The 144,179-nt window shown below is 40.7% G+C and overlaps 3 protein-coding genes across 6 annotated transcripts; 2 read left to right on the top strand and 1 right to left on the bottom strand.

Annotated features, from left to right (window-relative positions):
- The first annotated feature begins 13,545 nt into the window (after positions 1–13,545).
- LOC139165809 (tigger transposable element-derived protein 1-like) lies at positions 13,546–16,246 on the top strand. Its single transcript, XM_070749039.1, has 2 exons — positions 13,546–14,282; positions 14,769–16,246. Exons 1-2 carry the CDS (start codon positions 14,262–14,264, stop codon positions 15,546–15,548), a joined length of 801 nt encoding a protein of 266 aa, XP_070605140.1. The 5' UTR covers positions 13,546–14,261; the 3' UTR covers positions 15,549–16,246.
- A 9,312-nt stretch (positions 16,247–25,558) lies between these two features.
- RALGPS2 (Ral GEF with PH domain and SH3 binding motif 2) lies at positions 25,559–141,176 on the top strand. 3 transcript variants are annotated; one of them, XM_070746679.1, is made up of 20 exons: positions 25,559–25,832; positions 50,867–51,001; positions 54,321–54,428; positions 57,029–57,079; positions 68,756–68,839; positions 69,918–70,007; positions 73,448–73,540; positions 75,343–75,469; positions 117,791–117,928; positions 118,801–118,891; positions 120,521–120,588; positions 122,568–122,703; positions 123,780–123,931; positions 126,644–126,698; positions 133,109–133,186; positions 134,793–134,898; positions 135,538–135,630; positions 136,231–136,336; positions 139,081–139,172; positions 140,541–141,176. In XM_070746679.1, exons 2-20 carry the CDS (start codon positions 50,891–50,893, stop codon positions 140,568–140,570), a joined length of 1,809 nt encoding a protein of 602 aa, XP_070602780.1. In that variant the 5' UTR covers positions 25,559–25,832; positions 50,867–50,890; the 3' UTR covers positions 140,571–141,176. The 3 variants fall into 3 exon arrangements, with proteins under 3 accessions (XP_070602780.1, XP_070602782.1, XP_070602781.1); XM_070746680.1 differs by lacking the exon at positions 25,559–25,832 and adding an exon at positions 41,613–41,737; XM_070746681.1 differs by lacking the exon at positions 133,109–133,186 and having other exon boundaries at positions 25,578–25,832.
- ANGPTL1 (angiopoietin like 1) lies at positions 78,087–113,564 on the bottom strand. Of its 2 annotated transcripts, none has more exons than XM_070746683.1 (5): positions 113,245–113,564; positions 93,752–94,585; positions 87,035–87,228; positions 83,435–83,705; positions 78,087–80,755 (listed from the first exon to the last, which is right to left on the bottom strand). In XM_070746683.1, exons 2-5 carry the CDS (start codon positions 94,572–94,574, stop codon positions 80,568–80,570), a joined length of 1,476 nt encoding a protein of 491 aa, XP_070602784.1. In that variant the 5' UTR covers positions 94,575–94,585; positions 113,245–113,564; the 3' UTR covers positions 78,087–80,567. The 2 variants fall into 2 exon arrangements, with proteins under 2 accessions (XP_070602784.1, XP_070602783.1); XM_070746682.1 differs by having other exon boundaries at positions 113,415–113,544.
- Positions 141,177–144,179: the final 3,003 nt, after the last annotated feature.

The raw sequence follows: 144,179 nt of genomic DNA, 5'->3' as shown, positions 1-144,179 counted from the left end.
GATAAAATTCTTTTTCAATATACCAATTGCAAAAACTATCCCAAAATACTTAACAACACTAAATAAATAATATTTGCTCCAAAACCAATTTGAGTATCAACAAGGTGATGAGGTAAAACATTTTCTACATTTATTGGTATTATAGAAGATGTGGATATCTGCTCCCATCTAAGCGAGATGGACAATTAAGAAATGGGGAAAATATAAATAAATCGATAAAATCTATTGTTAAAATATTGGGTCACAATGCAAACTTTTAAACAGGATTCCTCCTCTCTTGCAATGATACCTTGCTGACTGGAACACAAGACTAATCATTGTAGATCTACTGATGAAAATGTTATAATAGTATGGAGGGAGGCACCACCAAAGCAACTGGAGGGAAATGGCCATTGGGAAATTCATAACCTACCTGCTGGAAATGTAAAATAAAACCGGGAACGTATTACCACACATGGTGGACATGCCCACTTGCGGAAAAATATTGAACAACCATCCAAAACTTAATTGACCAAGTCATGTCAATTAAATTGCCACTTAAACCCGAGCTTTACCTTCTAGGTATATTTAGGCAAAACCTTACTAAACCACAAAAATATCTCATTCTACAAATTATAACAGCAGCTAGAATATCGTACGCCCTCTTTTGGAAACGAGACCAAATACCTTCTTTATTCGTAATAATCACAAAAACCAAAGAGTGTGCCGAAATGTCAAAAACAGCAATGGAAACACAAAACAAAAAAGATTCAGAATATTATGAAATATGGGAAAATTGGTATAAATGGGTTTCTCAAAAAAAATATCAAAATCACTTATTGTAAAACCACTATCTTATTAAACCACCAAATATATCTTCGAACACTCAAATCAACTTCAAACCAATTAAAAAATTGAGCACCAAAAACCAATTAAATTTGCAATAAAATTCATACCATATCTCTTTTTATCTGTCTTTCAACCAATTCAACACACATTATAACACTAAAAACTTCCATCAACACAACTAACACATATAACTTACTTACTATACTATTTATATACTCCCCATACTACTTCCAGACAAAAGTCGTCCCTGAAAACGTCTGCGCTAAACGCAGATTTTTCTTTTCTCCCTTTTCTTTTCCTTTTCCTTCTCCTTTTTTTTCTCTTTCTCCTTCATCTATTTTCTTCCCCTATCTCTCTTTTTATCCCTTCAACTTAGAAATATTTCTAATAACTCGTTATTAGCTAATACATATCAAAAGAAGTACAACATTTACTATTATAATTTTAGAGAACTTTTCATTTTCTTTATTTACTCCCTATTCATTGTTTGTCTATGTTTAAGAAATATAATATTTCCGTCAAAAAGTTGATTTAATGTATACTTACAATGATTAAGAAATATAGTATTCCTTCCAAGAAATATATGTATTATAATCTATATGTATCACAATGTGATATGCTTCATCTTAATTGTTTGACTTTGTACCCCTTCCCTCTTCTCCCCTCCGCCCTCCCCCGGATTCCCTTTCTCTCCTCTCTTTCCCTTTTTTCCTTTTTCTTTTTCATTATATTTATAAATAAAGTATATTTTTTTAAAAAAAAGAAAGAAAGAAAATGTTATAATAGTATGGAGGGAGGCACCACCAAAGCAACTGGAGGGAAATGGCCATTGGAAAATTCATAACCTAGACCAGTAATTTAATTTAATTTATTTGACTTCTATGCCGCCCAATCCCGTAGGACTCAGGCGGCTTACAACAATAAAAAGGAATACAATAATATAATAATAAAAAGAAGTTCAATAGAAAATAAAACCCCACGACCCTAACAATCCTTTATAAACTCCAAATCAATCTAACAACATACATACCAAACAAACATAATTCGGGCATGTCTGATGTTAACTTCACGGCCCCCAGGCCTGTTGACAAAGCCAGGTTTTAACAGCTTTTCAAAAAGCCAGTAGAGTGGGAGTGGTGCGAACATCGGGGGGGGGGGTAGAGTTGGTTCCATAGAGCCGGGATGGCAACAGAAAAGGCCCTCCCCCACGGTCCTGCCAACCTACACTGTTTAGGACCGGGAGGAGGCCAATTCTGTGCGATACAATAGGCCACTGGGAGGTATGTGGCAGGAGACGGTCCCATAAATAGTCAGGCCCTAAGCCATGTAGGGCTTTATAGATGATAACCAACACCTTGAATTGTGACCGGAGTGCAGCACACGGAGTGTTGGTGTTATATGGGCGTACTGAGGTACACTCATAACAGCGCACGCAACTGCATTCTGGACTATCTGCAGTCTTCAAGGGTGCTCAAGCTCAGGTACCCCCATGTAGAGCGCATTGCAATAATCAAGGCGGGAGGTGATGAGGGCCTGAGTGACTGTGCGCAAGGCCTCCAGATCCAAGTAGGGCCATAACTAGTACACCAGGCAAACTTGGGCAAAGGTCCCCCTGGCCATAGCCGAAAGATAGTGTTCAATATTTAGCTGTGGATCCAGGAGGACACCCAAGTTACGAACCTTCCCCCCCACCAGAGCAATGGACATACAGATGGAACAGTCCTTCGAAGGGAATGTCCAGAGCCACTCTGTTTTATCTGGGTTGAGCTTGAGCTTGTTGGCTTCCATCCAGGCCCTAACAGCTTCCAGGCACTATCACATCAACCGCTTCACTGAATTGGCATGGGGTGGAGATGTCTAACTGGATATCATCAGCATACTGATGATACCTCACCGCATGCCATCGGATGATCTCACCCATCGGCTTCATGTAAATGTTAAATGTTTGTTTGTATGGATGTTTGGTTTTACAATAAGTTTTTTTTAGTTGTTTTAGTATTGAATTTACATGCTGTTTTTATTACTGTTGTTAGCCGCCCCGAGTCTACAGAGAGGGGCGGCATACAAATCCAATAAATAAATAAATAATAAATAAATAGTAGAGAGGAAAGGACAGACACCTGCAGCACCCCACAAAGGAGAGGCTGCGGGGTGGACCTCTGTCCCCCTCACTAACACCAACTGTGAACGACTAGAGAATTAGGAGGAGAACCACCATAAAACAATGCCTCCTACTCCCAATCCCTCCAGCCGTTGTAGGATACCATGATCGATGGTATCAAAGGCCACTGAGGGGTCAAGGAGCATCAGGATAGAGGAATGTTCCCTATGCCGGGCCAGCCAGAGATCATCTATCAGCATGACCAAAGCATTTTCCATGTTGTGACCAGTCCTGAAACCAGACTGAAAGGAGTCCAGATAATCAGCTTCATCCAAGGACCAGAAAAGGCAGGTTCGAGTCTGGCCTACAGTTCTTCAATTCTGCTGGATCCAGGAACTGTTTCTTGAGAAGGGGTTATACAACCGCTTCCTTCAACAGCTGCGGAAATGACCCCTCACCCAAGGCAGCATTAATCATCCAGCTGCGTATATACTGGGTCCAGTATACAGGTGGAGGAACTGACAGCTCCCATAGCCTTGTCCACCACAACAGAAGTTACCAGGTCAAACTCTTCCCAAGCAACAGGAGTAAGACTTGACCCTGTCACCTCAATCTGAATTGCCCAATTGGAGTCCAGATCGTTCTAAATCTGAGAGACTTTATCTGCAATAAACTGAACAAATTCCTCAGCCTGACCCTATAAGGGCTCCACCACTGCTTCCCAATTCAGGAGGGAGTGGGTCACCCAAAACAGGGCAGCTGGACAAGAATCTGCAGACGCAATAAGGGCGGAAACAACTTTGCTGCCTCTATTGCCACAAGGTAAGTCCTAATATAGGCTCTTACACATATTCAGTAGGACTCAGAATTACTGTCCCTCCATGCTTGCTCTAGGCATCTCTTTTGGTGTTTCATCCCCTGGAGTTCTTCAGTGAACCAAGGAGAGCTCCAGGGTCTACTGCTTTGGAGAGGCTGGATAGGTGCAATCCGATCCATTAGGAACTTGACTGAGCTGTGGACAAACGAGTCGAGAATTTCCTCAAGCTCTCTCTGAACCTCATCTGGGTCCATTAGGCACCTGCGGCGGAACCTCCTAATTGTCTCTACCTCCCTGCAGTGGGGGATTGCCTTATCAAAGTCCAGCCTCATCAAGGAGTGATCTGACTATGATAAGGGTGTTATGACTGTACCCTTTAAACCAGATCACTTTTCCACTGCCCTGAGAGAAATGCTAAGTTGAGTGTATGCTCCCCCCCGAATTATTTGGGTCAGGTCCATAGTTGCCGTGGAAGCCATGAACTCCTGCGCTGCATCCGAGGAATCACCAAGCGATTCAAGGACCAAAAGCCTGGGGAACTCCACTGCCAGCCCAGCTATCGGCTACTGCCTCCAGCAACACAGGCAGGGCTGTTGCAATATAGCTGGAAGGCAGGTACGTTAACAGCAAGCTCACCTGAATCCCTAAGTCCAATCTCAAGAGGGACTCACATCTGACAATCTCAGGGGCAGGGACTCTGAGAGAGCTTAGAGTCTCTCAGACAATGATAGCCACTCTGCCACCCTTTCCCTGCAGTCACGGCTGATGCAAGACCAAAAATCCATCCAGGCACATTTCTGAGAGAGGAACATCTCCCTCAGGTCCCAGCCAGGTTTTGGTCACACAAGCCAGGTCAGCCCTCCGTCCAAGAGTAAATCTCGGACCAAGGTGACTTTGCTGAAAACTGACCTAGCATTGAGAAGCATCAGCCTGAGACCAGGGCCCAGACTTCATCTGAGACCTGCTCGGATGAGTCTCAGGGCCAGAACGAGGAATCGCTCTCAAACAGCGAATCCTTGTCCCCCAAGAGCAGCCTACCCTTCGGCTCCCGCCATACCTGCCCCTTACAGTAAGCACCATGATGCCCCGGCTCTCCGCCTTGTCCGAAGTGGCTCTCCCACCTCCACTGGCCTCTCTTCTTCTTGGCAGGCCCGCCCCTCATACACACCATGATGGTGAACCTTTTTTGGTTCATGTGCCAAAAGGTGTGGGTGTGCTAGCACACAGGCCTTTCTGAAGCCCAAATGGGCAAACTGGAAGTTCAGGGAAAGCACACTTCCAGTTTGCCATTGTGCTGTTTTTTGCACTCTGGAAGGTTCCTGAAGCTCTGAAGTGCAAAAAACGGCACAACAGGCAAACTGGAAATTCAAAAAACACACTTCCGGTTTTCTCATTGTGCTGTTTTTTTGCATTCTGGGGCTTTAGGAAGCTCCCCTAAACCCACCAGAGTGCAAAAAACAGCACAACGGCAAACCGTAAGTACGTTTTTCCGAACTTCCAGTTTGTCCGTTGTTCTGGTTTCTGGTAGAAATTCAGCAGTGCAAATAACTTTTATCAAACACATTGTTTCATAAACAAAGAAACTCCATTTTATTCTCTTCTCTTCCGGTTATACACACATTTCATACTGGCGTATCTCTCCTGGCTCTGTAATCTCTCTTAATTGCATTCCTTACATTCCTTCTCCTGTTCTGCTGGACAAGATTTATTTCGTAAAAGCATGCTCACTAAAAAACAGCAGACAGTTTTTTCACACAGAATTTTTGGCTTAGTTGGAGAGTGGCATAAAAAATCAACGTTGAAACTCCACCCTTCTTCTTTACTAGTCCCATGACGTGCCAATTATCTCACTTAATTATTTAACCCATTCATCTCCTTAATATCTTCTTCCAGACTTTTGCTCTCTACGTTTCTGAATTCTTCTGAATTTAGGATTAACCCAGCGTGCCTCTAATTCTCCTTCACTAGATCCTGAACTCATAGCCCCATCCTGTGGCTGGCCTCCCACCTGTTCTACTACCTGTAACCCCGGCCCCCCCACTACTTCATAAACACTATCTGAATCTGAGTCCTCAATATCTTCATCATCCTCCAACTGATCAAGAGTATGTACAACATCCGTTTCCCTGAAGCGTCCAGAGGATGAAATGGCCTTTCTGAAGGCCAAAATTCAGCTGGCCAGCACGTGTATGTGCACTGGAGCTAATACAGGGCAAAGTCTCACGTGCCCTCTGATATGGGTCTGCGTGCCACCTGTGGCACGCAGGACCATAAGTTCGCCATCATGGGGCTAGACCAGAGGTAAGCAAAGTTGGCTCTTCTATGACATGTGGACTTCAACTCCCAGAATTCCTGAGCTAGCATGATTGGCTCAGGAATTCTGGGAGTTGAAGTCCACAAATCACAGAAGAGCCAACTTTGCCTACCCCTAGCCTAGACCAAGGGAGACCAATACTGGGCCGTGGCTCACCACTGGACTTTGGCCTGTTCTGAACTGTGCTGCAAGAAGAGATCAGTGAATGCACACATGCTTGCACAGCTACAGGTGTGCTAGCAGTGGGCAAGTATGCATGAAGCTACATTTGTGCAAATGGAGCTGGTGCATGTACCCACCACTCGCATAGAACCATCCCCTTTCCTCCAATCTGCAAAGCCGGAAAGGTTGGGGAATGCTGGCCTAGACAATATTGAAACAATATTTCTAATCCTCAAATAACAAAAAAATACAGCATTTTGAATCAAGTAAGATTTGCCTGCAGTTTCACTGCTATGGGACAGATAAATCAAATAGAAAGACATTCAACTTTTCAACTCTGGTCATTTTAGATTTCTTTTATTTAAATAAATAACAATCATGCCTGAACGTGTCTTCTGTAACAATGAAGCCAGTAATGACTTCAAGATAGTACAATTGTGAAAGCAGTGAAATAAATCCCAATAAGTAAAATGATTAAGAGAACAAAACTTGTTTTCCTTGAAATATTCATGGACCACACATTACATAGCAATGCTTTGTGAAAAACCAAAAGGAGGGGAACTCAGATATATTTTTATTAGAGGTAGGTCCTAGACTTACTTCATTTAGTGACTGTCCAAAGTTATAACAGCACTAAAAAAGTGATTTATGACCATTTTTACACTTGTAGCATCTCCATGGTCATGTGATCAAAATTCAGATGCTTGCCAGCTGATTCATATTTATGACAATTGTAGTGTCCTGGAATCCTATGATCACTTTTTGTGACCTTCTGAAGAGTAAAGTCAATGGGGAAGCCAGATTCACTTAAATTAACAACCATATTAACTAACCTAACAACTGCAGCGATTCACTTAACAACTGTGGCAAGAAAGGTAATAAAATGGGCAAAATCCACTTAACAAATATTTCACTTACTCAGTTAGTGAATAGAAATTTTGAATTCAATTTTGGGTATTGAGGGTAGAACTACCTACCGGTAGTTTGAATGCAAAACCTTCCCAAGAACTGTACATGAAGCTCAACCATGGAATGGTAATGGAAGAAGTAAAAAAACCCTATTTGTTCCAAAAAAGTAGGTATTGGCTAAAAGAGTTTACTTACTCTGGGAATGGAATGCATTCCCCATAAAGGTCCACTTTCACAGTCTGTATGAACTTTGAGAATTTGCACATTTCCTTGAAATTCCAAAATATTATTGAACTTTTAGGTGGTTGGTTCCTATGACATGAAACCAGTTATTAGTGGAATACCAGCTCTATTCCCTCCAGAACTGAAAATCCTGGCACAGGATAACAATGCTTTGAGAGCAGATGGGAGCAGCGTTCCCTGTAAGCTGTGCGCATGCGTGCGTGCCCCAAAATACCCCCCGCGCACCCTTTTCCACGGGCGTGTGCTCCCCATCCCCCTGCCAGCCCGTGGGGGGGCGGGGGCGGGGAGGCGGCGGCAATAGAAGAAAAGGGAGCCGCGGCCGCCCCTGCCTCCCCACGGTGCTTCCGGCCCCCTCACGCCCCTGGCCTCTCAGGGCTGCCCCTACCCGCCCGATCCGCCCCCTCTCCTCCTCCTCCGCCTCCTGCCTTGGGGCGCGACTTCTCCCGTGGCGGTGGCCACAGCTTTTCCTCCTCATTCTCATCTGTGCTCCCAGCCAGGGAGCTGCGAGAGAGGGTTTTCGCCACACGCTTCAGGAATGCCCGCCCCGCCCCTCTCGCAGCCCCCTCACTGGGAGCGCTTTCGTCCCTGACTTTCAGCAAGGGGGCTGCAGTAGAGGCAGGGTAGGCGTTCCCGAAGCGCTCGGAGAAAGCGCTCTCTTACAGCCCCCTCGCTGACAGAGAGAGAGGGAGAGAGAAAGTAAGTGAGAAAGAGAGAGAGAGAAAGGGGGGGAGAGGGAGATAGCAAGAGAGGGAACAAGAGAAAGAAAGCAAGAGAGATAGAAAGAGTGAGAGAGAAAGAAAGCAATAGAGAGAGAAAGAAAACGAGAGAAAGAGAGATAGAAAGAGAGGGAGAGTGAAAGTGAGAAAAAAGAGAGAGAGCAAGAGGGGGAGAGAGAAAGAGAGAGAAATGACTCTTGATTTAAAGCATATGGTAAAAAGCACCCAAATAATAACAGAGGAAAAACCCCAGCCGTTTGTGTGTGTGTGTGTGTGAACTCTTGAACCATTTCCAATAGCTCACCTGTTATTGGAAATGGTTCAAGAGTTCACACACACACACACACACACCACACACACAAGGGGGGAGGAGACAGGGATGGAAGTAATAGATTTTGGTTTTGTTTTATTATTAATTTCTTTTAATAAAAAAGAAGGGATTTTTTTTCTTGTTTGTTTGTTTGTTTATACACACACACACACACACACACACACACACACACTTCTATGCCGCCCAGTCCCAAAGGGACTGCCGCTCAGACACTATACCTTTCTGCCCACACCGAAAAAAAATTAGAGGGAACATTGGATGGGGGAATTTATTCTAATGGCTTTTCTGAACACCATGTAGAATTTCAGTTAGCACAGTCTTTTTTACCCCAGCAATGTTAAGATATGTAGACTTCAACTTCTAATCTACACTTTTTAAGTTGTCAAGAATGAGAAACAGTGAGTTTAGCTGAAATGGCAATGGTAAGATTACATTAGTTGTTTTTTTAAAAAAAAAACTAAGTTGGGTTGTGGTCCATTTCCAAGCATAGTTAAAATATGTTTTAGGGATTACAATTGCAACTCCAAGGGTGGAGTTCGATTATTCAAAAGTAATGCATGAAGTTTAAGCATTGGCATTGTTTGTTAAAGCTGTAAATAACTTAGATGCACTTGTTTTATGAGTCACTACTCATGACCTTGCCCATGGACTTTGCCTACCATAACTCTGGAGTTCTCACTTTGCAGATTGGTATACTAGTTTTAAATCTGCATTGTTGGCTTTTCAGCTAATGTGTCATATGCAATCATATGCAATCATATGTATGATTGTTTTTAATTAAGGGTTTTTAAACTGTTTTTGGATTTGGATTTTGTATTACTGTTGTGAGCCGCTCTGAGTCTTCGGAGAGGGGCGGCATACAAATCTAATAAATTATTATTATTATTATTATTTGTAAGTTATATTTGGTTTTGAATTGTAGGCAGCTTTTGAAAATGTCTTATTTTAATAACATGCTGTATGATGATTTGTTTGGATAATGTCATTTCAGAGTTTAAACACTGGATAAAAATATCATTAAGATCTTTAAGAAAAATGAATCCCACGTTATTGGCTTAAGAGAAACAATGACAGTTCTTCTCAGGCTTCTTGATAGAGATGACAGTGAGCCTCAGACAAGAAGCAACATGACAGAATATAATAGTCCTTTCACTGTTTATAAAGTGTGACAATGTTTATAGACTGAACCCTAATTTTCCACAGGTGCTTATCAGAGTTTTAGTAGTTTATTATTTGGCAAAGACTGCAGAATATTTATACTCCCAATTTTCTAGAGCAATTATCTCAATATCAGTATTTAAACACTGGGCTTTATTGCACACCTGTCTGTTAATTCCACACAAAAGTAATATATTTTATTACTGTGTATTGTTCTAGCTTAATGCTGTATTGTAAATCATGAGTTATAGGACTTGGCACATACATTTTGATTGGGATTGTTTGTTTGCTTGTTTATTCCAGTACAGTGATCCCCCGCTCGTTGCGAGGGTTCCGTTCCAGGACCCCCCGCAACGAGCGGGTTTTCGCGAAGTAGCGCTGCGGAAGTAAAAACACCATCTGCGCATGTGCAGATGGTGTTTTTAACTTCCGCAGCGCTAGCGAGGAGCCGAAGATTGGGGGCGGCGCGGCTGTTTTAAAACGTCGCCGCCGACATGGGGGGCTCGCTAGCACCCCCCCGAACCTCCAACCCAGGTTTGGGGGGGTGCTAGCAAGCCCCCCATGTCGGCGGCGACGTTTTAAAACACCCGCGCGGCTTTCCAATGAGTCCCGAAGACAAACGCGGATGTTTGACGTTTGTCTTCGGGACTCATTGGAAAGCTCCGATCGTTTTAAAGCAGGCGCGCCGTTCTCCGCTGACTCCTAAAGCGGGGAAGTTCGCCAGGAGTCAGCGGAGAACGGCGCAACTGTTTTAAAACGATCGGAGCTTTCCAATGAGTCCCGAAGACAAACGTCAAACTTCCGCGTTTGTCTTCGGGACTCATTGGAAAGCCGCGCGGGTATTTTAAAACGTCGCCGCCGACATGGGGGGCTTGCTAGCACCCCCCCAAACCCGGGTTGGGGGTTCGGGGGGGTGCTAGCGAGCCCCCCATGTCGGCGGGGACGTTTTAAAACACCCGCGCGGCTTTCCAATGAGTCCCGAAGACAAACGCGGAAGTTTGACGTTTGTCTTCGGGACTCATTGGAAAGCTCCGATCGTTTTAAAACAGGCGCGCCGTTCTCCGCTGACTCCTGGCGAACTTCCCGGGCGAAGGGCGAAGGGCGGGCGAGCGGGTGCTGGGGGGGCTTCGCCCTCCCGCCAGCAAGAGGGGGAAGACCCAGGGAAGCCGCCCAGCAGCTGATCTGCTGGGCGCCATCTACGCATGTGTGCCCATAGAAAAAAGGGCACGCATGCGCAGATGGTGTTTTGACTTCCGGGTTCAAAAATCGCAAATTACCCTGTTCGCAATGGTCAGGGACGCAATAACCGGGGGATCACTGTATATGCAAAGGTTGCTAATGGAAATGTGATTTGTTTTTAAATCTCCTGGCTTTTAAATCAAGAGGATTTTTTGTTGGTTGGTTGGTAAATCTTTCACTGGAGAATTCTTCAGAAAAATATTGCAAATGAAGTGCTTTTTGGCTTAAAGTTATCATTTATTATACTTTTCATGCTAAAGTTTAGTGCTAATTCTTAAGGATGTGTGGATATTATCCAATGTGACACGCTCTGCACCTTTAACTACAGTATGAGATCTAAGCTTCATCATTTAAAAAAAAAATTAAATGAAAGGGTAAAAGCAATGGCTTCCTCAAAATCTATTGGTAGATGCTGAGCACGTTGTTCCACTGCCCCATTTTTTTTAAAATGTGTATTTCTTTTTTATCCATGTCATTAAGTTTAGGAAACTCTATTCCAACTTATCAAAAGCTTTTTCCATGCCTAAAAATATTGCTGATTTATTTTCTTATCAATATAACCTAATAGAGCTGCAGTGGTGCGGTGGTTAGAATACAGTACTGCAGGGTACTTCTGCTGCCTGGAATTTGGCAGTTTAAATCTCACTAGGCTCAGGGTTGATTCAGCCTTCCATCCTTTTGAAATTGGAAAAATGAGGACCCAGATTGTTGGGGGCAATATGGTGACTCTATAAACTGCTTAGAGAGAATTGTAAAGCACTGTGAAGCAGTATATAAATCTAAATGCTTTTGCTATTGTTAATGTTGCATTAGATGCCATTATTCATAATCTTTCTTTTTGGAATGTAACCTACAGTATCTAGACTCTAGATATAATTTGGGAATGTATTTTATTACATGTACAGATTCAGCTAATATCTTAGAATCAAATTTCAACAAAGAAGCAGTTGATTCTTTGAAGTGTGTGATATATGAAGTATATGGTTGAGATTTCTTCAGTCCATCCCCTTTTTTAAAGCATAAAGTTGTACAGTGATCCCCCGCTCGTTGCGAGGGTTCCGTTCCAGGACCCCCCGCAACGAGCGGGTTTTCGCGAAGTAGCGCTGCGGAAGTAAAAACACCATCTGCGCATGTGCAGATGGTGTTTTTAACTTCCGCAGCGCTAGCGAGGAGCCGAAGATTGGGGGCGGCGCGGCTGTTTTAAAATGTCGCCGCCGGCATGGGGGGCTTCCTAGCAGCCCCCCAAACCCGGGTTGGGGGTCCGGGGGGTGCTGGCAAGCCCCCCCATGCCAGTGGCGACGTTTTAAAACAGCCGCGCCGCCCCCAATCTTCGGCTCCTCGCTAGCGGGCAGGCAGGCGGCGGACAAGCCGTTCGCTGGCGCTCGCTCTCGCCGCTTTCGAGCTGAGTCCTGAAGCGAATTCGCTTCAGGACTCAGCTCGAAAGCGGCGAGAGCTAGCGCCAGCGAACGGCTTGTCCGCGATCGCTCTCGCCGCTTTCGAGCTGAGTCCTGAAGCGAATTCGCTTCAGGACTCAGCTCAAAAGCGGCGAGAGCTAGCGCCAGCGAACGGCTTGTCCGCGCTCGCTCTCGCCGCTTTCGAGCTGAGTCCTGAAGCGAATTCGCTTCAGGACTCAGCTCGAAAGCGGCGAGAATGAACAGTGTGGGCGGGCGAAGGGCGGGCGGCAGCGAGGAGTTTGCGTGGGCGGTGGGGAAACTCCTTGCTGATGCCTGCTGCTCGCCCTCCCGCCAGCAAGAGGGGGAAGACCCAGGGAAGCAGCCCAGCAGCTGATCTGCCGGGCGCCATCTACGCATGCGTGCCCATAGAAAAAAGGGCACGCATGCGCAGATGGTGTTTTGACTTCTGGGTTGAAAAATCGCAAATTACCCTGTTCGCAATGGTCGGGGACGCAATAACCGGGGGATCACTGTATATGCATTTTCTAAATGATTCTAACATTTGTCTGTAAGTCTATCTGCATTTGGCATCTTTCTGTTTTAAGTCTCTTTATCACTTCTTTAATTGCTTGAATTGTAATAGGGTTGGTTGCTTAATATTTGTGTTTTCCAGGAATTCTTTCATTTCTGACTTTTTAATGCTTGTTTTCAATTTTTTCTTCTTGATTTTTTGCTTAGAATTCTTGGGGAAAATCTATTTTTCTATCATTTCCATCTATATGACAATTTATTTCATTTATCCATCTTATCATCCTTCTCTTGTTCTCTTTTCTGATTTAAGGAACCAAATATTTTCCTAATTTATTTGAATTCTCAAAATGGCTTTATCATCATCTTTATTTGGAGAACAACAGGATGCCAATGTTAAAACTTTACCTTTATTTCTTAGTTTCAGTAATAACATTCTTTACTGTTTAATTGTTCTAATACTTTCTAGGAAGGTAATTTAATAACTACTATTCTATTTTCCTTTGTGTTTCCTGATGGCATATATTCCTGACAAATTTCCCCCCCTCCTCCCATTTAACAAATCAACATACTACAAGTGATCCCCCGAGTTTCGCGATCTCAATCTTCGCGAAACGCTATATCGTGATTTTTCAGCAAATGATACCATCTCGATCTTCGCGAAACGCTATATCGCGAATTTTTTTAAAAAAAATAACTTAAAAATACGTGCGCGGTTTTTCCCGCCCGAACTGACCAAACTGACGTGTACCATTGCTGGTTGGCCGAAATCTCGGCCAATCAGCTTTGCCATTGTAATAAGTTTGCCCGGCAATGGTGATACAGCAAGATTTCAGCCAATCAGCGTTGTCATTGCAAACATTTCGCCCAACAATGCTGATTGACAGAAATCTCGGCCAATCAGTGTTGTTTGCTCAGCGTGCTTTGCTTTGAAACTTTTGGAACTTTTTGAGCTGTTGGTCGTAGCTGTTGGTCGTAGCTGTTGGTCGGATTTGTTTCTTGCATCTGTTACTTGGATCTGTTTCTTGGATCTGTTACTTGGATCTGTTACTTGGATCTGTTTCTTCGATCTCTTTCTTGGATCTGTTTCTTCGATCTCTTTCTTGGAGCTGTTTGTGAAGACTTCTTGTAAGATGGCACCTAAACGTGGCATGCGGAGTGGAGGCGGCGACGCTAAAAAGAGCAGGAAGATGCTGACAATCAAGGAGAAAATTGAACTTTTGGACATGCTGAAAGCGGGACGTTCTAATGTAGATGTTGGTCGGCATTATGGGATCAACGAATCGACTGTGCGATACATCCAGAAAGACGAAAAGAAGATAAGGCAAACTTCTCAGATAACATTCAACAAGGCTGCAAAAAGAATGGTGACGCCTAGAAATAAACGCCTTATGAAGATGGAAGCTGCTTTGTCTGTGTGGGTACAAGACTGCCACAAAAAGAGCATTGCTTTGGATACGAACACTATACGAACCAAGGCGCAGCAATTGTACAACCGTCTTGAAGACACAGAAGGAGGCGATGCAGATGAGGGAAACGCAGGTGAGGGCTGGGGTTTTTTATTCTGTATTTAAGTGTTTTTTAAGGAAGGGGGGAGGGAGGGATGGAAGGGGGGAGGGAGGGATGGAAGGAGTGATGGAAGGAGGGAGGGATGGATGGAAGGAAGGAAGGAAGGAGGGAGGGAGGGAGGGATGGAAGGAGGGAGGGATGGAAGGAAGGAGGGAGGGAGGGAGGGATGGAAGGAGGGGGGAATGGAAGGAGGGAGGGATGGAAGGAGGGAGGGATGGAAGGAGGGAGGGAGAGGAGGGAGGGAGGGATGGAAGGAGGGAGGGAGAGGAGGGAGGGATGGAAGGAAGGAAGGAGGGAGGGATTGAAGGAGGGAGGGATGGAAGGAAGGAGGGATGGAAGGAGGGAGGGAGGGATGGAGGGAGGGATGGAAGGGGGGAGGGATGGAAGGAGGGAGGGATGGAAGGACTGTATGCTTTCATTCAAGTCACTCCTCTCTCCCTTTCCTGTCATTCTCTGTAGATGAAGGTGCTGTTGACTCTGAAGACCCCCCAGCCATCAACATCTTCTGCTTCTTCAGCCCCAGCCACATTCACAGCAAGCAAAGGGTGGTTTGACAAATTTCAACGGCACTATGGCCTGAAGAGTGTGTCATTGCATGGAGAAGCTGCCTCAGCAGATACAGGTGCAGCCGAAAACTTTGTCCAGCGCACGTTTAAAGATCTAATTGCAGAAGGGGGCTACCTTCCAGAACAGGTGTTCAACATGGACGAAACAGGCCTGTTCTGGAAGAGGATGCCTTCACGGACTTTCTTGATGCAAGATGAAGCCAAAGCCCCTGGCTTTAAGGCCATGAAAGATAGAGTGACTTTGATCATGTGTGGGAATGCAGCAGGCTTTTTGATGAAGCCAGGGCTAATTTATAAGTCACGAAATCCAAGAGCCCTCAAGAACAGAAATAAGAATGCATTGCCAGTGTACTGGATGCATAATCCTAAAGCATGGATTACAAAACCCCTCACGCGGAATTGGTTTCATCAGTGCTTCATCCCACAGGTGAAGGATTATTTGGCTGCCAAAGGACTCAATTTCAAAGTGCTTCTCCTAATGGACAATGCTGGAGGCCATGATGACCTGGAACATGAACATGATGGGGTGCAAGTCGAATTCTTGCCTCAAACACCACATCGCTTATCCAGCCGATGGATCAAGGTGTTATCCGCGCATTTAAGGCACTGTACACGCGCAATTCTCTTGGAAGCATTGTGGAAGCAATGGATGCTGATGAAAACTTCACATTGAAGGCCTACTGGCGTCAGCACACAATTGCATCTTGTCTGAAGAACATTCAGAATGCCTTAATGGATATGAAGTCACAGACAATGAATGCCTGCTGGAGGAAATTGTGGCCAGAAGTGGTGCATGATTACAGGGGATTTGCTCCCGAAGAAATTCAAGATGCTGCAGTCCAGAACTCTGTGAAGCTGGCACAGGCACTGGGTGGAGAAGGCTTCGTTGACATGACACCAGAGGAAGTCAATGGTTTGCTTGATGAGCATGGCCTACCGCTGACAGACAAAGATCTGGAGGAACTGACCAAGTCAGTGAGTGAAGAAGAGGAGGAGGAAGTGGAAGCTGAACAAGCTGAGGAAGAAGAAGATGTTGGCCTAACGCTTGAGCGGCTTGCAGAAGTGAACAGAACTGCTGCACATCTCCAACGCATGGTGGAACTTTGGGATCCCAACATGACTTGCTCTATACACTTTAAGGCCTCCCTTGACAACACCATTGCACCATACAGAGCCATGTTAGCCAAGAAAAAGAAAAATCGCCAACAACTGCCCATAACTATGTTTGTCACAAAAACCACGAGGTCTGTCACACCATCACCTGCAGCGTCCATTGTAGACATGGTGATAGAAGAAGATCCCGATTTATCCTAGTTATGCTAACCCCCCCCAAAAAATGTAAAAATGTAAATAAATATTGTTATTGTTTCTATCAGGATGACTAAGTGTGTTATTCAATGTGTACAGTACAGGTACAGGTACAGTACAGTACAGTACATTAAGGGGATGGGAAATGGTAATTTGTGGGTTGAAAGTGTTGGGACTGAGTGGCATACAGAAGAATGAATGAATGAATGAGTGAATGAAATTCAAACACAGGTGAGGGCTGGGTTTTTTTATTCTGTCATTGTTTAAGTGCTTTTTACGAAAGGAAGGAAGGAGGGGTGGAAGGAGGGAGGGAGAGGAGGAGGGAGGGAGAGAAGGGAGGGGAGGAGGGAGGGATGGAAGGAGGACATGAGGGCAAACCATCCAGCGTCTAATTGGACTTGAAAATCAGAAGTGGGGGAAGTGTTCTCACTCAGAACTAGCAACTTGAGAGGGCAAACCATCCAGGTTCAAATTGGACTTGAAAATCAGAAGTGGGGGAGGTGTTCTCACTAAGGACTAGCAACTTGAGAGGGCAAAACATCCAGGTTCAAATTGGACTTGAAAATCAGAAGTGGGGGAGGTGTTCTCACTAAGGACTAGCAACTTGAGAGGGCAAACCATCCAGGTTCAAATTGGACTTGACAATCAGAAGTGGGGGAGGTGTTCTCACTAAGGACTAGCAACTTGAGAGGGCAAACCATCCAGGTTCAAATTGGACTTGAAAATCAGAAGTGGGGGAGGTGTTCTCACTAAGGACTAGCAACTTGAGAGGGCAAAACATCCAGGTTCAAATTGGACTTGAAAATCAGAAGTGGGGGAGGTGTTCTCACTAAGGACTAGCAACTTGAGAGGGCAAACCATCCAGGTTCAAATTGGACTTGAAAATCAGAAGTGGGGGAAGTGTTCTCACTAAGGACTAGCAACTTAAGAGGGCAAACCATCCAGTGTCTAATTGGACTTGAAAATCAGAAGTGGGGGAGGTGTTCTCACTAAGGACTAGCAACTTGAGAGGGCAAAACATCCAGGTTCAAATTGGACTTGAAAATCAGAAGTGGGGGAGGTGTTCTCACTAAGGACTAGCAACTTGAGAGGGCAAACCATCCAGCGTCTAATTGGACTTGAAAATCAGAAGTGGGTGAAGTGTTCTCACTAAGGACTAGCAACTTGAGAGGGCAAACCATCCAGGTTCAAATTGGACTTGAAAATCAGAAGTGGGGGAGGTGTTCTCACTAAGGACTAGCAACTTGAGAGGGCGAAACATCCAGGTTCAAATTGGACTTGAAAATCAGAAGTGACAGAAGTGTTCTCACTCAGAACTAGCAATTTGAGAGGGCGAAAAATCCACGTTCTAAGGAGGGAGGGATGGGAGGGGCGAATCGGGCGGGGGGGGGGGTAGCGTCGAGGAGCCCGGAGGCGCTGGGGGGGGGGCCGGCATGAAAAAAAACCATTGCCAGCCTCCGAACTGCCGTCGCCCCACCATCTGCGCATGCGCGGCCATGGAAAACAGGACGCGCATGCGCAGATGGTGTTTTTACTTCCGCACCGCTACATCGCGAGAAATCGATTATCGCGAGGGGTCTTGGAACGGAACCCTCGCGATAATCGGGGGATCACTGTACTTGCTTTACATACATTTGTTGTGACAAGCCTCAGAGTTATGTATTTGGAGCTTGTCAAAATCTTTCATTAGACAGATTGGGTCAATTTACATTTAATGAGATTGATGTTATCCGTTTTGGTTTCAATTTGGATTCAGCTATATCAAGTTTCCCCTTCTTCATTGTTGATATCCTTCCCAATGCCAAGATAACAAAGAATATGCAAACTAACCACCAAGCTCAAATAACATCAAGGACTCTACAGCTCAACACTGAGCTCCATATATTCTCTTCTATTGGATTTGGATCTAGAATCTATGGGATAAATCCTGGGCAGTTAGTCTTTCATATAAAGGGAAGCCTCTATACTTTTCCCTAGACTAAGATGCAATTGCAGGTTGAATCTGGGGACTTTCCACCTGTAGGACTTGGAAAACTATTTCTGGAAGTTTTTCTGTTTTAGTAATCAGAAAATGGGTTTCTATAATTTTTAAATGTCGCCAGACATGGGGGGAATCTTGTCCCCCCAGCACCACCTTTTTTCTGACTGTAATATATGAAATTGGTATGATTGTGTAGTAATGATTGTTTTTTAATATTTATGGGGTTTAAATTGCTTTTAACTTATATTGGATTTGTACTTTGTATATTGTATTGCTATTGTTGTGAGCCAACCCGAGTCTTCGGAGAGGGGCAGCATACAAATCTAATAAATAAATAAATAAAGACTCCACCCTGGGCATTGCAGAAATTGAAAAGATTTTACATGATGTATCAAGCAAAGTTGGAATTTTTTTTTTGCCAACACCTTAGATTTAAAACTGCAGGACAAAAATAATTTACCTACCAAAAGACTATTATACAAGTGAACAGAAAACATTTATTAACCATAGCTCAAGGGGAAAATGTATATCTTAATTCTAGCATAAATATTGTTTCTATGCTTCTAAAGATGGCAAAACTGAAGAAAAGGCCTATGTTTTAAAAATGTAATGTTTTTTTCACATAAACTCTAACACCACGAAAGCTGTGTTTATAGGTTTTTCATAGTTAACATCAACAAATATTATGTCTTTGGGGAAAATGAGTAATAATTAGTGCTTACCCCTTTTAATTTTAATCATTATTGGCTGGGAGAAATATTTCAAAAAGTTGCTTTGATTTTCCAAATTTTTTGTTTGGTTTTATATAACCTTCAAATGAAAAATTTACAGTCCAAAATCCAATACAATTAAAAACTACACATACATACATACATACATACATACATGCATACACATTGAACAACATGCATTTCTTTATAGTTTTATATAGAATTCCTAAACCAATTAATAGCTAACAATTAATAGTATGAGGATAGAAAATAATTAGGCAATAAAAGAATTAAAACTATTTAAAATCACTATAGAACTTTCAATAATAATTTTCAATAATAATACAAATATTTTAAACTCAGAGAGGGAAATTGCAGGAAAATTTTTAAGGTTTCAATTTTAGATCCTAATTCCTGTTTTTATTTTTAAATAAGCTTCACTGCAAACTCAATTGCAAGCTATGAGATGCCTGGGATCCTCAGTCATGCCAAGAGTAATAAGGTGCTAAAAAGATACGTATTGACCGCAAGAGTGCAAGCTAAGGTAGCTGCAGAGGATTAACAATAAGCATCTGGGAGCTGTTCACACTAGCTCTGGAAATTCAAGATTTTTAGCTATCAGTTTAACTACAGAATCATAGGAATGTTGTTTAAAGACAAGGATTGATTATATGGGATCACTGAATGAAACATTGCCTTCAACATTATATATTTAAATATGCATGTAAGCTAACTCAGTAAGATTAGCTTTATCAATCACATTGGCTATAAAAGCTTATTGCATAAAGTAATTCAATCAGTATACAGTATCAGGGGTGAAATGTTCCCGGTTTGGGTGGGTCGGTGAGGCGTCGGAGAACCGGTCTGGAAGGCAGCATGAGGCTCCACCCACCTGCCTGGACGCCACCATTTGAGTTCTTTTACCCTCTGTGCAAGCACACACCAGCCCGACCGAACCAGGAGCATTTAATCTCTTCAGGGGTCAGCAACCTTAAAAACTCAAAGAGCCATTTGGACCTGTTTCCCAGAGAAACAAATCAACCAGAGCCACAAAACCTGCGTGGGCGTGGCCAACTCGATGTCACTCCCACTGAGTCCCATGACACCCCCTCCAGCTATACCTACCTAGGTTTTATGGCTCTGATTTCTATGAGAAAAAGGTATCTTTCTCTCTTTCCATCTCTATTTTCCTCTCATCTTTCTTTCTCTTTCCCCCTCCCCATCTCTATCTCTCTCTTCCTCCACCCATCTCTCTCTCTCTCTTCCTCCTTCATCCCTCTCTCCCTCTCTCTCCCCCTCTCTCCCCTTCTCTCTTTATGTGCTGAGGAACGATCACCACTCACAGCAGAGAGTTCTCTTTGGGTGACCCTCCTCCCCCCTCATGACTCCCTGGCTGTGGCTGCTGTGGTGCGCGGGAAGACCCTCCTCAAGTGAGCACCAAAGCGTAGCAAAGGTGTACGTGGAGGGAGGGTGGCTACTTGCTTAAGGAGGATCTTTGGACTCTTCTCTCCTGCCCTAAGGATCCGGCCATTGTCTTGCTGTGTCTCATTCCATCCCACCTCCCCATAGCTCTTTGGCTGAGCCGGGAGGGTGTGACCTCCAGCCTGAAGTGGCAGGAAGCAAAGGCTGCTTTACCCACAAATATGGCTGCTTCTGTCTGTCCTAAGAATCTGGCCACTGCCTTGCCGTGCCCCCCCCCCCCTCCTGCATGACAGAAGGAGGGGGAGAAAGATCACTGGAGCAAAGGCAGCCTTTGCTTCCTGCCACTTCAGGCTGCAGCTTATGCCCATCTTATTCAGCCAAAGAGCTGCAAGCGGGAGGAATGGGACATGGCAAGGCAATGGCCAGATACTTAAGGGCAGGAGAGAAGGCATGTCCAAAGACACTCCTTAAGCAAGCAGCTGCCCCCCTTCATGATGCCTTTGCTGTGCTTTGGTGCTTACTTGAAGGACTCCCCACACATGCACACCCTCATGGCCCTACCACAGGCAGCCAGGGAGTCACCAGAGGGGGATGTGGGTTGCCTGAAAGCAGTGAAGGGCTACCAAAATTTTTACTACCACACTGTGGGCGTGGCTCATGCAGGATGTCCTGCATTTTCTTTCAAAATCTTTCAATGCAAATTGGGTGCTCTGGGGTGAGCTCCATTTTTGCTACCCCACTGTGTGTGTGTGTCCCCCTGTCCGGGCAGTAGTCCACCCCTGCCTGAAAGGAAGCCTCTTCAACTAGTGCCAGAGAATCAGCCACAGCCACTTCTCCATTCCTGCTATCATTCCTACCTTATCAGGCTAGGGGAGGAAAAGGCCAGCCAATGATGGGACAAGGCCAGCCAATGATGGGACAGGGAGCAGAGAGCCCAAAGAGCTGCATGGGGCTTCAGAGCTGCGGGTTACCCACTTGATTTATACCAAGGAAGATTTTCAGTTCTGTGAAAAATGATAACATAGCTTATGTTAACTTAAAGACATATAAAATCTAAAATGTATTTTCTACAGGGGCTTTCTTCTATTCATTGTACTTTACAAATGTAATTGTGATCAAATCCAATATAAATGAGATGAGAATTAAAAACCAAGCAACTATATTTCATGTTCTTTATGTGAGTTTACATTCAGTATTATGCAAACCCTGAAAGCTAAATTGAAATCAAGCTGTATCAAACATAGGTAGACATTATATCTGAATTTTATGTTAAAGTTGAATTAATTCAGCTGCCGGGAGGAGAGATTAAAAGGAAAAGAGAAAGTTGGAAGAAAACAGATTAAAGAACAGCACAGACCAATATATAGAAAACACAAAATAAACATACTCTCTGGTTCTCATTATGTCCTTCAGCTATCCAATAAATATACCTCTAATTCAGTCATTTCCATGATGCTTAAACCATCTGAAATTAATCTTTATACTGTGATTGCAGAATAAACATTCATGAGCTAGATTATATAAGAATTATTTATTGAATAATCTGTTGGGTGCTTTTGAACTTACTAAAGCAGGACTTTTAACAACCAACCATAGTTAAAGGAAATGAAAAAGAACAGGTGTCTTCCACAGTAGCTGATTAATTACTATCAAGGATTAAAGTGTATAGGAAAACATATGGTAAGGATTTATACAAGAGGACAGATGTATTTGTATCAGGAACGTAGCAGATAAACCTCTAGAATTTAGGGAGTAGGCAGAATAATCACTCTATTTGAATAGTGATCCAATGCAATTGGCAAGGACTGATGGCTTTATAATTACATAATAAATTATTATATGCAGTGCCATTTGCCCTTTAACTAAACCCATTATTTAAAAGATAAGTTTAATATATTTAACTCAGCTATTTTCTTCTGCAAGACAGCAACAATTTGCATGTCCCACATTTCTAGAAAAATGAACAGGCGTAAGTCAAGTATTTTAGACAGTGATGTAGTTTTGAGGTGCTTATACCCCACCTTTCATTTAGGAAGGCATTTTATTGCTTTGCCCATTCCCTAATAACTAATAACTGCCCTGCAAGGTACTTAAGGCTTAGAAATAATGTAGTCTCAGAGCCGCCCACTTTAGCTTCCAAGGCCCAGGTGGAGGGGGTGTCCCAGGTTCTCCAGGGCCAGGTGTAGGAAAGACCACACAACACGGGACTTTGTAGTGTTGAGGTAATGGATAAATAGGTCAAGCACTTCATTCCCTGGCTTTCAGCATTCAGAAAGTCCGTGTACAGCGCTAAATACTTGCACCACTCGATGCAGTGGACGTTTCTTAACCCTGCTGCTCTATTCAAAACCACTATACACTTGTACTGTTTACAAGTCTGTGTGACTCGCACCAAAAATTCTTTATTTTAAGTGCTTATATTTGGTCAATTTGAAAACTTATTTCCCTTGGAAACTAGGTTGAACATTTCTGCACACAATGAAATGAAAATGGAAAGAAAAAAATAATGCTTATTGGTTTATTTTGCTCATAAAATCCCTTTTTGTGATTTTTTTTCAATTTATAGATAGTTTTGCCTGCAAACAACGTACAATTTTACTAATTTTGGTGTGGAATTAATAGTTTGAACATTTCTGAACATAATGATATAAAAATTGAATTGAAAAAAATGATGCTTATTTGTTTATTTTGCTCATAAAAGGGCCGTTTCCTCCACCCCCGTTTTTTCAAGCATGTCACTTTATAACTTTTTCTAGGCCCCTAATTCCAAATATTTTCAATAACTTTGGCATTGAATTACCAGTTTGAACATTTCTGAACATAATGAAATGAAAATTGAACTGAAAACATTGATGCTTATTTGTTTATTTTGCACATAAAAGTCCCCCCCCGCTGTGTTCAATTATTTCAATTTATATAAAAATTATGCTGTTAATTTCAAACTTACATACTTGTTTTTAGTAAAATGGATTTCTTTCATAAAATTAGTTGTCTGGCTATCATGTGCTTGCTTTTCAAAAGGATATTCCCAATATTTCTAGCCAAATCTATATAAAAAGTGAAATTAATGGCACACAGCAAGGCTGAGGGGGGTGGCCCTTTTGTGACCAAAATAAACAAATAAGCATCATTTTTTCAGTTCATTTCTATTTTTCTTATGATCCGGAATGTTCAATTTAGTGTATCAAAACTTTTGGGGGGAAATTCCTTAGAGATTTGTAGCCTAAAAAAAATATAAACTGACATGAAATGCTCAAAAAATGGGGGGGAGGATTTTTGATCAAAATAAAAATATAAGCATCCATTTTTTTCAGTTCAATTTTCATATCATTATGTTCAGAAATGTTAAAACTAGTTTCCAAGTGAAAAGGGTTTTCAAAAAGACCAAATTTAAGGGCCTAAAAATTCCTTTTGGTCCGGGTCCTATACAACCAGAAACAGACTCAATGTGAGGGTTTTTTGCCCAGAAAAAAGTTAGCCCCCACCCCCAAAAAATATTTTTATGATGATAAGCAATGTTAAATTGAGTAAATGAATGCCTAAGATATTAAAAATATTTCGGATTTGGAGCCTTAAAAAAATTTAAAGTGAAAATGATTGCAAACAGCAGGGGGGGGGGAGGCCTTATTTCTGATTTAAAAAACCCAATAAGCATCATTTTTTTCAGTTCATTTATATTTTTCTTATGATCAGGAATGTTCAAACTAGTAATCCCACACCAAATTTAGTAAAATTGTACACATTTTGCAGGCTAAACTATCTATAAATTGGGAAAAAAAATTCACAAAAAGGTGGGCAGGTGGGCTTTTATGAACAAAATAAACCAATAAGCATTATTTTTTTATTTCCATTTTCATTTCATTGTGTGCAGAAACGTTCAACCTAGTTTCCAAGGGAAAGAAGTTTTCAAATTGACCAAATATAAGCACTTAAAATAAAATAAAAATTCGCTGTGAGTCACACAGACTCGTAAACAGTACAAGTGTGACTTTTTTTGCCCAGCAAAAACTAAGCCCCCCCCCCCCCCCCCAAAAAAAATCTCATAGAGAAAACTCCTGAAATGATTAAAAGTCATGAAATTTCAAGTTTCAGAAATGCCGGGGAAATGCCGAGTCTACGGAGAGGGGCGGCATACAAATCTAATAAATAAATAAATAATTTTTTTTACAGGGTCTCAAACTTCGATTCCGTGTTGCACAGACTCGAACAGAACAACAGGGTCAATCTTCCTCTCCGTTCTAAGTACTATTTACATAGCACTTTTTAGCTTAATAAAAGATGTGTTTGCCCGCAGTACATTATCTGGGAAATGCCCCTTCTGTGAAATTAACCCAGCTGACAGGCTTTTTACATTGGCCTCGACGCCTTTCACACAGCACGGGTGCGTCGCCGCCGCGCCACCCAAGTAGACCAAATGGCAAGAAGCGAGGGGAGCCGATTCCACCGGAATTCCTCGAAGAGAGACAAAATGGTCTGGAAGAAAAAAACAACAACAACCGCTCTCTGTCATTTGAAGATAACGCGAAGCAGCCAGGCAGCGCGTGCGAAGGGGGTGGGCGCAACGGAAGCTTTCACGCGGCTACTCCCCCTGTCAATTATTTATTTAGTCAAGGACGTATCTGATAATATACATAAGTATAACATTATTTGAATGCATAAGATGGGTACAAATACATGGGAACATTTGGACAGGGTAGGTAGTCACGCTGGTGCGCTTATGCACGTCCCTTACTGACCTCTCAGGAACGGGGTGAGGTCGACGGTCTAAGAGTAAAGTTTTTTGGAAGGGACACGTTGTAGCAGATGATTTTATGAGCTACACTTAGGTCACGCCGAAGGCGAGGTGCTTTAAGTTATTGTGGTGGCTTAAGGTATTCTGTGGCGAGCAGAGGAGGGAGAACTGTTCTTCTAAAAGTATTACTAGACACGCGCCATTGTATTACTGTAATGTCCCATGTACAGTGCGGGTTCCAGACAGATGAGCTGCACTCAAGTATTGGCAATTGGAGGGGGGGCGTTTTTCTTTCAAGCGGGACCGACTGTAGCTGAACCGCTTGTCTTTGCCGTTACCCCCGTTTCAGACTATTGGGGGGACGGGGATTAGAGGAGAGAAGCAACGCGGGGGGGAGACGGAGGTTTCCGCGACGACCAAACGAGCCCTCTCCCCCCGCAATGCGGTCAAAGGCGCTCATTTGTTCTCGCCTTCGAGTTTAAGGCCTATCTAGACTAGCATTGGAGTTTGAGCGGTGGGCGCCTGCGCGGTTTTTTTTCCCAGCAAGCCGAATTCCAGGAGAGGGGAACAGTGGGCGCATGCGCCCTTCTTGTCTTCCCTCCCCTGCCGTCCCGAGCGGCGCGCGTGTGTGGAGGGAGAGATATCTCCCCTCCCTCCGCTAAGCGGCTCCCGGTGCTGAATGAGAGCAGCCGAAGCGGCGGCGGCGGAGGAGGAAAAGTCGGGAGCCCGGCGGCATTTGGCCCAGCCGTTGCTGCCTTTTGCTGCCTCTTCCCCGGCGCCCGCTCGCCCTTCCCTCCTCGGCAGGTGAGCTAGGGAGCCGCGGGCGAGACGGGGGGGGGGGGGGCTTGCGGGCTTTGGCGGGTGGTCGACAGTCTGCTTTTGCCGGCTGGGCGAGAGGCTCCGCAAAGGCCCTCGGCACTGCCTGAGGAAGGCTGAGGCGCCGCTCGGTGCTTTTGGCGCTTCTCTTCCCCGCCCGCCCCGGGCTTTACACTTCTCCAGCCGGCACGTTTCGGCTCGCCTGCCGGGCTAAGGCGGGGGGTCTGTGGGAAAAGAGGGCGCCTCTCTCAGCCGCCCCCGACAGCCCAGACGCGGCTTCTCCGTTTGACGCCTTCCAGACCAAGGAGTGCCCGCTTTCATACCGTTGGTGTTCGTGTGTGTGTATGTGTGTGAGGGAATATCATCAGAAACGCTTTCAGGGCCGTTGAATTTCTAGCCTTGACCTGAACTCCGTCGAGTTGCTAGAAGATGCGACCTCGCGTCCGGCACCACAACGGGAAGCCTCGATTTTACCATGAGGCAAGCGTGCAACAAGCCTTTCTTTATGCTGATAGTGTTTGAAAAGAAGCCAAGATGCTTCTCCGATATACTTTCACTTAAGGTTACCCGTAATAAAAAGTGCATTCATGATTTGTGCTCTCTTTTGTGACACACCTGTTTCTGTCTCTTACACCTGTGACTGGGAGTTGTGTTTGAAGCACAATTTCTGCTTCGAGATTTTCTCAGACACAGCCTGTTTACTTTAGATAATTTAATTTAATTTAATTTATTAGACTTTTAAGCCGCTCAACTCCTTGCAGACTCTGACGGCATGCAGTAATAATAATATAATATAAAAGCAATATAAACAATGATAAAGAACATGATAAAACAGTACCAATATAAAATAATTAAGAAACCCCAAGATAAAACAATCATTCAACAAACATTCATACTTCTTGGGCCAGAACTAGTTGCTTTTGCTCATCGGCCATGTACTTCACTTTTCCCCCCTCCATCTTTTGCTGCTACTGCTTTCTTACTTTTGCCACAGAAGTGGAGTATTTTGCTATTTAATATGTAAAAATGTAAACTATTCACATGTTTAGAATCCTTTACATAGTACATGTCTTAATGGATTAACATAGGATCTTGGTTTTGTAAGCTTGAGATAACTTGCAACCTTTAATTAGTATGGGTCCTGCATTACCTGGTATTTTAGGTAGTATTGTCCATGCTTTTATTTTCCACCCTCCTCTAATTCCATCATATTGTGAACCAACATTTCTATTAAGGCTGGAAACTATTATGTCTAGAGAAGGGAAACCTCTAATTTTACTTAAGCTCCAATCTTCCAATTGGAGATTGGTTTTGTCCCACACACTAGTGTGTATTTAATTTGAATTGGGCATTATTGAGATACTCTAATTTTATAAATACACACAACTTGTTTCATAAGCTAGCCACCCTTATTGCCTTAATGCACTAAACAGAACAAACTAACCTCAAATTGTCCTAATTCAAGAGTATGTAATTCGTAATGTAATTTGGTTCAAATAGCACATTAAATGCTTCATGACTTGCTGAGTGTTGCACTTCCAAAGTGAGAAGGGACATTTGTATTTTTAAAACGTGCTGCATATAATTGTTTTGTTTTTAGTAGATAAATAGTGTTAGATCTCTCTCCATCTTCACCTTTTTGTATAGTAAAATATAAAATGGTGTAGTTTGTTTGGTCTCCAGTAGATGGTGACTTGGGACTGAGGTTATACACTGAGGAAGCAAGAGCTGCTCAATCTGAGAAAAGAGACAACAGAAAAAAGATTGGGAAAAGCAGGATAAGGATAGTTCTTGTAATAGGAAAAAATATGTGGAATGGTTTAAAAACAAGAAAAGAGGGAGAGGTAAAGCAATTTGAATCTATAGCAAGAAGAAACCCAGAATTGATAGGAAGGAGAGGAAATATATAATGAAATATATAATGAAGAAGTAGGAACCAACTGAAAAATCAGAGAATAAAAAATATGGAAAGTCAAGAAGAGGGAAGAAATACAGAAAGCTACAAGAGTGGAAAATTTTGCAAGAAACATCAAGAGTACTAGGTAAGCAATGAAAAAAATAGAACCACAGATCGGAGGGAAAAATAGGATTCTAGAAGGTGGCACACAGAGCCATATCTCCTGGCATGCGATCTGTTGCCCTAGCAGCTCCAACGTGCATGTGTTTGCCAGTCAGGTGATTTTTGGCTTGCACAGAGGCTCTGGGAGGGCATTTTTAATTTCCAGAGAACCTTTGGTGCCAGGAGAGGGCTAAACACAACCCTATTGGCCCCCCAGAAGTTGGGAAAGAGGCCATTAAATTACACCTGACTTTTCTAGACATTTTAATTGTATTTTTGTAAATTCAACCCAAAAATATCAGCAATAAGGAATTATAAAAATTATAAACTACTTGTTTGTAAAGTAAAGTATCCTATCTTGGATAAAAAGTACTAATTTATGTTCTTCCCAATTTTTGCTCATTCTCTTTCAAATTTCTATTCTCTTTCAAATTTCTGTTAAATATTTTTTAGGCACATTTTAATTCCCCTACAGCAGTGGTTCTCAACCTAGGGGTTGGGACCCCTTTGGGAGTCGAATGACCGTTTCACGGGGGTTGCCTAAGACCATGGGAAAAGACAAATTTCCCATGGTGTTAGGAACTAAATTTCTATTCTGGCACCTTGGAACATATTTTTAAAATCCGATCAATCAGGCATTTACAGTGTGGGTGTCTGATTTTCCTGCCTGTTGGGAGAATTGGCACTAGACTTATGGTTGGTGGTCACCACAATATGAGGAGCTGTATTAAGGAGTCTCGACATTAGAAAGGTTGAGAACCATTGCCCTACAGGGCGGTTGTTATTGTTTTGCTTTCACTTTTACTAACTTTTGCTTATTGTAGGAGAAAAGTAACATTCTTCAGATTTCAAAAAGAATTGCAATCTTCATGTACATATTAAACAATCAACCAGTTACTCCCTGAACAAACCATGTCCACATATTAACTTATCTCCAATTTTACTATTTTCATTTGCCACTTTTCAATTTTTAACGTTTTTACTTGTGGTAGCAACTTTCAGTCTTGAAAGACTGTGGTATCATGCTCCGGAAAGAGTCCCTAGAACAGCATCTAAAAAGGCCAATCCGAAAGTGGCAATTCCTTCCACACTGAGCGCAGATCTATTCTGTCCCCTGCCTGGCCCTCAGATTTCACTGGTTCTGAAACTGCCTCTTTGCCTCAGCCTGCTGAACAAGTGCCTCCTTGAAATGGAGAAGGCCATGCTGCATCTTTATCCTCCAACAATCAGAGATCAAGGTTTCCCAGTTGTTAATGTTCGTTCCCAAGGCCTTTAAATCCCTGTTACAGATATCCTTATATTGCAGCTGTGGTCTCCCTCTGGGGCACTTTCCCTGCACCAGTTCACTAGGAGATCTTTCGGAATCTGCCCATCACAACATGCCCAAGCCAGGGAAGAGATTGCTGCTTCAATAGTATACATGCTGAAATTCCAGCACATTTCAAACTGTGCTATTTGGAACTTTGTCATGCCAGGTAATACCAAGGATACTTTGGAGACAATGCATATGGAGGGTATTCAATTTTCTCTCTTACCATGCGTAAAGGATCCAAGACTCGCTGCAATACAAGAATGTATTCAGGACACAAGCTCTATAAACCTGGATCTTTGTATGTTCTGTCAGCTTCTTATTAAGCCATACTCTCCTTCTGTGTCTAGAGCAGATTTGGACAAGGGACGGACCATGGGTCACATCTGACCCGCCTGATTTTTGTGAGATGAAAGGCAAAGACATCCCAGAGCTCTCAGTTAAGCACTGGATAGAAGATCTGGCCTTTGCCATTGATGTGACTACACTAATGAATGAGCTAAATACCAAGCTCCAAGACAAAGGCCTCTTTGCACATGAAATGTTCAGCTTAGTGACAGCTTTTATGAGAAAGTTGAAGTTCTCACTCAAAGTCATGGGCAATTCTTTTGCAAAGATCGTAACATAGAGAGGTGAATCCACATCCTGACCCATGACTTGCGTTTTTTTCAGGATGATTTTTTAATCCAGAATCTTGGTAGGCCTTGCTAAAACAGTCACTGAGTCATTGAAGCTCTTTGGCAGAATGAGTAGTAATGGCAGCATCGTCAGCAAAGAGGAAATCCCGTAAGCATTTCAGCTAGACTTTAGAATTTGCTCTCAATCGTGAGAGGCTAAAGAGTTTTCTGTCCGATCTGGTCCGGAGATAGACTCCTTCTGTTATAGTTCCAAAAACATGCTCCACCATGACAACAAAAAATATCCCGGATAGAGTTGACACAAGGGCACAGCCCCGTTTCACTCCACTTTAAGTGTCAAAGGAATTTGATGTTAAGCCGTTGAAAACTACTGTGCCCTTCATTTCCTCATGAAAGAACCTGATGATATTGAGGAGCTGGGGTGGACAGCCGATCTTGGGGAGGATTTTATAAAGGCTGTCCCTACTAACCAGGTCAAAAGCTTTTGTAACATCTATAAACACTACAAAAAGTGGCTGTCTTTGTTCCCTGCATTTCTTCTGCAGCTGTCTAAGAGAAAATACTGTATCAGTAGTGGACCTGTTGGCTCAGAATCCACACTGTGATTCTGGATAGACTTTCTCTGCAAGCACCAGAAGCCTCTTCAATACGACACGGGCAAGCAGGTTGTCTACCACGCTAAGAAGAGAGATGCTGCAGTAGTTGTTAGAGTTGCCCTGTCACCTTTGTTTTTATATAGTGTAATGATACTTGCATCTTTCATGTCCTGCGATACTCCACCTTCCCTCCAACAGAGAAAGAAGATTGCATGCAGTTCTGTGTGGATTATCTCTTTGCAGCAAATTTCTCCACTTTGCCCTGGTTGCAGGTCTTGCTGATGTTGATTTGTGGTCTTCCTTCCTTCTTCGAGTGATGCAGTCTCTTTGTTTGCAGTTTTATTCTGCTGCATACCAAGGAGTGGTCCGTATCATAGTCAGCACCCTGATAGCTATGTGTCATTGTAATACTGGGGAGATTAGAACACCTGGTCAGTATCGAGCTGGTGTCAATGCCTTGATCTTGGTGCCTTGATCTTGGATGCCTGAGTTGAGGCTTTGTTTTGAAGAATGTATTGCTAACACATAAACCGTAGTAACAGCAAAACTCCAAAGGCATTGGCCATTTTCATTCATCTTCTCAACGCCAAACTGACCTAAACAGGTAGGCCAAGAACTAAATCGGTTCCAACACTGGCATTAAAATCTCCAAGGATAAACAGTAACTCTTTCTTGGGAATTTCTTGATAGTGGTGACCTCATCGTAAAATTGGTTTTTAGATTCTACTGATGATGATAAAGTTGGTGCATATGTGCTAATAAGAATAACTGGTCCTGCTAGTGAGTGGAGCTATAAGGACAAAATCCTCTCTCTCCCTATGGCAGGTGGAGTGATGAATCCTAGTAGGGTGTTTTTGACCGCAAAGCGCACCCTGTATTCCTTAGTGTCATTTGATGGTTTTCCTTGCCAGAAGAATGAGAAGTTTCTCTCCTGAGTCTGAGAGCCCTGTCTCTTGAAGGGTAACGATATCAATTTGCAATCTGCTCAGCTCTATATCAATAACAGCAGGCTTGCATATGTCATCTATTTCTTGCAGATCGTCAGAGAAACCGAGGGTTTCTTACCGTTATTGCACAGTGCAAAGTTATCCGTCTGCTTGTCATTATGCCAGTGAGGCATATTGACCTCTCCCACCATTGAAAGAGGCCTCTGGTGTCACACTCTATGCCAATCAAGCAAAAACCAGTGATTGCTGCTTTCCATGTTGATTCAATGCTGTATGCAAAGCTGGAATGTCCTCTCCAAAGCATGAGGCCTGGGTAGGTTGGTATAGAACAGTGATGGCGAACTTATGGCATGGGTGCTCCATTGTGCATGTGTGTGCCAGCCAGCTGATTTTTGGCTCACACAGAGGCTCTGGGAGGGCATTTTTGGTTTCCAGAGAACCTCCAGGGGATGGGGGAGGGCATTTTTACTTTCCCCCAGCTTCAGGGAAGCCTTTGGAGCCCGGGGAGGGAAAACAGAAGCCTACTGGGCCCACCAGAAGTTGGGAAATAGGCCATTTCCAGCCTCCAGAGGGTCTCCGGGGGCGGGAAAGCTGTTTTCACCCTCCCCAGATATTGAATTATGGGTGTGGGCACTTGCGCATGCACAATAGCGCACGCACGCACTTTTTCGGCACCCAAGGGGGGAAAAGTTTGTCATCAATGGTATAGAGCTGTGATGGCGAACCTATGGCACGGGTGCCACAGGTGGCATGGGGAGCCATATGTCCTGGCATGTGAACTGTTGCCCTAGCTCAGCTCCAAAGTACATGTGTGTGCACCTTGTGCATGTGTGTGCAACTGATTTTTGGCTTGCACAGAAGCTTTGGGAGGGTATTTTTGGCTTCCAGAGAGCCTCGGGGGGGGGGTGTGAAGGAGGGAAACATTTGGAGCCTGGGGAGGGTGAAACAAGAGCCTACTGGGTTCACCAATAGTTGGAAAACAGGGCCTCCGGGGGGTGGGGGAAGCTGTTTTCACCCTCTTCAGGCATTGAATTATGGATGTGGGCACTCACATGTGCGAGAGTGCACACCCACGTTCTTTCGGCACTTGAGGGAAAAAAGGTTCGCCATCACTGGTATAAAAGATAGACTGTTACCCAGGTAACAGATTCCCTTTCTCCACATTGCTGAAATAATCCAGTGGAACAGCACAGCCAATACAGTTGATTCCAGCTGCATCACAGCAGTTATCAGAACATGACTGTACACATCATGAACTACTTTTGAGACTCCAGCTCCAGATTTTGCCTCAAGGTTTACTCCTGAAGCCTTTTCCAATACTGGATGTAGCCACAAGCATAGTTCCCTCTAAGCTGAGCAGTGAGCAATCGCTCACTTAAAAATCATCATCAACTCAGAGTTTTCCAAACCTGCCCAGAAGCTGAGAGGGAAAGAGTGAGAGGGAAGGAGAGAGAGAGGAAGAGAGGAAGAGAGAGAAACAGATAGAAAAAAAGAGAGGAAGGAAAAGAAAGAAAAAGAATGGGAGTAAGGAAGAGAGAAAGAAAATCAAAATCTAGTTTGAAACTAGCTCAACTATTTAAGTGGCATTTTGATATTGATAGAGTTGTCCTATTATGAGCTCACTGTTATAGACACACAGTACAGTATTTTATTTTGAAATTCTCTGAGGCAAAAAGGGTGGGTTTTTTATTTGTTTGTTTGTTTGTTTGTTTGTTTATTATTTCTGTGCCGCCCAGTCCTGAAGGGACTGCCGCTCAGACACTATACTTTTCCGCCCCCTCCCCCCCCCCCAAAAAAAAAAAAATTAGAGGGAACACTGGCCACAAGGCAGTGGAAATTTGGAATCAGAGCTTCCCTTCTCCTAGATAGAAGATGGTTTTGCCACTTTATCTGCCGTTGGGGTGTAAAGTCCTCTTCCACCTTCAAAACCATTAACCTTCTTCTCCTGTAATCCTGGAAAGGGGCCCTGACATGGTGCTACCAGCCGGGCCAGCTGAGCCATGGTTTTTGAATGAAGTATTACTCCTCCAACATGATGGTGTAACAGAGGATAGTCTTTCAAGCATCCATGTGGATTTGGACAACTTCTCCTTCACAATACTTCTCCTACTATAGTGGTTCATGTGGTAATTCTTCAATAACTGGGACACCTATCCCTTACGGGGGTGGGGAAGCACGCTAACTGCCTGCTGGTGGCAGAAGGTTTTTTAACATTTTTACTGTATATAATGTTATTATATTATATATATATATATATGTTTTTATATTATATTGTGTGTCAATTCCATTTATCTAATGTGTCAATTTTTCTTAGTTTATATTGCAATTTTGCTGTTCTTTGGTTTTTGATAATTTAACAAACATTTTCACAGCATATAGAATTTTTAATTTTTTTCTTTGAAACTAGTATTAAACATACTAATTATTAATATAATAGAAATTTCTTCCATCATTCCATCAATTCAGTTCATTCGAGATCTTTTCATCACACCTGTTCCATTCTATTGTGGGCTCCTTACTTACTTAAATACATGTGCAGTATTTTTTTCTCTTCTCATTTCATAGAATTGTTTTATTTAAAAAATTGTTTTATTAAAATATATGAATTTATATTATGGGCAGCATTTGCTTGGCAGGCATTTGCAATCTTTAGATGCAACTGGGGTCCCCAAACTTTTTATACAGGGGGCCAGTTCACTGTCCCTCAGACTGTTGGAGGGCCGGACTATTAAAAAAAACTATGAACAAGCCCCCATGCACACCGCACATACTTTATTTTAAAGTAAAAAAACAAAATGGGAACATACTATTTAGAGTGGGGGAAGAAGTCTGAAATTCATATATGCTTATGTTTTGTTTTTAATTATCTTTTGTTTTGTTTGTATCTTCTGATTGGCTTTACAGTGATACCTTGTCTTACAAACTTAATTGGTTCCGGGACGAGGTTTGTAAGGTGAAAAGTTCGTAAGACAAAACATTGTTTCCCATGGGAATCAATGTAAAAGCAAATCTTGCCCCAAATTCCTCCAAAAATCGCCCCTCCAGCCACTTCCTATGCCACCCAAATCAAGGTCCTAACGAAGGCAAATGGAGTGAAGAAAGGCAGCAAGGAGAAACGAGGCATTTACAAAGGAGGGGTGAGTTTGGAAGACTTTGGAAGTGATTTGGGGTGGCTTAGGAAGCTTTTGGAGTGGCGATTTTTGGAGGAATTTGGGGCAAGATAGGAAGCTTTTGGAGGGGTGATTTTTGGAGGAATTTGGGGCAAGATAGGAAGCTTTTGAAGTGGTGATTTTAGAAGCAATTTGTGGCAGGATAGGAAGGTTTTGGGGGAGCAATTTTGGGGGAAATTTGGAGTGGTGTAGGAAGCTTTCGGAGGGGTGATTTTAGCAGCGAGATGGGGTGAAGGAAGCGGCAGGCTAGCAGGGATTTTGGCAGGATGGGGCAGCTGCAGGGAGCAGCGGAATTGGAGGGCTAGAGGGGAAAGTGGCAGGGAAATGGGACAGCTCTGGCGTTCCCCGCCTCAGGTGCAAGCAAAAGGGGGTGGGGAATTCCGGTGGGGAATTCCCATGCAAGCAAATGGGAAATCCCAGCAGTGACAGTCACAAGGCAGGGGAATCCCTTCGGCAGTCAGAGCGCAGGCGCAGTAAGAGAGCCTACGGACCCTGGCTCAGGTTCGTAAGACGGAAAGGGTTTTTAAGATGAGGCAAAGAAATCCTAAACCCCGAGTTCGTATCTCGAAAAGTTCGTATGATGAGGGGTTCGTAAGATGAGGTATCACTGTACAAGGTTTTCTTGTTTTATAGAAAAATGTATAAAGAAAGAAGGAAGCACTTTGGCATAATGGTTAATAAGTTAGAAATATAATTGGTCTACTTTTAAAAGGAACATTAAGGAGGGAATTGAATTAAAGAAAAGTATGTACCTGGATGACAACATTAGAAAAAAAACTTTTGCAACTTTTTTGATGATTAATATTAGTTACTAACAAAATACCGAATTTTATTCATGGAAAATTAGATGGTGCACTGTATTGTTTGAATGTATGTTGAGAGAAAAATTAAAAACATTTTACACCCCCACCGAAAAGTCCTTCCTTCCTCCGTTCCTCCATTCATTTCATTTTTCCTTCCTTCCTTGTTCCCTCCATTTCCTCTTCCTTTCTTACTTCCCTCCTTCCTTCCTCTCCTTTTCTCTCTCTCTGTTGCTTTCTTTCTCCCACTCACTCTCTTTTTCTCGCTCTCTCTTACTTTCTCTCTCTCTTGCTCTCTTGCTCTCTCTCTTGCTTTCTTTCTCTCTCACTCACTCACTCACTCACTCTTTTTCTCTCTCTTGCTCGCTTTCTCTCTCTTGCTCGCTTTCTTTCTCTCTTGCTCGCTTTCTTTCTCTCTCTCTCTCTTTCTCTCTCTCTCTTGCTTTCTTTCTCTCTCATGCTCTCTCTCTTGCTATCGCTCTCCCTCCCTCCCTTACCCTCTCTTTCTCCCCCTTCCTTCCCTCCCTCCCTTCCCTCTTAACTTCCTCTCCACTTCTCTTTCCCTCCCTCTTTTTCCCTTCTCTTTCCCTTTTCTTTCTTTCTCTCCACTTCTCTCTCTCTTTTCCCTCTTTCACTCTCCCTCTTCTCTCCCCACAGAGGACTCACCCAACAATTCTCTACCCTCCGACCCTGGACTCCCATTCAATCCCCATTCAGAAAACGGGAGCCGGCAACTCAAAAAAGAGGAGGAGACGGGTGTGTCCGTGTATGTGTGTGTGTTGTGCCCGGCTCGGTTTTCGGCAGGCCTTCCTTTACCTTGAATGAGATGAAATCGAGGGGGACGTTCTCGCCGCTGTCGCTCTGGCTTCGGATGTGGAGGTGCCTCAGTGAGCGGGCACAGAGACTCACCGCCTCCTCAGGGCGCAATCCCTGCCTTGGCGGGAGGTGCCAGCGATAGAGACAGGCAGTGGGGAAGGAGAGCCACTGCCACCCCGGCACCGTTTGCTGCGGATGGGCCAGTGCTGAGCCTCTTTGAAGTTTGCGGCGGAGTGCTCAGCCTCCCCACCACCCCAGGCATATGGCGGGCTGGCAGTGGAATGAGCTCATGCGCACAGGTGTGTGCGAACCTTTGCTGGTACAAGACTTCCCCGCACTTTCCTTGCTGCTCCTTGCCCCAACTCTGACGCCCAGCTCCCCTAGCCGCTAGAGGGAACAGTGGCCAGGAGCACAGGATGCAGACGCGGGCCGGATAAATGGCCTCAGCGGACCGTAGTTTGGGGACCACTGCTCCAAGGTATTGGGGGGGGGGAAGAGGCTCAGAATAGTACATCGGAAATCGCCCTATCTCTGTAGCATCAGCCCACCTGCACCATCCAACCTTGCCGTGAATGATGTTGAGTTGGCCATGCCTACTCAGTTACATGACCAACCAGCCACGCCCACCAGCCACATCCAACCAGCCAATCATTAAGGCAGAGAATGGGTTGCTAAAAACTTTGAATCCCACCACTGATATAAAGGGTATAGCATTTACTAGAAGATGTTAGCCATTTGAGATATAAACAAGATCAAGACACAGGCAGAGCAGAATCCAAGCAAAATCAAAGTAGTGTATTTTGCCAAGGCTTAGACAGTTTGTTCTTTGAGGATCCAGAGATAATGAACAAAAGTAAAGAGATTTTAAACTTTATTAGTAACTTTAACAGATATTATCAGAAATATAAAAGCACAACAGGATGCTCTCCCTTCAGCTGTCTGGAGCCCTCTTGACTGCAGCAGAGACATTCCAAACAGGGTGGGTACACAGCAATGAACATCAAGCCTCTGCAGAAGTTCAAAGGCAATTTCAGGGTTTATATTAAATAGACTCCAGAAGGCTCTCCTTCTGTGGTCACAAGGCTGCAGGATCTGACTTTGACTGATCTGGGATGGGAACAAAAATCTAAGAACTTTCCAGATAAGGGAAGTTTTGCAGCTGTGTGGAGTTTCCTCCCCTCCCTTTCTCTTTATTCAGCAAGTAAGCAAGAAAAACAAACTGGTTAGCTGAGAACGAGGTCTAAGCTTCTATAATTCTGTTAATATAAAGGAGAAAACAAAATATAACTCTATAATCCTCAGAATACAATGGTTTTCCATATTGCCAATCCACAATTTGTTTATTCTCACACTCTTTGTCAGGATACTTTTTACAAAGTCCCACTCATTCTTCCGCATACTCAAGATTAGCTCTACGTCACTTCACACTAGATTTGGTGTTTTTATTTAATACTGAATTTTTTTCCTGTTCTTTAAAGCACAATTGGTATTTTAATAACCAAATGACATATCAAAGTATGAGTGCAAAACATTTTAATAAAAACTTGTAGTTGCAAAGCAGCTGAGATAAAATTATAGCATAAAACAAGAACTCGAAGTAGTGGAATTTACCTAGTATCCTATAGATGGAAGCTCTAAGTGAAATCTTTTTTAAAATACCAAAAAGACTCTTGAAAGCAGTTTTGTTTTGGCATTCAAGTAGTTAAATTCAAAGGACTGATTAACATTTTTGGAGAGGTAAAAATAACAGAAAGAAGAATCTTAACTGAAAAGGGCTTAATAGATTTTCTTCTTTATGTATTAGAATGTAAATATGAAAAGCAGAATTACAATGCATTAATATGCAGTGGTACCTCTACTTAAGAACTTAATTCACTCCATGACCAGGTTCTTAAGTAGAAAAATTTGAAAGTAGAAGCAATTTTCCCCCTAGGAATCAATGTAAAAGCAAATAATGCGTGCAAATGTATTAGGAAAGAAATAAAAGCTTGGAATTTGGGTGGGAGGAGGAGGAGGAAGAACACTGCACCAGAGAGAGAAACCCAGGCGGGCGAGGGGGGGGGAACCTCCCCCTCCTTTGACCGAAATGCGGCTGCTGCGGCTGCGGCTGCTGCTACCTGCTTCCTCTTCCCAAACTGAAGGGTTCCCCTCTCCTCTCGCTCACTCGCTTTGTAGCCAGCGCCTTTCCTTCACTGTGGTGACTCCTCGGTTTGGCTGAAGCCGAGTTGATCCGGCTGGGGCAAAGCACCCCCTTTTGCCTTTCCGTGCCCAGACGCTCCAGAAGCCAACCTCGCGCCAGGTGTATGGGAGGCAGCGCGAAGGAGTCACCACAGCGAAGTGGTTTATTCCCTCTCCAAGCGCCCAGAGAAAGGAAAACGCTCCATTCACTTTGGACTGCCAAAGCCTCCTCAAGCGCCACCGAAAGGTTCCTCTGGCAGCCCAGAAAAGCCCGAGATGGCCGGAATTAAAGGGGGAATGGCAGGAAACTGGCTGGGCCTTTGTGATGCTCTCAAATTTCCTGGGAAATTTTTCCAGGCTCGGGTTCTTAAGTAGAAAATGGTTCTTAAGAAAATGCAAAAAGTCTTGAACACCCTGTCCTTATCTAGAAAAGTTCTTAAGTAGAAGTGTTCTTAGGTAGAGGTACCATTGTACTTTTAGAAGCCTTTAGGGGTCCAGGCCTTCTACATAGAACTTAAATTTAAAGTAACATTGCAATATTGATCAGGTTTGTATTTACAATACATTTTTCCCTATCACAGTTTATATGAATGCTAGAAACAGACCTTTACATCTTCCTTTTAAGAATACTTATTAGATTGTTACGTTAAAATATTTATGAAACTAAAGTACAAAGTGGGATATTTAAAGTAAAATAGACCGAAGGGGAAAACTTGATGTGCAGCATCAAAACGCTGATGTTTTGTGAACCTTCTATATTTAGTCCTTGAATTATGTGTTACAAATTAATTACATTCTGCTGTTATACCCAAAAAATGGATGAGGCAAGAACAGATTCTTTACTTAATGGTTTGATCTAACTAACATGGTTTTAATATGGGACTGTCCATTCTCTATCATCGGTGGAACCAGCATTCGGGATGGGTTGTCCTTGTCCACTCAGAATGAGGACCGAATCTGTCTTTTTTGCCAGGATCCGTCTTGCTAAGACCCAGCTTTGATTTGGTCTTTCAGCAGGACATACGTGGCAAAACTCTCCTCCCATCCTGAATGCTGGATTTCCACATCGAAACACAGACTTTGTCACAGTGAGTTGGGCTTCTTGGATTCCACCTAGAGAGCCTGAAGATTAGGCAGAGCTTTCACTCTGGCTGTTTTTGTCTGGAATTGAGCAGTGTGCTGTGGCATTGACCGTGGAGGTCTGCCATGGCATTTTAAAATTCTCTACCTTCGCACGGCCATCAGAGAGGAGCTTCGGCTTTGTTTGCAAAGCGGCAGCAAACATTTCCTGCCCCCCCCCCCCATTGCACTCTACCATTGCGTGGGGTAGGGCACAGTAGGGTGACAGTTCCGCACTCCTTAATCGCTGAGGTTACCATTCCAGAGCACTGGTCGTGAGGGCCCACCACCCTCTAGTCGCTGCCTTACCTGCCATGAAGCAGTAGTGAATCTACTGGAGCTATCAGTTCATGTGTCTCCTGGCAGCCATTTTAAAACCATGATCTCACAAACGGCCAGCTTTAACATTCAAGATGCCCTAGCCCAGTGTTTTTCAACCTTTTTTCTTCAGGGGAGCCCTTTGGTGTTGTCAGATATCTGGCGGAACCCTGGTTGAAAAAAACTGCATTAAGCTGTACATCCTGAAGCTGAAATATTATTCTTTTATTGGCCACGTGTGATTGAACACACAAGCAATTTGTCTTTGGTGCATATGCTCTCATTGTACATTAAAAAAAGATACATTTGTCAAGAATCATGAGGTACAACATTTAATGATTGTCATAGGGTACAAATAAGCAATCAAGAAACAATCAATATAAATCATAAGAATACAAGCAACAAGTCACAGTCATAGTCATGTGGGAGATCGGTGATAGCAATGATGAGAAGACTAATAGTAATGCAGCCTTAGAGGTTGGAGGCAGAAGCAGCAAGTGCTGCTACCGTGTGGGAGTCTGTGGCTGTGGAGTAGCAGAGAGAGGGCGAGAGGCTGTACCATGTACCCTCGCCGGGAGTGCCAGGCTTGAACGGGACAATAAGCGGAGGCCGTTTGCTCCATTGCACCCGTTTTCCCTCCCCATTTTTTGGCAGCTGCAGGGACCGGTGGGAGGGTCAGAGTGAAGGCAAAGCCGGAGTGGATGCCTTTCACTTAGCCTTCCGCTCTTCCTCCCCTCTCAGGCCCCAAGCGTGAGGGAAGTAGTAGGGCATGCTCTCTTACAGTGCCCTGCACAGGAAAAAGGGAGATAATGGTAGAGGCCTTTTGTGACACCTTCTTTTGGACTGATTTACAACTGCATGCTTTATACACTTTACAAACATAACTCAGTAATGGGAAAACCAGTCCCAGTTACTGTAGTAAACCAAGGATTATCTGTATAACTAACATTGTGTATATTATATCTTCTATTATCTTCTATTATTAGTGCTGATTGATTAAATTATTTTATTCTTGAACCAGAAAGCTTGGATATAGGATTTACATCTAGGCATATTATTTAGATTTGCTCCATATTCTTTCCCTTATTAAAAATAGCTTTGAGTTTGTTTCTTTCATGTTTGATCACAACATTTCAATATGCAAGGGTGGGCAATGCCCACAATTTCTTTTGTCTTGTTGCAATAAACAATTGAAAAACTATTTTATGCCTTAGAACTATGTCTCAGAAAGCAAAAATACATTTTTATCTTATCCTCACTAGCGTCATTCTTTCACCAAACACATACCTTGTAACTTTCAACACCTTTGGAGGTGTTGGACTCATAGCTTCCTCCCATTTATCAAACATTACAGATTTTTTAAAAAAAACGTTAAGAAAAATCTGCTAAATTATGCTCCCTGAATTGTCAAGAGTTCAAGATGCAGTAGACATAATTAATAGGAGATATTTTTATTTTGAATTTTGTATATAATCAGACTTTCCCAGTCTTAAATAATTACTTGCTATTAGTTTAATGGTATATTTATGTTGAATATTTTGGAATTTATTCTTCCATCAGAATGTATGTATGTATGTATGTATGTATGTATGTATGTATGTATGTATGTATGTATGTATGTAAAAACATTTTTGAAAGTTGACAACAATACACATAGTCCTGGACTTAGGACCACAATTGAGCCCAGCATATCCATTGCTAAACAAAGCAGTTGTTAAGGGAATCATGCCAGGATTGTTAAGCAAATCACTGCAGTTGTTAAGAGAATCATATGGTTATTAAGTAAATTTGTTTTCCACCATTAACTTTACTTGTCAGAAACAAACTGGGAAGTCTGCAACTGTTGATCATACGACACCTGGATGCTGCAAACATTATAACAATATGCCAGTTGTCAAACACCCAAATTTTGATCATGTGACTATGGAGATGCTGCAGTGAAAGTGAGAATTAGTCATAAGTTGTTTTTTTTTTCCAAATAAATTTTTTATTGATTTTAAAGGTTTACATAAAACAAACATATAACAGTGCACAGTGCATGTGCCCATCACCTAACAACACACACACCCCATCACCCCCACCACCCATACAAGAGGATTCAAAAAAAATTACTTATTTATCTATTAATCCTTGGCTCTATCTTGATCAAGTATTACTGAAAGAGTGCTTGTAATTTATTTTTCATATTTACATCACAGATTCTACCTAACATATAATCTTTTACCTTATTCCATTGCACCATCAACTTCTCCAATTTATTCTCATCGAAATTATTTACCGTATATACTCGAGTATAAGCCGACCCGAGTATAAGCCGAGGCACCAATTTTTGCCACAAAAACTGGGAAAACGTATTGACCCGAGTATAAGCCGAGGTTAGAAAATGCAGTGGCTACTGGTAACTTATAAAAATGGAAAACAATAAAATTACATTAATTGAGACATGTTTTAGAATATTTATTTTAAAGAAAACCAGTAAACTAGCTCTGTAAATTTAAAAGAGGGTAAACAAATTAACAATATTAACAATAAATTAAAAAGTAAAAAAAGTAGCTCGATCAGGAACAAAGCTAAAACCTAAGAGTTAAAATCCTTCAAAACTGGATTCCTTCTCATCATTAATTGGATTTACATTATTGTTCTGTTTTTATATATGCTGTGAGCCACCCTGAGTCCTTGGAGAAGGATTGCATACAAATCCAATTAAACAAACAAACAAACAAACAAATAAATAAGTGTATCCAAAGAAGAGCTTCAGCATTAGCTGCTGTGAGGTTATCAGCATAGAAAACCAAATAGATAGATAGATAGATAGATAGATAGATAGATAGATAGATAGATAGAGATAGATAGAAAGATAGACAGACAGACAGAAAAATAGATAGATAGATAGATAGATAGATAGATAGATAGATAGATAGATAGAAAGAAATAGATACAGATAGATAGATAGATATAGATAGAAAGATAGATAGACAGACAGACAGACAGACAGACAGATAGATAGATAGATAGATAGAAATAGATACAGATAGATAGATAGATAGATATAGATAGATAGATAGATAGATAGAAAGAAAGAAAAATAGATAGATAGAAAAATAGATAGAAAGATAGAAAAATAGATAGATAGAAATAGATACAGATAGATAGATGATAGATAGATAGATAGATAGATAGACAGACAGATAGATATAGATAGAAAGATATATAGACAGACAGACAGATAGAAAAATAGATAGATAGAAAGATAGACAGATAGAAAAAGAATTCCTGTCTAGCTCTGCCTCATAATACATTATTAGATCCTATCCAAGCAAGGACAGCAACTACCACAAAATACCATTTTTAAACAGTTTAAATCCTTTCAAAGGAGGGGGAGGAGAATCTGACAGCAGGGGGCCTTTTTAATCTGACTAAAGGCAATGCAGAGAGAGTAAGGAATACTCACCATTACTTTTTTCCCCTCGGTTGGAGCAAATGGCTGCCTCATTTGCTTGAGCTAGGGAGAGGAACTACGGCATGCGAGAGGAGACAAAAGCTGGTGCCTCCTCGCTCTGGCTCAAGCAATGGCGCCCTCATGTGGTGACTTTGTTAATGACCCGAGTATAAGCCGAGGCTGTGTTTTTCAGCCCATTTTTGGACTGAAAACCTCGGCTTATACTCGAGTATATACGGTAATCTTATTTCCATAATTTCAAAATATACGTGATCCACCATATACCAGTACCAATTTTGTAATGTCCATTTTGTAGAATCTTTCCAACCTAATACCATCACCGCTTGAGCACTTTCCAATGCTGCGGTTTTAATTTCCCTAAATTCTCCTAGTTCCCTATATTTAATTAAAATTGCTATTTCTTTTGTGATAATCCAGTTAATGTTTAACATTTTATTAATTTCATTCTGCACTACATTCCAGAATTTCTGAATTTCTGCACACTCCCAGATCATATGCCTAAAAATTCCTTTTTCCTGGCACCCATGCCAACATTTACCCTTCTCTTTCCCCTGGAAGTGTGCAATTTGTACTGGTGTATAATACCATTTATGTAAAATTTTTCTTCTCATCTCTCTAACTCTCGTATTTTTAATCTTGTATATATTTTCTATTATTTCTTTCATTTCCCTTTCATCTATTTGTAAATCATCCTGCCAACATCTTGTTAAACTTTTTGTTACTTCTTCTTCCATCTGCAATAGCATTCTATATATATTACCGGCTTGTGCTTTGCTCTCATTTATCTTTTCACTTATTATTTTTTCTAAACTATTTTCTTCCCGTACGAAGGCTTCTTTATTCTCACTTTTATTTAAATATGTACATATTGCATTAATCTGCAACCATTTCTGTTTACCAATCCACCATTCCAATCTGGTTCTACTAACTCTTCCATCTTTCTCATATAATTGTTCAATTCTCGTTATCCCTTTACTGTTTAGTACTTTAATAATTCTACTTAGATTAACATCATCCCCTATATTCAATACGTATAACGTTGATAACCTGGATACCTTTATTCCGCTTTTCCTCTGCCATTTAAGCCATATTTCTAAACATGCTGTAAAAGGATCACTTAAGTTACTAGTTTCAAGTCTACTCCAATTTTTAAATAATAGTTCTTTATTATTTATATTATTGATTTCTTTTTCTAATTCTACCCATTTCTTTTCTCCCCATAACTGTAGCTCGATTAACCTTTCCATTTGAAATGCATTTCTATATAATACTAGACATGGGCTGCCCCACCCCCCTCTTTCTCTTGTGCAATCTGCCAGTGCTTCCTTATTCTAGGTTTTTTATCTCCTTCAATCCAAAAGTTTAGTCTATTATCCCATTCTCTTAGTTTTGCCTCAGGAAAACTGAGGCAAAACTTAGTTTTGCCTCAGGTAGAACCTGAAACAAATACATCATTTTTGGTATTATCATCATCTTAAGGGCTCTAATCTTAGCCATTCTTCCTAACTTTTTACCCTTCCAATTTTTAATCTGCTTCTGGATTTTTTTCCATATTAGGTTATAATTGGCCGTGACTATTTTTATTGGATTCTTGAACAACCAAATTCCCAAATATTTCATTTTTTTGCAACCTAATTTTAATCCTGAAATTTTTTGAATCTCAATTTGCTCTTTAGGGCCAGTATTTAAACATATTATCTCTGATTTCTCTATATTAACCTTAAGTCCAGATTGATCTTTAAATTCCTGAAGCAGTATCATTACTCTTTTCATCATTTCAATTGGGGTTTCAGACATCACTATAGCATCATCTGCAAATAAATTTAATTTCAATTCAAATTTCCCTATTTGATAGCCTCTCCATTCCTTATCATTTCTAATTTTGTTTGCTAAGGTCTCAATTGCTAATGCAAATAACATTGGGGATAGTGGGCAACCCTGCTTGGTTCCATTCTGAATTTTAACCATTTCTGTTCTATTGCCATTTACTCTGATTTGAGCTACATTATCCTTATATATTGTTTCTATAACTCTACAAAATGAATCTCCCATATTTCAATCTTTACATAGTTGAAATAGGTAGTCATGGTTAACTTTGTCAAAAGCTTTATAGACATCTAATTTTAGAATACTTAATTTTCTTTTGGTATTGGTAGCCTGGTGTAAAACATTAACCACGTTTCTTATTGGTTCATAAATTTTCCTTCCTTTCACAAATCCATATTGATCTTCTCCAATTATTTTTGGTAAAATATTCTCCACCCTATTTGCTAATATTTTCATAAATATCTTATAATCCTGATTTAATAAGCTGATGGGGCGATAAGAACTCGGGTCAGTTAAATCACGATCTGGTTTTGGGACAGTTATAATTTCCGACATTTTCCACGTCTGTGGAGTTTCAAAAGTCTCCATTACATTGTTAAACAATTTTTCCATATGCGCTAATCATTCATTCATATACATTTTATAATATTCAGCAGTAAAACCATCTGGACCTGGGGCTTTAGCAAGTTTCAATCCCTTAATAACTCTAGATATCTCCTCATTTGTGATTTTTGTATTTAACATTTGTCTACCCTCTTCCTTTAATTTCTTTTTAACCTCTGTGGTTTGCGAAATAACATACTCTTTTTTTGTATAATTTCTCATAAAAATCTCTCATTATTTTTTCCATTTCTACATTACTACGTTTTATTACACCATCCTTATCTTTCAAAGCAGAGATGTAGGATTTCTCTTTTCTTTTTTTCAAATAGTGTACCATTTGCTTCATTGATTTATTACTCCAACCCCTAATTCTATGTTTCATAATCATCTTCATTTTATTCCATCTTTCTTCATCAAGTAATTGTAATTTCTTTTTCTTAAATGATAATAGTAAATTCCATTCTCTATTTCTTGTAATTTTTAAAGTTTCTTGGATTAAATCTATTTCTTTTAATAAGTTGTTCCTTTTAACATCCCAGGATTTCCTAATAAAAGCTTCAGTACTAATACAATTACCCCTCATTACTGCTTTATGTGTATCCCAGACTATTGTTTGTTTAATCTCCCCTGTTGCATTAATACAAAAGAATCCATTTAGTTCCCTTTGTAATTTAATTCTACTCTCCTCATTTGCTGAGACGATGGGGTTATACCTCCAAATTCTGTTTCCTACAGACCTCTATCTCAATCACAGCTAAGAGAGGCGCATGATCTGATAACCAGATACTTTTCACTTCCACTTTCTTAAGCTTTACCTCATCTGTTTTATTAATTAACATATAGTCTATACAGCTAAATTTATGTCTTGCAGAGTAGAAGGTGTCTCTATTTGCTGTATTTTCATGCAGATCCGTCATATTAATTTTATTTAAGTGTAACTTTTTCTTTTCCCCCCTCCCTGCTGTTAATTCCAAATTGAAATCGCCTGCTAAAATCACTATACCTTCCGCAAAATTATCTAGTTTCCGTTTTACATTTATTATAAATTGTTTTGCATTTACACTAGGAGCATAAATTATCGCTAAGGTTACTAACTTGTTTCTTATTTTCCCCTTAATAAATAACATTCTGCCATCTTTGTCCCTTTTAATATTAATTAACTGAAAATGCACTCTTCGGTGAAACAAGATGGGAACTCCTTTTGACCTGCTTGTTGCTCTCGACTCATAAACTTTCTGCCACTCACTGTTTGTGACTAATCTATCTGTTTTTTCTCTTCCTTTATGGGTTTCTGATAAAAATAAAACATCTGCCTTACTGTCCTTAGCCAGCTTCATGATTCTAGAACGTTTTTTCTGTGATGAAAGACCATTTACATTCAACAATAATAATCCTATATCACCCATTTACATGATTTAAATGCATTTCCCCTTCCAACAAAACAGAGCCTACCGGAAAAATGTTTTTTAGTTACAATGAATCCCCACCCTAGTGCCCCTATCCTGACCCCCCCCCAGGGGGGGGCAACGAAAAAAACTTTCGTTAATGAGAGGCACTCAGTACTGGATCTGCGTTCCATCAGAAAGCCCCCCTTTCCTCCCCATTTTACAACATATTAAAAGCTTCCCCCCTCCTTCCCTCCTCTCCCCTTATTAACTAGCGAAAACAACCAAAAAAGAAGTACATAAGAAAAGGATTAATTAATTGAAAAACATAATACCATATTAGCAAGACAGCTCAGCTCAATTTATTATTTTTTCTTCTGACGAGTAACCCTTGGCTCGTCTTTCTTCTCTGCCTGGAGAGAGTCCAGTTCTCTTTGAAGTGCTGCGATCTTCTCGACCTTACTTTGCTCTGCTACACGGAACGGTTGGAGTGTAAACACCTCTTCTTCTGCTGCTTCTGGCCGATCCACCGATGACTGTATCTGGGATGCTCCATCCGGATTTAACCCCAACTGGAAAAGCAGCTTTCTTCCCTCTTCTAACGATCTCGCCTGGAAAGACTTGGAATCTTTAAACACAAATATTGTAGCTGGATAGCGCCATGAAAATCTGATTCCATTTTCATAAAGTTGGGAGGTCACTTCTCTCATCTGGTTTCTCATCTTGAGGGTCTCAGCAGACAAATCTTTTAAGACGCGTATTGGGAAAGCTTTGTAACGTAAGTTTAAAATCTGTTTCAACTCTTTAAATATTTCTGCAGCTCTCCTTTCTGAAACAAATCTTAAAATAATGTCCTTTGAATCCCCTCAATTCCGGGATCCAAAAGCCCAATGCGCTCTTTCAACTTCTTGCAAATCACATTTAACTTTGTTCTCAATGAACCACTGAAGGATTTCTTGTATAAGATGTTTACTCTCCGCAAAATCTTTAGGGAATCCTCTCAAGCGAAGATTAGATCTGCGTTGTCTGTCTTCCAAGTTAATGATGCGGAGTTCCTGGTGAGATTTCCCCACCTCCAGTTTCCCAATTCTTTGATCTTGTGCTTTGGATTGTTCTTTCAAGTCTGCCATTCCAGCCCCCACTGCAGATAACTCCTTTTTCATATCTTGGACCAGCTTTCCCATGTCAGCAAAGGCTTTAAGCAGCGAATCCATCTTTCCTTCCAACTCTGAAGTAGACGCCATCTTCTCTTTGTTCTCCCTTCTCCACGTACACACGTTAAAAAACTGTTGCTTGCTTCAACTTTTAACTCTTTCTCATCGAGTTTTCCACAGCTTGTTCAATTCGCTCTCCTCTCAATCCACTTTCACCAAGCTAGAGAGGGTTGTTGAGGGTTAACTTTTACTTTTCCTTCTCCACATATGGGGACTTTCTCTCGGAGCGTTTAGCTAGAGTAACGCATGCGCAGATCACCAGAATTAGTCATAAGTCACAATTTTGATGCTGTTGTATCTTTTGAACAGTCACTAAATGGTTGTATTTTGAGACTACCTGCAAAATACTATAAAATCATGATAGGGCAAAACAGATTCTTAACTTTCAGTCTGTTATATTTTTAATAGTCTTTAAACTTCATAAAGCTGGGGTTGGCGAAGCCGGTAGAGTGCTGTACTGTAGGCCACTGAAGCTGACTGTAGATCTGTAGGTCAGGGGTTCAAATCTCATCACCGGCTCAAGGTTGACTCAGCCTTCCATCCTTCCGAGGTAGGTAAAATGAGGACCCAGATTGTGGGGGCAATATGCTGGCTCTGTTAAAAGGTGCTATTGCTAACGTGAGTCTAAGGAGAAGGGTGGCATAAAAATCAATCAATCAATTAATTAATTAATTAAACAAACAAACAAATCTGGAAGCTAGCAGTTCTGATTACCTGTAGTTGTCTTTCCCTTGCAGCTACTGTATAATTTATTTATTTTATTTATTTATTTATTGGATTTGTATGCCGCCCCTCTCCGTAGACTCGAGGCGGCTAACAACAATAATAAAAAACAACATGTAAATCCAATACTAACACAACTAAAAAACCCTTATTGTAAAACTAATCATACATACAAACAAACATACCATGCATAAATTGTAAAGGCCTAGGGGGAAAGAGTATCTCAGTTCCCCCATGCCTGATGGCAGAGGTGGGTTTTAAGGAGCTTACGAAAGGCGAGGAGGGTGGGGGCAATTCTAATCTCCAGGGGGAGTTGGTTCCAGAGGGCCAGGGCCGCCACAGAGAAGGCTCTTCCCCTGGGCCCCGCCAAACGACATTGTTTAGTTGACGGGACTAAATAATGGAAAAACTGCTAGGAAAAAAATGGCAAACGTCTACCCTGCATCTTCCAAACTTTTTTAATGAGCTTCATTGCTTAGGCCATTGCTTTGCCACAAATTTATTTCTGCTCCAACATTTATTGAATTTTAAATTTGTTTATTTTACGTTGTTTTAAATTGTAAGTTTCTCATTATATTATATTGTTATAAGTATTTGGTTTGGTTCATTTTTGTCTATAAATAATTTTTTTTAAATTCATTTGTTTAAATAGGTTCTTTTATCTAATTTTAAATCATGTATAAAGAACAAATCACATTTTTCAGTCATACTTACAGGTAGTCCTTGACTTAACGTCTGTTCAAAGTTACCTCAGACCTCCCTAGGGGTACTTATGGCCTAGTTCAAAATTACTGTCAGCTCCCTTTTCGGGCCTGCATTTACAGCAATTAGTAGAGTCCCATAGTTACATGGCAATGTTTTACAACAGGTTTTTTTTTTTAAAGCATTAATTCTCGCTTTCAGCAAAGCCTACATACTGTGGACCATTAATTCATTTAATAACCGTGGCATTCATTTAATGACCACTGCAAAAAATCAGTTTACACGGGTGACCCAACTTTTGATTGTCACGACTTACGACTGATCGGTAGGTTCCATTATGATTGTACATTGTTCAATATTTCTACATGACTACCTGCATGTAGAAATATTGAAAATTCAATTTGCAAACGTTTAAAGACCACTCTATTTACTCTCATATTGCACAGTTCTAGTATCATGCCCTGTCTTCTATTTATTTCCATATCTGCAATGCCTACTACTGCTCCTGTGGAGTCAAGATATCTATCAATATCCATCTCATCCAGCTCACTTATCCAAAATGGAAAGAAACTTGATCTATCTAACATTAGGAACAGTTGGGCATACTACATTGCTCCGAAACTGAAAAATCCTCAGCTCTAAAATGAGTTTTAACCTGATCAAATCTTCTGTGTCCAATATAATGAAAAATACTAATAAATCTTGTAGTATAGGGAAGCATTTTCCATATTTGTCCTCCTTGATAGCCACTTGCTATAATTATTGTTAATAAATAATTATGTTTATAAATATCAGGATCACTATTCAATGGTGAGTACCAGTAATAATGGTGAGCAAATGGTTGTTAAGGGAATGGGAAATGGTAATTTAGGGGTTTAAAGTGTTAAGGGATGGCTTGGGATATTGTCCATAGCCAAAAATGGCGTATTTACTTCCGCATCTCTACTTCGCGGAAATTCGACTTTCGCGGGCGGTCTCAGAACGCATCCCCCGCGGAAATCGAGGGAGCACTGTAATGGTAATTTTTTACAATGTAAACTTTTTTCCACTGTATTTTGCATTACATTAGATTTTTAAAATAATTTTGTTATTAGCAAAAGTATATTGAGCTGTATTATGAGCCATATACATCCTTGACATTATTTTTCTTTTTCTAAGGAATGATAACTTGGGTGAACGTGAATGAATAAAGCCATTTCTGCAAATGTAGGACAGAAGGCCAATGGTGCAAACAGTATGGCCCTAATGAATGGACAGACCAGTAATATTAATATTGTAGCTACTGCTTCAGAGGTAAGGAAGAAATAAAGAATGTCTTATGCAGTCAACTTAATTAATAACTAAATAAGTCCATAACAATCATATATAATGCAGTACAGAAGGAGGGAAAGTTTAAATATTATGGTGTGCAGAAAATTCCTATATACCTTAAAACTATAAGGCATATTTACAGTATAAAATATGTAAGCAAAGAACAATCCAGGTATAACCGTAATTGATCCTAAAATTATGTAAATTTTGGCAGTGGTTCAACAGTTAAACCATGTTACTATGCCCAGTTTTATACCTTTTTTGCAGTGGTCATTAAGTGAAATCTGTAGCTGTTAAATCCATTTTATCCGATGGGTGTTTTTTGTCAGTAACTGGAAATAAACACTATAAAGTGGCCAATTTTTTTTGCCAAAAATCATGGACAAATGACATGGGGTGATGCAAACAGCCATAAACATGAACTGGTTTTGCCAAGCACTAAAAATGCATTCATGTGATCATAGGAGGAGTACAGCAACCAGAACTCCAGAACCAGATCATAATTTTGGCAGGTCCATTGTAACTTGAAATAGTTGCCAGGCAATCAGTTGTTAACCAAGGATTACCTAGGAGAGCCATGTCTTCTGACTACCTCTTATTATTTCACCAATTAGATTTGGGGGAGTTGTATATAATAAAATGAAAGTTATACAAGTAAAAATACTGTATATACTGCTCAAAAAAATAAAGGGAACACATCCTAGATCTGAATGAATGAAATATTCTCATTGAATACTTTGTTCTGTACAAAGTTGAATGTGCATAACAGCCGCCCCGAGTCTGCGGAGAGGGGCGGCATACAAATCTAAATAATAAATAAATAAATAAATAATGTGAAATTGATTGTCAATCAGTGCTGCTTCCTAAGTGGACAGTTTGATTTCACAGAAGTTTGATTTACTTGAAGTTATATTGTGTTGTTTGTGTTCCCTTTATTTATTTTTTTGAGCAGTGTAGTTTGATCCCATTTGAACATTTTAATTTGAAATATTCAGATTTATCTATTAGAAAGTTATCAGACAGCATTTGACAATTTAGGGGACTAATTTGTCCATTGCTAATCAAAAGTAGTAAAAATGTAACACAATAGTCACTAATAGAAAAATTATCTCAACAAGTAATTGTATCAATAATATGTCTGTATGTTACCAAAAGGATTATTTTTAATTGATTGATTCGTTATGCAAGTTGAATTTGCAATTTATGTGAGGGGAAAGAGAGGAGAGAGGAACATGGGTCTTTTATAACAGGGATCCCCAGACCGCAGTTTACCCCCGGGCCATGGCCTGGGCAAACATGCAGGCAAGCACACACACACACAGTTCCATTTATGCCAGTGGCAGGCGTGTGTTCACCCACCACTTGTGCAGAACCATCCCCTTTCCCCACCCTGCTGGTCCACAAAGTTGGAAAGGTTGGTACTGCTATTTTATAAGATTTGTATAATATATTTGATTAGTTTGACACAAAAATTAGAGATTTCAAAAAGTTTTCACCAGTTTAATTCCATTGACAGTCCTTAGGAGGATATGCCCAGAGCCACTTAGTCTTGTTGGGGTTGAGCTTGAGCCTGTTGGTTCCCATCCAGAGTCTTACAGCATCCAGGCACGGGCACATCATATTAACCGCTTCACTGAATTGGCACGGGGTGGAGATGTATAACTGGGTATCATCAGTGCACTGATGATACCGCACCCTGTGCCATTGGATGATCTTACCCAGTGGCTTCATGTAAATGTTAAATAGTAGAGGGGAGAGGGCGCAGCCCTGAAGCACCCCACTACTAGTTATACTAGTAGTATAACAAAGTAGTTACTTTTGGAGATGATTTTTTCTCCAGTTCAAGAGAAAAAGCTGCAGAAAAAATTATTTCCTTGCTTGCTTTGTTGTTCTGTTCTTCAGTTGGAGAGATAATTTTTAAAGGGTTAGAGATTGGAAAGCAGAGGCAGAGACTTTATTTTTAGCACCTAAATGGGGACGGGAGATCAACAAGTCTGTTCCAGTTTCTTTTCTTTTGTTTATTGAAAAAAATGTGGCTTTCTGGGGAGTAAGGGGTTTAAGTAAGAGAAATATTTGGGAAAGCTCATCCTAAAGCTGCCACTTTTTATTCAGGGGTGGCTTCCCAAAACCTAGCAAGAGGCCAGAGAGCTTTGTAGCCTCCCAATGGCCAGACGATTGGTGCAGAAAACTCTTAAAGAAGCTGCCATTTCCACCAAGGAATTCCCAGGGCTCTGAAAATGGCAGTTTTATTTTATTTTATTTATTGATTGATTGATTGTTGAAAGGGACCATGAAGGCCATCGAGTTCAACCCCCTGCCCAAGCAGGAACCCTATAGTACACCAGTCAAGTGGCAGTTCAATCTTCTCTTAAAAATGTTTGTTAAAAAAGTTGCTTCCAGGAGGCATGGGAAGCAGTCCCGACCACTGTGAGTCCCCTCAGGGTGGGATGGGAGAAATGAGGTGATGTATTGCAGCAAGAGGCTTGTCATGAATGACTTCAGGGGGCCTGCAGCTATCGTAGCTTTGAAATAGGTGATATGTGGTTTCGGGATGCGTAATTTAGAATCCCTACTTAAACAGTGTATCGTTTCTTGAGGATTACCTGTAATTGGGTTCTACGCCATGTAGGAGTTTATAGGTGATGACCAACATCTTGAATCACAACTTGAAAGAAACTGGCAACCAATGCAGCTCATGAAACAGAGTTGTTATACGAGCATACCAAGGCATGCCCATCACTAACATTGCCACATTCTGGATTAGTTGAAGCTTCCAGATGGTCTTCAAGGATTTCCCTCTTATATAATACATCACATAGTCAAGCCATAACGTGACTATCTGAAGGATCCCTGGATTTTAGTGCACAGTTGGTGCACCAGATTGAACTGTATGGGAGTCCTTCATGACCACAGCTGACTTCTGCTTGTTCTTTAAGCAGGAGCTGTTCCTCCCCATCCAAACTTACACAGCTTCCAGGCATTGGGACCAAACTTTGACACTCAGATGGCTGGCCTGAAATAAAGGATTTAATTGGGTATCATTTATTTTTCCAATGTTATGTTTATATCAAAAATTGTGTGAAATACAATGGTTTAAAACTAGTGACTGATTTTTGCCTAGCACTTTATACATGTATTGGTACTTAATAACTCTTTCAGGGGCAACAGTTAACAAACCACTAGACAATTTTTAATTTTCCGTTGAATAGATACAATAATATGTAAGTAATCTCCTAAAAAACACTTAGAAACTCCTTTAAAAACATTTTGGTACTGAAATAACTTATTTTTTCTTGGACAGAAGAGTAGCAGCTCAGAATCATTGAGTGACAAAGGTTCTACTGAATTGAAGAAAAGTTTTGATGCAGTAGTTTTTGATGTTCTGAAAGTTACACCTGAGGAATATGCAGTAAGTAATTAACTAATGTTCCTAATCTAATAATCCTTTTGCCCTACTTTTAGCAAATTGTAACATATTGGTTTCTTCAAGAGAGTTAAAAGAGGGTTTAATACAGAGTATCAGTGCAATGAAAAATCATACAGAAGTCTCCTATACACTGTTAGTGTATAGAGAACACTATACACTTGTTCTGCTGGGCTCTCTGGTAGGAGCCTCCCGAAAATTCAAGGGTACAAATTTCAGACCCACACACGTTTGAAAATTCAAAACAATGTTCTTTATCACGAAATTCAAAATAAACTAAGCACTCTTTTTGTATTGCAAAGAGCACTCAAAACAACCGGGTAGTCTGTAAAATTTCCCTTAAGCAGTCCTTAAGTACTTAGCTAGCAGCTGTGAAGAAACTTCACACCCCTTCTTCTTCCAACGAAGTCACACACACACACACACACACACACACACATATGTTGCTCTGCTTTGGTTTCAAAGGCGTGAAAAATCAACAAAGTCCAGAAAACAGCTACACTTGATTCCTGAAGAACTGCGATCAGATACTCTTTCACAATGGCCAAATCCACATGCTGCTATTTATAGCAGCAGCCCTAATTACTGGAGCCCCACCCAAACACAGGTGGCTTCATTTTCTCTTGTAATAATCCTTCAGTTGTTGTCTCCTATGCATCACTCTACGCATGCGTGGATGTGTCATTAATTCTTGTTCAGAATCCAAAGATGACACAGATGATTGATCTCCTCCTGGGCTGTCTGCCAAACTCTCCTCTTCCCTGTCACTCATGCTTCCTTGGTCAGAGGAGGCTTCATCGGCAGATTCCATCGGGAGCAAAACAGGCCTGTGGCATGTGGATGTCTCTCCCACATCCACCTGCACATTCCTTGGGGCAGGAGCTGGGCCAGAGCTAACCACAACAACACTGTTAGAGAAACTGTTAGTAATACTTTATATGGGAAGAACATTTTCTCTCTTTATCAGTGCTGTCCTCTATCACAATATACGATTAGCTAGAATTAAAATTGATATAGACTTTCAAATCAGAACTAAAACTATTTTTATTAATTACTTTAAGAATACCAACATTCCTATATACACCCTCCCCCCCTTTTAATAAAGAAAGCGACTTGTATCCAGACTTACATACGGTAAGCAGAATGTTCACTATTCTTCTCCAAAAGTATTTTTGAAATTCAAAGAGCATTTTGAATGGAATGGGAAATTATTTTACTTTAGCCTGAGTGCTAGCAATTTTTGTACAATTTTTGCTGTGTTTAAAATTGGGTACAAATATATTCCTAATTCTCAAGGTCTACTATTTCAGCTGGTCTTTTCATTATTTATAGCATTGTATTTAAATAGTGTTATAATCTTACCTTGGTGAAAAGAAAAATAAAGAATTTGTGGCCTCCGGAGTTCATTTTTTGAGCTATGTCAAGCTTCCTTTTTTTCAGTCTTTTACCACAAAGAATCCTTATTTTATTTTATTTTATTTATTTATTTATTTTGTCAAACAATTATAGGGTGATAATTTGTACAAATAAAACATTAGATAAGTAATGATAAAAAGTAATAAAAGAAGACAATAGGACAGGGACGGTAGGCACAGTGGTGCACTTAATTCACGCCCCTTACAGACCTTCTTAAGGTTTAAAATATTGCAGCAAAATTACTGTAAATTGCAACAAAATTGCTGAGTTTATATGCATATGAGAATTTAATTTCTTCAGCATAGAATTTTGTGGCTGAAATTAGATATATTTCAAAATAGTGAATACATGCTTTCATTTATTTATGAACACTGCAGTCCGTAATGATTTCTTGCTGAGCAAATAATAATCTAAAGCAGTGACGGTGAACCTTTTTTGGTTCGCCTGCCAAAAGGGTGTGTGTGGGTGTGCTAGCATGAGTGCACGTACCCACACCCCTTCCCTCCCCCCAGCATACAGGTGCCCCCCCCCACGTTGCCCCACACACATGCGCACAGGCCTTACTGAAGCCTGGTACGTGAAAAAAATGCCCAAACAGGCAAATTGGATCTTCAGAAAATTCACTTCCGATTTGCCCATTGTGTTGGTTTTTTTGCATCCCAGGGCTTCCGAAAGTTTCCCTGAACCCTCCAGAGTGCAAAAAAACAAAACAATGGTAAACTGAAAGTGCTTCTTTTTTTTTTGAAAACCGCACTTCCAGTTTGCCCGTTGTGCTGTTTTTTGCACTCTGGGGCTTCAGGAAGCTTCCTGGAACCCTCTGAAGTACAAAAAACAGCAAATGAGCAAACCGGAAGTGTGTTTTCTGAACTTCAGGTTTGTCCGTTAGGATTTTTTTTTTTTTTTTGCACTTCGGGTGAAACGGCCATTCTCAAGACCAAAAATCAGCTGGCGTGCTGGAGCTGACATAGGGCAGCATCTCTGATATGGCTCTGCGCGCTGTCTGTGGCACGTGTGCCATAGGTTCACCATCATGGCCCTAGAATGATAATGATATTCACTGTTATAGGTAAGAAAGCATCATTTTGCTAGGGATTGTTCTAGCATTAAATAATCAAATGAGTTGTGAAATAAGGAACATAATTTTAATTTTTGTATAACTTTGATTTAAGGGCCAGATTACACTCATGGACATTCCTGTATTTAAAGCTATTCAACCAGAGGTGAGTAGTTCATAGAAAACTTAAAATAATTTAATAGAAAACAAATTCCAGTTTTATTATGATTTCTGTATTTCATTCACTTTTAATATACAGTAGATGTGTAGAAAATGTACTTTCCTTTTGCTTTAATAGTTTTAATGATTGACGTCTGAATGGCTAGATAAGTAAAACATACAATGTAATAATTAACTGTATTTTTGCTGTTTAAATATTCTTATAGATTATATTAAGTGGGTAGGCAATATAGTATAGAAAATAGTAGTATGATAGTCCATAAATTAATTTTAAATATGCACTGATTATAGCAATAATTAAATAAAGAATAAAGAAAGAAAATAAGGATATATAAAAAAGGAAATAGAGATGGTCCTCAACTTACAACCACAATTGAGCCCATTTATGTTGCAAAGTGAGAAATTTGCTGAGTTTTGCCCCATTTAATGACTTTTCTTGCCACATTTGTTAAGTGAATCTGGTTCACAGTAGTTGTTAAATTAGTATTCTGATTGTTAAATGAATTTGGTTTCTCCATTGACCTTGCTTCTCAGAAGGTTGCAAATAGTGATCACATGACCCAGGGACCCTGCAACAGTCATAAATGTGAGTCAGTTGTCAAGCATCCAAATGTAAATCACATGACCAGGAGGATGCTGCAAGAGTCATACATCTGAAAAATGGTCATAGGTTGTTAAGGAGTGTGCAGAACCCTTGACTTATCAAGGGCATGCACAGAGGAAAATGTGGGATTACAGCAGATATGCAGGAGATATGAATAATTGTTCAGTCATACAAGACGGATACATTAACGTGTATAGAATAGTGTTTACTTTAGAAATAGCACAGTCAAGTTAAACAGTATCTCTCAATACAATAATAATATTACAAGACTATCTTTGTCTTATATATCCGACATACATTACAGTTTACAAATACATCAAACTATCATCAAAGACACAGCTTACTACATCAGTCACAATGAATTACCAGAAAAAAACAGAGAGCAGAGAAGGATCATGCTTTCTTGCTCCCTCTTATGGCAATTTGCAACACTACCTCTTAAAACTATTTACTTCAATACAGTGATCCCCCGCTCGTTGCGAGGGTTCCGTTCCAGGACCCCCCGCAACGAGCGGGTTTTCGCGAAGTAGCGCTGCGGAAGTAAAAACACCATCTGCGCATGTGCAGATGGTGTTTTTAACTTCCGCAGCGCTAGCGAGGAGCCGAAGATTGAGGGGCGGCGTGGCTGTTTTAAAACGTCGCCGCCGACATGGGGGGCTCGCTAGCACCCCCCCGAACCCCCAACCCGGGTTTGGGGGGGTGCTAGCAAGCCCCCCATGTCGGCGGGGATGTTTTAAAACACCCGCGCGGCTTTCCAATGAGTCCCGAAGACAAACGCGGAAGTTTGCCGTTTGTCTTCGGGACTCATTGGAAAGCTCCGATCGTTTTAAAACAGTTGCGCCGTTCTCCGCTGACTCCTGGCGAACTTCCCCGCTTTAGGAGTCAGCGGAGAACGGCGCGCCTGCTTGGCTTCGCTCGCCGCTGCAGCCAACGCGCGCTACGATCTTCCGGGCCAGCCAGGCTCAGTGACGGAAGGCAGCCGCTTGGCCCGGGATGCTGGGCCGAGAGGAGCCGGGCTTGATCCGCTGAGCCTGGCTGGCCCGGAAGATGGCAGCGCGTGTTGCCTGCGCCGGTGAGGGAAGCCAAGCCGGCCAGGCTCAGCGGATCAAGCCCAGCTCCTCTCGGCCCAGCATCCCGGGCCAAGCGGCTGCCTTCCGTCACTGAGCCTGGCTCGCCCGGAAGATCGTAGCGCACTTTGGCTGCGCTGGCGAGGGAAGCCAAGCCGGCAGCAACGTCGCCGCCGCTGCAGCCAACGCGCGCTACGATCTTCCGGGCGAGCCAGGCTCAGTCACGGAAGGCAGCTGCTTGGCCCGGGATGCTGGGCCGAAAGGAGCCGGGCTTGAAGATCGCAGCGCGCGTTGGCTGCGGTGGCGAGGGCTTGCAATGGAGGGTGGAGGAAGCGGCCATGGGAGGGCGAGCTGCCTCAGGGAGGAGGATCGGGCGGGACCAGGTGGGGGCTGGAATTTCTCCGCTGGGAAGAAGCGGCCAGGGCGAAGGGCGGGTGAGCGGCGAAGGGCGGGCGAGCGGGTGCTGCGGAGGGCTTCTCGCCCTCCCGCCAGCAAGAGGGGGAGCGAACGGCGTGGGCGGGCGAAGGGCGGGCGAGCGGCAGCGAGGAGTTTGCGTGGGCGGTGGGGAGACTCCTCGCTGATGCCAGCAAGAGGGGGAAGACCCAGGGAAGCCGCCCAGCAGCTGATCTGCCGGGCGCCATCTACGCATGCGTGCCCATAGAAAAAAAGGGCACGCATGTGTAGATGGTGTTTTGACTTCCGGGTTGAAAAATCGCAAATTACCCTGTTCGCAATGGTCGGGGACGCAATAACCGGGGGATCACTGTACATACAAACATTCATGTTAGCTTGTTTATATATTGCAACCCCAATTGTTTTGTACATAGTACTAACATGCCACTTTTTTCAGTGTTGTAACTTCAAACGGTCACTAAGTTGAGGACTGCATGTATAAAAAAGTAATAATTCAACTCAATAAATATAAATTTGAATAACTGATCTTTTTCTTTTAAAATACAACTATCTGTTTATCCCATATCCCATCACTTATCTATAGACAAATTCTTAAAACATCATCATTCACTTCTGATTAGCAAAAGTCCACTAAAAGTTATAAGAAATAACATCTATATCTAGCCTAATCACCCTTTTGCCATTTATTCCCCAAAGCTGCAAAATCCTCAAAGTCATACTTGAAGTATATAAAGAAATGTAGCCAGAGAATGCTATCAAATTGGCTGTTCCCAAGGTTCTTAATGTTTAAAAAGCTGTTAAAAGTCTACTACTACCAGCTTCAGCTGTATTGTCATTCCTCACTCCTTCAGTCTAGCATGCCATGTTTTTGCCAGAAATGTTACCTTCTGCATTTCAAGCACAGGCGATTATTTAGCAAAGGAATCAGGTTGTATGCAGGACTGACTATCCCTAAGAAGACTTGCCCATCCAACAGGTTTAAGGTGGACATGTTTCTAATCACTTCCTTTAAATTTTGTCATCTTATGGAACCTAGGATACGGTCCTTTTCTGAGCTAGCCCCTGCCATATGGAACACTTTCACCTTTGAGTTTTTAATCTTTTAACCCTCACCCCACCCTTTTAGCCTTCCAGAAAGCACTTAAAACCTGGCTTTTCCCCCTAGCATAGGATAGGCTAAGATTGATAAGATTAACTTCTGTGCTGCGTGGAAAAGATTAACTATGGTGTCCGGTCACTCATGCCCTTATCACCTCGAGGTTCGACTACTGCAATGCTCTCTACATGGGGCTACCTTGTGTTTGGAAATTTCAACTTGTCCAAAATGCAGCCGTGCGAGCAGTCTTGGGCCTTCCAAGAAATGCCCACATCTTGCCATCACTCCGCGGATTGCATTGGCTACTGATCAGTTTCCGGGCACAATTCAAAGTGTTGGTGTCCGGTTTATTATTTTTTTTGTTTGATTGTTTATTGTAGATAGATGTTTACTTTTTTGGTTGTGAGCCTCCCAGAGTTTGGTACAAGATGGGCAGTTATGTAAATCTTTAGCTAATTCAATTAGTTACAGTGATCCCCCGGTTATTGCGTTCCCGACCATTGCGAACAGGCTAATTTGCGATTTTTGAACCCGGAAGTCAAAACACCATCTGTGCATGCGTGCCCTTTTTTTCTATGGGCACGCATGCGTAGATGGCGCCGGGCAGATCAGCTGCTGGGCGGCTTCCCTAGGTCTTCCCCCTCTTGGCGGGCATCAGCGAGGAGTTTCCCCACTGCCCATGCAAACTCCTCGCTGCTGCCGCTTCGCTCGGGCCGCTTCCCAGCTGAGTACTCAGCTGGGAAGCGGCCAGAGCGAACGGCTTGTCCGCAGCCTGCCTGCCCGTGCGCCCGCGGCTCGCGCGCCCTTCTCCCGCCTACGCCGTTCGCTCAGCTGGGAAGCGGCCAGAGCGAACGGCTTGTCCGCAGCCTGCCTGCCCGCGGCTCGCGCGCCCTTCTCCCGCCCACGTTGTTCGCTCAGCTGGGAAGCGGCCCGAGCGAACGGCTTGTCCGCAGCCTGCCTGCCCGTGCGCCCGCGGCTCGCCCGCCCTTCTCCCGCCCACGCCATTCGCTCGGGCCGCTTCCCAGCTGAGTACTCAGCTGGGAAGCGGCCAGAGCGAACGGCTTGTCCGCAGCCTGCCTGCCCGCGCGCCCACGGCTCGCGCGCCCTTCTCCCGCCCACGCCGTTTGCTCGGGCCGCTTCCCAGCTGAGTACTCAGCTGGGAAGCGGCCAGAGCGAACGGCTTGTCCGCAGCCTGCCTGCCCGTGCGCCCACGGCTCGCGCGCCCTTCTCCCGCCCACGCCGTTCGCTCAGCTGGGAAGCGGCCCGAGCGAACGGCTTGTCCGCAGCCTGCCTGCCCGCGCGCCCGCGGCTCCCGCGCCCTTCTCCCGCCCACACCATTCGCTCGGGCCACTTCCCAGCTGAGTACTCAGCTGGGAAGCGGCCCGAGCGAACGGCTTGTCCGCAGCCTGCCCACGCCGTTCGCTCCCCCTCTTGCTGGCGGGAGGGCGAGAAGCCCTCCCCAGCACCCGCTCGCCCGCCCTTCGCCGCTCGCCCGCCCTTCGCCCGGCCACCCGCCGTTCGCTCGCTGCTCACCCGGGTTCGGGGGGGCTGCTGGCAAACAGCCGCGCGGCTTTCCAATGAGTCCCGAAGACAAACGCGGAAGTTTGACGTTTGTCTTCGGGACTCATTGGAAAGCCGCGCGGCTGTTTTAAAACATCGCCGCCGGCATGGGCGGCTTCCTAGCAGCCCCCCAAACCCGGGTTGGGGGTCGGGGGGGTGATGGCAAGCCGCCCATGCCGGCGGCGACGTTTTAAAACAGGAACCCCAATCTTCGGCTCCTCGCTACCGCTGCGGGAGTAAAAACACCATCTGCGCATGCGCAGATGGTGTTTTTACTTCCGCAGCGCTACTTCGCGAAAACCCGCTCGTTGCGGGGGGGCCTGGAATGGAACCCTCGCAACGATCGGGGGATCACTGTATTAATATTCTGAAGATTTATTTATTTATTTTATTTTATTTTATTTTATTAGATTTGTATGCCGCCCCTCTCCGAGGACTCGGGGTTGCTCTCAGCATATATAAAAACAGAACAATAATGTAAATCCAATTAATACTACAATTTAAAAACAATTAAAAGAAAAACTTATCAACCAAACATTCAGCAATTATACTTAAAGCATTCAGTGCTCAGGGGGAAGATCTAAAAGTCCCAAGCCTGGTGGCAAAGATGAATTTTTAAGCTCTTTCGGAAGGCAAGGAGGGTGGGGGCAGTGTGAATCTCTGGGGGGAGTTGATTCCAGAGGGTCGCGGCTCCCACAGAGAAGGCTCTTCCCTTAGGTCCCACCAGCCGACATTGTTTGGTTGATGGGACCCTAAGGAGGCCAACTCTGTGGGACCTCACCGGTCGATGGGTTTCGTGCGGCAGAAGGCGGTCTCGGAGATAATCTGGTCCTGTGCCATGTAGGGCTTTATAGATCATAACCAACACTTTGAATTGTGCCCGGAAACTGATCAGTAGCCAATGCAATCCGCGGAGTGATGGCAAGATGTGGGCATTTCTTGGAAGGCCCAAGACTGCTCGCACGGCTGCATTTTGGACAAGTTGAAATTTCCAAACACAAGGTAGCCCCATGAAGAGAGCATTGCAGTAGTCGAACCTCGGGGTGATAAGGGCATGAGTGACCGTGAGCAAAGACTTCCTGTCCAAATAGGGCTGCAACTGGTGCACCAGGCGAACCCAGGCAAACGCCCCCCTCGCCACACCTGAAAGATGATGTTCGAAAGTTAACTGTGGATCAAGGAGGATGCCCAAGTTGCGAACCCTCTCTGAGGGAGTCAATCCCCCCCCAAGGTGATGGACGGACAGATGGACGTGTCCTTGGGAAGCAGTACCCACAGCCACTTCGTCTTGTCTGGATTGAGTCTGAGCCTGTTGGCATCCATCCAGATCCTGACAGCCTCCAGACACCGGCACATCACTTCCACTGCTTCGCTGAGTGGACATGGGGTGGAGATGTACAGCTGAGTGTTGTCAGCATACTGATGGTAACTCACCCCATGCCCTTGGATGATCTCACCCAGCGGTTTCATGTAGATATTAAACAGCAGAGGGGAGAGAACCGATCCCTGAGGAACCCCACAAGGTAGGGACCTAGGAGTTGATCTCTGCCCCCCCCCCCACTAACACCAACTGCGACCGACCAGAGAGATAGGAGGAGAACCACCATAAAACGGTGCCTCCCACTCCCAACCTCTCCAATCGGCGCAGAAGGATACCATGATCGATGGTATCGAAAGCCACTGAGAGGTCAAGAAGCACCAGGACAGAGGATAAACCCCTGTCCCGGGCCCGACAGAGATCATCCATCAGCGCGACCAAAGCAGTTTCTGTACTGTAGCTGGGTCTGAATCCTGACTGCCGAGGGCCTAGATAATCGGCTTCTTCCAAGGACCGCTGGAGCTGGAGCGACACCACCTTCTCAATGACCTTCCCCATAAAGGGAAGGTTGGAGACAGGACGATAGTTATTAAATATGGCTGGGTCCAGGAAAGGCTTCTTGAGGAGGGGGCACACAAGTGCCTCCTTGTACGGAGCCAGAAAGGACTCCTCCCTCAGAGAAGCGTTGGTAATCTCTTGGACCCAGCTCCATGTCACCTCCCTGCTGGCCAAGACCAGCCAGGAGGGATACAGGTCCAACAAACAGGTGGCGGAACTCACAGCTCCAATGGCCTTGTCCACTTCATCAGCTGTCACCAGGTCAAACTCGCTCCAAACAGATGGACTAAGACGGGCCCCTGTCACCTCGACTGACTTGTTGTCAGTCGACTCTGCACTCCAATTGAAGTCAAGGTCAGTCCGGATCTGAGCGATTTTGTCTGCAAAAAAATTATTAAAAGCCTTGGCACTACCCTGCAAGGGTTCCCCAACTCCCCCCTGATTAAGAAGGGAGCGAGTCACCCTAAACAGGGTGGCCAGGCGAGATTCCGCAGACGCAATCAGACCAACATTGTATGCACGCCTTGTCGACCTGATCACCACTTTGTAAATCTCAATATGAGCTTTTACATGTGTTCGGTCAAATTCGGATCTGGTCTTTCTCCAATGCTTCTCTAGAGTTCTCTTCTGGCGTTTCATTCCCCGGAGCTCCTCGGTAAACCAAGGAGACCTCCAGGGTCTGTTGCCAGAGAGAAGTTGCAAAGGCACAATTCAGTCTAGAGCCTCCGTTGCAGTCGTATTCCAGGCTGCAGCAAGCGACTCCACCGATCTGTGGACAAGTGAATCCGGCAAAACCCCAAGCACCCTTTGAAAACCTTCTGGATCCATCAGGCATCTGGGGCGGAACCTGCTAATCGGTTCCGCCTCCCTGCGGGGAAGGATTGGAGCCTTAAAATCAAGCCGCAGTAGAAAATGATCTGACCATGACAATGGCAACGTTTCTAAGCCCCTTAATATCAGATCATTACTCAACTGTCCCGAGAGGAAAACCATGTTGAGAGTGTGTCCCCTCTGATGGGTTGGGCCCTGAACTACATGCTGTTCTTGCATCAGAAACTTGCCCAGTTTATGCCATCTTTTGTTCTTTGCTTTTCTCATAGTATTATTTTATTGTTTTTTGAACCGCCCAAGGTTGCTGAAAGTCAGGCAATATAAAAAAGTTGACAAATAATTGTGTGTAACAGTAAATACTTTTTCAAGTAAACAACTTGCTATTTTTTACAATATAAATGCATGCATGTACATAATGGTGTACAAGATAAAAAGCATGCAGAACTCCAAAAGAATAAGATACGGTTAGAAAAAGAAATTACACAACAGAAAGAAAAAGAGAATCTAAACTTAATTTAAATGAATACCACTCATCATACCTTTCCATACCTTTATAATCTTTGCAAACCATTGTTTTTTTACTACATCCATTCCTTGATTCATGCAGAAACATCTATTATTAAAATCACATTCTTTCCGATGTTTTACTAATCCCACTTCTCTAGTGATGTAAAAATAAAAACGGCAAGATCACTGATAAAACCTTTATGCCAGTTTTCCTAAGGGTTGATCTTAGGGAGTGATTTTAGATTAAAAGTGGATTTTATAAAGAAAGCAAATCTTATAATTTATTTTTAAAAATACATTTTAATCCAATCTTTTTCAGAATCTTTTCATATAAAATGATGTGATGTAAACTAAATGACATAATTCTTTTAGGATTTATCTGCAACAAAGTTTGCAGTCTAGCTTTATACTTTTGGGAGAAATAAGTCAAACTAGAAAAGTTAACATTGAGAAGAGGTTTATTTTTTAAATGTAGGATGAGAAATAATATTAAAATAATCTTAATATAAAAACAAAGAATGAGAAATAATTTACCAATGTGGCATTTTATACATAGCTGTTTAAATTACAAGGTAATTGTAATTACAATTACAATTACAATTCATAGCAATCTTCTTATCTTGCTTTCTGCATATCGCAAGAAAATATATTCCACCTTATATATGGTACATGGTATATAAAAGTGGATGCTGATTCCATTTTTCAAGACACCCAGAGTTGATCTGGGCTCTTCTTGTTTCTGATTTGTTTCATGTAGCAACCCTATGAAGACTGGGAATTGGAGAGAGCTCCAAAAACTAACATTACTTTTTCTGTGGAGTTGGAGGATTATGTGATTTTTGACTGCGTCAAGACTATCCCTCTAACACACAGAGAGACAGTTTTCATCCTCCTACTCCTGGTACCCAACATGACATTTTGCCATATCCTCCACTTAAACCTTTATAGCAATATGCAACATTGGTTTTAGCTAGTGGAAAAAGTGATTATAAAATAGCTGACATGCTGTCTTTCGCAATCACAATTAACAGTATAGTGATACCTCGTCTTACGAACCCTTCATCATACAAACTTTTCGAGATACGAACCCGGGGTTTAAGATTTTTTTCCCTCTTCTTCTGAATTATTTTCACCTTATGAACCTGCCACCGCCATTGGGATGCCCCACCTCCGGACTTCCGTTGTCAGCCGAAGGCTCCCCTCATTGGGAAACCCCACCTGCAGACCTTCCATTGCCTGCGTAGCACCCGTTTTTGTGCTGCTGGGATTCCCCTGAGGCTCCCCTCCATGGGAAACCCCACCTCCAGACTTCTGGGTTTTTGCGATGCTGCAGGGGAATCCCAGCATCGCAAAAACGGGTGCTTTGCTGGCAACAGAAGTCCGAAGGTGTAGTTTCTCAGTGAGGGGAGCCTCAGCGAAATCGCAGCATCGCAAGAACACCGAAGTCCAGAGGTGGGGTTTCGAGGACTTCGGTGTTTTTGTGATGCTGCAATTTTGCTGAGGCTTCCCTCGCTGGGAAACCCCACCTCCGAACTTCCGTTGCCAGTGAAACGCCCTTTTTGCGATGCTGGGATTCCCCTGCTGGGATTCTCCTGCAGCATCGCAAAAACACGGAAGTCCAGAGGTGGGATTTCCCATGGAGGGGAGCCTCAGGGGAATCCCAGCAGCGCAAAAATGGGTGCTTCGGCTGGCAAGAGGGGTGAATTTTGGGCTTGCACGTATTAATCGCTTTTCCACTGATTCCTATGGGAAACATTGTTTCGTCTTACGAACTATTCACCTTACGAACCTCGTCCCAGAACCAATTAAGTTCGTAAGACAAGGTATCACTGTATTTTTAAACCAACCAAGCAATGGTTTGGAAAATTGTTGTCTGTTTATAACAACTGCTTACAATTTTTACAAACTCCAGGCACATTGATATAATATATGCTAGAAAAGTGGATTGAGAGATCAAAGTGCTACCAACCTTATTTCCTTTTTTTCCATTTGATGGAGAGGAAGTTTTTGTTTTTGTAGTAGGAACAGCTTGTCTGTGAACCCCATCAAATGTCTTTTTTGTTCTTTCTTGTTCAGTTGAAGAGAGAACACAAATTGATTCTTACTTTCCCTGCTTCTTTTCTTCAGAGATCTGCTGTAGTGAAGATTATTTTGTGTAATGCAATTGTAACTTTTAGATACTATATCAGGACAATTCTAATTTGATATTCAAACTTTTCATGGATACAACTGATCTGATAACTTTCTCAAATAAGATAAGTCTTGTTATATCCTCTGCTCTTGAGGAGATAATAAAAATATAGGCTACTTAAAAGAGTACAGGTAATCTTCAACTTGTGACTGCAATTGAACCCAAAATTTCCATTACTAACCAAGACAATTGTTAAGGTGAGTTTTACCCCATTTTACAACCTTTCGTACACAGTTCAGTGAATCATTGCAGTTATTACTAACATGATTGTTAAGTGAATCTAGCTTCTCCATTTACTTTACTTGACTGCAAGGTAAGAGCTGGGAAGATCGTTAGCAGCTAGTTAGGACTGGGAAGGGGGAAAAACCTACAGAGTATAAAATGCATCCAAATTATCAGCCACTTTTAGGGAGGAAAAAGGTGCATTTTATACTCTGAAAAATATGGTACTTCAAACGATCACTAAACGAATGGCTGTAAGTTGAAGATTACCTGTAAGGATACTTCAATGTTTAAATATTGGCAGATACACAGTTCAACAGGCTTCTGGCTTCTTTCAGTGATCTTACTCTCTTCTTGCGGTTCTTCAAGATTTCCCTTCGATTCTCTCCTTTTTTTATCTTGTCCTTCCTAGTTTGAAGAGTGTTCCCAGTTCTGGATTACAGACAAACTCTAGATCATTCAGACATTATGAATCTGGAGCACTGATCAGGTGAGCACACTGGATAACTCCTGGCTCAGTGGTGCTCCAGTGATGTTTGAAGTCCTTTGAAGTTATTCATGTGTTCAGTACAAAAGAGAGCATTTTCATTGTTTCACATGAGCTAAAGTACAGACTGTTCTGTGAAATAATCTGTGCTAAATTCATGACTGCTGCAGGAAAGCCAGCACCATTTCAATGAGATTGATAAGGAATGATTCTGCAATAGAGTCCTTACAGGTAAATACGCCAGTTTACATAATGTCTGAATGGGGCTATCTTTACATAATTAGTATGTTGCTGAAAACTCCCTTTAAAAAAAAATAAATCAAAGTCATGAGAAGGCTCGTACAGAAAGCAATTTGTGGCTTGTTATAAATGAATCTAGCTAATAATATTGCGCATTTACTAGTACTTATTTCTGGTTTTCATAACTTGAGAATTTTAGTGGAAATGTATACAATTAGACAAATTTAAATATTTAAAAAGGTATACAACATAGTTCAGATTTCATGCTTTCATTTATATACTTATCTCAGTTTAGAATACTTTTCAACAGAAATTGCAAATGAAATGATTCTGAAGATTCAGAGATTCACACATAGCTCAAGACATGGCATTGTTCAAATTATGTTAGAATTCATAGTACTTTTACAAAACTATGCTCAGAATTAACATTTATATCTAGCACATCAGCCTTACCAGAATGTGTATAAGGAAGAATATAAATATAATTATTTATTAATAAAAGGGGAAATCATGTTTTACTTTGCAATCTGAACACTAACATTAAATTATCTTTCATTGTTCATCTAGGAATTGTCAAGCTGTGGTTGGAATAAAAAGGAAAAGTATAGTTCAGCACCAAACGCAGTTGCTTTTACAAGAAGATTCAACCATGTAAGTTTTGAGACTAACTCTATACAGTGATCCCCCGATCATTGCGAGGGTTCCGTTCCAGGACCCCTAGCAATGATCGGGTTTTCGCGAAGTAGCGCTGCGGAAGTAAAAACACCATCTGCGCATGCGCAGATGGTGTTTTTACTTCCGCAGCGCTAGCGAGGAGCCGAAGATTGGGGTTCCTGGGAAGGGGACTCAGCTTGTCCGCCGCCCGCTCGCGCATCGCCCGCCCACGCCGTTCATTCTCGCCGCTTCCCAGCTGAGTCCTGAAGCGAATTCGCTTCAGGACTCAGCTGGGAAGCGGCGAGAATGAACGGCGTGGGCGGGCGATGCGCGAGCGGGCGGCGGACAAGCCGTTCGCTCGCTCTCGCTCTCGCCGCTTCCCAGCTGAGTCCTGAAGCGAATTCGCTTCAGGACTCAGCTGGGAAGCGGCGAGAATGAACGGCGTGGGCGGGCGAAGGGCGGGCGGCAGCGAGGAGTTTGCGTGGGCGGTGGGGAAACTCCTCGCTGATGCCCGCCGCTCGCCCTCCCGCCAGCAAGAGGGGGAAGACCTAGGGAAGCCGCCCAGCAGCTGATCTGCCCGGCGCCATCTACGCATGCGTGCCCATAGAAAAAAGGGCGCGCATGCGCAGATGGTGTTTTTACTTCCGGGTTGCAAAATCGCCATATAGCCATTTCGCAATGATCGGGGTCGCAATACCCGGGGAATCACTGTACATCATAATTAAATGGTGTAATTAATAAAACCACATGATCTATTTTTGTTTTGTTTTGTAAAATGTTCTGCTAAAGGCAGGGTTATCGCTATACTCTCCTCTCCCACCTCTGCCCCTACACTTAATGAAGTTGCATAACAAAAATAAGAGTAAACATCAGCACCTATCTGAATGAATAGAATGAATCTATGCTAATTGAATTCACAGGAGTGAAGTATTCACTCTAATGGAATAATTTGCATCTTTTAAACTAAGTGATTTTATAATGTGATTTTTTTTAATTATTTCAATTATTAACATTTGTATTAGCACTACCATCACTTCTTTTAAAATATATTTTAATGTAGGTCTTATATTTTCAGGTAAGCTTTTGGGTAGTTAGAGAGATTCTTCATGCACAGACGTTGAAAATAAGAGCTGAAGTCTTAAGTCACTATATCAAAACTGCTAAGGTAAGAAAATCTTTTTGGAAAATGTTTTAAACTTTAAAACTCCATTCAAAAACCAATTACAATTTTGGTTCCTTTTACTTATGATATGAGAAATTCATTATTGTTAATCAGTTATAAAAATTACAACATATGGTAATGATTCTTCATTATTGTTTAAAAGTTGCAGAAGTAGATTATGATATTGCTAGTGAAACTGTTCCTCTGAAACTGGCAGTACATACATTGAATCATATCAGTCACCAAAATAATATTTTATTTTACTTGGTTTTATACTTTTATTTTCTGGAATTTTAAAATTATTTTCTGTTTGCAACAGTTTCAGATTTACATATTTTTATCAGAGTTCTAATAGAAATATGTAATTTTAATTTAGTGATATCATGTATATTTTATCACAACACAATTTGGTGGAGATATTAAACTGTGAACTGTGATAAGTCAATAGATGGACTATTGCAGGCACATGTTCCTGCTCTATACTGTGTTAATTTTTCCCTCAGTTTCTCTGTTCTAAGTAATACTAATCTTAAGTTTATTCTTCAGGAGTATAAAAGGGTGCTGCTCATCTCTTAATCTAGTTAAAGAAGTAGTAGTTGTTTATTTTGCCCTTGGCCAAGCTAGATTACACACAAAAATCACATTTAGATAGCTACAGATAGGCACAAATTGAATCTTCTCCAGACCCAAGACCACTGTTTCCTCTAAGCTGCATGGCCGTGCATGCAACAGCAAACTTCTACCCAGCACTTTCCAAGTGCCTTGCAGTCAAATCCACCCCGAAGCCAGCCCATTACCCAGCCTGCTTATGATCGCTCTATCTATTGAATGAATGTCAGCCTCTGAATGCTGTCTAGCTTTAAATCAAATGGAGCCTTAGTTCTAGGGTGGGCTGTCTCTTAATATGTGTGTGTGTGTGTGTGTGTGTGTGTGTGTGTGTGTGTGTGTAGAGGGGGAGTATGAGAGAAAGGGAGGGAGAGAGGAGGGAGGAAGGGAGGAGGAGGGAGTATGTATGCCTGCAGATGTGATCAAGTGGTGATGGGGAGATTTTAAAAACTTTGGCATGAAGTTTCCAATCTGGCATGGAGCTGTCCCCTGTGCCACCTTTGCTCCCAGATGCCCTACGAACAGGCTGCCTCCCTCCCCTCAGCTAGCTCCTTGCCTAAATGTTGTGGCTATTCCTTGTAAATTTCCAACCCTGACACCTCTAAAGAGTTAAATGGTTTAGTGTCTGGCATGCCTGCATCTCCCTCTCTGGGACTCATCAAAAATAGAAGTGGAGGGTGGGAGAGGATAAGAGGAGAAAGAAGGCTGTGAGGAAGAAGACAGAGACTACTGCATGGCCACCTGCACCAGAGCCCTGTGCTCCCAGCCGTTACCAACAGGCAGCAGACTGCAAATTATGGAAACAGAAATTCTTGCCTATTACCAGGTCACCATGCTTTCGTTCTCCTTAAGTTCCCCTCTTCCCCCTCCCATTCAACCCGGTCTCCTCCCCTGTCTTCCTTCCCCCTATCTCCCCAGTGTTTCCTCGTTGCCCCCTCAAACACCCAGCCTTGCAACTGCAATTAATTCAGTAATAACAGATTTTTTTCCCACCAACTGTAGGAGATAGTGTTAATATTTTAATAAAAGATCCCATTACAATAGGATCTGTGTGGACCAAGGGTAGGTAAAGTTAGTTCTTCTATGACTTATGGACTTCAGCTCCCAGAATTCCTGAGCCAATCATGCTAGCTCACGAATTCTGGGAGTTGAAGTCCATATGTCATAAAACAGCCAACTTTGCCTATCCCTGGTCTGGCCAGACTATAATAGATCTAGAAATACAGCGGTACTTATATTAGAAGACACTGTAATCATGCTGAATGAAGCTGTTGGGAATTGTTCAGCATTTCTGGAGGACCAGTGTGTCCCATTCCTGATACAGAATTTTAACAAATGAACTTCTGTCTGCTGGAATGCAGCTTTTAAAATAGTAATGTCAATAATCTTGCAAAATAGTTATCATTTAGGAATGGAATTGGAATTGGAATAATAAATAGGAGCTGCTTCATGGTTTTACTTGAAACTTCTTTTGTTCATTTTTTAATTTTGCTATTGCAGACTGTCATAAACAATATTAAAATTTGAAAGCCTGTTTAACATTTCATTCATTAACTTAGGCAAATTTGTAAATTCCAGCAGGTGAAATTGGAGTTTTTGCTCTAAAAAAGACCCTAAATCTGCATTTTCCCACATTCTTTACACCCATATACCACTGTTGGTCAGCTTTTGATCCAGTTCTACAAGGACTCTTTACTTTCTTATGTTCATATGGACAAACGGAAAAACAATAAAGAGCCATCATGGCCCACAGAAAATAAGATCTCTTTGCACAGTTTTTAGCTTGGTTCTTTAAACCTCTATACCAAACTGATTTTATTGTTAAAAATACTTTATTGAACAACATTTTTTTGTTCAAGTTTGCCTCTATCTCAATGTTAAAGAGGCATTGTATTTTATTTTTTTGTAGTATTTTGTTATTCTTTTGTTTATCAATCATAAAATGCAAACTTTGAGTTTCTAACAACAAAATAACCAGGACCCTCTAATGTTTTGGGAATCCTTGTGATAGAATGGGTTGTGGTAAAAGGATGAGAGGAGAGGAAGTGATTGTTGAATAATTAGTAGAGTTGCTTTCTGTTCTACTCTCAGTGTTTCTTTTGTACTTCTTTCTTCCTTCTATCAAAAAATATATCAGCAATTTTCCCCAATTCTTAAAATAATATTATTTTTAGAACCTAAGGTCAGCCAAAGAGAGAAAGCATTTCAAAGTTTCTGCTTGGATCCAACCTACTCTAGGTTATTTAGAACAGAATATAGTGGTACCTCTACTTACAAACTTAATTCATTGCGTGACCAGGTTCTTAAGTAGAAAAGTTTGTAAGAAGAAGCAATTTTTCCCATATGAATCAATGTAAAAGCAAATAATGCATGCGATTGGGGAAACCACAGGGAGGGTGGAGGCCCTGTTTCTTCCCAAGAGATTCCTAGAAAGGCCCCATGGAGGCTTCTCCCGGCCTTTTCCGGCCCTGTTTCCTCCCAAGTGATTCCTAGAGAGGCCCCATGGAGGCTTCACCCTGCCTTTTCCAGTTATAGTTTCGGAGGCTCGGGTTCTTAAGTGGAAAATGGTTCTTGAGAAGAGGCAAAAAAACCTTGAACACTTGGTTCTTAGGTAGAGGCGTTCTTAGGTAGAGGTACCACTGTAGTTGTGAAGCTTTATAATTCATTTTAGTTTTATAATTCTTTGGTGGTTTTATTTTGGCTGAATTATCGATTATCATTTGGTTGTATCCATTCTTTATTCCACTGCATTCTTAGAAAATTGTTCAGAGATTTATGATTTAATACTAGTAAATAATTACCTTATATTGAGCTAACGTTTCTATTCTTGTCTTCAGAAACTTTATGAGCTAAATAATTTACATGCTCTTATGGCTGTGGTTTCTGGATTGCAAAGTGCCCCCATCTTCAGGTTGACTAAAACATGGGCGGTGAGTGAATTACATTAAATAATTGCTTTTTTATTAATAAATAACAAAACATTAATTATACAAGAAGCAAACCTAACCAATGATTTCTACAGGCATCTTTGGTATAAAGAAACATTGTCCCTTCTTATAAAACCCTTCAAAGCTTTAACAAGCCTCTTTTGTTTATTCAATATAATAAAATTATCCAGGTCACATTCTTCTTTTGCTATTTGTTTAACCCTTTCAATTATTATGACATTAACCAGTTTCTTTTGCATATCCACTGTAGCATCTTTTTCCATATTATTCTATTATTTTAATACCAATTTCAAATCAGTCTCCATTTTGAAAGATAAAATTTATTCCTCTTCCGTAACATCTTTTAGATAGTCATAGAGGCAAACACTCTTAAAGTTAACTTCTAGGTTTAGTGTTCAAAAATATCCTTCAGTATATTACAATATTTTGCTGCATCCCAAGTCTACTTTGAGTGTTCTCCTTTAATTGAAATTTTTAGTTATCTGTAGTTTCCAATTCTTAAATTAACTTACACTTTTTTAAGATTGAAAACAAAAATATTTTTTCCATAGAAAAAATTATTATTAATTATTTCAAATTAATCTGGACCCTTAATACATTTGTAACTTTCGAAAGTCAAAAATTTGATCACCCTATATTAAACAAGAATAATATTTTTTAGTTCTTAAGCTTGTACAGTGGTACCTCGTCTTACGAACGCCTCTTCATACTAACTTTTCGAGATATGAACCTGGTGTTTAAGATTTGTTTGCCTCTTCTTAAGAACCATTTTCACCTTATGAACCCGAGCCCAGGTGTGTGCGCTCCTTTACTGCCGCAGGGATTCCCCTGCCTTGTGACTGCCGCTGCCGGGATTTCCCATTTGCTTGCCACCCCCGCCAGGATTCCATGCCTCCTTTTGCTTGCACCGCCAGTCCTGAGGCGGAGAATCCTGGCAGTGGCAAGGACTGGCGCTTTAGCCTCAGACAACGCTCCCTGGCTCTCAGTCCGTGCCTGGCACCCGCTTCCTCTGGAGGAGTCCCATCAAGGTGCCCAGAGTAGCAGGCTTTAATTCCTTCCAACTTCCATCTCCGCAGACCCTTCCCAACGCCTCCCTCCCAACCACTGAGTAAGAAGAAGAGAGCAGAAAAGTTGTGAGGGACTGCAGAAGGGTTCGGGTGAGGAGTCCACTCGGCGAAGGGAGGAATCCAGAGCGCTCTCCACTTGGGCAGTTTGGCTGGCTCTTTTTTCGGGTGGTGTGTGAGGGTCCCTGAATGCCGTAGGGAACCTTGGGGGAGGCTCCTTTCCTTCCCCTTTGCTCACGGGGATTGAGCCACCGAGCTCCGGTCCTCAGTGAAGTGCAGGTGATGAAGACGTGGTTTAGGGGGAGGTCAGTCTGTCAACTAAAGAGGAGCAAAACAGGAGCACTGCGGGCTCTGAGGATGGCGGGGGGGGCATGTTTCTTCCACTTGGTTTGGGGCAGGGCGATTGTTTAGTTTCCGCAGTGCTGAAAACTTCACGAGGAGGTTTATGTTTATTTTTTAAAATGTTTATGAAGGATAAATCTTATATCTATTGCTACTTTTTAAACTTATTTGAAAAATCATTATCAGAATACTAGGGATCTAATATGAAGGGTAATTTGGCCTTATTGTTTGTCTTCTAACAGATTAAATGTCTATTTTAAATGTTTTCTTGTTGGTTTTTCATCATCTCATTTTGTCATATAAAATAACTATTAAATACATGAATATAAAAGGACAGCTTTTACAGTAATAGTTTTCTGTTCTTTATTTTTCCAAAAGTTACTGAGCCGAAAAGACAAAGCTTCTTTTGACAAACTGGAATATATAATAAGCAAAGAGGACAATTATAAAAGACTTAGAGACTATATTAGTAGCTTGAAGATGACTCCTTGTATTCCTTATTTGGGTAAGACAAATGCTTTAATTTGTTTAGTTAATCTGTTAAAATACTGATATCAGCTGCAGTCTGTGAACTTAACAGCTGTTTCTGTTTAAAGAGAGTATCTTGTGACTTAAGTTTAAAATTCATTCTATTTTCAATATAAAGCAACATAATAAAGCATGTGTTGCAAAGCTGCTTTAGTCAGACATTTGATCCTTGACCAGCCTACAGAGGCTGATGATGATCAAGCTCTGCTGTCTGCTTGAGGGCTAAGGCATCCTTGCCAGCTGAGGGTTTTTTGGTTATTTACAGAATCAAAGCACTTGGAAACAGAGTGCTTTGAGCTGTGATTGCAAATAATTTCATAACTATCATAAATTTGCATATAATATATTTTAATGTCTTTTTAAAAAATATAAATTATGTGCAAAATACCTTTTTTTTTTGAAGAATTGGACATTACAATGGGCATGCTAAGAATTCAGGAGTAATTCCTAGAATTTTTATTGAAAACGTCAATAAATATCAAAAATAGGACAGCAAAAAAGATTAGAGATAAGTTTAAGTGGCATTCAGAAATACATTATCAAATTATGTATATAAATATTGGATGGATGAACTCTTCTGAATTTCTTACTAATGAGACATTTTCCAGTAATTCTCAAGTGAAACATATCGCTTAGCAATAATAGTATGATTGTTACTAACCTTCCTCCCCAAAGAATTTCCCTCAAATATGCCTTTCTTTAAGATTTAAATGAAACTTGGTAAGCAGTGTAGTCTGCAGACTGCCAAAGAGATGACTGTACAGAGAAAGGTATCAACACAAAATCCTTAAATAAGTAACATTTTATCATAATTTCTAAAGCAAATTAAATGGGAATTGCTAGGAAAAAGATCAGAATTTGTTGGCCATGAACTAGAAAAGATAGAGGACAGAAGGAAGGGAAGAACGATTATAGAGTGTTAGTGAGTGATAGTATATATTAATATAGCTACTCTAAAAGCAAAAAATCTGCCACTGTCACTTTTATGACTTGAGAACTTGAATAGGGTCTCTTCTGAGCTTCTTGTTCTTCCCACATTCAGCTGTGAACTATGCTGTTTCTTAATCTGAATGTTCCCTAAGTAGCATACCATTATACAATCAGGATGACCTTGCAGGCTCTACATTCACATTACTAAATTCCCAGGCCAGAAAGCAAAGCGATGTTTTCAGGCCCTTCAAGAAGACCAGCAAGGTTGATGCCATCTGACCTCAAGGAAAACGATGTCCCAAAGGGTGGGTTCCATGGCTTTGGCTTTCTTCTTGGGTCCTGCCAAGTAAGATAATATTCCTTGGTGGATGGGACCCATAATTCATTTCTGCTCATCTCTGCTGATGAGATGAGCAGATGTGATTAAGAAGAAGAATAGAGTGGAATGGAATGGAATAAAATAGAATATTTATTATCACTTTAAATGTACACTAATTAGCATACATTAAAATGAAATTTTATTGTCTTCATCTCTCAAAAGATAAACATTAGGCATATACTCACCTACACGCACGCATATATAACACAGAGAAACAGTACAGCCTAGTTTGAATGTACATGTGCATGGTGAAAAAAAGAATCCTGCAAATTTACAAGGCAGATGGCATAAGGAACAAAGCTGTTACAGAATCTGGTAGTAAATACTTGGAAACCTCCTCCCAGAGGGGAGCAACAGAAACAGACCATGAAATAGGTTTGTGGGATCTCTAACAATGCTTCCAGCATTGCTGTAACTTATTTTATAACTGTCATAAAAACAATTATAAAATTGAATGCTGTCACATTGTGCCTTATAACCATAACAACTTAGAATCAAAATTGTGGTTATAGTTGTGGTTGTAAAAGACCTATCTATACACTAAAATGAATATAAAACACATCTAATCATACCATTACAAATGGTATTTAATATTTAGGAGGGTTGAGTCAGAAATATTTTTTTACAATAACTGTACTTGGCTGTGTAGTTTACTGAATTAAATAGCAGCTTTTAAGAAATTGAAAATACTATTTTGGAGGTATTCCCCCATTGCCTGGAACATAATACTGAAATATTTTGAATATTTTTAAACTAATAGATGATATATTCTTTATAACTTTCATAAAACAGTTATTAGTCCAGTCAAATGTTGTCTCAATTTACAACCACTTGTATGAAGGAAAGACTTCATGAACTCTATAGTCTGGAGGACAGAAGGAAAAGGGGGGACATGATCGAAACATTTAAATATGTTAAAGGGTTAAATAAGGACCAGGAGGGAAGTGTTTTTAATAGGAAAGTGAACACAAGAACAAGGGGACACAATCTGAAGTTAGTTGGGGGAAAGATCAAAAGCAATGTGAGAAAATATTATTTTACTGAAAGAGTAGTAGATCGTTGGAACAAACTTCCAGCAGACGTGGTTGGTAAATCCACAGTAACTGAATTTAAACATGCCTAAGATAAAATACAGAAAATAGTATAAGGGCAGACTAGATGGACCATGAGGTCTTTTTCTGCCGTCAGTCTTCTATGTTTCTATATACTTTAATTCTAACTATAACATATTTTAAACACATTATTCAGTCATTAAATACTACTGAAATCAATTTCATAGAACATGTCTAGTACACCAAACTTTATTAAAAACATAAATTAAGTAGTTTGTAACTCCTGAAACATTTCATTCTATAATGAATACATAACTTTGTTTTTTAAATCTTAACTCCAATTTTTAACATAAGATTAATAACATTGGTACAGTGTTGTAGCAATGCTACCAATTTTGGATTTGACTTTCAAAATAAAGTGTAGTTTCTGATCCAGAGGAGGTAGGATTCCCATGTTTTAAGAAAATAACGCTATAAAATACAGATATTCCATAATTACAGATGACCACTTGTTTAGCAATTATTCAAAGTTATGATCTGAACAAATGATAGTTACAATTAGTCCTTGAATTTCTGCCCATCTCAGCACCTTCCTGATCATTGGATCATAATTTAGGGCAGTGATGGCTATTCTTTTTGTTGCTGTGTGCCAAAGAGGCGCATGCGACACACCATAATGCAATGTGCATGCGACACTGCCCCCCCACATGCATGCGTGACATTCCCTCACTCCACTCACGCCTGCACATGCAACCTCCCATACTCTCCCACCCTCATGTACTACCCATATGCATACACATGCATCTCCCACATGCCCCTCCCCCACAGCAGAGACCCAAAAACTAGCTGGCCAGCAGGAGGGACACACTCATGCACAGTGGAGCTGAGCTAGGGCAATGGCTCACGTGCCCGAGAGAGAGCTCTGCATGCACCTGTGACACATGTGCCATACGTTTGCCATCACGGATTTAGGGGATCCAGTTGTCTCTTAACAAGGTTAAGTTGCATCACCCTATGGTTACCTGATCTTTATATGTGACCTTTCCTGCCTGCTTCGCATAAGCAATGTCAATAGGGAAGTTGGCAGAGAAGGTCACAATTTGCTTGGGTAAGCCTCACCAGTGTACTGTCTCCCAGTCTCTCTCTATTTGCACCTCACCACTCACCTGCACACTCTGGCACACCCAGACTCTCAGCCTCATATGGTGTATCCCTGCCACTTGTGCACCCTTCTCCCATCCACCCCACGGCCTTCCCCACCCTTGCTGTGGCTTCCTTACCATTCATGCACCATTCTCTTCCAGCAGCCCCACCACACTTGCACTATGCCTCCCTTACCACTCACACACCTCCTTCCATCCAGAAGATACCACTTACCTGCCTATCTGCTTGCAAGTTTCCTGGAACACGCAACCTCTGGTCAGCTTCCTGTTATTTTTTAAAGTTGTGACACAGAGACAGAAACAGAGTACTATAGAAGCAGAAATATTCACTTTAGTTTAAGCGGATAGTAGCAGATAGGAATAAAATTCAAATGTCCAATAAAGAATGCTTGCCTGAAGGGAGCAAAATACAGTCAAGGAAATAACAGCATAGTCCAGAGATATTCCAAAACATCCAGGATGCCAAATTGGGCAGTCAGCCAGTCCAAAGGCCAAGAGTCACAAGCAAGAAGCAGAAACATACCGTAATTCAAAAGCTAGATAGCCAAATGGTTGTTTCCAACAAGGACTTGCAAGCTCAGGAACTAATCAAATCTGTGTGCAACCGGTGACTGCAATTACTCATGCTTTGTCCTTTATTTCATTAGAAGCCTCATAGAGGAATGTTGCTTTGCTCACTTCTGTATGAGCCTAGATCTGAGAGTTGGGAACAGGAGATACCTGCGACAGATCAGCCATAATTGAATCTTGGCTTACTAGTTCCTGAGTCTGACAGTTCTGAAGGACAGGCCAGCTGGAACAACATTATCAGATTCATGGACTCTGAATTATGGCTAATAGCACTTCCCTCTGACTTTGGTTGTTGTAAGCTACCAGGAAGTTACAAGGAGCTGCTCAATTAAGGACCAATTATCCTCATTTAATGATGGCAGCAGAAACTGTGGGAATTGTCATTCTAAACTATGTAGTCACGACATCATACTTTATTATCGCATTGCCAAGTGATGGAAATTTCTGAACTGATTGACATTGTAACTCGAGGACTATCTAGTAACAATTGTCATAATGAAATTATAGTACTTTATTTGAGGCAAAATATACTTGCAAAACTAGAGTTTCTCTCCAATTCTTTTGTCTTATTGTCTATAAGGATCTCTAAAGAAGGTTTTTTTAAAAAACAAAACAAAACATCCAGGTCTCTGAAATAAAAACTGAAATAATCATATGAGAATGAATTGATATGGCTATTTAACACCTAAGAAAAGTTTCATACTTGAGCTTTAAAATGTAGTCATTTTACATCTATTAATTTCTTCTGATCTTGAAAAACAGGTAAGTTTAATAGCTGCAGTTGATATTCATATCTTATATGAATACAGAATTATTTTAAATGCAGCCTTCAATTTTGCTCTGTAATTAAAATGTATATAATTACCGTAACATATATAATACAGTGAGGATTTTAAAAAATACTTTGTAGAGTTCTCTAAAGATCTTGAAAAATGACATCTGAATCAAACTCAAGGATTAAAAAAATACATTTTGGTAGTCTCAGTCAATAGGTCTAATCATCATCTGTACGGCTTTCAGTGAATATGAACCTCCTCTGTATTCAGCCCAAAAAATCCCATCCTGATGTTTGCTTCTGTAGTGTCCTCCTCTATACCATACTCCATTGAGATTAGAATGAGCACATGCATTGTACCACCAACCTCCTTTATGAAAGTGGGCACAATTTCCTGCAGAGAGAAGCAAAATATTAAGATACCTATCACATCATATTCTTTGTAATTTACTTAGTATAAAAGTTAGCTTCTTAAAAGATTTATCTCCAGTGTTTGGCCATAGACTCTAATGTTACTATTTTAGAGAAGGATGGTATTACTGACTCATCCAACTTTACTTATAAAATCCTTATTTTAATGAAGACCTGTTGGTTCAGAGGAAGTAATTTCCATCTTAATGAGGAAAACAATTACAATAAACCTTCAAATAATTCCCCCTTCAAATATTTTTCTCCATCATTCTCATGATAGTATTTAGCATAGAGGGAAGGGGAATGAGCCATTAAAATGAAAAGAAGTAGCAAGAGGGGGGGAAACGGTTTTGTCAATTAAATAGCTTAGTGACAAACAAGAAATGGAATAGAACTTAACAGCTAGTGAATGAGACGGAATAGAATTCTTCAATGCATTGTATAGGTACTAAGAGATAATGATTCCTATGTTCCTTTTTTTTAATGGAAGCTTATTGTCATTTTCAGATAAGGAGAAATTTATTATATCTTGTAATTATATTTTGAGAAAAGAAAGGGATGATCCTAATGAATACATGTGTATTTGTTCTATCAGTCTCTATAAGATATTTTGTCCTACATATAGAGGACAAGTACTTGATAAAAATAGAAAACAATAGAATTATTTTTCCATAATTCTTTAAAAACCATGCGTGTGTTGCATGGTTTTTAAATGATGGGGTTTTTAGATGTTTTTTAATATTAGATTTGTTTCATTATAACATTGTTATTATTTTGTTGTGAGCCACCTCGAGTCTTTGGAGAGGGGCGGCATACAAATTAATAAATTATTATCATTATTATTATTATTACTACTACTACTACTAGTAGTAGTAGTAGTAGTAGTAGTAAAGCAAGTTTTATGATCAACTAAATGATCCTTAAAGTATCTTTAGCATTTAGGTAAAATTAAAACCTTATAATATATTCTTTGGCCGTTAGCAGTTCCAAAGTTACTTTTGATAATTGAATTAAACTCAGTATTAGAAAGTGTAATTATGTATAAGCACTGCAGTTATTTATAAATTCAAGGAATTAGACCAAATCTTCGGGAAAATCAAATCACCACAAAACTTATTTCACATGAGAACAAAACTTTTTCACACAGTATTTACTTTTAATGTAAATCCTAACTCTAGGTATATAGTTTTGTTAGTGCCAAAAGTAAAATACTTGTACATGTCTATGAATCATTCTAATTGAAGATATTTTTATGTTAAACAGAGTACTATTTTGCAAAGTCCTTTATCTTCCCAGTGTTTCATCAAATTATTTCCTCAGTTTATCCAGAATAAGTATGTAGATCTAAATACAGTGGTACCTCTTCTTACGAACGCTTCTACATACGAACTTTTCGAGATACAAACCGGACGTTCAGGATTTTTTTGCCTCTTTTCACGAACCATTTTCATCTTACGAATCCTCGCTTCTCTCCCGGCTGCTGCTGCTGCGAGCAGCGGCCAAAACAAGCGCTTTTAAGTTTGCAGGCTCTGATGATGGAAAGGAAACTGGAGCAAGGCTTTCCCATGTGGGGTCTCCCCCCTCCCCCCATCCCATCTGCTAGAAAACAGCGCGTCCAAGGAACTCTCCGCAGCCGCCCCGGGGTGGTGGGTGGATAAAGCAAGGCTAGCGGAGTGCTTGGAGAGACAGCAAAACAGTGTGTGTAGGGAGAAAAGTGAGTGGGATCCTTTGAAAAGTAGCAAAAAAGTATGTGTCTAGGGAGAAAAGCGAGTGGTGTCCTTTGAAATGTAGCAAAAGAGTGTGTGTCTAGGGAGAAAAGTGAGAGGGATCCTTTGAAATGAAGCGGAAGAGTGTGTGTCTTTTTGAAAGAAACACCTGGGTTCTTCCAGGATGGAAGAATTGAAATATAGCTGCCAGGCATTCCGTCAAATCTCCTCTCACCTCCTTTGAATGAGGGTGGGTGTGGACGGGAGGAAAGCCAGGAGAGCCGAGCAGAGAGAAGGAGGAGGAGGGCGTCATCTCCGCACCCAGGAAAGAAGACAGCAGGCCACCTCGAAAGAAATGGTCGAGGCGAAGCTCTCACCGGAGGACCCGGGCTGCACGGGGGAGGCAGCTGGAGGCTGGGGGGCCCGCCCTGCCAACCCGTCCTGGCAGTGGCTCAAACCCCCGCCCCGCTAACCCGTCCTGGCAGTGGGGGCTCCTGGAGGGCCTCGGCATGGCTTTTGGAGCAGGCGGGATGGGCGCCATTGGCCGAGCGTGTGGGGGGGAAGATGGGCAAGGCAGCCGGGTGGGAAGGTAGCAGCTCCGGGCTCTCCTGCCTGTCCAGGAGCTGAAAGTTCCACCCTTCCCCACACCCAGCTTTGGTCCCCGTGGGCTTCTAGCAGGGGGATGGCGGGCGATGGATGGTCGGAGCATCTGTGGACACATTTTGGCAGCAATATGGGGGTAATCATCTCTCACCTGCCTCTTCCTCCGCTCACCGCTTTTTCTTTTAAGCCTTAAAGTTTTGGATTTTCCTAATGGGTTTGCACGCATTATTTGCTTTTACATTGATTCCTATGGGAAAAATTGCTTCTTCTTACAAACTTTTCTACTTAAGAAACCTGGTCACGGAACGAATTAAGTTCGTAAGAAGAGGTGCCACTGTAGTACTAATTCTTACCTGTGTGCATATCTCTGTCTCTGTCCAGTGTTGTAAATTGTTTTCCATTGTGCCATATCATGGAATCACCAGCATTCCCTTGATATGTGCCTAAACGTAGTCGATAATATTCACTCTCTGGCTCCAATCGAAAACTGCTGTATTCTGCATAGACTTTCTTATTACTCCAATCTTCTAATTCAATCAGAAGTCTATAATTATCCTGATTGGAGAGCAAGTAAATATTTTCCAGTCCCAGCCAGTATTCCCCAGCAACATTTCCAAATCCTTTCTGTAAACAAAGTAGAAAGTTGATTAAATTGCCTTTCATTTCTCATATAGAATGATTTAATATATAATCAATGTATGATGCATATATCTTTGATGCTCTAAAAGCATTGGGAAAATCCAATAATTAATTCACTTTTGACCATAAATACTGATTTGTGGAAAGTTTACAGATAGATACAATCATTATCATCTTCTCTCCATCTCTTTGATAGAGAGGGCATGAAACATTATGCAAGTGCGAGACTTAAAGTGTGGTTTCTAGAATTTTGTTTGTCACTGGATTGACAGTGAAGCATCTTGCTCCAATTTGCTAACAAATACCCCAAAATCTAAAAGCAAGCTAATTAACTGTTATGTATCCACTCAGTAATCACTGATAGTGAGAAAATATAGCCTGTCCATACTGATTGAGGGAGAATCCATAGTATTGTTAGAATTAGTACTTGTAAAAATATTTGTATTATATCAGTTGTGGAAAAATAATTTGATAAAATCATTTTAATAAACAAAATAGATTAAAAGCAGGTAAATGAGTGGGAATTATATTAAATATGATTTTTGTAATTAAGCATTGGGAAGTCATGCATGAAGCAAATTCATTGTGTTTGATTTATGAATGGAAAATAATTATAAAATTATTAATTAATGAAGATAAATTTGAATATGAAATTTGAATATGAAAGAGAATCCACCCAGTATTTTTGCTTTGTACTTCCTTTTTGCTTGCAGTCAATCTGTTTCTTAGGAGCATTTCATAGTATGCTGTGCTTCAAATAAATTCTTTATCTCTTGTAGCATCTTCAAAACTTGCCCTTTGTTCAGCCATATGCGTACATGCTATCAACAGTTTGTACATTACTTTTTGATAGCAAACTACAAAGTCCTTCTGAGAAGAATGTTTTTTCCATTCTAGGGAGATTGGCAACGCCTCATTAAGATGTTTGCAACTTTTTCACAATGTTATTTAAACAATTAATTATAGACCAGGTGTGTCAAACTCAATTTCATTGAAATATGGTTGTTTTCTGGGAGCTGGGGGAAAGGGCGTGACTGAGGTAGGCGTGGCCGGTGGGGTTCAGATAGGATTGGGGAGGAATTCAGGGTTCTCCAGTGGATGGGGTGGGAGGCTTGTCCCATGAATTGAGGTGAGACGAGGCAGGGAGTAGGGTAGCTACAGTTGGTGTGTCTTCAGCTGCTTTTGGTGTCACTTGGTTTCCAGCCCACCTCTGCCAGGCTGGTCTGGCCTTCTCCACCATGCCATGAACAGGGATTGACCATCCCCCAATCCCTGCCACTGTCACAGTAAATCCTGGGTGCTGCACTGCTATGGACAGATGAGAAGCACAGCTTTTGTCTTGAGAAGGAAGAGCAAAGAGAAGAAAGAGGGAAAATGACTGATAGAGAAGCGCCCTGCCAGCCAGGCACTAAAGCACTGCTACTGCAGAGACAGAGAGAGCAAGAGAATAATCTGATCCAACTTCTGTATGGGTGTGAGAGGGAGAGAAGGATAATGATCCGATCTAACCTCGGAGAGTTATACCAGGGCTGGCACTGGTGTGCTTTAGTACCTGGCCAGTGGGGTACTTCTCACTTGGCCGCTTTCCCTCAGTCTTCTCCCTACTCCTACTCCTCCTTCAGACAAAAGCTGTGCTTTTCATCTGTCCATTGCAGTACAGCACCCAGAATTCACTTCAACAGTTGTGGAAGATGGTCAATTCCCATTCATGGTGTGATAGAGAAAGGTGTAAGGCAATCCCCCCACCACCAGACCAGCTTGGGGAGGGGGACCTGAGCAGCATCAAAAGCAATTTCTCTCTCACACACACAAAGAGGTTTCATCTGGTCATTCTCTCGCTCTCTCACCTCCCCCAACCTCATGGCTACAGCACCAGCCATATCCTCCACAGCAGCCTGTACTGCTTCGTCCTCCCCCCTTCCCCCGCAAGGCAGGGGGTGCGGAGGTGCCCCACCCGCCCCGCCCCACTTTACCTGAGGGCCCTTCAGCCAGGCCATCCGTGCTAAACTCAACCCCACCCAAGCAAGCTACATCCTTTAACTAACCTGCTTTCCAGCTCTGCTCGCTGCCACAGCATGCATGACAACAAAAGAAGTCTGTGGGACTACGGTAAAAAAAGTAATTTGGACTTTCCAATTTCTCATGGGGAAAAAAAGACGATGTGATGTTGGAAGGTGTGAGCTATTTTTTTTTTTACCGTAATCCCACAGACTACTTTTGTTGCTCTGAATGCAGTGGCGGCGAACTGAGCTGTGCATGCATTCACACGCTGCCGCACACATGTAGGGATGGAATAGGACAGGCCGAAGTGACACAGGGGTGTCAAACTCAAGGTCAGATCTGGCCCACACGGCCATCCTAGAAACTGTGAGTTTGACACCCCTGTTGTAGACAAAGGAGAGTTTTGAAATAAAAGCATAATTGGTTAATGATAATTTAAAATTATCCTGCCTAGTTAACAACATAATCACATTTCCCCACATCATTCTGTTCAGGACTGTGATTTGAAAGAAATCCATTTATTTATTTATTTGTATGAAATTTACAAAAAATTGTATGAAATTTACAAAAAGGCACTACTCAAAGAATCACAATACTGATTTTCATAAAGCTAGCAGTAGGAATAGTTTATATAGTAGTGATTTGTACATTATATGAAGCACCACATCTTTGATGCTTTCCATGCAAATGCTGAACTAGGCACAAAAAATTATCCTATCTTTAAATAATTCCACATAGACTTTATTTTTCTTTACATATGCGAGCTGTCCAGTTCCTGGTGCTTTGAGGATATATTGGAATCTCACAAATTGTGGTCATTGACAGGAAAGTTGTAATCCAGGAAATTGAGAGTAACAAAATGAGGAAAGTTTATACAGATAATCCTCGACTTACAACATTTCATTTAGTGACCGTTCAAAGTTACAACGACTCTGAAAATAAATGATTTAAGACCATTTTTCACAGTTACAACATTTGAAGCATATCCATGATCATTTGATCCAAATTCAGATGCTTGTAGCAACCAGTTCATATTTATGACCTTTCTGTGTCCCAAGATCATGATCACCTTTTGCAACCTTCTGACAAGAAAGTCAATGTGGAAGCCAGATTCACTTAACCGGATTTCAAATTTATTAACTGCAGTGATTCATTTAACAACTGTAGTAAGAAAGGTAATAAAATGGGGCAAAGCTCATTTAACAAATATCTCACATAACAACAGAAATGGGCTCAATTGTGGTTGTAAGTAAGGGATTAACTTTACTAACAGTGCATTGTAAATTGCGCCCTGGATATTTTTTTATGATTACCTTATAATTGTCCCAGTTTGTGAAGAAGTTCACTGAACCATCTGTTCTTTTTTGAATAACTGTCCAGCCCCCAGGATCAAGGCTATTCTCACACCATAACTGCACTGGTCCATGACTGTTTTCGGTCTTGATCATATAAATCCCACTGGTGGAATAGCCAGTTTGTTTGGCTTGATGACAGTCCTTGAATGGGCCTTTGAAAACAATTTAGCATTTAAAAAATATTGTTTTTCACTAGTATAGTGATAGGTATAAAAGAGACATAGAATACCATTGTTTTCTTTAGTAACAGACATTGTTTTCTTTTTTTCATTCTGTTCCTTGACAACTTATATAATTAGAATTTTCAAACTCTAAGATAACTAATATTGACATGATAATATATATACATATATATACACACACACAGGAGTGGGTTCCTACTTACCTCGCTGCTGGTTCGCTCCCTCCCTCACCATGTGGGCACTTGTTTGCTTTGAGTACATGCCTATACGCAGTAGCAAAAAATCCAGGGAAAAAAAGCTGAAAAAAAGATGGCGACCATATGCACAGTGTTCAGCTACTGTACATGCTCAGAAGGAAAAACATATCCAAAAACACTAAAAAAAAAAAAGATGGCAGCACCATCGGACTGGCACCGACCAATCAGGTTTGGTGATGTCATCATGATGTCATCAGCAGGCTGCTACTGGTTCAGGCGAACCAGTCTGAACCGTGAGGAACCACCCGTGTGTGTGTATGTATGAAATCACATTCACCATCATTAGGCTGAAGTTATTGGCTTCGAAACCAATAACTTCAGCCTGATGATGGCGAATGTGATTTCGCCGAAACGTTGCAAAGACACTCAAAATATTTCATGGGGAAAAATCCGAACTCACAACAAAATATATATATATATATGTATGTATGTATGTATGTATGTATGTATGTATGTATGTATGTATATGTATATGTATATATACACACACACACACACACACACACACATACATACACACACAAGTTCAAATTACAGTGAGAGTATGGCTAGCTGATGAGGCCAGAACAAGGCCGAAATAGATCTATCCTAGTCTCCCTTAATTTCCAAATTCAGCAAAAACATGACATACATACAAACATACATTCAGAAGAAGAAGAATTTAGAAGTGAAATAACCAATTATTTTAATTGAATATAATCTTAAATGTGTTTTAAAAATAATTTATATGCAATATTTCAAGCAATAATATAATTATATCTGTACTCATTCTACTACATTATTATTTTAAATAATAAAAAATATATCCAAGATTAAATCATTTATTACCTTGTTTCAAACATAAGACGGATTCTGCTCCTTTTTTATTTCGAATACAGTATATACTTTTGGATTTACTTATTTCTCAATACTCATTCTAAATTTTGTTCTGAACTTTGTGTAGTAAGGCTTAGTAAACTTGTCCAATCAAAACAGAAGTTGGTTTTGACAGTATGCACAGATGTGATAGGCTTAAAAATAAACTATATTTTGCGAGATCATAACTGACAATTTAAGAATTTTTGCTGTAAAGAATATTTTCTTTCTTATGTGAATGAATGAAAGTTTCCATTTCATGGACCATCTTATGTGAATGTTACCGAAAGTTTGATGTCATAGATCATCTTGGAATTGCCATATATGACAGTTGTAAAAAAATAAGCAGATATTGGGATCCAAATAAAATTGGCATTCTTATTTTACATTACTTTTAGGAAATCATTTTATGCAATGCACATTAGTTCTTGTTTGGGAGAATCTTAACTTGAAAACAGTAAAACATTCTTTTGTTGAGAATTTTAAAAATGAGGCATATTCCTGCAATGTGGTCTAGGGATTTCTAACTTTAAAAAAATTATTTGGAAGACAAGGTATTAGAGGAACATTTAGAATGTGTAGGTTCTTTAGTTTATGATAATGTGGGACAGAATTAATGAAACAAAAATCACGCCAAAGCAAAACAAAGATTCCTTTGTAGAGAAAGTAGAAAACTCAATATAGGAACACATAGCATTTGCATAACATTGTATATATTGGCTTTAAATGTAAAATAAAATTATGACAAAGGATTTGTTCTACTGCAGGAATTTAAGATGAAATATTAGAGTTGAGATGTCATATGTGCTATTGATTCCACCTTCCTGTATAGTGCATAATTATTATAGAAAAAACAATTGTTACCAACTTGCCTTCCATTGACTTTTTGACTGCATGAGTCAAAAAGAGGACTGTAAAAATATTTATAGACCCATCACATCCTGCACATAAATTGTTTCAACTTCTACCCTCAAAACAACGCTATAGAACACTGAGCCCAAGAAAAACTAGACACAAGAACAGTTTTTCCCCCGAACACCATTATTCTGCTAAACAACTAATTCCCTCAACATTGTCAAACTATTTACTAAGACTGTATTACTATTATTCTTCTCATCCTTCCTAGTACCTATCTCTTCCGACTTATGATTATAACGGTGTTGCTTGTATCTTTATAATTTATATTGTTTTGTTTCCTGGTATGATTTGATTACTTATTAGTAACCTAGGATATGACTATCACTAAGTTCTGTACCCTATGATTCTTGATGAATGTATTTTATTTTTCTTTATGTACACTGTGAGCATATGCACCAAAGACAAATTCCTTGTATGTCCAATCACATTTGGCCAATAAAAAATTCTATTCTACTCTAAATTCCATTTAAACCATCCCCAACAGAAGATTATCTAGCCTTCTCTGAACATACCCTATAAAGGATTTCAAACTGAATTGTAAATTTTTGTTAAAAATCTGAAGAAGTTTTTTTAATGAATTCTGCGTGCTATAGAAAAGAAGAAACTGTGGGTTATAATGTTTATATACCATATTTTTCAAAGTATAAGATGCACCTTTTTCTTCCCTAAAAGAGGCTGACAACTCTTATACTCTGAATGTAGTTTTTCTCAAAGCTATTTTTTTTTAGCCCTAACTAGTTGCTAATGATCTTCCCAGCTCTTACCTTAGGTTCTTTCATTGTTACTCTCTGCAAAGAATGTTTTCCAAACCCTAGGTCTTTGCAGGGTTTTTATCATTGCTCTAACTTGCTCTAGCCCTAACCACATGCTAACGATGTTGCCAGTTCTACCTGCTTGCAAGTCCTTTCATTGTTACTCTTTGCAAATAATGTTTTCCAAGTCCTGTCTTTGTAGGTTTTTTTCATTGCTCCACTTGCTCCAAATGTTTCTTTCCAGCCGCAACCAGGTACTAACAATGTTCCCAGCTCCTATTAGCTTGCAAGCTCTTTCATTGTTACTCTTTGTGAAGAATGTTTTCCAAGCCCTAAGTCTTTGCAGGGGGTTTTTTCATTGCTCTACTTGCTTCGAATGATTTTTTCCAGCCCTAACCAGATGCTAATGATGTTTCCAGCTCTTACTGGCTTGTAAGTTTCATTGCTACTCTCTCCAAATAAGGTTTTTTAAAAGCTCTAACCAGGGGATAAAATAATGTGCTGAAGCTTACCAGACTAAGGATGCTAGCTAGATGAATATATGGTAAGCAGATTCTTTTCCCTATTTTCCTCCCCAAAACTAACATGCGTCTTATACTGCAAAAAATACGGTAATCATTCTTGGAGCAGCTTTCTAATCACATTATTTTTAAAAACATCCAGCAACAAATTTAATTATATCAACAGGAAGAGCCTTCTCTTACTGCTTTGTAATTTTATCAGCTTGTCAAGAAACACTTCTACAAAGTTTTAAATAACATCAGTAGGAATGTTTGAATTATATAACATAACTCTGTATACTAACACATAAAGTTACAAAGAGTTTAGAGCAGGGATGTCAAACTCACAGCCCACAGGCAAGATAGGTCATGTGGCACCCACTCCCAGTTTAGCAAAGGGGGGGAAGTCACGATACATCACATGACAATGCCAGTTTGACACCCCTGGTTTAGAGGGTGACAAAAAACAGAAATTTATTTGTATTGTGCCACTGATCCATGTCAGTAGATTGCTGATAACTGCTACATTCTTCATTTTCTCCTAGTATATACATACTTTCATGTCTGTAGTCGCTCCAAAATCACTGCACTTTTGTTTTCAGACAGCACATCTATATTGTGTGCCCTTTTCATTAACATGACTCTTGTATATGATTGGTTAACCAAGTTTTGTATGCTGAAATTCAGTAGTGTTTATGCCCATAGAAGTGGCAGCTATGCCTGAAAGATTTATACTGTGGCTCAGTAATTAGAATGCGGTACTGCAGGCTACTTCTGCTGCTTGCTAACTGCCAGCAGTTTGGCAGATCAAATCTCACCAGGCTCAAGGTTGACTCAGCGTTCTATCTTTCCGAGGTTGGTAAAATGAGGAGCCAGATTGTTGGGGGCAATATGCTGACTTTGTAATTTGCTTAGAGTGGGCTGTAAAGCACTATGAAGTGGTATATAACTGCTATTGATATTGTGTAGCCTCATTAATATTTACTGTGTAAATCTAAAAATGGAGTTAAAGGACTATTAGTTGTGTTCCTTTGGTTTTTAGATCTAGCATTTCATTTGATTCTTTATTTTCATTTTATTATTTATTTTGCCTTCTACTAAATTATTCTTTAAATCAACTATTTATTTTGAATAGTTTGTTGTTTATTCCTCTTTAGGGACAATATGCTGACCCTCTAAGCCGCTTAGAGACTGCTGTAAAAGCACCGTGAAGCAGTATATAAGTCTACATGTTGTTGCTATTCATTTCATGCCATATGCTTGTTCACCTCTCCTGAACCTTTTCCAGATATAACCTCATATTGTCCCGCTACTCACTAGAATAGAATAGAATTCTTTATTGGTTAAGTGTGATTGGATACACAAGGAATTTCTCTTTGGTGCATATGCCCTCAGTGTACATAAAAAGAAAAGAACAAAAAAATATGCATTAATCAAGAATCATAAGATGCAACAATTAGTGATAGTCATAGGTTACTAAATAAGCAATCAAATCAAACTAGGAAACAAAACAATATAAATGGAAGAGATATAAGAAACAAGTTTATAGTCATAAGTGGGAGGAGATATGTAATAGGAAGGATGAGAAGAATAATAGTAATATAGTTTTAGTAAATAGTTTGACAGTGTTGTGGGAATTAGTTGTTTAACAAAGTGATAACATTTGGGGAAAATTGTCCTTGTGTCTAGTTCTGGTGTGCAGTGCTCTATAATGTCATTTTGAGGGCAAAAGTTGAAGCAATTTACTGTATGTCCAGGATGTGAGGAGTCTGTAGATATTTTCACAGCCCTATTTTTGACGCGTGCAGTATACAGGTCCTCAGTGGAAGGCAGGTTGGTAGCAATTGTTTTTTCTGCAGTTCTAATTATCTGTTGAAGTCTGTGTCTATCTTGTTTGGTTGCAGAGCAGCTCCTTGGGCAGTTAATAACCACATAAAGCTAAAATCTACTTTAACTTACTGCACAAAGTAAAATCTACTTTGACTTTCTAGACAGCCAAGAGTTTGATTTGTACAAATCTAAATAGCTTAAATCTTTTAGTTTTTAAGTTTAAGTTTAAGTTTAATCAGATTTGTATGCCGCCCCTCTCCGCAGACTCGGGGCGGCTCACAGCAATAACAATACAATGTAAAACAAATCTAATATTTAAGTTAATTTAAAAAACACCACAAATTAAAACTAATCATACATACTAGCGTACCATGCATAAATTTTATAAGCCTAGGGGGAGGGAACATGTCAATTCCCCCATGGCTGACGACAGAGGTGGGTTTTAAGGAGCTTACGAAAGGCTAGGAGGGTGGGGGCAACTCTGATATCTGGGGGGAGTTGGTTCCAAAGGGTCGGGGCCGCCACAGAGAAGGCTCTTCCCCTTTGTCCCGCCAAACGACATTGTTTAGTTGACGGGACCCGGAGAAGGCCAACTCTATGGGACCTAACTGGTCGCTGGGATTCGTGCGGCAGAAGGCGGTCCCGGAGATATTCTGGTCCAGTGCCATGAAGGGCTTTATAGGTCATAACCAACACTTTGAATTGTGACCGGAAACTGATCGGCAACCAATGCAGACTGCGGAGTGTTGGTGTGACATGGGCATATTTAGGAAAGCCCATGATAGCTCTCGCAGCTGCATTCTGCACGATCTGAAGTTTCCGAACACTTTTCAAAGGTTATTGTCTTTACCGGTATTAGATATATGTTTTATGTTGTAATCATTTTCAGAATTTCTATATTATTACTTTACATCAGCCTAATACCAAAATAAAGATTCAATTGTCATAAAAACTTGTAACCACAAGAGGGCATTCCCTGCACACATAAATATATCAAATACAACCCTTTTTTTGTGTGGAAATGCTTAAATACTGGACTAGGATAGGGCTGTTCTGATAAAAATCTGGAGAACCATTAGATGACAGTAAAATGATATCTATATAAACTTGCTGCTGTCTATTGATTGTGAGATCTTTACAGCCCAGATCTACTGATAGTATTGCCTAAGAACAGCAAAAAATAACTGCTTGAAATAGCTAGACAAGATTAAGAAAATAATGACAATGAGAGCCTTCCTTAGTCTCCCCTTAACATTATAAAAATGTTAGATTCATTGCTCAAAATGCTACTTTATATTTTTCATATAGATAATGCTTTTAACATTTTTGATATATTACCTTTATCTGTTAGCAATGTTCAAATTAAAAAGAAAAGGCTTACCTTCATTTATTAAAGTTAATGGTGGAATCTTGAAAGGACTTTTTGTAGGAGAAGTTGCTGGATCAGGGGGTGGCCTTACATCTCTCTCTCTAGGATAACCTGGATCTCTCTGAATTTCATTACTTCCTAGCAGCGTAGGGTTGTAATGTGGATTATTAGGAATGTGATGAGGCACCACAGGAACTAGTGGTGGTGAACCATGTGCATCCTGCCGTGAGAATATTCGCAGACATTGTTCTTCCAAAAGTGTGAGGATAACCGATTGATTATTTACAAGGTCAGTTAGTGCTGCGTATTTTATTTCAAGCTCTCTGTACCTTGATGCCATCTTCAACATTTCAGTTGTAACATTGAGGATTTTGTTTTCCAGCTGGGAAAGCTCCAGTGAATTGTCTCGTTTGCGAATTATCTCATGCAAGAGTTGCATATACAGCTGAGTAACACGTGAATTCATGTTACGACTCTCTTTTCTCAGCAATTTTACTTCATTTACTATATTTCCATCCACATCCACCACTAATTGCAAAAGATCAATCTCTCTCTTTTGCTTGAATAATACTTCTTTCAAATTCTCAATATCCATCCTAGTAATTTCATCTTTTTTGTTTCCTGGACTTGGGCCTTTAGTGTTGACACAAATTGGTCCAGTTATTTTTTGTTCTGGAACAATAAATGTGTAGCCACACTTTTTCCCTTCTTCGCCCTTTTCTGTAGAACGTGGATTTCGTTTAGGAAAGGATTTTTTAAGCGTAGTCTCGACTGTATAATATCCATTTGATAATAGCATTATTAACAAACTCCAAATCCATGGGACTGTCTTCATTTTCAAGTAAACTAAATAGAGAAAAATACATTTTATTTATTAAATTTAAAAACTGCCCATCTCCCTTGCAGAAGGATTCTGGGTGGTCTAGAAATAAAATACTGTACTAAAAACAAAAACTATGTTCCAAAAATTAAATAAACAAAGATCATTAAAATTCAGCATTATAAAGTTAATGAAATGGCAAAGGAAAGACCTGCCAGATGCTAATTAGCCTCACAGTTGCATGGTCCTTTGTGAACCCCATGCAGGACAGCAGAGTCAAATCTTTAGATATTTCTTAAAGGCTTGGAAAGTGTGCGTCTGTCTCCCCTCTCAGATGAAAATGTTCCAAAGGGCGGGAGCAATAACAAAAGAAAAATGCTGAATCCAGGACCTTACCAGTCAGAGTCAGAGTTCTTGGTCCGGGACATGCCTTCCCTACCTGTCTAGATAGGATGGGCTGATATAATGGGCCAGTTTTTAGGTATCAGTATAAAAATAATCCATGTCAAAAATGATAGAAGAAATAAGTGTTTTTCAGACCTGCAGGCTTTAATTCTCTCCTATTCACTATATATTCTGTTATAATTATTAGAAGAAGTATGGAAAGCAGAAATATTTAATATCTTGTTATTAGAAATCAAAGTCATAACAGTTGGATAAGTTGAGTACTATAATATGCTATCAGGATATAATCCATACAATTACTAATACTGGTTAACATAGAGGTTGAGCTAATAACTTTGTGTTGATTTATCATCTTAACATTTTGCAATACTCATTTTGAATGACAAAATGTAAATAATAAGTTTAGTTTCCATATTAAAGATTAAGCACGAATATTTTCAGGTTATAAATAAGATCCCTCCTTCCAATCATTCTCATTACCATGAGATAATCCTATATTATAGTATGAAAACTGGGTGACATGAACAAATACAATATTTATTTATTTATTTAATTTATTTATTTATTTACTTATTCATTCATTCATTCATTCATTCAATTTTTATGCCGCCCTTCTCCTTAGACTCAGGGTGGCTTAGAACATGTTAGCAATAGCACTTTTTAACAGAGCCCGCATATTGCCCCCACAATCGGGGTTCTCATTTTACCCACCTCGGAAGGATGGAAGGCTGAGTCAACCTTGAGCCGGTGATGAGATTTGAACCCCTGACCTACAGATCTACAGTTAGCTTCAGTGGCCTGCAGTACTGCACTCTACCTGCTGCGCCACCCTAGCTTATACAATAGGTAATTCAGTGGGAAAATATTTCACTGATTTGGTACAGGAACTTTACTACTGTGCATAATAGGATGTTACCATATAAAGCGGTTACTGTGCTACTGTTGGGAATATGGAGATGGACAGGTATTTGTATAGTAACTTTTTTGAAATTATTTTCATCTAGATGGCTATTTGAATTCAAAGAATTGATCTTTTATATTATGTATTTAAAGGGCAGTGCGTTTAAAAAAAGGAATGCCAAAATATCTTGTAAAAATTGTGTTATACTGTATTTATATCATAGTTAAAATTATTAACTTCAGATATTACAACTAGATCAGATTCTGTCATGTAGTCTCTACATCTTCAATTATTCAAGTTCTTAAATTTATTTTTATCTGGCAATGATTGTGGGCTTTTTTTTACTGTAAAAATAGTTTCAAACAACATTAAATATTATTTTGCCTACCGTATTCAGATGAATATTTCACTGCAAATAAACTAAAGTTTATTTCTGTATGCAAAAAGTAATGTAATTTAACTCCCTTTTAAGATATAGTGGAGATTTGCTTTCTAGTGAAAGTGCTGTTCTTTGAAATAGCTTTCAAATAACAGTAAGTGAAGTTCCATCTCTATCAACATAAGTAAAATTCTTCCTAGTATACAGGTGTATTTTAACTATTTACCCAGTGTAAGGGTATTCATCACCCTACTGCTAGCATTATCCTATATTGATGCATAAAACTAGTACTGTATAGCAAGGAAAAAAACCATTTTGCTATAATTAATTCCGTTGTCTCTTTTGCCATTTCATCTTTTCTTTTTGCTATAGTGTTGGCCTTTTTTCAGCACCAGAGGTTTCACCTATTACTCTTACATGAGAAAAGACAAGACAGTTAAATATTAGTATTTATTGTTGCCCTTGATATTTTAGTCCAAGAGAATCGAGGCCTTGTGGAGCAGCTGTATTATGCATATTTATGCAATACAGGCATACCTTTAGTTGTCTCAAGCTTTAACAGTATTGGAGAAGGGAAGAGAACATGCACAATCATAATATATTTTCTTGTATTGATATTATCAGTAATGCTAACCACAGTGAAGAAGATGTGTGAAAGGTAGGTATCTATATTCAGTTCACTTGAGTCATACTGCAACTAAATCACATAGATCAGGGGTGTCAAACTCTATTTCATTGAGGGCTGGATCAGCATTATAGTTGTCTTCTGAGGGCTGTGGGAAGGGGCATGGATGGAGTAGGAGTGGCCAGCTGGGGTAGCCTGGGGCATGGCCAGTTTGACGTCACTCATGTGGGTGGTACATTTGGGGGCTGGGTGGGGTTAGGGAGGGAATGCAGGTGGATGGGGTACAAGGCAGCTACAGTTGGTATGCCTTCAGCTACTTTCGGCATACGTTTCCCAACTCCACCAAGCTGGTCTGGTCTGGTGGGGGGGGATTGCCTTCAGCAGTGGGGCTTGGGAGATGGTCAATCCCTGTTCAGGCTGAAGGCAATCTCCTACCAGACCAGCTGTATGAGATGGCAAACCAAGTGGCACGCACAAACACAGAGATTTGATCAGATTATTCTGTCACCCATCAGAGGACGACAGCACATTGCTCTCCACAATAGTCTGCACTGCTTCATCACCACTTCTTCTTGCTCGCCGCTGCAACAGAGCAATGTATATGAGGTCCTGGACGGGCCTCCTGGAGCTGCCCCAAGATGCAGTTGTCAGGATATTCATGGCTTGGCTGTGGGGTACTCAGGTAAGGTGGTGCAGGTGTGGGAACAGCTCCATACCCTCTCCCTTGCTTCGTACTTCACCCACCATCGCCTCCTTTTGTGGCTGCCACACCAGTACATTACTTAGCCTCCTGCTCTGTCACAGTGGTGAGCAAGAAGAAGTGGCAAAGAATGAAGCGGGGGGGGGGATGAAGCAAGGCATGGAGTGTGGAGCTGCCCCCCCCCCTCCCCATATCATATCAGCCAGGCCATTTGCCGCTACTGTGCACAAGGCAACAAAAGTAGTCTGTGGGACTCCGGTAAAAAAAAATAGTTCACTTGTTCCAACTTCTCACTAAAAAGTTGTAAGGTCTGAACTTTGAATTTGTTGTTGACAAAGTTGTAGAAGGCACGGTTAGATTTGGTGCAAAGGAGATTTTCCTCTTGTTTGCTGTGATAGTTGAGACATCCTGCTTTTATTTGCTGGCATATGCTTTTGTAATGGCTTTTGAAGTTGGTTACTTGGCCTTTTTTGTTTTTACGCTAGAGAGATCTTTTTTTGGGTTTGTAGTTTCCTTATTGAGACAGGTAAGTTATTTTTCCTTTTACCTTTTACCTCTGGTTGATATTATGTAGTCTGATTATGTAGTTGATTATGTAGTCTGATAAGTCTTTTAATTTGGAGTAAGAATGTGTTGCAAAGATCATCAATAGTGTTGCAGTTAGAGAATAAAGTTTGCCAGTTAAGAATTGAGAGATTGGCATCTATGAGTTCATAGTTGGCTTTCCTGAAATTGTACTTAGGTGTCTCATTATTCAGATGGGTGGTATAGATTGGTATAGATTGAAGTTGAAGTTAATCATATTATGATCGCTGTTGGAAAAGGGTTCTTTTACATGCAGTCCATCGATAGCGCTTTTGCTATTACAGAATATGATGAGGTTAAGACAGTTGTTGAGTCTAGTATTATTTGATATTAATTGGTCATGTCCCAGGCTGGTGACAGCATTGAATAAGGTAGTATGGATTGGTTCTGTGTTCCGTTTAGGGTCCAGTTGATGTGTGCTAGGTTGAGGTCACCAAGGAAGATAGTGGGGTAGGAGCAGGAGGTTGCCCACGTTTGTAGTGAGGCTAATTTGGTTGCATGAGTAATGTCGTCAGGAGCTCGGTAGCATAGTAGGAAGCGGAGTGTGGTATTGAGGGAAAAATCACATATAATGGTTTCAGGGAGGATAAGATCGTGTGCAAGATTTAGATTGAGTGTTTTTTTATAGAATATAGCTACACCGCCTCCTCTGCAGGATTCTCGGTCAGATCGGAAAACAAGGTAGTTATTTGATGTGATGATGGAGTAGGGATAGGATGAATTTATCCATGTTTCACAGACAAAGATTACGTCAAATATGTTGGTGTCTAGTAGGAGGAGGAATTCAGACAACTTGTTGGTTATACTTCTTGCGTTGATTAGTTTACATTTAAGATTGATTTTGGGTTCTGGATTGAAATAGGGCTGAGTTGGATTAAAATTGGATTGCTTTAAGGTAGTAAGGGGGACACTTCCCTATTTTTGGTTGGAAGTGCTAGGGATGTCCATTTGCTGATGAGGGATGGTAGGGATAGAAATGTATGATAGTTGGAAGATGAAGGGAGGGTTGTGGGTCTCTGTTTTGATGCATTCGGCGCGGTAATCTATGTATAGGTTAGTTTCTCCAAGATCTAGATTTCTCTTAAGTTCGGCTCGTAGTTCGCAAGAGCGGATGCGTTGAAGTAGAGATAGATCTGGTCTGGATCTAAGTTTGTTGTAGTTGGTGTTATTTATGGCGATGAACTTAATGGTCTTGATGAACTGTTGTTTGGTAGTTTCACTTTTGCAGACCACTCGACAGAAACGGGGAACCATTGATCCATCACTGTACCTGAGTACAGGGCCATCTCTAGTGGCCTCTAAGATGTCATCAGGGACAATTGTTTGTGTATGCTGGTTGCGGATGATGTTACGTATATTTGCTAAATCAGATTCCCCATTTTCCTCCAGGCCAAATAGGATGGTATTCTGACGCTTTTGTTCGCGCTCCATGGCATCTTTAGCGAGGGTGGGGAAGTTGGTAGTTGGATGTTCTAGGATGGTCACGTGGGCTGGATCCAATCTCATTGCAGGCCAGATCTGGCCCTCAAGCCTTGAGTTTGGCACTCTAGGAGGCCCAGAGCCCGTAGCACATAGAAAGTTGCCATGGGTTAGGAAGTGTCAGCTAGCTAGGCCCACCTGCACACAGACTTTTCCCCAACCCCTATCTACTTACTCTATATACTCTATCTACTTACCTTACAATCAACTTGCTCTAACCTGCATGTGGGCCCCATTCTCATTATGATTCAGAAGGTTCATTATTCAAATTAGATGGAGAAAGGTCTTCCGAACTATTATGAGAGTAATGGTATTTGTTAGCATTTTCTCCTACACTTTGGAAATACTGAGTGTAAGGGCCTTATAGAATGCTGATTTTGCTAGCGTTTTTGAACTCCAGATTTGTACAGATGGAAGGGGAAATCCCTCAGCATGCTGTGGGAATGGACCTCAAATCTTCCACCCCTCTGTTTGTAACTTTCTCTGTTAGCTTCCCCATTGACTTTCTGGGAAAACCAATGGAGAAGATTGTAATGGAAATCTTGTGAAAATAGAAATTTTATTCATATCAAATAGTTTCCTGGAACCAGGTACAAGATTATACAACTGAAACAACTGCACTGACTAATTCAAATCCTATGGCTGTAATTTATTGTTTGTTGCCTTTTATTTTTTTAAAAGCTATTTGTTCCAGGTTCATGTGAAACCTCATTTGATGTGAGCCTAATTTTTTAAAAAAACATTTGTTGCCATAAAATGATTTTTGAACTTTCTTCCCGGAGATATCTGCTTTATCTCCTCCTTATTGTAATTATTAATTCTGCTTAGAAGAGCCTGGTTTAAACATCTGGGCTGCATTATTTGGGAGAGGGGGATAAATGACTAAATAAGAAACATATATTATTACAGCTGAATATTATTTGTGAGTAACAGTTTAGTTTTGCATGGAACAATGTACTAAAAGTAATAAAATTACTTTTTTCTGCAAATGCAGAGGAAATGTTCATATTTAATAGTCTGCTTTTCCAGATATTTAATTCTTGTGCATAACATGCAAATATGTTCTTCTGTATGCGACTTCCAGTAATGATGTTGGACAGTGCAGAAGGAGAAGGACGATCTCTGTCCTTTGAATCTGCTTTATTTCACATCTGGAGATCTTTCAGGGCACAGAAAGTTTGGAGAGCTTGGTAGAAAAGAAAGGCACCCTGAGTGACAGTGTTGCGGAGAGCAACTGCTCGCTGAGGTGAAGGACACCCTCTCTAATCCAGCATGAAAGTGTCCAATCAGGTTATTATAATATGGTAGACCCAAAGCCATAATGAGCCACAAGAGATTTGGAAGCAGAATTATTCCAGAAGTCTACACCTGATTTAAAAGAGAAGACTCCCGTATTTGCTGCAGAGAGAATCGTTAAGCAAGTGGTCTAAACTTTTATGGCAAGAAGAAAGCTCTGGATGGAACTTAGCGGCGATTCTAAGTAAGAGCTGGAAACTGCTAAAAGAAACTGCCGAGATTGAGATTAAATATAAGAAAGGACCTGAATAGAATAACAGACTGACAGTGAGTGTGCAAGAAGAGAGAGAAGGAGAATGACACTTTCGAGGGCAAATGAAGCAGAACGTATACTAACTAGTCAGTGAGTCATCTGGAAACAAGAGGCTGGTGATTCAGTTTAAAAAATTGAGAAGTTTAAAGTTCATATGGGAGAAATTTACTAGAGAAGAATAAAAAGAAAGAAACTTGTGTGTCGGTACGGATTTAAACCCAGGACTGATAGAAGGTAGCAATTCAGAATAAACAAGGTAGCAAACATTATAAAATTAGGAAGAGGAGACAGAAATAATAGATGTCGAAAGTGACAGTAGTGGATGACTGAGCAAATTTACCAGAGGCGATATTCAAAGTAAGACTGTAACATTTTAAATCTGGAAAGACCTTGGAATATGAAGCCTGTATTTGTGGAAAAGTAATATGTTAATATATGAAAAAAGAAAATCTTAAATTGCTAGAATATAAATTAGACCGTGGTGGAATTCACTTATTATGATGAACTATTTACTCCTTTTTTCTCTTATATTATTCCTTCATTCTCTTCTTTCTACTTTTTTGACCTATTATTTAAAACATTAATATATTATTTGAGCATTGCATTTATTTAAATACCGTATTTTGGGGAGTATAAAACACACCGGGGTATAAGGCACACCTTAGTTTTTGGGGAGGAAAGCTTCGAAAAAAGCTACATTCTGAGTATAAGATGCACCCAAATTTTCAGCTTATTTTATACTCCGAAAAATATAGTACCTAAAAATATAGTACTTAAAAGCTTATTCATAGACATATTAACATAATTGATTCTGTTTAAAATATATTGAATCAATTAATATTTACTTATAATATTCACAATATAATATGAATATATTACAGGAACTAAGCATATTATAACTGATATTTTATTTTTATTTGTTTATTTGTCAAGCATGTATAGGATCAGGGCCGCTATCAGGAATTTTGGGGCCCCATACAGCCTAAGAGTCTGGCCCCCCCGCCATTTTAAAACTACTGCCCCCCAAATCCCGTGCCATGCCACCATGGCCACACACTTTGAGCAAGCCCTCCCCCGGCCCTCTGAGGTCAAACACAGCCCTCAATGAAATTGAGTTTGACACCCCTGGCCTAGAGGCTAAATCCTATGAACAAGGGCTAAGAGAACGAGTATGTTTAGCTCAACAAATAGAAAACTGAGGGGGAATATCATAGTAGTTTCCCAATCTTTAAAGGGCTGCCACAGAGCAGATGGCATCTATTTATTCTCCATGCCACCTGAAGGTAGTACAAGAAGCAATGGGCGGAACCTCACCAAGAAGAAATGCAATCTGGAAATAAGGAAAAACTTGGGACTGGGTGGCATAGAAATAAATAAATAAATAAATCCCTTCTTTTTTATTAAAAGAAATTAATAATTTAAAAAAACCAAAATCCATTACTATTAAAACTAAAACAACCAGCAAAACTATTAATAAAACAGGTGAGGGCTGGGGGGTTTTCTCTGTTATTATTTAAGTGCTTTTACTATATGCTTTAAATCAAGTCACTTCTCTCTCTGTTTCTCTCTCTTTACTGTCATTCTCTGCCTCAATCATTTTCTCATTTCTCTTTTTTTCTCCCCTTTTTTCCATCATGTCTCTCTCTCGCTCTTCCTTCCACTCTTCTCTCTTTCTTCCTCTCTCTCACTCTCTTCCTTCCTCTCTCATCTCTCTTTCTTTCTTTCTCTCTCTTTCTCTATCTTGCTTTCTTCCTCTCTCACTCTCTTCCTTCCTCTCTCATCTCTTTCTTTCTCTCTCTCTCTCTTTATCTTGCTTTCTTCCTCTCTCTCACTCTCTTCCTCTCTCATCTCTTTCTTTCTTTCTCTCGCTCTTTATCTTGCTTTCTTCCTCTCACACTCTCTTCCTTCCTCTCTCATCTCTCTTTCTCTCTCTCTCTCTTTCTCTCTCTTGCTTTCTTCCTCTCTCTCTTCCTTCCTCTCTCATGTCTTTCTTTCTTTCTCTCTCTCTCTCTCTCTCTCCCCATCTTGCTCTCTCTCTCTTTTTCTCATTTTCCCTCTCTTGTTTTCTTTCTCTCTCTTGCTTTCTCTCTCATTCTCTCTCTCACTCTTTCTCTCATTCTCTCTCTCTTGCTATCTCTTTGTCTCCCCCTCTCTCTCTTTCTCACTTTCTCTCTATCTTGCTCTGTCGCTCTCACTCTCTCTCGTTCTCCGGAGGCTGGCAAAAGTGATTTTCAATGTCAGGCGCGCAGGCTGGCGCGCGCTCTCCCCATCCCCCTGCCAGCCTGCCCAGAACATTCAAAGAAAGAAAAACCTTTGCTCTTACTTTGAATGTTCCGGGCGGGCTGGCAAGGGGATGGGGAGAGCGCGCACCAGACATTGAAAATCGCCTTCGCCGGCCCCCGCTGTGAGATCACCTGCCCTGCCTCTCTTGCAGCGGAGGAGAAAGAGAGGCGGATCGGGCAGGTGGGCAGGCGGGGGGCAGCGACGAGTAACCAGGGGCGCAAGGGGGCTAGAGGGGCGGGGGGCGGCCGCGGCTTCCTGCGCGCCCTTGGAAAAGGGTGCGTGGGGGGGGGCGTTTTGGGGTACGCTGGCGCAGGCATGCGCAGCCTACAGGGAACGGTGCTGGGCACAATGACTGCTGCGGGCGCCAGGGGGCCGGCACACAGTGGCGGGCCAAAACTGGGGCCCCCCATTTTTCAATTTGGCCACGCCCCTGACGCCAGTACCAGTAGTACCGGCCTATCGGCGGCCCTGTGTAGGATAGTAGTTTGTATAAATATAATATAAGTAAAAAGTAATGATTAAAAAAGACAGTAGGACAGAGATGGTAGGCACAATGGTGCACTTAAGCACACGCCTTACAGACCTCTTAGAAATGGGGAGAGGTCAACTGTAGACAATCTAAGGTTAAAGTTTTTGGGATTTGGGAAGACACCACAGTCAGGTAGTGCATTCCAGGCATTGATCACTCTATTGCTGAAGTCGTATTTTCTGCAGTCGAGTTTAGAGCGGTTTACATTTAGCTTGAATCTATTATGTGCTTGTATATTGCTGTGGTTGAAGATGAAGTAGTCATTAACAGGAAGGACATTTTGATATATGGTTTTATGAACTACGGTTAGTTCAGATCGGAGGCGATATAGTTGTGAATTGTCTAATTGCAGTATTTCAAGTCTGGTGGAATAAGATATTCTATTGCGAGTGGAGGAGTGAATGCCTCTTCTTGTGAAATATTTCTGGACTCTCTTGATTGTATTCATGTCTGATATGCAATGCAGGTTCCAAACTGGTGGGCTGTATTCTAGAATTGGTCTAACAAATGTTTTGCATGCTCTGGTTAGCAGTGCAATGTTGCCAAAAAAGAAGCTACATAAGGTTAGATTAAGTATATATTATGTATTATTAGTATGTTGTTATTACACAGATAATTCAATATTTTATAGAACGTATTGATTAAATTTTATAAAATAGAACTGCTGGAAATAAGTTTATTAGTATTGTTAAATTATTAATATAGCACTTAAAATCAAGCTATTTAGTAATATTCACAAGATTTATAAAACCTAAGGTATACTCAACTTTATCTATATCTACTAGTTATGTTATATATTGTCATAAATAAATTTATAGACATAAAGAAAGTAACCTTGGAAAAGGGAAAAATACAAAAAATATTGGGTGGTGATTTGGAGAAGGATATATATATATAATCTTAGGGAAAACAAAATATAAAGGAAATAACAACTCCCATTACAATTACATTGAGGACAGGGAAGAAAGCATCATCTAACCCTACAGCAGCCTCCCCTGCTAGCCAGCTTTCAATAGAGGATATGTTGATCATTGAAAAAGTAGGTGGCATATCAGTGATACAGACAATGAACACTACACTCACGATGCAAGAAACCATGCTAAAATTACAGAAGGTAATATCAGAAAATCATGTAGAGTTGAAGTCAGATATTCAGAAATTAGACAACGGGATGGAATTGATACAAAGGGCAATAAAAAACGAACAGCATATAAAACTTTATGCATGGTATGTCTGTATGTATGATTGGTTTTTATATAATGGGTTTTTAACTGTTTTTAGTATTGGATTATTGTTATATACTGTTTTATTACTGTTATTAGCCGCCCCGAATCTGCAGAGAGGGGCGGCATAAATCCAATAAATGAATGAATGAATGAATGAATGAATAAATAAATAAATAAATAAATAAATAAATAAATAAATAAATAAATAAATAGGGGGGGGGGAGACTGATGGAGACAAAGGCTGACCAAACAGAAAAAATTAGAACGGATGAATCAAAAAATGCCAATAGCCAACAAAGAACTAGAAAATTCTCTAATAAATCTGGAAATGGAAATCCTCTTATTACCTACAGTTTCAGAATGTTTTACCAGGAATTTTCTTTTACTGTTTCTCCACACCAATCACATATGCAATATAATATACTGTACCATCAATCTTAAAATACAATACAATAATACAATTTTTGAATTGGGTATTCATAATCTGTCCAGTGCTACCTCCTGTGCTTTTGACATCTGGATAAAAAATAATTATTCAAATTTCTTATGCATTTCAAAAGCTATTAACTAATACAGTTTCTTTTAGCTGCTTGTTTTCTTATTACATCTTATTACAACCAAAACCCCTGGACAGTGTAATAATAAATGGGGATATTACTAGGCCATTCCAGATAATGAAAAGAGTCCGGCAGGGATGCTCATTGTCACCTCTGCTTTTTATCTTGACCTTAGAAATATTATTGAACAAAATTAGATCCAATTTAAGCATTAAAAGAACCAAAATTAGAAAAGAAGAGTATAAAATACAGTCCTTTGCTGACAACTTGGTATTCTTTTTGGAAGATCCACAAGAGACAGGACCAATACTAATTAAGGAAATAGAAAAGTATGGGGAAGTAGCAAGTCTCAGACTCAATAAACAAAAAACCAAATTATTAATTAAGAATATGACATTAAATCAGAAAAAAATTAGAAGAATTGAGACTAAAAATCACTAAAAAATTAAATATTGAGGTGTCAATTTGATAGCTTCAGTTAAGGACGATTATACACAATTAGTGCAACAAATAAAAATTGATTTAGAAAGGTGGGGAATGCTGCAATTATATTTACTAGGTCAAATAGCAACCATAAAATGAATATTTTGCCAAAATTATTATACTGCTTTCAAACTATACCTATAAAATTGGATAAAAAATGTATTGACTTGAATAAAATTATTTTGAAATTTATATGACAAAGCAAGAATCCGAAAATTAAATTAATTGATTTGCAAGATAGTAGAAGTAGAGGTGGCTTTGGGCTCTCAAACTGGACACTATACAATAAAGCAGCACTGTTGGTTTGGTTTAGAGATTGAATCAATTTGAGAAATAGACTATTATTGACATTGGAAGGCCATGATCTATAGAAAGGATGGCATGCATTTTTATGGGATAAAGAAATCAACAATATTTTCATAGATATATGATTATATGACAAATTTGGCAAGAGGTGAGGAAAAAACTTTAATTGAAATTCCTAATTGACTGTCCACCATGGAGGAGATGATCTATCCAAACATGATCAATAGAAGTAGAATGGTTAAATACAAAGATATTTTGGATGGATTTAGAAAATTAAAAAGCAGAGAGGATTTGGAAAAGTTTTGTATAATTATAGATTGGTGGCCTTAACTTCCACTCCAATCAAGATACAAAAAAGATAGTGAAGAAATTGGAATTGAAATAGAAACTCAACAACTAGACAAACTTTTGACGGGCCCAGAAGACAAAATTTACAGCACCGCCTCCTGCCACATACCTCCCAAAGACCAATAAGAGCACACAGAGTTGGCCTCCTCCTGATCCCATCGATTAAACAGTGCAGGTTTGCGGGGGCCCGGGGAGGGCCTTCTCTGTGGCTGCTCCAGCTCCATGGAACCAACTACCCCCTAATGTCTGTACTGCTCCCACCCTACTGGAAGGAAGGACTTTTCTAACAAAGTCCTTCCTTCCTAGAAGGAAGAATAGAAAGAATAAAATGGAAAAGGGGATTAAAAGGGGATACAAAAAAATAAACGAGAAAAGGGGTTGGTTCAAAGTTCCACTCAGATTAAAGAAATTGGAGTTTGAGAAGGGTTGATTAAGATTGGTGTTTTGTTTTGTTTGCTCTTTTTTTAACTTTAATTATTTTTTCTATTTAGATATATGAATTTAGGAATTGCTGATCTGTTTTAATAAAGTTAGAAGTATTGATTATAATAAGATATGTAGTAGGTGATACTGATTTGGATTAATACATAAATGGAATTGAATTTAGAATTGTTGGGGAGATTAATATTAATTATTTTTTGTTTTCTCAAATTGACTGAAATTTAAGATTAATAATTAAGTGAGAAATGTAGATAAGTATTAATTGGTTAAATGTTAGATGGACTAAAATAATTTTTAAATTTGGGATTAGGTAAATGTACTAATTAGAGGGGGAGGAAGAATTCTGAAATTCCTATATGCTTATGTTCTGTTTTTAATTTTCTTTTGTTAATATCTGACTGGCTATACAAGGTTTTTTTGGTTTATAGAAAAATGTATATAGAAAGAAGGAAGCACTTTGGCATAATGGTTAATAACATTAAGAGCATTAAGGAGGGAATTTAATTAAAAGAAAAGTATGTACCGGGATGACAAATTTAGAAAAAAAAACTTTTGCAACTTTTTTGATGATTGATATTAGTTACTAATAAAATACTGCATTTTATTCATGGAAAATTAGATGGTACACTGTATTGTTTGAATGTATGTTGAGAGAAAATTTGAAAAAAAATTATCCCCCCCCAAAAGTCCTTCCTTCCTCCGTCCATCCATTCATTTCATTCTTCCTTCCTTCCTTCTTTCCTTCCTTTTCCCTCCATTTCTCCTTCCTTCCCTCCTTCCCTCCCATTTTTTTCCTTCTCTCCCCTTCTCTCTCATTTGTTTCTTTTTCCTCCCCCTCATTCTTTCCCTCATTTTTCTCTTTCTATCTCTCCCCTTTCTTTCACTCTGCCTCCCTCTCTTTTTTGCTCTCTCCCTCTTTCCCTTTCTTTCTCTCTTTCCCTCTCTTTCTATCTCTCCCCTTTCTTTGTTTCTTTCTTTCTCTCTCTCCCTCTCTCTCTCCCTCTCCCCCCTCTCTTCTTTCTCCCTCTTTTTCTCTCTCTACTTCTCTCTCTTTCTATCTCTCCCCTTTCTCTCTCTCTCCCTCTCTTTCTCTCTCTCTCTCCCCCTTTCTTTTCTTTCTTTCTCTCTACCTCTCTATCTCTATCTCTCTTTCTCTCTCCTCCTTCCTCTCTTTTCACTCTTTCCCTCCCTTCTTCTCTTTCTTTCTTTGCCCGTCGGACCTGCCCCCCCATGGACAGTGATCAGGCTGGTGGCGGGCCAGCAGACTTGCTCCCCCAATGTACGGCGATTGGGCTGGTGGCAGGCCGGCGGACCCCCCCCCCCCCACGGACGGCGATCGGGCTGGTGGCGGGCCGACGGACTCGCCACCCTCCCACAGACGATGATCGGGCTGGCGGCGGGCTGACAGACCCACCCCCCCATTGATGGCAATTGGCGGGCTGGTGGATCCGCCCCCACCCAACCCCACGGATGGCCATCGGGCTAGCGGCAGGCTGGTGGATCCGCCACCACCACCACCACGGTAAGAAGCTAGCTTACCCTAGCTGGCGAGCTGAACAGCTGCCGGCGGAAGGAAGGGTTAAAAGGGCAGGAAAGAAAGTGGGCCTACAATTGGCCCCTTTCTTTCCTGCCTTTACTGGGTAGGAATTTAAAATCTCAGCAACAGTTCTAAATTAATTGCCAATTCTAGCGCAGAGGTCGGACCTCTGCGCTAGAATTCCAATCTTCTGCGCTGAGATTTTAAATCTCCTGCACTACAGCGCACAGCTCACCAGTGACTATGAACGTGGGAAAAGTGGCATAAATGGATTGATGATAGAAAGTTGAAGAGAAAATATGGGATGAAGATGTAGAATTAGAAAATATTGTAAGATAATATATAAATTGTATAAATACAAAAACTGTACAAAAAAGCTGACAGTCTGCTTAAAGAATTGCAGAAATTCAGTAAAGCTATATTTTAAAAATATATGTTCTTCCATACATTAAAAAGGTCAGCTATTAAAAGCAGAGAGTTAATGTGTATAGTCGGTCTTAGCCTTCAGATTTTATATGATTAAAATAATTGAATATGGAAAGGAGTTTCTAACTGTTTGCAAGGGAACCTTAACATATTGTTACACATTATTGGTAATCATTGTTTTTATATCTTACTGGAGTCCATTGGGTCTTCCTTGTTTTTTAAAGTGGTAGCAAGATGAAATATTTGAAATGAATGTAGTTTGTTAGTTATTCTATACATATGAATGAAGATCTGTAATCATTAATCAGTAAAAAAAATAATTTAAGAATGGGCTTTTTTTAATTTCCAAGCTTAGTTTGAGTATTTTTATCTCTGAGAAATTTAATCTACCTCTGAGCATGAAACATTTAAAGTCATTTCCAGCTTCCAGATAGTTTACACAAAATAATGTATGCTTATAGTTTGTTCTTAGAAGATTGAATTAATTTCTGAGATTCAGCTACCATAGATGTAAGCTGTGTTCTCATTGGCACCCAGAAGAATGTTTGTTTGTGTGTGTGATCTTTTAATTCTTTTAATTAGCATAAATCAGCATTGGCTTCAATCCATATCCCCCCTTTTTGTTGGGCATAGTATCCATATATGGGACAACTTTTTCTCAAGAAAGATACTGTTCTCTCTTTTTTCACGTGGTCTTAAAACATAATGTGAGTTTGTCCTCCATAAGCAAAGTCTTTCTTAAACACTCCATCTTGAGAGAAATTGCCAATTTTCTCAATTTGTTAATAAAAATTTCCAGAATGTTTTTAAATAATGTTTTTAATCTACTCCTTGTAGATGTTTCGATATTCTTTTTGTTTGTGAAGAAATGTATGTGTATTAGTTTCCATCCTTTATGTCCTGAGACCCTTTTAATTAAAATACAATATAAAAATAATTGCTTATACGTCTTAATTTAGTGACAAACAGATGTTTTGTTGTTTTCAGCACCTCTTTAATTAGAATACCATAAATATTTTGTACCTTTAATTACTTTATTGGATTGATACATTATTTTTTTAAATGCCATTCATTGCTAATATTAAGTTAGTAACACGCAACAAGCCAATCTTATTAAAATACAGTAATTGGCAAAAAGGCACTTATTCAAAATGTATTAATATAGTGCAATTGTTCTGTTTAAGTTGATCCTATGAAAAATAGGTTGGTGAGGTAATGAAAAAAAATATGAAAGACATATTAACATAATTCAATTTCAGCACAAAAAGCTATGTGTTATTTGATTTTCCTTGGAAATACAAGAAACTTTGGTGTAGATAAGACGTTAAATGAAAGGATGAACAACACTCAATTTGATTTCATGTGTACCTTTCTCATTTTAAAATAGAATTAAAATGATGCATTTATTGATTGTTTTGAAAACATTCACATACAATACAGAACTGAATAAATTGTAGACTGAAATTTTGTACTGTAACTAGAGAATTTCTATGGATTGATAATAGTACTCAGTGATATTAGAATTGAATTGAATTGAATTGAATTTTTTATTGGCCAAGTGTGATTGGACACACAATAATGTGTCATGCTGTATATGCTCTCAGCATATATAAAAGAAAAAGATACATTTGTCAAGAATCATGTGGTACAACACTTAATGAATGTCATAGGAGTCAACTAGGCAATGAAGAAACAATCAATATTAATAAAAATCTTAGGATACAAGCAACAAGTTGCAGTCATACAGTCCTAAGTGGAAGTAAAAGGATGATAGGAATTATGAGAAAAACTATAGAAATAGAAGTGCAGATTTAATAAAAAGTCTGACAGTGTTGAGGGAATTATTTGTTTAGTAGAGTGTTGGCGTTCAGGGAAAAACTGTTCTTGTGTCTATTAATGTCTTGTAATGCATTAACTCTGTTGAAATAACTTACTACACATTCCATTTAATCAAATTCTGCTATTTTAGTCATTGGGAATTTTTATATCTGAATGGTAGATATTTTTCTTTTAATATCAGAGCTTTGATTTAATTTTATCTTCCGCAGTTCACTTTCTGTAAATCAGTCATAAAGGAGATAGTGTATAATTGACTTACAATAAAGCTAAAGATAGCTTACTACAAATACTTTCTCTTGAATACCATATTTTTAACTGAATACCATTCTTGCAGCATGAATAATTTGTGGCATTCAGTTATTTTTTTACAGGTACACTGTATTTGCAGGTTTTTAAGCTAATTCAGGCAAAATAGCATTTATCAGATCAACATTCTAGAATACTTTGATCCATACTCTATCGACATCTTCGTTTGAAGAATCATACTTTTCAGAAAATACATAGAGAATCCAGAATACTTAAATAATAATTTTTGCCAATGAGTTCTACAATCTACTGAAATACATGGAATTATTTTCTACTTAATGGCAGCTATTCAGCAGTTATCAACACAAGTGCAAACATAAGTCTTCTATTTTCCATTCTGAAGTGCACAATACTTACATTGTCTTATCAGATTAATAGAACCAGTCTCTGAAGCATTATGAGTAGGTAAACATTTATTACAACTAAATACTAATAGTTTGAAAAGGGCAGTATTAACTATTTGGTAAAATATATGTTCCACTATTATATCAGATTTATTTATAAAAATGTCTTTTTTAAAAATTACATAATTAGCAAAATAAAAAAGGTTTATATTGTACACAGGAGCAATCTAATACTGTACTTTAGTCAATTAAAAACAAAATTAAAGTTCTGCTTAAAGTTCTGAAATTATTTTGATACTTTCGTTGTTAAAATGAAATACTATTGCCTTGCTTAGTTCTTACCTATAGTGGTAACTACAATACATGAATATCAGTGTTTCTACACCAGTTGCTTCAAAGGATGTCCTCTGGATATTTTGCCACCTTCCAATTTGGTTGTTTTCTATATTGGCTGGCTCTAACAAAAGATGCAGTTTAAAAAATCCAGAGTGCACCAGGTTGCAAAAGAGTGCCACAGATTCCAGCAACTTAGATTCCACAGCTAAGATCCTGAACTTTGTTGCTGTTTATTTAACAAACTATTTTAATTAGAAATTGAGAATAATTATTCAGTGCATATGTTAGTCGAATATCACGTGGTACTCTTTGAAAGAGCAAAAAATGCTTTTAGAATTACACATATATAAGCAATATATTTCAATGTATCATAGAAGTTAATGGTTTTGTGACAAAAGAAAACTCCAGTATTTGTATTTTTCTTTATTAGATAGAACATAAATTATTGTATTAAGCAATCATGGGCTCTAACTTTGAGCCAAGATAATTAGTACATTATATTGGGTTAACTTTCTTTTACAAGCTAATTTAGCAATTTTTGAGTTCCTATGACAGCAAAGAGATAACTGAATCTTAAAATTTATCTAAATCTACTATGCACAGTGGATACATGTTTATTCCAAGTAAAAATGGAATTATTTTGATCAAACATTTTGGGCTCAATATTAGTACATAAATAGAACAAAATTAAATGAATATTTAAATTACAGATTTTCATGCTAATAATTGATATGCCGAAAATAGTCTGAATTACTGACTTGCTAGTTTTTTTCTTTATGAAGGAAAAATTAAAACATTAAACTATTATAAAAGCATTAAAAATAGTCACACCATGGAAACTTTATAACAGTGTGATTTCCCCTTCCCCCTCCAATTATGTTTAGGGAGTGAATGTGTAAGAGAAGATCCTCTCCCCACACCTTTCCTCAGCATGTAACTAATAGTATTTGATGACTTTCTATAATAGAGTAGCATAAAAATCAATGGAGTATAATAAATTCTAAACTATGTGTATATAGTGACAGTAATCTCATCCTTATCCAATATGGAAAAAATGCATGCATATTGACAACAAAGAAAATACAGTATATAGATACTAACCTTCTGACGACTCTTTTCTGAAAGAGAATAAAACTTCAGAGGCTTTTTCTGTATATTTTCCTCCTCCTGGTGCCAATACAGTTGGCTAGCACAATTCTATGTTATTTTCTTTTCTTATATTTATATCCAAATACATATCCCTCACTTTTAGCTTAGACAGATAGACCTACCGTATCTATCCATCTAAATGATTTCCTTCTGCAGCAGAAAAGATGGTTTTCTAGTTGCTGTGCCTTTTCTTTTTATTTGCATTCTGAACTGAACTAACTAGCAACAGCTGAACTTGCTTCCATATACAGCACAGCACACTACACTTGGGTGTGTTTCTTAAACAAATGCATGCTTAGAGTAGAAACTGCCAGCCCATGTATGAGGTAATTGAAGAAAGGGAGGGGAAAGAAAGAGAGAGAGAAACCAAAGGACTTCCTATCCAAGGCCTTTGGAGTAGAATTGAAATTGGGAGAGGAAAAAGAGTTGGAATCACAGTATGAACAAGGAGATACTGTTTGCTAGTTGAATGGAAAGCAAACAGCAGATGGGGAAACTACAGAGTTTAGGCGCTGTACTGTAATTGCAAATCATTGTTACTTGGTTGCTCTAAGTTGCCTTTAACTGTTACCATAGTGAGCTAACTTTAGAGGAGAGATTCTTTCAAACTGATATATCTAATTTTCTGTTCCACTAAAGAAAAAGACAAGAGATTGATGGATATGTGTGTGTTCAATTATTATTTTGAAGAATGCAAACCAGAATGTCCTATTGAATTCTTTTTAAGTTTATTTAATGAGAAGCAGTTGTTATCACAATGAAGTTTTTAAAAACATTGATAATAAGACATTAAAGCTATTACCTCTTAAGTTACGTGGCATATTAAATGAGGAGAAAAGACTTTGTGATTGTTCCAAGAAAAAACAAATCATTTTTTATGTACGTGACTAATGTATTACCGATAATTGATTTCTAACTGTTTCTTAAATATTTATTTAGTCAGAAACCCAGATGTTTTTAATAGTAGAATGAGAAATTGGTCATTTTATTTTATTGCTCCCATCCCAGTTCAATAAACACCAGTTAACAACAATCAGGTAAACACAAATACTAGCCATTTTTTTCCTGATTACATATTCTGTTGAAACTCAGTGGCCATCTAGAAGCCAATATACAGTCATACCTCGTCTTACAAACCTAATTGGGTCCAGGGGGAGGTTCGTAAGACGAAAGGTTCGTAAGACGAAACATTGTTTCCCATAGGAAACAATGTAAAGACAATTAATCCATGCAACCAAACCCCCCCCCCCCCGCAAAACAATGGTGTTCGGCGACTGCTGGGAAGCCGCGCGGCTATTTTAAAAGGTGACAGCCGGGCTGGGGGGCTTCCCAGCAACCTCCCGAATCCCGAACCCGGAGGTTCGGCAAAAGTTCGGGGTTCGGGAGGTTGCTGGGAAGCCCCCCAGGCCGGCTGTCACCTTTTAAAACAGCCGCACGGCTTCCCAGCAGCTTCCCGAAGCCGAACGCCAAACCTGAACTTCCGCGTTCGGCATTCGGCGACTGCTGGGAAGCCGCGCGGCTGTTTTAAAAGGTGACAGCCGGCCTGCGGGGCTTCCCAGCAACCTCCCGAACCCGGAAATTCAGCAAAAGTTCGGGGTTCGGGGGGTGCTGGGAAGCCCCCCAGCCCGGCTGCGACCTTTTAAAACAGCCGTTCGGCTTCCCAGCTGTCTCCCGAAGCCGAACGCCAAACCCGAAATTCCGCGTTCGGCGACTGCTGGGAAGCCGCGCTGCTGTTTTAAAAGGTGACAGCTGGCCTGGGGGGCTTCCCAGCAACCTCCCGAACCCCGAACCCGGAAGTTCGGCAAAAGCTCGGGGTTCGGGGGGGTGCTGGGAAGCCCCCCAGCCCGGCTCTCACCTTTTAAAACAGCCGTGCGGCTTCCCAGCTGCCTCCCGAAGCCGAACGCCAAACGCGAACTTCCGCGTTCGGCGTTCGGAGACAGCTGGGAAGCCGCGCGGCTGTTTTAAAAGGTCACAGCCGGGCTGGGGGGCTTCCCAGCACCCCCCCGAACCCTGAACCCGGAAGTTCGGCAAAAGTTCGGGGTTCGGGGGGTGCTGGGAAGCCCCCCAGCCCGGCTGCGACCTTTTAAAACAGCCGTGCGGCTTCACAGCTGTCTCCGAACGCCGAACGCGGAAGTTCGGGGTTGGCGTTCGACTTTGGGAGACAGCTGGGAAGCCGCGCGGCTGTTTTAAAAGGTGACAGCCGGGCTGGGGGGCTTCCCAGCAACCTCCCGAACCCCGAACCAGGAAGTTCGGCAAAAGTTCGGGGTTCGGGGGGGTGCTGGGAAGCCCCCCAGCCCGGCTGTCACCTTTTAAAACAGCCGCGCGGCTTCTCAGCTGTCTCCCGAAGCCGAAGGCCAAACCCGAACTTCCGCGTTCGGAGACAGCTGGGAAGCCGCGTGGCTGTTTTAAAAGGTCACAGCCGGGCTGGGGGGCTTCCCAGCACCCTCCCCGAACCCCGAACCCGGAGGTTCGGCAAATGTTCGAGGTTCGGGGGGGCGCTGGGAAGCCCCCCAGCCCGGCTGCGACCTTTAAAAACAGCCGCGCGGCTTTCCAGCTGTCTCCCAAAGCCGAACGCCAAACCCGAACTTCTGCGTTCGCCGTTCGGCGACTGCTGGGAAGCCGTGCGGCTGTTTTAAAAGGTGACAGCCGGCCTGGGGGGCTTCCCAGCACCCCCCCGAACCCCGAACTTTTGCCGAACTTCCTGGTTCGGGGTTCGGGAGGTTGCTGGGAAGCCCCCCAGCCCGGCTGTCACCTTTTAAAACAGCCGCGCGGCTTCCCAGCTGTCTCCCGAAGCCGAATGCCAAACCCGAACTTCCGCGTTCGGCATTCGGAGACAGCTGGGAAGTCGCGCGGCTGTTTTAAAATGTCACAGCCGGCCTGGGGGGCTTCCCAGCAACCTCCCGAACCCCGAACCCGGAAGTTCGGCAAAAGTTCAGGGTTCGGGGGGGTGCTGGGAAGCCCCCTAGCACGGCTGTGACCTTTTAAAACAGCCGCGCGGCTTCCCAGCTGTCTCCCGAAGCCGAATGCCAAACCCGAACTTCCGCGTTCGGCATTCGGAGACAGCTGGGAAGTCGCGCGGCTGTTTTAAAATGTCACAGCCGGGCTGGGGGGCTTCCCAGCAACCTCCCGAACCGAACCCGGGGTTCAGAAAAATTTTGCCTCTTCTTACGAACTTTTTTCGAGTTACGAACCGGCGTTCGGGAGGCTGCTGGGAAGGCCCGCCGCCCGGCTGTCACCTTTTAAAACAGCCGTGCGGCTTCCCAGCAGTCTCCGAACGCCGGTTCGTAACTCGAAAAAAGTTCGTAAGAAGAGGCAAAAATTTTCTGAACCCCGGGTTCGTATCACGAGTTGTTCGTAAGACGAGGGGTTCGTATCTTGAGGTATTATTTAGGATTTAGTTAGCTCAAGCCAGGCTGAAGTATTAAAAAAAATATTTATTGAATAAATGCTAAGAGTGTTACAGAAAAAGAAAGGCACTAACCCATTTCTCTTAGACCAGTGGTTCCCATGGGGGGGGGATTTGATTTTTAATGGGGGCAATTGGAACCTTGTTTAAACCAAGAGTAGGAGTTTACTTTTGGAATAGTAAGAATTATAGGGGAGGCATCAGAATTTTATAGATGCTTAGATGGGGTATGGCCTAAAAAAAGGTTGGGAACAACTGTCTTAGACTGATCAGAAACTCCAGGAATGACAGTAAACAAACCCACATTTCATGTCACTTTTTATTCTTAGGATTTTATATTAACTTTGGGTTTGGTGATTGGGGCAACCAGTTTTATTTTTGTCTCATTTTTATACTTTTCTCAATGGGCAGAGAGTATATAATATCTAATTATTTATTACAACTTCAAACCATTTAATGCTCTGCTAGTTAGTTTTCTGTCTCTAGCAGACAACACCTATGATTGATCTGGTAGCACATCTTACCAACAATGTGGGGACACAGCTAGTTCAACCTTAGCTACAAATATTTTTACTATTTCATTTTTCCATGTCAATCTTACATGCCATTATTACAAATATAAATTTAATATAATTGAATAGAAAGAACAAATGATAATCATTTAGACATGTAGCAGTTGAATTTTAAAAATATAATTGGTGCATTAATTAAATATTTTGTTAAATTGCAAATATATTTTAGATACAGATTGAAATATAAAATTTTTATATAGAAGGCTAGAGTTGAATGTTTCAGATTCATGACATGTCTTCCAAGTCCAAATACTATCTGAAGCAGAACAGGAAAGCAATTGTGTTATTTGATTTGAACTACAGATAGTCTTCTCTTAGAACTACAGTTGGGATCAGCAACACCATTACTAAGTGCCATTATTGCTAACTAAAAAAAGCATACTGCAGTGAGTATAGATTGATCACAAAGCTGGGGGTTTCCTTCACAAGTGTAACAGTCGCTAAATGCAGCAGTCAATAAGCAAAATCTATCTGTAACTATTTCAGTGCTCTATATGATAAATCTTTACTTCATCTTCAGGTATTTATCTCTCAGATTTGACATATATTGACTCAGCCTATCCATCAACAGGAAGTATTCTGGAAAATGAGCAAAGATCAAACTTAATGAATAATATTCTTAGAATTATTTCAGACTTACAGCAATCTTGTGAATATGGTAAGTTATACCATGTATTCAGGGGTGGGCTACTGCCCAGACAGGGGGGAATGCAGTAGGGTAGTGAAAATGGAGCTCTGCCCCAGAGCACCCAATTTGCACTGAAAGATGTTGAAAGAAAATGCCGGCGTCCTGCATAAGCCACGCCCACATTGTGGTAGTAAAAATTTTGGTATCCCCACACTGCATGTATTTATAGTACAGCATTATGTGCAACCTGTGAATAAAATTGCTTGATATTAATTGAGGCTTTTTCAAAATTCAGCTTTGATTAAAGGTGGTGATGAGATATTTAAAAAAATAATTCAAGATATGAAAATTATATCTTAAAATATATATCTTTCAACAAATGTAAATTGTAGATTTGTTTACTAGATTTATCCTACATACCACCTACATACATGCCGCCCCGAGTCTGCGGAGAGGGGCGGCATACAAATTCAATAAATAAATAAATAAAATAAATCTGATTCCGGATTTTGTCAAACTTTTATTATGGCCTTTGGTCCAGAGAACACAGCAATAAAATACACAAACCTGTAATTATTAATAAAAGTTTAAAGTTCAAAGAAAAAGGACTTCTCAACTTAGCATTCACTTTAAAAAAATAATTAACAGTCTGATACAGTAAGCTTTCTATTATACAAAAAGCTCTTGGAAGCCTATTTTGACTAAGCCTATTTCAAATAAATTAGTCTCTCAATAAGAACCTTCCTTTTAATTAGTTTATCTATTATCTGAATGCCTGCTTTTAGGGAGAGTGGTAATAATAACAGTTAACATTGATATGAAATCATGCTGTATAAAAGTACATAGATCTTAGTGGCTGCCAATAAAATAACTGCTCACCATGTATATTAATTACTATTTAGATATTCCTGTGCTGCCTCATATTCAAAAATACCTGAATTCTGTTCAGTATATAGAGGAACTTCAGAAGTTTGTGGAAGATGATAATTATAAGTAAGTATAAAAACTGGCCAATTACAATGTATTGATTATTAAATTTTTGGTTTTAGAGCAATTTTTCATGAACAGAAAAGTACTTGTCTTCTTTTGTGAATGTTTCAAAGTTTTAGGACATTTCTATTTATAGGCTTTCATTTTTCATGAATATTTTCTTGATCTTTCTTTTTTTTCCCTTTCTCTTTGTTTCCTTTGTTCCTTGCTGTAAATATTAAAAATGAATGAATGAAAAGAGTAACAAACAGGAACCCCTGTAGTAGTATAGGCATTAAACTAGGAATGAGAAAACTCATCCATCGAAATTCATTGGGTGAGCAGTAATTCTTTCCACTCAACTTGCAATACAGGGTTTTTGAGGAGATTCCCATGTAAGTCCTTTGAGTTCTATAGGAAAAATGGGATATAAATCTAACAGATGAATAAGAATTAACAGGATCTAAGACAATCTTAATCTATTATTGCCGGTGTTACATTCCAGAACCACCCGCAATAAACGAAAACCAGCGAAATAGGATTTCTACTTTTAACCCCACACACATTGTCCCGCACTTCCCACAGCGGTCACCTCCAGCACCCGGAATACCTACAGCCGTTCTCCTCCACTCCTGTCAGCCCCACCGAGGTCAGTGCCAAGTCCGAGCCTCCTTTTGCCTGCCTAGTTGGGCCTAGGACGACGGAAGAAAGACAGCAGAATTAAACCACAGCACAAAGTTCACAGTTGGAGAAGAAGGCACCGAAAAGCTCAATAAATCTTTCTTTCATCCCCTTCCCCCTGTTCCTGCCATCAACAAGCCGGCCAGCCAAATCAGTTAGGCTTGAAGGCAGCGGGGAGCAGAGATCCCCGAACTAAGGGTGGGAGGAAGGAGAGCCAAATGGGGCTCTGGAAGCGCCATGGCTCAGGGAAGCAGCCGGGAAGGAGTTGGAAGTGCACGCAGCCGAGAGGCAAAAAAAAGAAGGCCCAGCTAGGCAGGCAAAAGGTGGCTCAGACTTGGCACCGACCTCGATGGGGCTGACAGGAATGGAGGAGAGTGGTTGCAGGTATTCCGGGTACAGGAGGTGACCGGTGTGGGCGCTCAGGGGAAAAGCCTCGGGGGAAGTGGGGGGGAGGAAGCTTTCCCCATTGACTCGCTGCCCCTTCCTCACCTCTGTGTTGTAGGACGGCTGCAGCAGCAGCAGCAACCACCACCCTCGCTCATTTCCGGTTCATTCAGCAATCCGTGATGCACTGAAGCCGCGGAAGATGAACTGCGAAATGGAGAGGGATCACTGTATTCCTATTTTTAGTAATCTTTCCTTCCAATTATTCTGTTATTAACTGCAGTATTTGGTATTCATCATATAAATCCATACTGGCCTTTTTAAAAACTAAGATTGTCGTGCAACAGTTATATGTGCAACTATTTTGTTCTTTTCTTTAAATTAATATACAAGGTCATCCAGAGGCTTTCATAATTAAGGGAGTTATAGAAGTCACAGTCTTCTTGTTACTAGGTCAACACCTTAGCCACCACCAATCTGGCTCAAATGATTTATTGATGGATTCCTAGTAGGAACTCCTAAAAAATGAAAGTAAGTGTAGAGGTATGAATTCACTATTAGCAAAATCTTTTTTCCCCCTTTACACAGGCTTTCATTAAAAATAGAACCTGGGACCAGTACCCCACGTGCCACTACATCTCGTGAAGATTTAGTTGGTAAGTATTCAACAATAAAATGTTCTGATTCTAGTCCCCAGTATTCCTATTTTCTGGATTTCAAATAACCATAAAATCTGTTAAATAGAAAACCTAATTTAAGTAAACTTTTAAATAAACTAAAAATTTCTATCCTGGTGCTTCTTGATCTCTCAGCGGCGTTCAATACCATTGACCATGGTATCCTTCTGAATGCCTGGAGGAGTTGGGAGTGGTAGGCACCGTTCTATGATGGTTCTCCTAACTTTCTGGCTGATCACAGTCAGTATTAGTGGGAGGACAGAGGTCGACCACTAGGCCCCTCCTTTGTGGGGTGCCCCAGGGGTCGATCCTCTCTCCTCTTCTATTCAATATCTACATGAAACTGCTGGGTGAGATCATCCGACAACATGGGTTGAGTTACCAATAGTACGCTGATGACATTCAGCTGTTCATTTCTACCCCATGTCAGTTCAGTGAAGCAATTGAAGTAATGGGCCGGTGTCTGGAAGCCATGAGGGTCTGGATGGAAGTCAACAGGCTAAAAGTCAACTTCAACAAGATTGAGTGGCTGTGGGTTCTCCCTCCTAAGGGCTATTCCATCTGCCCATCTTTGGTCCTGTGGGGAAAGAAATTCCCCCCTCAGATAGGGTCCTCAGTTTGGGTGTCCTTCTAGATCCACAGCTGAGGCTAGAGGAATATCTCTCAGCTGTGGCTAGGGGGGCTTTTGCACAATTTTGTCTTGTCTACCAGTTGTTGTTATTATTATTATTATTTATTAGATTTGTATGCCGCCCCTCTCCGGAGACTCAGAGCAGCTCACAACAACAAAACAGTACAAATCCAATGGTTAAAACAATTTAAAACCCTTAATATAAAAAACAATCATACATCTCATACAAACCATACGTAAAGCGGAAACAGCCCAGGGGAATCAATTTCTCCATGCCTGGCAACAGAGGTGGGTTGTAAGGAGTTTGTGAAAGGCAAGGAGGGTGGGGGCAATCCTAATCTCCGGGGTGAGTTGATTCCAGAGGGTCGGGGCCACCACAAAGAAGGCTCTTCCCCTGGGTCCAGCCAGACGACATTGTTTTGTCAACGGGATCCGGAGAAGGCCACCTCTGTGGAACCTAACCGGTGGCTGGGATTCGTGCAGCAGAAGGCAGTCCCGGAGATATTCCAGGCTTATTCTCCGCAACTGGAGATAGTTGCGGCCCTACCTGGACCAGGAGGCATTCCGCACAGTCACTCACACTCTCATCACCTTGACAATTGCAATGTGCTGTACATGGGGCTACCCTTTAAGAGCGTTCAGAGACTTCAGCTGGTACAAAATGCATTAAGTATTTACCAGTGTACCAAGGTACGCCTGTATCACACCAACCTTACGCAACCTGCATTGGTTACCAGTTAGTCTCCGGACACAACTCAAGGTGTTGGTTATCACCTTTAAAGCCTAAATGGCTCAGGGCAAGACTATTTACAGGACCGCCTCCTGCCTCATACTCGCCACGGCCAATAAGGGCCCACAGAGTCAGCCTTCTTCAGGTCCCATTCACCAAACAATATCGGCTGGTGGGGCCTCGGGGAAGAACCTTCTTTGTGGTGGCTCCAACTCTTTGGAACCAGCTACCTCCAGAGATCCATACTATCTCCACCCTATCAGTCTTCTGAAAAGCCATTAAAACCTGTTTTTTAGGCAGGCCTGGAATTAAGAATGATTGCCTGTATCTATGATTTTTAGACCTTTACGTATTTTTATAATATTGCTGTTTCATCATTGTTGCAGTTTTTGTTGCTTTTAGGACTTATAATTACTGTTAGCTGCCCTGAGTCCTATTAGAGTGAACAGCATACAAATATAAATAATAAAATAAATAAATAATAAAAGAGAGGGAAAGAGAATCTATATATGCATTTCTGAAATTATTTCAAAGAGTTTGAAGAATTATAATAATGAACTTGCTCTTTGCTCTACTTTTTTAATTTATTTTTTCCAGCCCCTGAAGTGGGTGTTTCTCCTCAAACGGTGCGAAAGAATGCTATTGCTGAAGGAGCATTGCTACCACCAACTCCTCCATCTCCTAGAAACCTAATGCCTCATGGGCATAGAAAATGTCACAGTCTGGGATACAAGTTAGCATTTCATTTGAAATTCAGTTTCTTCTGTTATTTAAATCCATGATACTCTGAATTATTATTATTTAAAAATCCATGTATTTGAACTAAGCATCTTCTTTGCTACACTATATGGCTAAAAAAAGAAAAATTAAAAAGCCATTTACTTTTCATGCAGTGCATGTATTCGGTTGTTTATGTGGCTTACTATACATCTATCTTTTTTATAAGTAAATACAAGTTAAATATAAGTAAAGATATATATCTTATAAAGTAGTGGCTGAATTTGTACATCAGGATTATTAAATAATTTATTAAACAAGTCAAACTCAGATTGTTGGAACCCTAAAACAGAGAAAAGTCTAACTATACAATATGTCAATCTTGAGCTATACATAATTGCTACCACCATAAAGTAATATTACTTGTTTGGTTAGAATATTTTTACATATTGTTTTACATTCCTTTGGTTTATATGTCTATATTATAGAACTTTGAATAAGAAATTTGTATTAGCAGGTTAACTCAGTGATCTAAACAGCTTCTTTCTGTTTTCAACAAATTAAGTACAAGAAAACAAAACATTTTTTTCTGTTCATAATGTTTTGTTAAATCATAGTTACAATCATTGAAATGACAAGCCCTAGTTTCCTATTAACTTATATACTGAACCCGATTGTTCATACATTGATTGATTAGGCCCCATCAAGTCAATGTCAGTTCTTAGCAAACACAGAGATAGACTTTCTCCAAAATGGTCTGTCTCTAATTTGGTGCTTCAGGTCTTCTAATGGTGCACCAGTCACTAAGTCCCTCTACCTTACGACTAATCATTCTCTTGTCTTGAGCAAAAGAAGAAATGAAGTTAATTCTCATATTTAAATATTAGTTCCAAAAATTTAGGAATTAAATTGCAAAGTACAAAGCTTTTTGCTTGCACATCAATTTATGATTGTGAATTTGGCTGTCAATCTCTATTTAGGCTTCTTGTGGTAAAGAAAAATCAATACTTAAACATTGATAGCATACATAACTTCTTCTTTTGGTACCATGTTATGTGATCAATCTTCTTATGTACTTTACTATTTTTCTAGTTTCATTCATAAAATGAACACAGCAGAATTTAAAAGTGCAACATTCCCAAATGCAGGACCAAGGCACCTTTTAGATGATAGTGTCATGGAAACACATGCTCCATTAAGGGGGCAGGCAGAGAGCTCCACCCTTTCCAGCGGAATTTCAATAGGTGAGATTTTATCTCAAGCAATAAAAAATATTGTCTTGAAATTCAAACGTGTATTTTTTTAAATTATATTTATATGCTCTCCTCCATATTCTTTAAGGGTCATGCATAGGCCTTATTCATAGATAAACGTGTAAACACTATAAACTGAATTAGCAATCTAGTGATTTAGGGATTAAAACCTCTCTTGTAAAATTATTCAGGATATTACTGCCTTTTGTCTAATGTAAAGTTATAAAACCTCGTGCACAAACAGTCCCTGGATTAGGTCTACATTTTCCACATTTGCGTAAGGGCATGGAGAGGGAATAAAAATTATCAGAAAAAGCAAGTGAGAAGTGAGAAAGGAATGGCCAGCTTCCCAGCATCCTCTATACTGAAGGCTAACTTAAATAACTTAAATAACCAAGTTATGACAGGTTCACTGATCATAACTTGGCATAAATACCAGTCCATTGACTTACTTATTTACTTACTTACAAAGTGACTTAACATGGCTTAGCTAGGCTGCTAATTTCCATTTGGCTAGGATCTTTCAGATACTTGTTACAATCTTTATTACAAACGAGAACAAAGCAACATTTTCAAGGACATGAAAGGAGACACGTTAGATCTAGTTTTTGTTTCAATACAAATTCAATGTGATATGAAAGTGTGAAGATGTTGAACTCATCTTTTGTCAAGGACAGATCACTTTCTGATTGCTACAGAGTTATGTGTACTATAACTTATAATTATTATTATTATTATTATTATTATTATTATTATTATTATTATTATTATTATTATTATCTTCCTGCTTTGGGAAAGGACTTGTTAACTTGGTCCTCCCTAGCATCTACCTATGAGTATTCAGAGGCTTCTGGAAAATTTCACAGGGATCTAGTAAGCAATTCATCCAAGTCACTGGTTACACATTTGTTTAATGGCATAGACAGATTGCATCATAGCTGTCTGCTGTTACAGGCAGATGTGCTGCTGCTTTTTAAAACACTGAAGAACTGAGGGTGATGAACCAGCAGAAAAGATGCAGCTGGAGAAAGAACAATTTTGAGTGACTGAATCCTAGTACAAGCCTAAGTTAGTTCACACAACAGTGACTCAGGTGGCAAAGTTGATTCTTTTGTCTCCCTTATCTACATGCCGAATGCCACCCAGCAGCAGTTTTTAAGACAACCTGCTCCTTTTCAGAAGAGGATGTTCACCAATTCCACCAATTGGAATGACTTCACTCATTCCTCTGTGAGGAATTTCATGCTATCCTTCTGGGCCATCTGCTCAGAAAAGGGAGATGGTGGCACTGAGGTTTTTCCTGTGTTTGGTTGGCTAATTCCAGAAGATGGTGCTAAATTGTTATTGTTCTACTTCATCTTTTTTTCATACATATAGACACACAAACATAATGAAAGAAGAGGCTACATTTGGTGTATAAGACACCCCAGGTTTTCACCATCTTTTGGGAAGTAAAAGAATAGAATAGAATAATAGAATAGAATTTTTATTGGCCAAGTGTGATTGGACACACAAGGAATTTGTCTTGGTGCATATGCTCTCAGCGTACATAGAGGAAAAAGATACATTTGTCAATAATCATGTGGTACAACACTTAATGATTGTCATAGGGGTCAATGAATAAGCAATGAAAAAACAATCAATATTAATAAAAATCTTAGGATACAAGCAACAAGTTACAGTCATACAGTCTTAAGTGGAAGGAAAAGGATGATAGGAATAATGAGAAAAACTAGTAGAAATAGAAGTGCAGATTTAGTAAAAAGTCTGACAGTGTTGAGGGAATTGTTTGTTTAGTAGAGTGATGACGTTCGGGGAAAAACTGTTCTTGTGTCTAGCTGTCTTGGTGTGCAATGCTCTGTAGTGACGTTTGGAGGGTAGGAGTTGAAACAGTTTGTGTCCAGGATGCGAGGGGTCAGTAAATATTTTCCCTGCCCTCTTTTTGACTCGTGCAGTATACAGGTCCTCAATGGAAGGCAGGTTGTCAGCAATTGTTTTTTCTGCAGTTCTGATTATCTTCTGAAGTCTGTGTCGGTCCTGTTGGATTGCAGCACCAAACCAGACAGTTATAGAGGTGCAGATGACAGAATCAATGATTCCTCTGTAGAACCGTATCAGCAGCTCCTTGGGCAGTTTGAGCTTCCTGAGCTGGCGCAGAAAGAACATTCTTCGTTGTGCTTTTTTGATGATGTTTTTGATGTTAGGTGACCATTTTAGGTCTTGAGATATGATAGAACCTTGAAATTTGAAGGTCTCTACTGTTGAATACTGTGTTGTCTAGTATTGTGAGAGGTTGAAGAGTGGGAGAGTTTCTCCTAAAGTCTACCACCATTTCTACAGTTTTGAGTGTGTTCAATTCTAGATTGTTCTGGTCACATCACAAGGATAGTTGTTCAACCTCCCGTCTGTATGCAGATTCATCATTGTCTCGAAAAGGTCTTATACTCAAAAAAATACAGTATATTATGCAGTTAAACTATGCAGTTAAGTGAGGAGAGAGAAGTCGAACATAAAATCAGTTAAAATAATTTCATAAGCAAAATTCCCAGACACAAGGTGTTTTCTTTTTAAACTAATGTCATTGCAATTGAGTCAGTTTTATTATAGCTAATTTTTACAAGATTTTTGAGACATTTTTCAGGCCTGACAAATCATAGAATTATAATGTTTTTAAATTAATTAATTCATTCATTCCAATTTTAGGTAGCAGTGATGGTTCAGAGCTTAGTGAAGAAACTTCTTGGCCAGCATTTGAAAGGTAAGAGAAGTCAATATATTTTATATTTGTTCAAATGTGTATTTAACATATGACAGCTTTACATTTCTACATAGGAAAGCATAAAAAGTGCTTTTTAATCAAGGCTTTGCTTTTCCTACACATGGATTATATATATAAGACAAAATAATGGCTAAAATAGTTCAGTCTTGTTTTCTGGAGAGTGCATTATCACTAATATTTTAGCAATGGGACCAGAATCCTGTTCTGTAACAAATTTGCTCAGAAGGAACATATGCACCTTATATGAGTAGTTCATCATCGATTTATAGCTAGTTGGGAGAATGTTGAAATAAGCTTCACAAAGCTCAAGCTCCTATATACTGTCTAGGCTTGGAGTAAAACCCAGTGACAGTTGTCCTAAGCCGCTGCTAGAACAGCAAGGCTAACAGTAGACTACAGTGGAACCCCGACATACGAGCAGCTCTACTTACGAGCTACTCGAGATACGAGCTGGGAGAGTAGAGAAATTTTTGTTCGACTCACGAGCTTCCATTCGGGATACGAGCCGAGAAGAGCCGGCCTGGCTTGCTTTGCTTCCCAGCTGATGCAGAGCCGAATAAAGCGTCACGCCCCTCTGATGCTTTCGGCGGCTTCCGAAGCGATGCTGGGCTCTTTTGCCGCCAAAAGCGTCAGGGGGGCGTGACGCTTTATTCGGCTCTGCATCAGCTCGGAAGCAAAGCAAGCCAGGCCGGCTCTTCTCAGTATCCAGCTCTTGGTGAGTCCTTGGCTTCTGCTGGGGGTGCAGAAGCGGGCGGGGGAGGGGGCAAAAAACCCGCCCAGACAAGCACTTGCTGCGAGGCGGGCGGGGGGGGGGCGGCAAAAAAAACGCCCGGACAAGCACTTGCTGCGAGGCGGGCGGGGGGGAGGGGGCAAAAAAAACCGCCCGGACAAGCACTTGCTGCGAGAGGGGGGGGCGGCAAAAAAAACGCCCGGACAAGCACTTGCTGCGAGGCGGGCGGGGGGGGGGCGGCAAAAAAAACGCCCGGACAAGCACTTGCTGCGAGGCGGGCGGGGGGGAGGGGGCAAAAAAAACGCCCGGACAAGCACTTGCTGCGAGAGGGGGGGGGCGGCAAAAAAAACGCCCGGACAAGCACTTGCTGCGAGGCGGGCGGGGGGGAGGGGGCAAAAAAAAACGCCCGGACAAGCACTTGCTGCGAGGCGGGCGGGGGGGGGCGGCAAAAAAAAACGCCCGGACAAGCACTTGCTGCGAGGCGGCCGGGGGGGGGGGGCGGCAAAAAAAAACGCCCGGACAAGCACTTGCTGCGAGGCGGGCGGGGGGGAGGGGGCAAAAAAACGCCCGGACAAGCACTTGCTGCGAGAGGGGGGGGGGCGGCAAAAAAAAACGCCCGGACAAGCACTTGCTGCGAGGCGGGCGGGGGGAGGGGGCAAAAAAAAACACCCGGACAAGCACTTGCTGCGAGGCGGGTGGGGGGGAGGGGGCAAAAAAAACGCCCGGACAAGCACTTGCTGCGAGAGGGGGGGGGCGGCAAAAAAAACGCCCGGACAAGCACTTGCTGCGAGGCGGGCGGGGGGGAGGGGGCAAAAAAAAACGCCCGGACAAGCACTTGCTGCGAGGCGGGCGGGGGGAGGGGGCAAAAAAAAACGCCCGGATAAGCACTTGCTGCGAGGCGGGCGGGGGGGGGCTTTCACCCACACGGACAATGCCGGAGCGCTACCGCCGCCGCCGCTGCGGGGAGAGGCGGGCATTCACCCGCCCGGACAACGCCGGAGCGCTACCGCCGCCGCCGCCGCTGCGGGGAGAGGCGGGCATTCACCCGCCCGGACAACGCCGGAGCGCTACCGCCGCGGAGCGCTACCACCGCCAGAGGGGCTCCTCCGGAGGGGCGCACGGGGAAGGGCTTGAGCTGCCGCCTTCTCCTTTCCCCGTGGGAGCACCTGAGTCAGAGGTCTTGCCGGGCCGATTGCCGAGCGGGGGCGGGGCGCGGAAGGAGGCGAAGGCGCTGCCGCACCGGCCCCCTCAGGCCGCTCCGTCCCTCTCCGAAGACACCCTTGGCCATTACAGATCTGGCAGCCCCGGTCGAAGGGAAAGTTCCTCCGTTCCGCTCCAGAGCCGCCGACCCGGGCCCTCCAAGGCGCAGTGGGTGTGCGGGGGAAGCTGAGGGAATCCACCGGACTCTGCCTCCGGCTGCAGCTTCCTCTCCAATTGGTCCTGGAACGTGAGGAATAAGTTTCTTTCTTTATTTCTCCACCCTTCAACCTTCTCCTCAGAGGCTTCCTCCCATATGTGCCTCACGCAGCTTCGCAGCCTCGTTTTTCCTTCGAGGGGTTTGTGTGTGCCTTTCATTCTTTCAGCCACCCTTATTCCTCACGTTCCAGGATTCCCTGCCTTTTATTCTTTCAGCCACCCGTATTCTTTACGTTCCAGGATTCCCTGCCCTTCATTCTTTCAGCCACCCGTATTCTTTACGTTCCAGGATTCCCTGCCTTTTATTCTTTCAGCCACCCGTATTCTTTACGTTCCAGGATTCCCTGCCTTTTATTCTTTCAGCCACCCGTATTCATTACGTTCCAGGATTCCCTGCCTTTTATTCTTTCAGCCACCCGTATTCTTTACGTTCCAGGATTCCCTGCCTTTTATTCTTTCAGCCACCCGTATTCTTTACGTTCCAGGATCCCCTGCAGCGCAGTCAGCCGGAGCCCCTTTAGCGCCCTGAGGACGCACCTGACTTCGGGCGGGAGGCTGGCAAAAGGCGCCCCGCTCGGAAACCTGGACCGGATCTCCCGTTTGGTTTGCGCAGGGGAGACCAATTGGAGAGGAAGCTGCAGCCGGAGGCAGAGTCCGGTGGATTCCCTCAGCTTCCCCCGCACACCCGCACACCCACTGCGCCTTGGAGGGCCCGGGTCGGCGGCTCTGGAGCGGAACGGAGGAACTTTCCCTTCGACCGGGGCTGCCAGATCTGTAATGGCCAAGGATGTCTTCGGAGGGGGACGGAGCGGCCTGAGAGGGCCGGTGCGGCAGCGCCTTCGCCTCCTTCCACGCCCCGCCCCCGCTCGGCAATCGGCCCGGCAAGACCTGCCTCTGACTCAGGTGCTCCCACGGGGAAAGGAGAAGGCGGCAGCTCAAGCCCTTCCCCGTGCGCCCCTCCGGAGGAGCCCCTCTGGCGGTTGTCCGGGCGGGTGAATGCCCGCCTCTCCCCGCAGCGGCGGCGGTGGCGGTAGCGCTCCGGAGTTGTCCGGGCGGGTGAATGCCCGCCTCTCCCCGCAGCGGCGGCGGCGGCGGTAGCGCTCCGGCGTTGTCCGGGCTTCTCACTGCCGCCTCAACAACAGCCACGGGAGGGGAGTCGCTGGAGCTGCCCCCGGACTTTCCACAAGCCCAATGCCGCCAGCTCACATGCCCACCTCTCCCCGCGGCGGCGGCGGCGGCGGTGGCGGTAGTGCTGCCCGGCGAGGAGGAGGAGGAGCTGGGCTCCGGAGGGGCGCACGGGGAAGGGCTTGAGCCGCCGCCTTCTCCTTTCCTGCTGCTGTTGTTTCTCGCCGCAGCCTCGCGTGCTGCTTATCCCTCGCTGAGGCGAGAGAGCCGCGGGGCAAACAGCCGGCACCGGGCGCAGCCTTTTGCGAGGGAAGCCACCGACGCAGCAGGAAAGGAGAAGGCGGCGGCTCAAGCCCTTCCCCGTGCGCCCCTCCGGAGCCCAGCTCCTCCTCCTCCTCGCCGGGAAGCACCGGGCATGTGTTTTAAAACATCGGAGCCGGCATGGGGAGGCTTTTAATCAGCCCCCGAGCCCCGAACCCGGACTCGGGGGTTGATTGAGAGCCTCCCCATGCCGGCTCCGATGTTTTAAAAGACACGCGCGGCTTTTCTGCTGCCTCCTAAAGCGGGGAAGTTCGCCAGGAGGCAGCAGAAAAGCCGCGCGTGTGTTTTAAAACATCGGAGCCGGCATGGGGAGGCTTTTAATCAGCCCCCGAGCCCCGAACCCGGACTCGGGGGTTGATTGAGAGCCTCCCCATGCCGGCTCCGATGTTTTAAAAGACACGCGCGGCTTTTCTGCTGCCTCCTAAAGCGGGGAAGTTCGCCAGGAGGCAGCAGAAAAGCCGCACGTGTGTTTTAAAACATCGGAGCCGGCATGGGGAGGCTTTTAATCAGCCCCCGAGCCCCGAACCCGGACTCGGGGGTTGATTGAGAGCCTCCCCATGCCGGCTCCGATGTTTTAAAAGACACGCGCGGCTTTTCTGCTGCCTCCTAAAGCGGGGAAGTTCGCCAGGAGGCAGCAGAAAAGCCGCGCGTGTGTTTTAAAACATCGGAGCCGGCATGGGGAGGCTTTTAATCAGCCCCCGAGCCCCGAACCCGGACTCGGGGGTTGATTGAGAGCCTCCCCATGCCGGCTCCGATGTTTTAAAAGACACGCGCGGCTTTTCTGCTGCCTCCTAAAGCGGGGAAGTTCGCCAGGAGGCAGCAGAAAAGCCGCACGTGTGTTTTAAAACATCGGAGCCGGCATGGGGAGGCTTTTAATCAGCCCCCGAGCCCCGAACCCGGACTCGGGGGTTGATTGAGAGCCTCCCCATGCCGGCTCCGATGTTTTAAAAGACACGCGCGGCTTTTCTGCTGCCTCCTAAAGCGGGGAAGTTCGCCAGGAGGCAGCAGAAAAGCCGCGCGTGTGTTTTAAAACATCGGAGCCGGCATGGGGAGGCTTTTAATCAGCCCCCGAGCCCCGAACCCGGACTCGGGGGTTGATTGAGAGCCTCCCCATGCCGGCTCCGATGTTTTAAAAGACACGCGCGGCTTTTCTGCTGCCTCCTGGCGAACTTCCCCGCTTTAGGCGGCAGCGGAAAAGCCGCGCGTGTGTTTTAAAACATCGGAGCCGGCATGGGGAGGCTCTCAATCAACCCCCGAGTCTGGGTTAGGGGCTCGGGGGCTGATTAAAAGCCTCCCCATGCCGGCTCCGATGTTTTAAAACACACGCGCGGCTTCTTTGCTGACTCCTGGCGAACTTCCCCGCTTCAGCCGACGTCTTTTCCCCTCAGCCCTCGGGCTTGCACGCATTAATCGCTTTTACATTGTTTCCTATGGGAAACAATGTTTCGACATACGAGCTGTTCGACGTGCGAGCCTCCTTCCGGAACCAATTAAACTCGTAAGTCGGGGTTCCACTGTACTGACTTTTCTGTCTTAGTGAATGTATATGTTTGAATTATATAAAAATATGCTATAAATCTTTTATTGTTTTTGTAAAATTACTTTTATTTTGTATATTATAACATTGCAGCAGCTTTCAGGTGAAATACATTGATTATTTGATAAAGAACCACTAATGATCTGAAGTGTTTATGTAGCTCCCAGTTCCATACAAATGAAGTACAAGTAGACATAACAAGCTTGTAGAATCATCGTTGATTTTATAAAACTAAAGTTTTTTCTTCTGCAGGATGAACTGTTCCAACTTTTTCTTCCTTGGCTTAGATTATCTGTTTTCAGGCCACTAACTTAATGCATTTTGCTCAGTAATATGCATGCAACAATAGTTCCATCAATATAAATAGAGGTATAAATTTACAGACAAAGAAATAAAGGTAAATTTAACACAAAATAGACTGCCTGCAAAGGCTCCTGGATTGGGCTGAAAGGCGAAAGTAGAAGCAGTATGCGTTGTCCATTATTTGACTAGACCAGGTTGCCCTGATAGACCAGATTTACCAGAAAAACACATAAATAGGGGTAATTCTTGACCTACAATCATTTGGTCAGTGACAAATCCAAGTTATGGCAGTTCTAAATGAATGGAGTTACAATCAATCCACAGAATTCTGAGTGTCCCAGTACTCCTATAGTTATATCATCATCATCTGGGTGCATGGCAACTCATTCGCACTTACAATAGTCAAGCACCTCACTGTCTTATATAATCCCCATTTGCAACCTTCCCTGCTGACCTCCCCAGAAAGTTAAGAGGGAAGTCAGCAGAGAATGTTGTACGTCGTTGGAATAAGTCCCCCTTCCCCATTCTCACATCCAGCTCTTCAGCACTCATGCCACATCAGCCACTCATACATTCCTGCGTGCACCATATAATCCCTACATTTATTCAGAAGAAAAAGCCAAGATACAGTGCTAAACCACTATAAGAGGGAATGTTCTCTTATTCTAAGGTGATTACATGTTCCTGATCCTTTAGCTTTTAGAAATGTCTTGTTTTAATTGCTGGTGTTGATTGTCTAATCATTCATTGGGATGCCAGGAAGAATATTCAATTGTTATATGTGTTCACACCAAGAATACGTGGTGTTCAAATAAGAGCTCTTTTGAAAACATGAAATACATGTACAAGGCAAAAGTAGCAATGTAGCAGAAAGGAAAGCTTATTTTAGTGTTCTAACAAATGATGACTATGAATTTTAAAAATATAACCCATACCATTTATAATGGAATCCAACAGGAACAGATTATACCATTCTCTTGGTCCGGTGACAAGAATAGCACGAAATGGCTATTGGAGCCACATGAAGGGCAGCAGGTACCAATCCCTTGTGTTCAAGGGCCAGACACTTTCCTCTGGTGTTGGTGACTGATTTGTGAAGTGGATCTAATCTGACACTCCTGTTCTTTCTAACTATCTTGATACTCTCTTGGTGTATCACATCAATGAACATTCTCTATCAAAACCGGATTTCTATCTTAAAATTTAATCATATCTTCACAGTCTGTGACTGCTCATTTTAATCTGCATATCTAATTTTGTAATATTATTTTTAAAAATCCCAAAATGTTTTACTTGACTCTGTAGTTTAAAAAAAATCCTGTAAAACAGCATTTATGATACTAGATGGTACTGGAAATAATTGGATAGCAAGAGTAATGTTGGAACTTTGAAGATTGAGTAGGAGGTTAGATGTTGCTTTTTCTTTTTATCTTGAGCCATATAAATTGTAAATCAGATGCCGGAGAGGGGCGGCATACAAATCTAATACATTATTATTATTATTATTATTATTATTATTATTATTATTATTATTATTATTTTGGGGGGGACCGACAATAATAACACCATAAAATAAAAAGGGGTTCCCTTCATTTTGGTTTCTTAGCAATGCTATGCAAGAACAGAGATTCCTGCCTTAAAATTGCTTTGAATAACATTTTATGAGAAGCTCTTACATCATAGCTTTATTATTGTATGCCGCCCAGAGTCCGTTAGGAGTTGGGCGGCCTATAATTTAATAAAAGTTAAAACTTAGACTTAAACTTTTTACATTCTTCAGCACCGATCCACAATTTAGTTTCAAATAACTATTACAATCTGATGTAATGCGGACGAGCTTTTGTTAACTTTTGAAAGCCTAGAAAGCTCAGTTTGTCATTTTCTTAGTTTATAGGCTAAATACAGTAGTTGAAAGATGTATAGAAGAAATTCTCCAAGATGTTTCAGAAATTTTTACTTTCTTAGTCTGTCTCTAGAGAGTGATGGCTATGCCACATAAGTAGCTTGGTATGCAGTTACACAAACACTTGTGCAGTCAAATATTTCCTGTCATTAAATGTTGGTCAGCTACTCACTTGTTAGAACACAACCTATGTTACAACAGCTTTATTTAACAGATCTGGGATAGCTTTTCTACTTTTCTGCTGCTTCTGTTATTGCTTTCAAATATCTTGGTATGGTACTGTGCATGTATTAAGCTCTTGTTGCTTTTCTTTGTTTTCTTTTTATACTTTTTTCATTAACTCAAGTGACTACTTTAAAACCAATATTTTTAGCAGACCTGGAAAAGTCTGAAAAGGACTATTTAAAAATAAAATGAAAGGAGGTTTTTAAAGTGGAACTGATTCCAGCTTTTTTGCCACTTAAAATTATTTGGTGCTCTTTGTCATAGTATATAATAATAAAAGTTATAGTTATTTATAAATTAATTATTCAAGTGAAAGTCTTTCCTAGCGTGTTAATTAGTGCTGTGCAAGAAAATATACAATCTTTCTAAAAGTTGATATCATTCCATAATTAAATCCAATAATTACAATGTTAGTATTTTGTTTCAGAAATCATAGATAATATTAGTGATGCTTCAAAAATTTCTGTTATAATACATAGTACCTTCCCATACTTTACACTTCTTTTTGTTTAGTTCTGCAGAGTCTGAAGATTTAGCTGTTCATTTGTACCCAGGAGCTGTTACTATTCAAGGGGTTCTTAGAAGAAAAACTTTGTTGAAAGAGGGAAAGAAACCAACAGTAAGTTATTAAATAAATCATTTAAAATGTTTTCAAAATTGGCTTTTCCTGTTTCAAAAATATTTTAAATTATTCACTTTAATTAGATCACGAATGATTGCTCAAGTGTTTGAATTGTGTACATCTCAGTAGGTTGTAAAGTATTTAGAAGTCAGTTGATTGGAAAACAGATATGCAACATATAAAATACAAATTGTGGAAAGATATCTCATAACTTACTCAAATAATCTGTGCAGCTTCCCCTCCAATGTACTTCTTGTCCATGGTGTTGAAAAATATCTGAAGCTGACAGTAGTTTATGTTCAGGAAATAGCCTTTAATTTTAGATTTACATTTGTTTGGGAATCTCCCACATTATTATTATTATTATTATTATTATTATTATTATTATTATTATTATTATTTGCACTGTGATGATGTGGGAGGTACACAATTCAAACACTTGAGCAATCATTGGTGATCCAATTAATGTTATATTAGAATATATAATGTGGATTAATTTAGGGCTAACAATATCCTAAAAGTCTCATTCTGCTTAGTTAATGTGTAAAATGAATAGAAATTAAATATGTACAAAATTAAAATGCAATGGAAGAGACATTTTGAATTTATTAACCTTGTGATTTTCTAAACACATAGGTAGCTTCTTGGACCAAATACTGGGTGGCACTATGTGGAACACAGCTTTTCTACTATGCTGCAAAGTCTTTGAAGGCTACAGAGAGAAAACATGTGTGTACTGTATTCTTGCTTTTAGCTGAGAGGGATAGTTTTTGGCAGAATAATTTTTTTCAACCTTTCGTTGTGAATGCTGTACCTTCTACAACACTGAGCTACCATTCTTCTATAAACTTCATATTGTCAAAATATGTCATTCATTTGCTTCTTCTGTTTTAACCTTGAGCTTTGCTGCAAGCAAGTTGTAGCAATTTTAAAAACTAATTCCAAATTCCTACTGTAATTGTTGCAGAAAGGTCCATATCTAGAATCTGTACAAGGGGCTTTATAAATTCAGTTCAGTTTTTCTGTGCATGGGAAAATAGCAACTTTCAGTCCGCACAAGGAGATTCAAAGAGAAAAAAGTTTCCTAAATTGACATAAAACTTGTTTATATAATACCCCTGTTTGTGGATCAAGGTCCAGTCCCATATTAACTCTGGGATATATAGGATAGTGTACCCTTTTGAGTTTATTTAATCTGTTTTGTATTTCAAAAGCCAGCAGATCAATTCTGCTCTTTTTGTTGCAGCCATTATATTTAATGCAAATATTGCTGTATTGTTTTTGTTCTTATTTTCTTTTCATTGATGTTCCAACCATTCTTTCTCTTAGTTCAAATCTACACCAAGTAAGAATGTGTCAGTAGTAGGTTGGATGGTTATGATGGCTGATGATCCAGATCATCCGGATCTTTTCCTACTCACAGATTCTGAAAAAGGTCAGAAACATTAGTTACTAGTAGTAAATTCTTAACTTAATCATCTTTTGAAATAACAAACATTGCAGTATTCACTTTGTCCAAATTGAACATTAGCAGATTTTGCCCCTCAAATGGTCAAAGTCTGTTCACTATTTTGTTCTTCTCCAAATTGAAATTCTATATTAATTAATTTACTGATAATACTAAATTCCATTGTGAAGAGGAAGAGTGGATATTGTCTGGACTTTTCATTTGTAGCTTGAACAATCATTTGGCATTTAAAGGATACCTCTTCCATGTGATTGGACATCAGTGGTTGTTATTAACTTTAAAATTAAATTTAATAGTTATGTTACATTCAACAGATACCTCTTTCCTGTGATTATTTATTTACTTACTTACTTATTTATTTTATTTTATTTATAGGCCGCCCAACTCCTTCCAGACTCTGGGCAGAGTTAGTTGTTAAATCAATTATAGTCTTTGATTTTCATTTCAAGATACCGTAGTTCAAAGTTATCACATTTTTTTTAAAAAAATTACTTATAACATGTATTTGCACTTATAACTGTGGCAACACCCTCACTGTAAAATGATTGCAGTTCAGATACTTGGCATCTGGCTAACATTCTGCTCACCTGTACTATGGGTTGCAACATCCTGCAAATACAGTGGTGGTGGGGGGGGGGTATTTAGTCCGGCACCAATTGTGCAAGTTCTCCCACTTAAAAAGATGAGACAGGCCTGTAATTAACATCATAGGTGGACTTCTACTATAAGAGACAACATGAGAAAACACATCCAGAAAATCACATTGTCTGATTTGGAATGAATTTATTTGCAAATTATGGTGGGAAATAAGTATTTGGTTACCTACAAACAAACAAGATTTCTGCCTCCCTCAGACCTGTACCTTCTTCTTTAAGAGGCACCTTTGTCCTTCACTCATTACCTATCGTAATGGCACCTGTTTGAACTTGTTATCAGTTATCACCTGTCCACAACCTCAAACAGTCACACTCCAAACTCCACTACAGTGAAGACCAAAGTGCTGTTGAAGGACACCAGAAACAAAATTGTAGCCCTGCACCAGGCTAGGAAGACTAAATCTGCAATAGACAAGCAGCTTGGTGTGAAGAAAACAACTGTGGGAGCAATAATTAGAAAATGGAAGACATACAAGACCACTGATAATCTCCCTCGATCTGGGGCTCCAAGCAAGTTCCCCCCCCTCTCCCGGTTGGGTCAAAATGATCACAAGAACGGTGAGCAAAAATTCCAGAACCACACGGGGGGACCTAGTGAGTGACCTGCAGAGAGCTGGGACCAACGTAACAAAGGCTACCGTTAGTAACACACTACGCCACCAGGGACTCAGATCTTGCAGTGCCAGACATGTCCCCCTGCTTAAGCCAGTACATGTCCGGGCCCGTGTGAAGTTTGCTAGAGAGGATTTGGATGCTCCAGAAGAGTATTGGGAGAATGTCATTTGTGTTGGGAGAGTTTTGCAGATGCGGAAGGTAACCACCAGGCACAGTTCACAACTAGACTTAATTGAAGGCTTCAATGAAAAACATTGCAGTAGGCTTTCTTGTAAAAAATATACTTTACTTTTCTTCTTAACAAAAAGTTCCTCTAAACTATCACTTTTATATTTAACCACTATAACAAACCACCCACAATACTATCATACAACTACTATTACATCCACCACTGCAACCATCAACCACATAACCAACCACTAATCACACCCATGCAAGAGTGTTATTTCTTGATATGGGTTACAGCCAATCAGGTTGTAGCACAATTAGTAAACCCATGATTGCATACTGATTATTGCTTACATCAGCCATTATTATGGTTACAGACCATTTTCCTGCATTGTAATATTACTTCAGGAAATAAACCTATTCCTGACAATTTGGTCAGATGAAACCAAAGTAGAACTGTTTGATAGAAACACAACTCGTTGTTTTTGGAGGAGAAAGAATGCTGAGTTGCATCCAAAGAACACCATACCTGCTGTGAAGCATGGGAGTGGCAACATCATGCTTTGGGGATGTTTCTCTCATCCGTATGCATGAAAGAATGAATGGGACCATGCATCGTAAAATTTTGATTAAAAATTTCCATCCATCAGCAAAGGCATTGAAGAGGAAAACGTGACTGGGTCTTTCAGCATGAAAATGATCCCAAGCACGCAATGAAGAAGTGGCTTCGTAAGAAGCATTTCAACGTCCTAGAGTGGCTAGCCAGTCCTAGATCTCAACCTTATAGAAAACCTTTGGAGGGAGTTGAAAGTCCGTGTTGCTCAGCGACATACCCAAAACATCACTGCTCTAGAGGAGATCTGCATGGAGGAATGGCCCAACACACCAGCAACAGTGTGTGCCAACCTTGTGAGGGCTTAAAGAAAATGTTTGACCTCTGTCATTGCCAACAAAGGATATATAACAAAGTATTGAGATAAACTTTTGTTATTGATCAAATACTTATTTTCCACCATAATTTGTAAATAAATTTGTTCCAACAGAGAGAGAGAGAGAGATATTTGTATGATAGGTAAAAAAAAAATGACTATAAGATTTGCTCCAGAAAGTGAGAGGACTCTGCCAAGGACATTTTGACAGTGTTCAAGTGAAAATAACCAATAAATTCAGTCAGTGAAAGCATATGATTGAATGCCACTCACTACTTTTTTTAATGTTTAATTGACAGTGTGAGACTATTTTTTATGCAAAATTTTTCATTTTGTCATTCAGGGAATTCATACAAGTTTCAAGCTGGTAACAGAATGAATGCAATGCTGTGGTTCAAGCATCTAAGTGCTGCCTGCCAAAGCAACAAACAACCGGTGAGAGAGCAAGACTTATGAAGTGATACTTTAGTTGCCATTAAGACCTGAATATAAAGTGGTTCCTCACAAGATACAAAAAAATAATGCTATCATTTTGTCTTTTTTGTGGCTATTCAAATAATGTGACTTAATCAACTGAAAAAGAGACCAAGCACCTATTTGAAAACCTATCTTGGTCGGTAAGCCACTCCCATCCAGTCACATGACCTTTAAGCCACCCCAGTCACATGATTGTCAAGCCACTCCCACCTGATCACGTGGCCAGCAAGCCACTTCAACCCGGTCACATGACAAGCCACACCCACACAATAAGCCCCACCCACAGTGTGGTAGCAAAAAATTTTTGCAGCTCTTCACCGACTGCAAGCCTTAGGAAGCCATTACCTCAATGGATAATTGGGTGATGGATAACAGGCTATGGCTTTATTCTATGTGAAATATCCTAACATACCTGAGTTTATCATATCTCCCTAATGGTCTCTTAACAATAAAACTATCAAGTTATCTCAGTCTCTCCTCAACATAGTTTCTAGTCCACTGATCTTTGCTGCTTTTCTCTGAACAGAGAGTCCATAACTAAAATTGGGTGTAATGATCTAATTAGAATGGAATCGAGTAGAACATAATATACTACTAATTGAAAATCACCTTACTATATTGATGCAGCCTAAGATTATATTTCCTTTTTTGCAGCCACATCATCTCCTACCATTCAACTTGTGATCTACTTAATTCACAAAATTTCATTTTTTCATACACTTTCTCTATCCTATACAAACGCACATTTTATTTTTGAAAGAAATGTTACATTCCCATCTATTATTTTCAGGTTAACTCCTTAGGCTCCCAAACTTACGTATGAAATATTCCCTTCAGTTTAATGATCTTCTAGATACATAATAAAAATGTTCCTGAATATTAAGTCCAGGATTGAATTCTGTGGCTTGATTTCTTCCATAGCCCAGCTGAGGAGCCTTTAAAGAGCAATTTGAGTATAGTTTTGAGACAAACAAAATAAGAACCATTAGGTCTTCATTTAAGGATTCTCTCATTCACTTCCCCTCTTTTGTATACTAATGGAAAGAGATTAGAAGCATCTCTTTTTTGTTTTAACTATGAGAACTATAATTTAAAAAAGCAGTTTGAAAATAAGCAAGAACCAAAGATTAGTTACCGATCTTTCGATCTTTCCGTATTCTTGAAAAAAAGTATATTTCTGTATGCTTAGTGCACTTGGAAGCAGCATATAAATCTCAATCTTGCCTCTATTTGATTGCACAATAGGAAACTAGTACTTGATTTCTAATCTTGAACCTTAAGTTATAGGTCTAATTTTCTTTACAAAATTATTTCTTCTGTTAATAGGTTCCTGCCAATTTAATGACTTTTGAGTGACCAGCTACTGAAGAATTTAACCCAAGAATTTGCTCCATCCACTTTTGAATTCTATTCATGGTTTGAGAAATCCTGTTGAAGGCATGCCAGCTATACTTCTGACTAGGAAGTAAATGGAAGTTTACTAAGCACTAAGATTTCAGGGAATGGAATGTAACATGAACTACCATGAGGCTTGCTGCTACTCAATATTCTCTGAACTGACTTGTGGAAACCACTGCCTTAAAGAATGAAAGGTTATCCAACATGAAACACCAAATTTGTGTGAGTGTGTGTGTATGTGTATAAAACCTCTGTTGGTGCTGTGCTTAGGTTAAGTAGGTTGTAGCTAGTATTTGTGTTTACTTTGTTACATTTTCATTTTAAAGCCCTGTTTTTTCCAGCTTTTCTTGTTGTAAAAAGGAGTACATCTGAAACTGAAGGGTGTTTCAAGGCGTGTTTGTGCCTGTGTTTCCTTGAAAAATATGCAGCTTATACCTGTGTCCCTCTGTATTAGCTCTTGTGCTCAGCTAATTGGGGACATGGTATAAATAGTTTAGTTTAGAATGTAACAACTGTAATATATGCAAAATTATCTTCTTTTTATAAAGCACTGACTTTGCAGAATTTGATACTACATGAAGTTTTTCTTTTCTGCAAGTGACACAACAGCCAATATATTCATACTTTTTTGAGAGAGAGAGAAAGACCTTGGTTGTCAATTTCAAGGAAGCTCTGGGAAACATCAGGAGGTCAGAACTGAGAATTTAATCTCAACATATTTCCAGACAAAACCCCCTCATTTCTCCAAGAAACTGTTTATATACATATTGTGTGCTTTTCCACAAGCACATTTACCCCTTAAAATATTTATTATTGCCTGTTAAATATTGTTTTACAGATGAAAACCTTATATTTTCCTTTTTGTGGAAGCAGCACATGATTGGGATTAGAAGTTTTTCATTTCTTTTATGTCAGAGCTGAACACCATATCTCTGTAGCATAAATGTGCAAATGTCACCTCCTACATAATCAGAAAAATCTGCAAGTAAAAAGATAAGCCACTGGTGGGATTAATTAAAAATAGGTTTAGTTTAGTGTAAGAAAATATAGGTTGCCATTTCACATATTTCCTTTAAAAAACAGCCTGCCACCACATGAAATAATTTGTAAAGAAACTCATGCTCTGAAAATTTGTCTAGGTTACTATGATAGCATGATACTTTGAACTAGACAATTCCAGAGTCTTCACATATGGTAATAATTTTGATCACAAGAAAACAAGGTCACTTGAAATCAACTCCACAGTGCTATAATCCAATTAATAAGAATATTATATATACACTGAGGTTTTAAGGGGAACTCAAATTCATGTGTCTGTAGAATGTCATTGGTTCATGTATCTAAGGATAGGTTTTCTAAAAGGCTTTTTCTTACTAGTAGGATAGGGAAAAAATGGCAGCTGTTCACAGAAGGAAATAATAAGGATGACATAAAACTTTCAGGCAAAGTAAATAAAGAAATGAGGACATTAAAATTATCCTCTTTTAAAATCTGTTTCTATTGTTCCTGCCAAAAAGTTCACAATATATTTAAATTTTGGATTCTTGGGGAATTAATATTCAGTTCTGACCTTCTAATGGTATTTGTTATAAAAGAAGACCTGCGTGTTCTTGACTTGCTTAGTTTACACATCTGCCAATAAATGACACAGGATGTTTCATGGGAACATCTTTATAGCCAGCAGTATTACTATATAGAGTTTGCACAATTTAATTTCCACTTTTCAGAGTTTAAAAAAAGGATCCCATTTTTTAATGTTGTAGAATAGAATCCTGTGGAATTTGCTTGTTCTAAAAAAGTGCAGAAGTAAAAGAATTGTGTAGATAGATTTATCCAATTGATCACCATTCTTATGAGTAGAAAGATGCAACTGCAAACCACAGCTCAATTACCATAGGTATAGAGTTTTGAAAGATAAAAGGTTGACTCATGCCAGTTTTTCTCATGAAGTCTAATATAATTAGTTTTGGCATGTTGATTGAGTACTTTTGAAGTTTACAGTATGTGATTCACATCATAGAACATCATAATTTCTGAGATGCATCGTTTTTGAAGCTTATCTAACATTTTCACAACTAATTCATTACATCAAAATGTTTCTCAAAAGGAAATGGATGGTTTGGAAAAGGAGCACACACAAAAATAGGCATATGTATCAGCTCAAAACTATGTTGGAAACATGTTTTTGCCCAGTAGACTAAATACCCCAAACAGCAAAAAGTAGTTTAAAAAATCAACTTAAATATAAATACATTTGCTTAAAAGCTTTATTAGCCTATTTCCTGTAAATAGTAAATAGGGGTATTATAATTTTACAACTTTTGTCTTTCTCATACACATTTTATAGTTTTTGTATTTATTAGTTTTGATTTAATTATTTGAAAAAAATATTTCAAACCTTGAACCATTCCAGATTTTACAGTAGTTTTAAACATTGCAGTTGTAAAAAGATATATTTAATTCCTAACAATTTGCTTCATTCATCAGTTAAATCTCAATAAAGTAAAATTTTACAGTTCATACTATTAATAATATGCTTTAAATTAAAATTAAATTAAATTTAAAAAATCTGAAAATCTAAATGCTGTTTGAATATGAACGAAGCATTTTGCTTGGCAGTACAAGTTTCTTCTAAATAATTGAGCTCAATACATAGATGCTAATACTATCAGGGATTGTTTTTATAATAATTAATAGAAAATAGAATGTGTTCCATTTGTACTGTAGGAAAAAAACACTGGATTTTTGGTATATAAAGACATATTTCACTAAAATATTTTAATATTTATCTAAAAATATCAAGCTGCAAGAAATGTTTAATTCTAAATTGTTACAAGAAATACTAATCTGGTCGGTACAACTGTAGAATGCCTTATATGTCTTCATTTCATACATGTACACACAGAGAGAGTGCTTCTTCATTTTGCATACTGTAAATGAAGAATCTCTATTGCATATGCCCAACTGAGCCTCAGTTAATCAACCTTCTAATTTCCTCTAATTTTTATAAAATGCAGGAGTCATGAGTTCTGAATATCTCAGTACTCATTATTCTGAAAAGTTAATAGCGATTTCTCAGATTTGGTGGTTGATTGAATAATACTGTCAGACTGCTTTGTCAAATCTCAGCTAAGAAGATTTTCCTTGTAATTGTAACTTGCACTGCTTCACAAATGATCCACACACACTTTTCTATATTCACTAAAGAAATGGATGAAGCTGCTTTTCAGAACACATTAGATGAAAGAAAAACTTTGTTTCACCTATTTATTTAAATTATATTTGAATCATAGAACATTTACTCTAGATATTATAGACATTCTATTTTCAAATAGGTTTAAGTGAGCTTTTTGGATTTCTTTCTAATTTTTCGGCATATTTCTGGTACCTTTGTGTCAGATCAACCAAATATGTTGCAACTTAGGTTTCCTTGTAATGCAAGCATCAAGTGGCTCAAGTTGCATCTTTCTTGCTCATATTTTGTGCATATTGTTTTTTTTCAGTTGTTAGCATTCTTAAATCTTAATTTTCTAATTTGGAATATTATATTTTATGAAAACTTGAAGA

The sequence above is a fragment of the Erythrolamprus reginae genome, chromosome 3 (genome assembly GCF_031021105.1).
Source record: "Erythrolamprus reginae isolate rEryReg1 chromosome 3, rEryReg1.hap1, whole genome shotgun sequence".
In the NCBI taxonomy this organism is placed as follows: Eukaryota; Metazoa; Chordata; class Lepidosauria; order Squamata; family Dipsadidae; genus Erythrolamprus; species Erythrolamprus reginae.
Note: the sequence above shows the minus strand (reverse complement) of the source record. Positions and strands in the feature narration are given on the sequence as shown.

What these genes read in the sequence shown, in the direction of transcription:
- RALGPS2 (XM_070746679.1), top strand. Translation starts at nt 50,891, where the DNA reads ATGAATAAAGCCATTTCTGCAAATGTAGGACAGAAGGCCAATGGTGCA. An exon ending in TTGTAGCTACTGCTTCAGAG is followed by an intron (nt 51,002 to 54,320) that starts GTAAGGAAGAAA and finishes TTTCTTGGACAG; the next exon opens with AAGAGTAGCAGCTCAGAATC. An exon ending in TTACAAGAAGATTCAACCAT is followed by an intron (nt 68,840 to 69,917) that starts GTAAGTTTTGAG and finishes TTATATTTTCAG; the next exon opens with GTAAGCTTTTGGGTAGTTAG.
- LOC139165809 (XM_070749039.1), top strand. Translation starts at nt 14,262, where the DNA reads ATGCAGATGAGGGAAACGCAG. An exon ending in TGCAGATGAGGGAAACGCAG is followed by an intron (nt 14,283 to 14,768) that starts GTGAGGGCTGGG and finishes CATTCTCTGTAG; the next exon opens with ATGAAGGTGCTGTTGACTCT.
- ANGPTL1 (XM_070746682.1), bottom strand. An exon ending in ATTAACTTTAATAAATGAAG is followed by an intron (nt 87,229 to 93,751) that starts GTAAGCCTTTTC and finishes TTGTTTTCAAAG; the next exon opens with GCCCATTCAAGGACTGTCAT. An exon ending in AGACAGAGATATGCACACAG is followed by an intron (nt 80,756 to 83,434) that starts GTAAGAATTAGT and finishes TTCTCTCTGCAG; the next exon opens with GAAATTGTGCCCACTTTCAT.